Genomic DNA, 137,147 nt, shown 5'->3' with positions numbered 1-137,147 from the left:
ATCCGAGCGGCGGCCGGGATCCCAGCGGTGGTCGGGATCCAAGTGGTTGTCAGGATCACAACGGCAGCCTGAATCCGAGCAGCAACTGGGATCGCAGCGGTGGCCTGGATCTGAGCAGTGGCTGGGATCCAAGCAGCGTCCGGGATCCCAGCGGCGGTCGGGATCCCAGAGGCGGTCAGGATCACAACGGCAGCCTGAATCCGAGCGGCAACAGGGATCGCAGCGGTGGCCTGGATCTGAGCAGTGGCTGGGATTCAAGTAGCGGCCTGGATCCCAGCGGCGGTTGGGATCGCAGCGGCAGCCTGAATCTGAGCGGCAACTGGGATCCCAGCGGCGTTTGGGATCGCAGTGGTGGCCTGGATCTGAGCGGCATCACTTGGGTGTACCAAAATGGCGGTCGGTGTACTTCCGGTACGGTGCAGTGGATTGTGGGATTCAGGGACATCCAGACGGAAGTGGATGACAGACAATTTAAGGCAATTATGTGTATAAGGCCTGTTTCACACATCCGTTTTTTGGCATCCGCCATCCGTTTTTTGCATACGTTTTTGTGTGAAAAAACGGATGCAAATGGATCCCTTTTTTTGGCAGATCCGCGGTAACCGCTAATGGAAGTCTATGGGACCAAAAAACGGATGCTCCAAAAAAATTGGCGGATCCGTTTTTTAACGGAAAACGACGGATTTGGATGGATTTTAAAAAACGGAAGTGTGATCCAGGCCTAAGAAGGGCCATATTGGGAGACATTATTACAAGATGGAGGACATAATTGCACTATGGCAGGGATCTCAAACTCAAATACACGGAGTGCCAAAGTTTAAAATTTGGCAAAGTCACAGGAGAACCTAGATATTTATTAAAAAAATGTCTACAATTGAGGAAGCTTTACCTTATCATCAAATATAACAATGAACCTTTTCATATGGAAACAAACTTAAAGGGGTTCTCCCGCTAACAAAGTACATTTTAATTAATAGATCTTAAATTATTCAAACTATAGGTAGAAAAGAGCGCAATAGGGTCTTACCCGGGTGATTTATAAAAGACAATAAAGAGATATACTCACCCTTTCCAGGAGAGAGCTGAGCATATAGGATCAGTTTGTCAGCCTGCTGCACGTCCAACGGTCCACACAGTGACCGCTACGTAAATCTCTTTATGGAATAAAATTCTTGGACTTATGTGCGCTGCTAGACAGAATATCAGATCCAGATCATGTAGATAAATTGACCTTTTATTTCCCAATAAATGGGTATTTTCTCGCTGGCGGGGGCAAACATAAAAATTCTGGGGCCCCTTGGCAGTTCTAATTGCACCCCCCCACAATAAACTCTTAGGCTGTGTGAACACGTAGCGATTTTTAAGCGTTTTTTCCGCGATTTTTGGCGCAAAAACGCTTAAAAATCGTGTACAGAACGCCCCCCATGCATTCCTATGGCAATCCGCACATGCTGTGCTAATGCTGCGCTTTTTTCCGCGGCGGAATCGCATAGCGGAAAAAATCGCAGCATGCTCATTCTTTTGTGCGGAATCACAAAGAATTGCCGCGATTCCGCACCCATAGGAATGCATGAGAATCGCTTACCTCCCGCTTGTGGCTATGCCCACCATGTGGGAAGTTAAGCGTCTCATGTGCGGTTGGTACCCACGGTGTGGAGGAGAGGAGACTGTCCTCCAGGCCCTGGGTACCATACCCCTGTAAAAAAAAGAATAAAAAATAAAAAATCGGGGTATATTTACCTTCCGATGTCCCGCGCTGCATTCCCGGCCTAAGCGTTCCCAGTAATGCCTTGCGGCAAGGTCCTGTAATGACGTAGTCTCGCGTGACTCTAGCAGTCTCGCGAGATCGCTATAGCAACGCGAGACCAACGTTATCACAGGTCTCGCGCAAGGCATCGCTGGGAACGCTGAGGCCCGGGATGGCAGCGCGGGACGCCGGAAGGTAAATATACCCCGATTTTTTTTTTTTTTTTAGCATTTTAACATCCTATCTTTTACTATTGATGCCGCATAGGCGGCCTCAATAGTAAAAACCTGGTCACACTTGTCAAACACTATGTTTGACGAGTGTGACCAACCTGTCAATCACTTTCCAAGCGATGCTTCAAATCGCTTGGAAAGTGCTTGAATAACGCACGCGAAAATCGCGGCAAAATCGCGGTAAAATCGCGGTGAAATCGCGCGGAAAAAACTGCGCGATTTCTGGGAAGGAGTCCGGTTTTTAGTGAGCGTTTTAAAACGCTACGTGTGCACATAGCCTTAATATTCAGTGAGATCACAGAAGATAACATCTCACAACTTTGCATCCCATGCAATGTAATTTTCCTCATATTGAAGCCTCTAGACTGACCTTATGTTGACCCCATAAGGTATGATGCCAACAAAAGTGCCCCCTCAGACAAGGTATGATACCCCCACAGTTAATTCCTCCACAGTACCTTCCACACGCATGGTATGATGATCCTAATGTATCCCCTCCCACAACCTCCCAGTAAAGTTTGGTGACCCAAAACGTAGTATAATGCCCCAACTGTGACCCCCACGCACACAGTATAATGGGCCCCCTTATAGTCCTGCATACAATATAATGAGTCCAACATAGTCCTCCACACAGAATAATGGGTCCCACATAGTCCTCCATACAGGATACATGGCGCCACATAATTCTCCATACAGAATAAAGGGCCCCACCTACTCTTCCATACAGTATAATTGGCCTCACATAGTCTTATATACAATATAATGGGCCCCATATAGTCCACCATACAGTATTATGACCAGACTCGGTCTGGCTTGGCAGGGTAGCGGGGAAATGCGCGGTGGGCCCTGATGAGGATAAAAAAAAGGTAGCTGGGGCCCTTTAAAAGCGCGGCCCCTTTAAAAGTGTGGGCCCTTTAAAAGCGCGTCCGAGTGTTTGCAGTGTCGCGCGCACCTACCATAGCTCTCTGATGCGGCGACACTGGCTTTGATTGGCTCGCTGTCAGGCTGCAATTGCGATGGCTGTTCTGTGGCACAGGACCTGTGATGAGGTCACAGGAGGGGAGGAGTCACATGCAGGACTCTGCTGTGCTGGTGGTCGTCATGGTGCTGGCTGGATGAGGGTAAGTTTCTGTGTGGGCCCAGGGTCAGGAGGGGTTTACAGTATGGATGTAGCAGAGCCGTGTGTGTAAGAAGTGGACGAAGCGGAGTCGTGTGTGTATGAGGTGTATGGAGCGGAGCCGTGTGTGTACGAGGTGTACGGAGCCGAGCCCCGTGTGTTCGAGGTGTACGGAGCAGAGCCATGTATGTACGAGGTGTACTGAGCGGAGCCCTGTGTGTACGAGGTGTAAGGAGCGGAGCTGTGTGTGTACAAGGTGTACGGAGCGGAGCCGTGTGTGTACGAAGTGTATGGAGCGGAGCTGTGTGTGTACGAGGTGTACAGAGCAGAGCCGCGTGTGTACGAGGTGTACGGAGCCGAGCCCTGTGTGTTCGAGGTGTACGGAGCGGAGCCATGTATGTACGAGGTGTACTGAGCGGAGCCCTGTGTGTACGTGGTGTAAGGAGCGGAGCCGTGTGTGTACGATGTGTACAGAGCAGAGCCCTGTGTGTACGAGGTGTAAGGAGCGGAGCCGTGTGTGTACGAGGTGTACGGAGCCCTGTGTGCATGAGGTGTGCGGAGCAGAGCTGTGTGTGTACGAGGTATATGGAGCCCTGTGTATATGAGGTGTACAGAACAGAGCCCTGTGTGTTCGAAGTGTAAGGAGTGGAGCCCTGTGGAGAGCAGGGCTGTGGACGAAGAGACCGAGGCTGTGGAAGAAGAGAGCGTGGCTGTGGAGGGACACCGGGACATGGATATAGAGCGCAGTTGCGGAGGGATAGAACGGGACGGCTGGTGGAGAGCGGTGATGTTAAGGAAGACAGCGGGACCCACAGTTAGGTACTATGCCCGGGCAACACCGGGCTCTTCAGCTAGTATTATATAACACAGCCTCCCCCATAGAATATAATGTAGAATGTACCCCCCATGGTATATAACACAGCCACATAGTATATACTACAGCCCACATAGTATATAACACAGCCCCACATGGTATATAACACAGCCGCACATGGTATATAACACAGCCCCACATGGTATACAGCACAGCCCCACATGGTATACAGAACAGCCCCACATGTTATACAGCACAGCCCTCCATTGGTATACAGCACAGCCCCACATTGGAATACAGCATAGCACCATGGTATACAGCACAGCCCCACATGGTATACAGAACAGGCCCATGGTATACAGCACAGCTCACATGGTATACAGCACAGCCCCCCATTGGTATACAGCACAGCACCATGGTATACAGCACAGCCCCACATGCAGTGGCATAACTACAAAGATATGGGCCCTGTTTGCGAACTTTCAAATGGGGCCCCCCCATGCCAAAATACACACACATCTCCGCTCGATACACCTTGTACAGGTGCGGCTCCGCACACCTCGTACACGCATGGTTCCGCTCCGTACGCCTCGTACACACACATCTCCACTCTGTACACGCACATCTCCGCTCCGTTCACCTCATACACACGCGGCTCCGCTCCATACACCTCGTACACATGCGGCTCCACTCTGTACACCTCGTACACATGCAGCTCCACTCCTTACACTTTGTTCACACGCGGCTCTGCTCTGTAAACCTCGTACACACGCGGCTCCTCTCCGTATGCATGTGGCTCCTCTCTGTCCACCTCATACACATGCGGCTCTGCTTCGTACATCGCGTACACACACGACTCTGCTCCGTACACCTAGTACACACACAGCTCCGTTCTGTACACCTCGTGCACACGCGGCTTCGCTCCGTACACACGCGGCTCCTCTGTCCACTTCGTACACACACGGCTCCACTGCATACACCTCGTACACACACGGCTCCGCTCCGTACACCTCGTACACATACGGCTCCGCTCCGTACACCTCGTACACACGCGGCTCCGCGCCGAACACCTCATACACACACGGCTCCGCTCCGTACACTTTGTATGGCTCTGCTACATCCACACTGTAAACCCACACAGAAACTTACCCTCATCCAGCCAGCTCCGTTTCGACCACCAGCACAGCAGAGTCCTGCAGACAGACACCGAGGCTTCTGATCATGTGACTCCTGACTCCTCCCCTCCTGTGACCTCATCACAGGTCCTGTGCCACAGAACAGCCATCGCAATTGCAGCCTGACAGCGAGCCAATCAAAGCCAGTGTCGACGCATCAGAGAGCTATGGTAGGTGCGCGCGACACTGCAAACACTCGGACACGCTTTTAAAGAGCCCACACTCTTAACCTCTTCACGACCGCCCACAGTAGATAAACGTTGGCGCTTGCTGGGCTTTGTGCAGCGCCGACGTTTATCTACTGTCGGCGGTTTTGTGCCCCCCGGGACCCCCACATACCTTACAACGCGGGGATCCCGGTGCGCAATGCATGCTGGGACCCCCGACGTCATCGAGACCTGATTGGTTCAGCGTCACAGCAGCCAATGGGAGCGATCGCTGGGAAAGCTGCTTGTTTCCCGGCGATCTCCCTCATTGTAACGCGGCTTCTCCCTCTGATCTAACACTGACAGCTGATCAGAGGTGAAGCAGCGTTATTGTGTGACTAGATCGCTGCCTGGCACAGCTGATCGCTGCCTGGCACAGCTGTGCCAGGCAGCGATCTTGTCACACAGTAACGCTGCTTCACCTCTGATCATCTGTCATTGTGAGATCAGAGGAGAAGTCGCGTTATTATGTGCCAGGCAGCGATCTTGTCACATAGTAACGCTGCTTCTCCTCTGATCTCACACTGACAGATGATCAGAGGTGAAGTGGCGTTACTATGAGTCAGATCGCAGGGCAGCAATCTTGTGACAAAAATAAAAAAAAAGTAAAAAAAAAAAAATGCAGGGGCTAGGGTTAGGGCTAGGGTTAGGGTTACGGCTAGGGCTAGGGTTAGGGTTAGGGTTAGGGCTAGGGCTAGGGTTAGGGCTAGGGCTAGGGCTGGGATTAAGGTTATAGGTGTGTTGGTGTTAGGTTTGTGGTTAGGGTTATGGTTAGGGCTGAGATTAGGGTTAGGGGTGTGTTGGGGTTAGGGTTGGAATTAGAATTGGGGGTTTCCACTGTTTAGGTACATCAGGGGCTCTGTAAATGCAATATGACGCCCGCAGACCATTCCATCAAAGTCTGCATTTCAGAACGTCACTACTTCCCTTCCGAGCCCCACCGTGTGCCCAAACAGTAGTTTTCTCCCACATATGGGGTACCAGCGTACTCAGGACTCAGGACAAATTGGACAACAACTCTTAGGGTCCAATTTCTCCCGTTACCTTTGTGAAAATAAAAATTGGGGGCTAAAAGATAATTTTTGTGGAAAAAAAATGATTTTTTTATTTTCACGCCTCTACATTATAAACTTTACTGAAACACTTGGGGGTTCAAAGTGCTCACCACACATCTAGATAAGTTCCTTGGGGGGTCTAGTTTCCAAAATGGGGTCACTTGTGTGGGGTTTCCACTGTTTAGGTACATCAGGGGCTCTGCAAACGCGACATGACACCCACAGACCATTCCATCAAAGTCTGCATTTCAGAACGTCACTACTTCCCTTCCGAGCCCCACCGTGTGCCCAAACAGTAGTTTTCTCCAACATATGGCATACCAGCATACTCAGGACAAATTGGACAACAACTCTTAGGGTCCAATTTCTCCTGTTACCCTTGTGAAAATAAAAATTGGGGGCTAAAAGATCATTTTTGTGGAAAAAAAATGATTTTTTTATTTTCACGCCTCTACATTATAAACTTTACTGAAACACTTGGGGGTTCAAAGTGCTCACCACACATCTAGATAAGTCCCTTGGGGGGGTCTAATTTCCAAAATGGGGTCACTTGTGGGGGGTTTCCACTGTTTAGGTACATCAGGGGCTCTCCAAATGCGACATGGCATCCGATCTCAATTCCAGCCAATTCTGCATTGAAAAAGTCAAACGGCACTCCTTCCGTTCTGAGCTCTGCCGTGTGCTCAAACAGTGGTTTAGCCCCACATACGGGGTATTGGCGTATTCGGGAGAAATTGCACAAAAAATTTTGTGGTTCATTTTCTCTTTTTACACTTGTGAAAATAAAAAAAAATGGTTTTGAAGTAAAATGTTTGTGAAAAAAAGTTAAATGTTTATTTTTTCCTTCCATATTCCATTCATTCATGTGAAGCACCTGAAGGGTTAATAAACTTCTTGAATGTGGTTTTGAGTACATTGAGAGGTGCAGTTTTTAGAATGGTGTCAATTTTGGGTATTTTCTGTCATATTGACCCCCCAAACTCACTTCAAATGTGAGGTGGTCCCTAAAAAAAATGGTGTTGCAAATTTTGTTGTAAAAATGAGAAATCGCTGGTCAACTTTTAACCCTTATAACTTCCTAAAAAAAAAAAATTATGTTTCCAAAATTGTGCAGATGTAAAGTAGACATGTGGGAAATGTTATTTATTAACTATTTTGTGCGATATCACTCTCTGATTTAAGGGCATAAAAATTAAAAGTTTGAAAATTGCAAAATTTTCTAAATTTTTGCCAAATTTTGATTTTTTTTAACAAATAAGTGCAGATCATATCTAAAAATTTTTACCACAATCATGAAGTACAATATGTCAAGAGAAAACAATGTCAGAATCAGTAGGATCCGTTGAAGCGTTCTAGAGTTATGACCTCATAAAGTGACACTGGTCAGAATTGAAAAAATTGGCCCGGTCACGAAGGCAAAAACAGGCTCGGGTGCGAAGGGGTTAAAGGGGCCGCGTTTTTAAAAGGCCCCAGCGACCTTTTTTGTCCCTCATCGGGGCCCACCGAGCATTTCCCGGCTACCCCGCCAAGCCAGACCGAGCCTGGACCCACATACAGTGTAAGTATTTGATGCACTGCCAATTTTGCAAGTTTTCCCATCTATAAAGAATGGAGAAGTCTGTAATTTTTATCATAAGTACATTTCAAAAACAGAAAATCACATTATTTAAAAATCGTACAATTACATTTAATTTTATTACATGAAATGAGTATTGGATCACCTACGAATCAGCAAGATTTCGGGCTCTCATAGACCTGCCACTTTTTCATTAACCCCTTTACCCCCAAGGGTGGTTTGCATGTTCATGACCGGGCCAATTTTTACAATTCTGACCACTGTCCTTTATGAGGTAATAACTCTGGAACGCTTCCATGGATCCCGGTGATTCTGACATTGTTTTCTCGTGACATATTGTACTTCATGATAGTGGTAAAATTTCATTCATGTAACCTGCGTTTATTTGTGACAAAAATGGAAATTTGGTGAAAATTTTGAATATTTTGCAATTTTCCAACTTTGAATTTTCATGCCCTTAAATCACAGAGATATGGCACACAAAAAACTTAATAAATAACATTTCCCACATGTTTACTTTACATCAGCACAATTTTGGAACCAACTTTTTTTTGTTAGGAAGTTATAAGGGTTAAAAGTTGACCAGCGATTTCTCATTTTTGCAACACCATTTTATTTTTAGGGACCACATCACATTTGAAGCCACTTTGAGGGGTCTATATGATAGAAAATACCCAAAAGTGATAGCATTCTAAAAACTGCACCCCTCAAGGTGCTCAAAACCACATTCAAGAAGTTTATTAAACCTTCAGGTGCTTCACAGGAATTTTTTGAATGTTTAAAAAAAAAAATGAACATTTAACTTTTTTTCACAAAAAAATTAATTCAGGACCAATTTTTTTTATTTTACCAAGGGTAACAGGAAAAATTGGACTGCAAAAGTTATTGTGCAATTTGTCCTGAGTAGGCTGATACCTGATATGTGGGGGGGGACCACTGTTTGGGCGCATGGCAAAACTCAGAAGGGAAGGAGCGCAGTTTGACTTTTTCAATTCAAAATTGGCTGGAATTCAGATAGGACACCATGTCACGTTTGGAGAGCTCCTGATGTGCCTAAATAGTGGAAACCCCCCCACATGTGACCCCATTTTGGATACTAGACCCCCCAAGGAACTTATCTAGATATGTGGTGAGAACTTTGAACCTCTCAGGGCATCACAGAAGTTTATAACATGCAGCCGTAAAATTAAAAAATCATATTTTTTCCACAAAAATGATCTTTTCACCCTCAATTTTTATTTTTCCAATGGTAACAGGACCCTAAAAGTTATTGTGCAATTTGTCCTGAGTACGCTGATACCCCACATGTGGGGGTAAACCACTATTTGGGCACATGGCAGAGCTCAGAAGGGAAGTAGCGCCATTTGACTTTTTTTGGCTGGAATTGGGATCAGATGCCATGCCGCGTTTGGAATTCCCCTGATGTTCCTAAACAGTGGAAACCCCCCCACAAATGACACCGTTTTGGAAACTAGACCCCCCCCCAAGGAACTTCTGTAGATGTGTGGTAAGCACTTTGAACCCCCAAGGGCTTCACAGAAGTTTATAACGACCGGACGTGAAAATAAAACAATAATATTTTTTCCACAAACATGATCTTTTAGTCCCCAATGTTTTTATTTTCCCAAGGGTAACAGGAGAAATTGGACACCAAAAGTTGTTGTTAAATTTGTCCTGAGTACGCTGATACCCCATATGTGGGAGATAACTACTGTATGGGCACACGCCGTGGCTCGGAAGGAAAGTAGTGACGTTTTGGAATGCAGACTTTGATGGAATGGTCTGCGGGTGTCATGTTGCCTTTGGAGAGCCCCTGATGTACCTAAACTGTGGAACCCCCCCCACAAGTGACCCCATTCTGGAAACTAGACCCCCCAATGAACTTATCTAGATGTGTGGTGAGCACTTTTAATCCCCCAGTGCTTCACAGAAGTTTATAACGCCAGGGCATGAAAAGAACAAAATCATATTTTTTCCACAAACATGATCTTTTAGTCCCCAATTTTTTTATTTTCCCAAGGGTAACAGGAGAAATTGGACCCCAAAAGTTGTTGTCCAATTTGTCCTAAGTACACTGATACCCAATATGTGGGAGAAAGCTACTGTATGGGCACACGTCAGGGCTTGGAAGGGAAGAAGTGACGTTTTGGAATGCAGACTTTGATGGAATGGTCTGCGGGTGTCATGTCGCGTTTGGAGAGCCTCTGATGTGCCTAAACCCCCCACAAATGACCCCATTTTGGAAACTAGACCCCCCAAGGAACTTATCTAGATGTGTGGTGAGCACTTTGAACCCCCCAGTGCTTCACAGAAGTTTATAACGCCCGGGCGTGAAAATAAAAAAATAATATTTTTCTCTTTCCCCCATGACGGCACCACTGAGAGAGAGGGATCCGCCCTCAGGGACAGGAAACCTACAGATGAAAAAGGCGGTACCTCTCTCCCAGATCAGTTGGTTTCCTGTCCCTGACAGGGAACCTACAGCGTGTACCTGCAGTCGACGCTCGATTCCGGGGACCGAACCAGTCCGGTAATAGGCAGCGGGGTTCCCTGCCTCGGCTGGGTCGAGGCCTTGGGCGGGCTTCCCCTGAAGCACCACCACCGGGGTCGGTGGGCCTTGAGGGTGAGTGAGGAGAGGCAGTGAAGAGCAGGACAAGTCTGCCGATCCCAAGAATGAAAAAAAAAATAAAATAAAAGGGGCTGCCTCCTGCAAGTGTAGTGGCGTCGGTCACTACAGCAGAGCCCCGCCAAGCACTGGACGAGGCAGCCAGAGGAGGTGGCGGTGGCCACCAGGAGCCGCAAGTCACAGAGCCTGCTGGACCTCGGAGCGGCCTGTAGGGGATAGCGGCGGCCACCGGGAGCTGCGAGGCACGCAGGTCTCTGCAGCTGGGAGCGCGGCGGCGGCCACCAGAAGCCGCGAGCGACAGGGCCCACCGAGCACCGAGAGGAGGCCGCAGGATAGCGGCAGTGGGCGCTGGATGCCGGTAGGGCTGGCGCGCGCAGCTCCCTGGAAGAGGCGCGGTGCACAGCTGGGTAATCCGCGGTGCGCATGCGTGGGTGGCCACTTCCGGCGGAGCGCAGGGATCGCTGGGAGGACGATGGGAAATTAGAAAAAAATATGAAATCATGTTTAATAGCCCCGCTGAAGGAGAGAGAAGCGGCACCATGAGTGGGAAACCACAGAGGGAGAAGGAGACACGACGGCGGTCCCCGAAGCAGGGGCCACAGCAAACGCAGGAATAGCGCCAGCAGCGCCAGCAGCGCCAGCGCGACTCTTCCCAGCAGTGCAGCAGCAGAGGTCATGCAGGATTGCGGCGCAGCCAAAGCTCCACCATGGCAGCACAGCCAGAAGTGGATTCAGCAGTGGAGATAGACGGTATTGCTCGTTCCACGTGGAGGGTGAGTGATCTCCGTGAATGCCTGCTTGCTAATGTGCGATTATTAATTTTTTCTTTTCAGGGGCATAAATGCATGACCAAATCCAAACACAGGGTACGTGCTATATGCACGGAGGAGTTACCCCCTACATGGGAGAAAAAGCTCTGTGCAGCGTGCATAGAGAAAACAATACAGGAGGAGTCCCCGAGGTTTGCTTTATTGCTTTAGACCTCAAAACACTGATAAGGACCCAAGTTGAGGACACCCTTAAGGGCGCCAGAACCTCTAAGAAAAAACGTAGGTCCAGGCATAGATCCCCAGAGTCCAGTGTTAGTGAGTCAGGAAGTGAACTATCCAACTCAAGTAATTCATCATCTTCCCAGTCCTCTTCATCATCCTCAGAAGGGGGACGCAGCTGCTTTCCTATTGAAGAGACAGACGCCCTGGTAAAACCTGTGAGGACAACCGACGAACGCCCTAAGAAAACAGCCCAAGATCTAATGTTCGGAGGGCTAGAGCAAAAAAAACGGAGGGCTTTCCTGGTGAATGAGAAAATCCATTCCCTAATCAAACGAGAATGGAAAAAGCCAGACAAAAAAGTTCTCCTAACACCAAAGAGGAAATACCCCTTTGACGACCCGGCCTGCTCCTTATGGAGCAAAGCTCCTAAATTAGATGTAGCAGTCGCAAAAGCTTCTAAAAAATTTGCCCTGCTGTTCAAAGACATGGGTACCCTGAAGGACACAATGGATAAAAAAGCATAACATTTTTTAAAAAATGCTTGGGAGGCGACAGGAGGGGGGATAAAGCCAGCCATAGCAGCCACGTGCAAGGCACATGCCCTAATGGTCTGGCTGGACCACTTAGATTCACAAATAAAGGAAAAAGTCCCAAGAGAAACAATACAGAGATCAGTTTCTGTAAAGAAGGGAACAGCAGCTTTCCTGGCGGATGCGTCAGTAGACTCGACCAGACTGGCAGCCAGGACAGCGGCCCTCTCGAAAGCCGCAAGATGCGCCTTATGGCTGAAATGCTGGCTGGGAGATTTGCAAACAAAAACCAAATTGTGCGCAATCCCATGCGAGGGGGAATTCTTATTTGGCCCAACGTTAGACGACATCTTGGACAAGGCAGGGGACAAGAAAAAATCCTTTCCCGGATTCCCTAGCCAGTCATACAAATGGCCTTTTCGGAACAGAAGGTTTATGTGACGGAAGCCCCCAAAAGGGAACAAAGAAGGATGGGAGGACAGAAGGAACAAAAATAAAGGCTTTATGTTTAACAAACCCCCCGACAATAAGAAGCCACAATGAAGGTACTCCCCGAGTCGGGGGAAGATTATCCTACTTTCTTCAGGCGTGGGAAAAAATATCCGCGAGTTCATGGATACTGAACATAATAAAGGAAGGTCTGAGGTTAAAATTCAATACCCTCCCAAACGACTCTTTTGTGATAACGCCCCAAAGGACATCACACGAACAGCTAGCTCTGCAACAAGAAATAACGAATCTAAGGGAGAAAAACGTATTACAAGAAGTCCCCTACCAAGACAGGTGGAAAGGCTTCTACTCCCCTCTCTTCCTTCGCAGGAAGCCAGACGGATCATACAGGGCGATCATAAATCTAAAAAGACTGAACAAGTTCCTGGAAATTCAGCACTTCAAAATGGAGACAATAAAATCTTGTATAAAAATGCTTCCCCATCTTGCTTCATGGCTGTGTTAGACTTGAGAGACGCATATTACCATGTGCCTATTCACAGAGACCACAGAAAATACCTCAGGGTGGCGGTGACAATCCAGGGGGAGATAAAATATTATCAGTTCAGAGCCCTCCCCTTCGGGCTAGCTATTGCTCCAAGGGTATTTACAAAGGTAATGTCAGAGGTAATGGCCCACATAAGAGAGCAAAACATCCTGATAGTCCCGTACCTGGACGATCTCTTAATAATAGGCGTCTCCTTTCACCACTGCAAACAACAATTGGACATGGTCATGAGATTGATACTGAGTCTAGGATGGATGCTGAATTTGCCCAAATCCAGACTCGTACCAAGTCAGGTGCAGGAGTACTTGGGGATATTATTGGACTCAACCGAACAGAAATGTTATCTTCTGCAGACGAAGGTTCAAAAAATGGCACAGATGGTGTCACAAATGATAGCTTCCCCAGTCACTACCCTGAGAAAATCAATGTCTCTATTGTGGTCAATGACAGCCTGCATGCCAGCAGTACAGTGGGCACAGAGCCATACTCGAGACCAACCAGGTGGCGCAAGGGCCCTGGACCCAGGGAAGAGAGTCAGCTTCCTCAAATATGAAGGAGTTGCTGGCAGTAAAACTAGCTCTCGTTCATTTTCTAGATTCACTTCGCTCCCATCACACAAGGGTCTTCTCAGACAACCAGGTAGTAGTAGCATATTTAAACCACCAGGGGGCACCAGATCTCGAGTGCTGATGGAGGTAACAAAATCCATCTTCCACTTAGCAGAACACAATCTAGAATCCCTGACAGCCCTTCACATAAAAGTTTCGGAAAATCGAACGGCGGACTTCTTAAGCAGGACATGCCTAAAACAGGGGGAGTGGGAACTAAGCCAGTCAGTCTTCAACCAAATTGTGCAACTCTGGAGCTGGCCAGAAATAGCCTTATTTGCGAACAGTCAGAACCGGAAGTTGAAAACCTTCTGCTCAATCAGTCCCTGGGGGGCCCAGTAGCTCTAGACGCCTTCACGATACCCTGGGATTATCACCTGGCCTACACTTTCCCTCCAATATCTCTCATCCCCTTAGTACTGAGGAAAATACGGGGGGACAAGACGACAGTAGTGGTAATAGCGCCCTTCTGGCCACGGAAAATATGGTTCCCCTGGCTGAGAAGAATGTCCGTAACAGATCCCTGGATTCTATCAGAAACTCGGCCTGCTATCCCAGGGACCAGTGTATCACCCCCACATAAAAAACTTACACATGACAGCTTGGCTTTTGAGAGGGATCTCCTAAGCAACAGGGGCTTCTCGTCAAACTTGGTATCCATGCTACTACAAAGCAGAAAGCCAGTAACCACTAAAGCATATGGCAAAGTGTGGAAAAAGTTCATGTCAGTATCAGGCTCTGACCCAACGGGAGAAATCCCAATAGACAAAATTCTGGAATTCATACAGAGGGGGTTGGAAAAGGGATTAGCTACCAGCACCTTAAAAGTACAGGTGGCGGCCTTGGGAGCTTTGTATAGCCATGACCTAGCAAAAAATAGATGGGTTATGAGGTTCATTAGAGCCTCAAGTAGATCCAGGCCGATCCCCCTACGCACCCCCCCCCTGGGATCTAAACCTAGTGCGAAACGCACTAACCAAATGTCCCTTCGAACCCCTAGCGGAGGTTCCCTTAAAAATATTGTCCCTTAAGACCTCCCTCCTCGTAGCCTTAACTTCTGCCCGCCGCATTAGTGATATGCAATCTTTGTCTGCCCACTCACCCTTCACGCAAGTACTGGATAATAGGATAATTCTTAGAACCGACCCAGCATATCTCCCCAAGGTATCGTCACAGTTTCATAGGACTCAGGAAATCTCCTTACCCTCCTTCTGTCCCAATCCCAAGAACAAAACGGAAGAGGTATTATACACTTTAGATGTAAAAAGTTGCCTGGTCCAATACTTGACAACCACAAGGGTGTTTAGGAAGGATAGGGCTCTGTTTGTCTGTTTTCAGGGTCCTCGGAAGGGTCAAAAAGCGTCACATTGGCGAGATGGATAAGAGAGGCCATCACCCTATCCTACTCCTCCTGCGGGGCAGCCATCCCGGAGGACGTAAGGGCCCATTCAACCAGGGCCGTGGCATCATCCTGGGCGGAGAAAGCCGGCGCTTCAATAGACCAGATATGTAGAGCTGCCACTTAGTCTCCCCCCCTACATTTTTCAGACATTACCGTCTAGACTTGACCTCCTCTTCTGATCTCACCTTTGGGAAAAGGGTTCTGGAGGCGGTGGTCCCTCCCTAGATGTACAATCTTTGTAATTCTCTCTGTGGTGCCGTCATGGGGGAAAGAGAAAATCGTAGTTACTTACCGATAACGGTATTTCTCTGATCCCATGACGGCACCCGTACATCCCCTCCCTTTCACACACAGGTGTGCACATTAGAGTGAGTTAGTTAGCTTTAGTACTTAGCCACACGGTGCCTCTATTAAGCTTAATTTGATTAATGTTGGATTTTTTATAACCATTTGAGTTGCAGCTGAAAGTTCTGTGTAATGCTCTGTAAACCAACTCATGTGGGAGAGAGGTACCACCTTTTTCATCTGTAGGTTTCCTGTCCCTGAGGGCGGATCCCTTTCTCTCCGTGGTGCCGTCATGGGGGAAAGAGAAAAATATTATTTTTTTATTTTCACGCCCGGGCGTTATAAACTTCTGTGAAGCACTGGGGGGTTCAAAGTGCTCACCACACATCTAGATAAGTTCCTTGGGAGGTCTAGTTTCCAAAATGGGGTCATTTGTGGGGGGTTTAGGCACATCAGAGGCTCTCCAAACGCGACATGACACCCGCAGACCTTTCCATCAAAGTCTGCATTCCAAAACGTCACTTCTTCCCTTCCAAGCCCTGACGTGTGCCCATACAGTAGTTTTCTCCCACATATTGGGTATCAGTGTACTTAGGACAAATTGGACAACAACTTTTGGGGTCCAATTTCTCCTGTTACCCTTGGGAAAATAAAAAAATTGGGGACTAAAAGATCATGTTTGTGGAAAAAATATGATTTTGCTCTTTTCACGCCCTGGCGTTATAAACTTCTGTGAAGCACTGGGGGATTAAAAGTGCTCACCACACATCTAGATAAGTTCATTGGGGGGGTCTAGTTTCCAGAATGGGGTCACTTGTGGGGGGGGTTCCACAGTTTAGGTACATCAGGGGCTCTCCAAAGGCAACATGACACCCGCAGACCATTCCATCAAAGTCTGCATTCCAAAACTTCACTACTTTCCTTCCGAGCCATGGCGTGTGCCCATACAGTAGTTATCTCCCACATATGGGGTATCAGCGTACTCAGGACAAATTGAACAACAACTTTTGGTGTCCAATTTCTCCTGTTACCCTTGGGAAAATAAAAACATTGGGGACTAAAAGATCATGTTTCTGGAAAAAATATGATTGTTTTATTTTCACGTCCGGTCGTTATAAACTTCTGTGAAGCCCTTGGGGGTTCAAAGTGCTCACCACACATCTACAGAAGTTCCTTGGGGGGTGTCTAGTTTCCAAAACAGTGTCATTTGTGGGGGGTTTCCACTGTTTAGGCACATCAGGGGCATTCCAAACGCGGCATGGCATCCGATCCCAATTCCAGCCCAAAAAGTCAAATGGCGCTACTTCCCTTCCGAGCTCTGCCATGTGCCCAAATAGTGGTTTACCCCCACATGTGGGGTATCAGCGTACTCAGGACAAATTGCACAATAACTTTTAGTGTCATGTTACCATTGGAAAAATAAAAATTGAGGGTGAAAAGATCATTTTTGTGGAAATACCGTTATCGGTAAGTAACTACGATTTTTTTCCACAAAAATGATATTTTCGCCCCCAATTTTTTATTTTCCTAAGGGTAACAGGAGAAATTGGACCCCAAAAGTTGTTTTGCAATTTGTCCTGAGTAGGCTGATACCCCATATGTGGGGGTAAAACACTGTTTGGACACATGGCAGAGCTTGGAAGGGAAGAAGCACCATTTGACTTTTTCAACGCAGAATTGGCTGGAATTGAGATCAGACGCCATGTTGCGTTTGGAGAGCCCCTGATGTGCCCAAACAGTGGAAACCCCCCAATTCTGACTCCAACCCTAACCCCAACACACCCCTAACCCTAATCTCAGCCCTAACCCTAGCCCTAACCCAAGCTCTAACTCTAGCCCTAACCCTAGCCCTAATGGGAAAATGGAAATAATTTTTTTTAATTTTATTATTTTTCCCTAACTAAGGGGGTGATAACGGGGGGTTTGATTTACTATTTGTGGCAGGTTTTTATGTTTGGCAGCTGTCACATGCTAAAAGACGCTTTTTATTGTAAAAAATAGTTTTTGCATCACCACATTTTGAGAGCTATAATTTTTCCATATTTTGACCCACTGAGTCATGTGAGGTCTTATTTTTTGCGGGACGAGTTGACGTTTTTATCTATACCATTTTCGGGCACATGACATTTTTTGATCGCTTTTTATTCCGATTTTTGGGACACAGAATGAACAAAAACCAGCATTTCATGAATTTCTTTTGGGGGATGCGTTTACACTAATCCGCGTGTGGTAAAATTGATAAAGCGGTTTTCTTCTTTGGGTCAGTACGATATACGCGTTATTGCACTTTTTGCTCGGCGGTATGATAATAAAGCATTGTTTTTTGCTTTGTTTTTTATTTTTTAAGGGGCTCGCTAAAGGGGTTAACTAATGGGACAGTTTTATAGGGTGGGCCGTTACGGACACGGCGATACTAAATATGTGTACTTTTATTGTTTTTTGTTTTTTTTTTATTTCCAAAAAATGAATTTATTAGGGAATATTTTTTATTTATTTAGCGATTTTTTTTATAATTTATTTTTACATTGTCCCAGGGGGGGACATCACTCTCATGTGTCAAATCGCTGATCTGACACATCACACAGGCTGTGACAGATCAGCGATCTGACACAGGCACTGCAGAAGGCTTCCTCATGCCTGCTCTCAGCAGGCACTGAGAAAGACGCCTCCCTGCAGGCCCCCGAAGGTTCCCGCCACCATATTGGATCCGGGGACCTGCAGGGAAGGAGGCCCCCACAGCAGTGCTGCAGATCGCGCTGCTGCGGGGGTCTCAGGGAAGCACGGAGGGAGCCCTCTCCCTGCCGATGCTTCTCTAAACCCCCGGTACACTGCGATCGTGTTTGATCGCAGTGTGCCAGGGGGTTAATGTGTCGGGTAATAATCAGCTGACACCCGGCCGCGATCAGCGGCGCCCCCCGGCAGCGCAGCTGATCGCGATGACATACTATCCCGTCCCCGGTCATAGGGGCCCGGGTACCGTAGACGGGATAGTACGTCGGATGTCGGGAAGGGGTTAAGAAGCCCTCCTACTCTCCACTCTTTACCTGTCTTAACTGCACCTGTTTGAACTTGTATAAAAGACACCTGTCCATACACTCATTCAATCACACTCCAACCTCTCCACAGTGGGTAAGTCAAAGAGCTGTCTAAGGACACCAGGGACAAAATTGTAGACCTGCACAATGCTGGCATGGGCTACAAGCCAATAAGCAAACAGCTTGGTGAGAAGGCAACAACTATTAGCACAATTATTAGAAAATGGAAGAAACACAAGATGACTGTCAATCTTCCTCGGTCTGGGGCTTCATGCAAAATCTAGCCTCATGGGGTAAGGATGATTCTGAGAAAGGAATCAGCCTAGAGCTACACAGGAGGACCTGTTCAATGACCTGATGAGAACTAGGACCACAGTCTCAAAAATTACCTTTAGTAACACACTACACCTTCATGGATTAAAATACTGCAGTGCACACAAGATTCCTCCTGCTCACGCCAGCACGTGTCCAGGCCAGTTTGAGATTCGCCAATGACCATCTGAATGATCCAGAGAAGGTCATGTGGTCAGATGACCAAAATATAACTTTTTCGTATCAACTCGACATGCCGTGTTTGGAGGAAGAAGAGGGAGGAATACAAACTCAAGAAAACTGTCCAAAGTGTGAAGCATGGTAGGGAAAACATGATGGTTTAAAGGTGCTTTTCTGCAAAGGGGACAAGACGACTGTACCGTATTGAAGGGAGGATGGATGGGGTCACGTATCATGAGATTCCGGCCAACAATCTCCTTCCCTCAGTAAGAGCATTGGTGTTGGGTCATGGCTGGGTCTTACAGCATGACAATGACCCAAAATACACAGCCAGGGCAATTAACCTCTTTACCTCCAAGGGTGTTAATGACCGGGCCAATTTTTACAATTCTGACCACTGTCCCTTTATGAGGCAATAACTCTGGAACGCTTCCATGGATCCCAGTGATTCTGACAAGGTTTTCTTGTGCCATATTGTACTTCATGATAGTGGTAAAATTTATTTGATATGACTTGCATTTATTTGTGAAAAAAGCGGAAATTTGCCAAAAATTTTGAAAATTTCTCAATTTTCCAAATTTGAATTTTCATGCCCTTAAAGCAGAGCAATATGTCACACAAAATAGTTAATAAATAACATTTCCCACATGTCTACTTTACATCAGCACAATTTTGGAACCAAATTTTTTTAAGTTATAAGGGTTAAAAGTTGACCAGCGATTTCTCATTTTTACATCATTTTTTTAGGGACCACATCACATTTGAAGTCAGTTTGAGGGGTCTATATGTTAGAAAATACCCAAAAGTGACACCATTCTAAAAACTGCACCCCTCAAGGTGCTCAAAATCACATTCAAGAAATTTATTAACCCTTCAGGTGCTTCACAGGAATTTTTGGAATGTTTAAAAAAAAAATGAACATTTAACTTTTTTTCACAAACAGTTTACTTCAGATCCAAATTTTTTTTATTTTATCAAGGGTAACAAGAGAAATTGGACAGTAAAAGTTGCTGTACAATTTGTCCTGAGTACGCTGATACCCCATATATGCAGGTAAACCACTGTTTGGGCGCATGGCAGAACTCGGAAGGGAAGGAGCGCCGTTTGACTTTTCAAAGCAAAATTGCCTGGAATTGAGATCGGACGCCATGTTGCGTTTGGAGAGCCCCTGATGTGCCTAACCAGTGGAAACCCCCCAATTCTAACTCCAAACCTATCCCCAAGAGACCCAAACTCTAATCCCAGCCCTAACCCAAGCCATAACCCTAGCCCTAATGGGAAAACTGAAATAAATAATTTTTTTTAAATTTTATTATTTTTCCCTAACTAAGGGGGTGATAAAGGGGGTTTGATTTACTATTTATAGCGGGTTTTTATGTTTTTAAACCCCCCAATTCTAACTCCATCCCTAACCCCAACACACCCCTGACCCTAATCCCAACCCTAACCCTAATTCCAACTCTAACTCTAATTCCAACCCTTGCTTTAGCCCCAACCCTAACCCTAACGGAAAATGGAAATAAACAAATTTTTTTATTTTATTATTTTTCCCTAACTAAGGGGGTGATAAAGGGGGGTTTGATTTACTATTTATAGCGGGTTTTTATGTTTGGCAGCTGTCACACGTTAAAAGACGCTTTTTATTGCAAAAAATAGTTTTTGCATCACCACATTTTGAGAGCTATAATTTTTCCATATTTTGGCCCACAGTCATGTGAGGTCTTGTTTTTTGCAGGACGAGTTGACATTTTTATTGGTACCATTTTCGGGCACATGACTTTTTTTATCGCTTTTTATTCCAATTTTTGGGAGGCAGAATGAACAAAAACCGGCAATGCATGAATTTCTTTTGGGGGGGCGTTTACACCTTTATGTGTGTGGTAAAATTGATAAAGCAGTTTTATTCACATCAGTACGATTACAGCGATACCTCATTTATATCTTTTTTTATGTTTTGGCACTTTTATACAATAAAAACTATTTTATATAAAAAATAATTATTTTTGCATTGCTTTATCTGAGAGCTATAACTTTTTTATTTTTTCGCTGATGATGATGTTTGGGGGCTTTTTGTTTGCGTGATAAGATGACATTTTCAGCGGTACTACGTTTATTTATATCCATTGTTTTGATCGCGCGTTATTCCACTTTTTGTTCGGCGGTATGATGATAAAGCATTGGTTTTTTTGGCTTGTTTTTTTAATGGTTTTCACTAAAGGGATTAACTAGTAAGACAGTTTTATAGGTCGGGTCGTTACGGACGCAGGGATACCAAATATGTGTACTTTTATTGTTTAGATTCTTTTTTAAATTCAAAAAATTTTTTATTGCTGGAATAAATATTGATTCTTTTATTTTTTTTTTATTTTTTAAATATTTTTAAAATTATTTAAAAAAATAATTTATTTCATTTTTACTTTTACACCTTGTCCCTCTATAGGACACTTATTTTGCATAGATTTTACACTGACCTGTGATACTTCCTGACATGCATTGACATATATTAAAGTATAATGGGCTCTACATAGTCTTCCATACAGAATAATGGCCCAACATAGTCCTCCATACAGAATAATGGGTCCCATATAGTCTTCCATACAGAATAATTGCCCTCACATAGTCCTCCAAAGAATATAATGGGCCCCACATTGTCCTTCATGCAGTATAATGGGCAACACCTAGTCCTCCACACAGTATAATGTACAGAATAAATAGGTGATACACATATTAAATGTGGAGGCCAAAAAATCAACAATTATAATGGCCATAAAATAATGATCAATAATATATATTGTATACCATGAGCCACATAATTGAAACAGGACAATATAGGAAAACTGCACATTTACTAGAAACTACCCAAAGAGAACCAGCAGTCAAAAAATCCATAAAATCGTAATATTTATTGAATAATACAGAAAAATATGGACATACAGTGCATGGATAGGGAGGAACAACAGATGTAAAAGCACAGTGGTCATAGGGCCAGCCACACTGCAAGCACAACACCAGGAAAAAATGGTATGCAGAAAATGATTGCAAAACACTAGTAGTAAGTCAGGGACATATAAATGAATAATGTAGCAAGGAGTGTTTTAAAACATCATCATGTAGCAAGTGCTACTGCCCTTGGTTTAAGCTGGAAAAATACCCTGAAAATTAAGGACACAAGGTCATGACTGAACTGATGCTCACCCTGAGGAAGGAGCCTCTTGGCTCCGAAACGCGCATCGGGGACAGGACCGACCTCACTGCCACCACTGCTTCCAAGTACATTACTGTAGCCATCAGCAATCCTAATTGCGATGCTCTTTGAGCATCAGTTCAGTCATGACCTTGTGTCCTTAATTGTCAGGGTATTTTTTTTTAATAAAGAATAATATGCTGGTATTATCCGATTTTTATGTGGTGCTAACATGTGGTATAGTCATGGTGTTGTGGTGTTTATCCTTTTGCATTTGGTATTATTGATGTATTGGTCTTAGTATAGTTTATTTGTTCAGTAACAGGAGATGGTGGTTAGAGTCTTTGTGTGGCCATATTTCTCCCCTTTATATGGTTTATTATTGGTATGTTAATTTAGGTATAGTGGACTACTAATTATTTCTTAGAAAATGATCTAATTCTCAAGTTTTCTACAAGATTTATATCTATTTTTTATTTACATTTTATTTTAGTATTTCTTTACTAGCTTGGCCCGTGCGAAATTTTCGCACATTGGTCGTCGGGGGCGCAGGCAATTTCAGCATAAGCAAGCTGGTTAAATGTATTTCATGAGATGATGAACACAGACAGGTATTTATATATGTAGATTGGTAATACAATAAATTGTTTTGATAAGTAGAGGCCAAAAAATGTTTTCCGGTTGAGGTGCCACATGCAGGTCATTTTGTCTTTCTGCAGGTTTATGAAAATGAATGTTTAAACTGTATTTAGTGATAAAATCATGAATGTGTGGTTTGATTGGCTGTTTCCTTGCTGAAGGGAGCAAGTTTACCTTTCAAATGGTGTATCGTGTGTGTGTGTGGGGCGAAGTAATGAGCGAAAAAGCAGTACATGTTTACAAATGTGTTGGTAGTGTGCTTTGGGGTACTGTGGTGCCACCAGCAGGTCATTTTTCCTTACTGCAGGTTTATGAAAATTAATGCTGTTATGTTCGGTCAAAAATGACCGTTTTTGAACTTTTTATTTTTTTAAAAATTCATTATGTGGTTCTGAAACTTGTGCTTACTTCTATTTTCCTAATTTGAGGGGCTATTTCTAAGGGTAATTTTTTTTTTTGGATTAGTTTTTGCGCCACATTTTTTTTTTTACACTTGTACTGTTCCCAGTCAAAAATGACCGAATAGCATTTTATGCTAATTTCAGCCATTTTGAGTAAAACAAATAAGTTATAATTTCTTTTGAGACTACTTATTGTATCTACTATTGTTTATGAAGTTAACAGTTGCTTTAGGTGCAGATTTACACATGCTTTCAGTACAAACCATATGCATTGGCTTTCAGTACAGTTCTGTGCAATTTTTTTTCTCTGTATGTCATTTACCCTGCTTTTCCTCTAAAAATAAATAAATTCAGTTGTCACCATTGCATATTGTAAAAGAAAAGATTTTTTTTTATTTTCCTTGTGTTGATTCTCTGTGCAAAGCAGACCTGAAAAGCTAATGAGTCATGTCTACCAAATGTTTGTTTTCTTCTCTGCTATCTCAGCATTCCAGGGGGTGGTGTCTGGTGTCGCTTTTGTTATCTTATCAGTAAGTAAGCAGTTCAGCCAGCCATTTCAGTCTCAGTTTTGTTGGAGAGAAGATCTGGAGACATCTGAGCCTTGGGATGATTTAGCGAATCCTGCTTTGAGCAGGGGGTTGGACCATATGGCCCAGGAGGTCCCTTCAAACTCTACGATTCTATGAATGCAAATCTGTACAGGTATGAGGCTTATAAACTTGTGTATTATTGTTGTCCTGAATGTAAACAATAGAATTATGTGAAGATTTTCTGAAAAAAAATGTTTTGGTTTTTTTTCATTATTTTTACTATTTTTTTCAAAATGTTTGCACGCATTTTATACTATAGTTAATTTTAGTTATAGTTATAGTTAGTTATAGTTGTTATAGTAGTAGTAGTTGTTTTAGTTAGTTAAGCTCAAATTTGGAATTTCTGTGCAGAATTCAATAAGCCCTTGTAACCTTTATAAACACAAAATAAATAAAAAAATTGAGTTTTTTACGTATTTTTTTTACAATGACCAACCATGTTCACATACAGTATAATAATGCAACAGGTATTCAAAAAATTTTTTTTAAGTAGCTAAAACAGCATTTTAATAGGTGCGGTCATAAATGACCGGAGCAGTACAAGTGTATAGTGGAAACGAACAGAACAGAAGGGTTAAACTGTATTTTGTGATCAAATTGTGGATGTGTGGTTTGTTTGGCTATTTTCATGCTGAAGGGGGCAAGTTTACCTTTCAAATGGTGTATCATTTGTGTGTGTGGGTGCAGTATGAACGGGGATACAAAAGAATCACCGAAAAACAGTGTTTAGAAATAATAGAATAGATGGAGGGGGAGAGAAAACCTGTATGTCCTTTTAGGACCTTGAATGCTACAGTAACCCGTACACAATGCCAGGGCCCATTTACTCTGGCCCTGGCACTTGCAATACTTATCTCTCTCTGTTCCACCGCTGCAGCATCTTCCACGTGTACTGACCTTTCAGGTCAGGGGACGCGATGATGTGACTAGTGTGCACCCTGTGTCTCAACAGTCACAGCACAGAGAGTCGTAAGACAGCAACGCTGAGGAGTCCGGAGCAGAGCAGCGAACAGCGAGGAGAGATGAGTATTCCATTTTTCTTTTTTGTAATGTTCAGAGCAATGTATGGGGACCATCATATACTGGAGCATCATATGGGGCTCATCATATATGGAGCATTATAAGGGGTCCATTATATACTGGAACATCATGTGGGGCATTATATGGGGGACAACATATACAGGTGCATCATATGGGCCCATTATATATGTAGCATTTTATGAGGCCCATCATATACTGGAACATCATCCATGGGGCCCATCATATACTGGAGCATCATTTGGGGCTCATTATCTATGGATCATCATATGAGGCCCATTATATATGGAGCATCTTATGGGTCCTATTAAATTTGGAGCATCTTATGGGGCCCATTCTGCTTGGATCAATATATGGGGCCCATCATGTACTGTTTGGAGCATTATATGTTGCCCATTTTATATGGAGATTTATATAGGGCTCATTATACTGTATGGAGCAATATATATGGCTCATTATTCTTTTTGGAGCTTTATATGGGTCCCATTATACTGTATGGCACAATACATGGGGCTCATTATACTGTATGGAGCAATATATAGCGCTCATTATTCTGTATGGAGAAATATATGGGTCTCATTATACTGTATGGAGCACTATTTGGTTCCCATAATACTGCATAGAGCAATATATGGGACTCATTATACTCTATAGAGCATTATATAGGGTCCATTATTCTGTATTGTGCACTATGTGGTGCCCATAATACTGTATGGAGCAATATATGTGGCTCATTATACTGTATGGAGCATTATATGGGGTCCATTATTCTGTATGGCGCAATATATGGGGCTCATTATTCTGTATGGAGAACTATGTGGTGGACATAATACTGTATAGAGCAATATGTGGGGCTCATTATTCTAAATGGAGCACTATGTGGTGCCCATAATCAGGGCCGGCTCCAGGTTTTTGAGGGCCCCGGGCAAAAGAGTCTCAGTGGGCCCCCCCTTTAACACATAGCACAATTCATGCCGTGTAGCATCCGTGGTGCTGGCCAAAAATGGACTTGTCTCTGTGTGGGTCACACGGACATGCATGTGATCCACACGGACACACGCTCTGTGACAAAACACGTTCATGTGAAGGAGGCTATTGATTAGTAGTGTACGTATGAAAGAAAGATGAAAAAGAAAGAACAGAGAGAGAGCGAATGAAAATAAAGAACAGAGAGAGAGCGAACAGAAAGAGAGAAAGAAAGAGCAGAGAAAGAAAGAACAGAAAGAACAGAGTGAAAGAATGGAAGAACAGAGATAAAGAAAGATTAGAGAGAGAAAGAAAGAGGGGAAAGAAAGAGAAAGAATGAACAGAGTGAAAGAAAGAACAGAGAAAGAAAGAGAAGAAAGAACAGAGAGAGAGAGAAAGAAATAAAGAAAGAGGGGGAAGAAAGAGCAGAGAGGGGGAAAGAAAGAAAGAACAGAGAGAAAGGAAGAGTGGACAGAAAAAAAGAACAGAGAGAGAAAGAAAGAGAGAAAAAAGAAGAGAGAGGGAGAGAGAAAAAAGAGGGAAAGAAATAAACAGAGAAAGAAAGAACAGAGAGAGAAAGAAAGAGTGGACAGAAAAAAAGAACAGAGAGAGAGAAAAAAAGAAAGAGAAGAAAGAACAGAGGAGAGAAAGAAAGAGGAGAAGGAACAGAGAGAAAGAAAGAGGGGAAAGAAAGAAGGGAAAGAAAGAAAGAGGGGAAAGAAAGAACAGAGAGAGAAAGAAAGAACAGAGAGAGAAAGAGAAGAAAGAAAGAACAGAGAGAGAGAGAAAAAACAGAGAAAGAGGGGAAAGAAAGAACAGAGAGCGGGAAATAAAGAAAAAGTGAAAGAAAGAAAGAACAGAGAAAGAGGAAAGAAAGAAAGAAAGAAAGGGGAAAGAAAGAACAGAGAGAAAGAAAGAGGGGAAAGCAAGAAAGAAACAGGGTAAAGAAAGAAAGAACAGAGAAAGAGAAAGAGAGGGGAAAGAAAGAACAGAGAGAAAGAAAAAGAACAGAGAAAGAGTGGACAGAAAAACAAAACCAGAGAGAGAAAGAAAGAAAGAAAGAAAGAAAGAAAGGGAAAAAGAACAGAGAGGGAGAGAGAAAGAAAGAGGTGAAAGAAATAAAGAAAGAACAGAAAGAGAAAGAAAGTGGACAGAAAAAACAGAGAGAGAGAAAAAAGAAAGAGAAGAAAGAAAAAACAGAGTGGTAGAGAGAAAGAAAGAGGGAAAGGAACAGAGAGAAAGAAAGAAAGTACAGAGAGAAAGAAAGATGGGAAAGAAAGAACAGAGAGAGATAGAGAGGAAAGAAAGATCAGAGAGAGAAAGAGGGGAAAGAAAGAACAGAGGGGGAAAGAAAGAACAGAGAGAGAAAGAAAAAAATGATTAGAACAGAGAGAGAGAAAGAAACAGAGAGAGAAATATTCTATAATGATACCAAAGCAGCCTGGCTCCCATTGTAGTGCCCACCTGAGCCTCCCGATGCAGGACATATCATGATCTGCTTACATGGCCGGCATCCCCGATTCCAAGGCGATCCCGCTGTTCACGCTGTTGGAGGAGGACACAGTGATGGATCTGAAGCATTCTCTGAAGTGCCTCCATGGTTCCTTCAAAATCTCCTCCCGAAATTACCTCATTTCCGGTCAGCTTCCAGCACGTCACTTCCGGTAGAACGTCACGTGCGTGTTTTAAAGTGCTTCTTGGCTCCCGGCTGGGGCAGTCTCACTCTCAAAATCGGGACTGTCCCAATGGATCCAGGATGGTTGGGAGGTATGAATGCTCCCCACCATACACATCATACATGCATGGCTCCGCACACCTCATACACACACGGCTCCGCTCCGTACACCTTGTACACACACGGCTTTACTCCATACACCCCGTACACATCCGGCTCTGCTCCGCTCCGTTAACACACAGCTCTGCTCCGTACACTTTGTACACACGGCTCTGTTCTGTACACCTCGTACACACACGGCTCCGCTCCATACACCTCGTACACACGTGGCTCCACTCCGCCTACCTCGTACACACGCGGCTCCTCTCCGTACACCTTGTACACATCCGGCTCCACTGCGTACACCTCGTACACATCGATCTCCGCTCTGTACACCTCATACACATGCGGCTCCGCTCTGTACACCTCATGCACACACGGCTCCTGACAGTGCACCTGATACACACGCGGCTCTGCTCTGTACATCTTGTACACACACGGCTCCGGACCGTACACCTCGTACATACACGGCTCCGCTCCGTACACCTATGGCTCATTATACTGTACTGTATGGAGCAATATATGTGGGGTCCATTATACTGTATGGAGCAATGTATATGAGGCTCATTATTCTGCATTGAGCACTTTGTGATGGACATAATACTGTATAAAGCAATATATGGGGCTCATTATTCTAAACAGAGCACTATGTGGTGCCCATAATACTGTATGGAGCAATATATATGGCTCATTATACTGTATGGAGCACTATGTGGGGCTCATTATTCTGTGTGGAGCACTATGTGGTCCCCATAATACTGTATGGAGGACTGCACTGTCTGGTTTCTGAGCTATTGTAGAATTTACAAAAGATATCACTCATATAATGTAAAAAGTAAGTGAAATCTTTGGCATTGTTCTATACCTATATTTCTCTGCCGTCTCTGTGTTTTATAAATTGTGGTATGTGTTAAAGGGGCCTACTGAGACTTTCTCCTGGGGCCCACAAAAAACCTGGAGCCAGCCCTGCCCATACTTCTAATCAAGATGCCGGTGCACCAGGGCCCATAAGTCTCTTTGTTACACCACTGATCATACCTCCCAACTTTTACAGAAGAGAAAGAGTGACAAATTATGCATTGCGCTGTTCGAAATCTTTTTCACCTCTTAACCACACCCATAGCCACATCCATTCACCATTCCTTTCTATCCTGGTTAGAGGTGATGTCCCAGTGGGCATAGTGGCAGTAAAGTACATTCAGCAGACCGCCTAGGACAGCAAATCCTGGACTGTCTCCCTGTATCTGGGACAGTTGAGACCTCTGGATTTTTGTTATTTTATTTGTAGCAGACTTAACTTCTTTGATTTTTACATTATCTTCACTATATGAGGTCTTTCTTTCTGCAAGACCAGCTACAGTTTTTTAGGCGCCATTTTACCAAACTCTTCTTTTAAGGCCATGTTCACACTTAAAATGCAGAATTTTTCCACTACATTTTGTATGCATGTTTTCTGTAAGTATCCGCAACAAACTACACAATAATAATCTCAGATTACTGCATTTTATAAGCTGCATTGGTGCAGTTTTTTAACCCCTTTACCCCCAAGGTTGGTTTGCACGTTCATGACCGGGCCAATTTTTACAATTCTGACCACTGTCCCTTTATGAGGTAATAACTCTGAAACGCTTCCATGGATCCCACTGATTCTGACATTGTTTTCTCGAGACATATTGTACTTCATCTTAGTGGTAAAATTTCATTGATATAACTTGCGTTTATTTGTGAAAAAAAAGGAAATTTCGCAATTTTCCAACTTTGAATTTTTATGCCCTTAAATCACAGAGATATGGCACACAAAAAAACTTAATAAATAACACTTCCCATATGTTTACTTTACATCAGGACAATTTTGGAACCAAAATTTTTTTTTCGTTAGGAAGTTATAAGGGTTAAAAGTTGACCAGCGATTTCTCATTTTTGTAACACCATTTTATTTTTACGGACCACATCACATTTGAAGTCACTCTGAGGGGTCTATATGACAGAAAATACCCAAAAGTGATAGCATTCTAAAAGCTGCACCCCTCAAAATGCTCAAAACCACATTCAAGAAGTTTATTAACCCTTCAGATACTTCACAGGAATTTTTTGAATGTTTAAAAAAAAATGAACATTTAACTTTTTTTTTCACAAAAAAATTATTCAGGTCCAATTTTTTTTATTTTACCAAGGGTAACAGGAGAAATTTGACTGCAAAAGTTATTGTGCAATTTGTCCTGAGTACGCTGATACCTGATATGTGGGGGGGAACCACTGTTTCAGCGCATGGCAGACCTCAGAAGGGAAGGAGTGCCGTTTGACTTTTTCAATGCAAAATTGGCTGGAATTGAGATTGGATGCCATGTCACATTTGGAGAGCCCCTGATGCACTTAAACAGTGGAAACCCCCCACAAGTGACCCCATTTTGGAAACTAGACCCCCCAAGGAACTTATCTATATATGTGGTGAGAACTTTGAACCCCAAGGGCTTCACAGAAGTTTATAACATACAGCCGTACAATTAAAAAATCATGGTTTTTCCACAAAAATGATCTTTTCACCCTCAATTTTTATTTTTCCAAGGGTAACAGGACCCCCAAAAGTTATTGTGTAATTTGTCCTGAGTACGCTGATACTCCATATGTGGGGGTAAACCACTATTTGGGTGCATGGCAGAGCTCGGAAGGAAAGCAGCGCCATTTGACTTTTTTTGGATAGAATTGAGATTGGACGCCATGTTGCGTTTGTAAAGCCCCTGATGTGTCAAAACAGTGGAAACCCCCCACAAATGACACCATTTTGGAAACTAGACCTGCCCAAGGAACTTATCTAGATGTGTGGTGAGAACTTTGAACCTCCCAGGGCTTCACAGAAGTTTATAACGTACAGCCGTAAAATTAAGAAATCATATTTTTTCCACAAAAATGATCTTTTCACCCCTAATTTTTATTTTCCCAAGGGTAACAGGACCCCAAAAGTTATTTTGCAATTTGTCCTGAGCTTGCTGATACCCCACATGTGGGGGAAAACCACTATTTTGGCACATGGCAGAGATCGGAAAGGAAACAGCGCCATTTGACTTTTTTGGCTGGAATTGGGATCGGACGCCATGCCGCATTTGGAAAACCCCTGATGTGCCTAAACTGTTGAAAGCCCCCACAAGTGACCCCATTTTGGAAACTAGACCCCCTAAGGAACTTATCTAGATGTGCGGTGAGCACTTTGAACCCCCCCAGTGCTTCACAGCAGTTTATAACGCCCGGGCTTGAAAATATAAAAAATCATATTTTTTCCACAAACATGATATTTTAGTCCCCAATTTTTTTATTTTGCCAAGGGTAACAGGAGAAATTGGACCCCAAAAGTTATTGTCCAATTTGTCCTGAGTACACTGATACCCCATATGTGGGAGAAAACTACTGTATGGGCACACGTCAGGGCTTGGAAGGGAAGTTGTGACGTTTTGGAATGCAGACTTTGATGGAATAGTCTGCGGGTGTCATGTTGCCTTTGGAGAGCCCCTGATGTGCCTAAACTGTGGAAACCCCCCACAAGTGACCCCATTCTGGAAACTAGACCCCCCAAGGAACTTATCTAGATGTATGGTGAGCACTTTGAACCCCCCAGTGCTTCACAGAAGTTTATAACGCCTGGGCGTGAAAATAAAAAAAATCATATTTTTAATACAAACATGATCTTTTAGTCCCCAATTTTTTATTTTTCTAAGGGTAACAGCAGAAATTGGACCCCAAAAGTTGTTTTGCAGTTTGTCCTGAGTAGGCTGATACCCTATATGTGGGGGTAAAACACTGTTTGGGCGCATGGCAGAGCTTGGAAGGGAAGGAGCACCGTTTGACTTTTTCAGCGCAGAATTGGCTGGAATTGAGATCAGACACCATGTTGCGTTTGGAGAGCACCTTATGTACCTAAACAGTGGAAACCCTCCAATTTTAACTCCAACCCTAACCCCAACATGCCCCTAACCCTAATCTCAGCCCTAACCCTAGCCTTAGCCCTAACCCTAGCCCTAATGGGAAAATGAAAATAAATACATTTTTTTAATTTTATTATTTTTCCCTAACTAAGGGGGTGATAAAGGGGGGTTTGATTTGCTATTTTTAGCGAGTTTTTATGTTTGGCAACTGTCATACAATAAAAGACGCTTTTTATTGTAAAAATACTTTTTGCATCACCACATTTTGAGAGCTATAATTTTTCCATATTTTGACCCACTGAGTCATGTGAGGTCTTATTTTTTGCGGGACGAGTTGACATTTTTATTGGTACCATTTTCGGCATGTGACATTTTTTGATCGCTTTTTATTCCGATTTTTGGGATGGAGAATGAACAAAAACCAGCATTTCATGAATTTCTTTTTGGGGGTGCGTTTACACCGTTCCACGTGCGGTAAAATTGATAAAGCGGTTTTATTCTTCAGGTCAATGCGAATACAGCAATACCTCATTTATGTCATTTTTTATGTTTTTTGCACTTTTATGCAATGAAAGCAATTTTATATAAAAAATAATTATTTTTGCATCGCTTTATTCTGCGAGCTATAACTTTTTTATTTTTTCAGTGATGATGCTATATGGCGGCTCGTTTTTTGCGGGACAAGATGATGCTTTCAGTGGTACCAGTGGTTATTTATATCCGTCTTTTTGATCGCACGTTATTGCACTTTTTGTTCGGCGGTATGATTTTGAAGCGTTGTTTTTTGCTTTGTTTTTTATTTTTATTTTTGAAGGGGTTCGCTAAAGAAGTTAACTAATGGGACAGTTTTATAGGGCAGGTCATTACGGACGTGACAATACTAAATATGTGTACTTTTATTTTTTGTTTTTTTTTTTTATTTCCAAAAAATGAATTTATTAGGGAATTTTTTTTTATATTTATTTATTTAGCGATTTTTTTTTTATAAATTATTTTTACCCTTTTTTTTACTTTATTACATTGTCCCAGGAGAGGACATCACTGTCATGTGTCAGATCGCTGATCTGACACGTCACACAGCGCTGTGACAGATCAATGATCTGACAGGCACTGCACAAGGCTTCCTCATGCCTGCGCTCTGCAGGCACTGAGGAAGCCGCCTCCCTGCAGGCCCCTGAAGGCCCCCACGGCCATTTTGGATCCGGAGACCTGCAGGGAAGGAGGCCCCCAGAGCAGCGCAGCACATCGTGCTGTGCTGGGGGTCGCAGGGAAGCACGGAGGAAGCCCCCTCCCTGCCGATGCTTCTCTAAATCCCGGTACACTGCGATCGTGTTTGATCGCAGTGTGCCAGGGGTTAATGTGTCGGGGGCGGTCCGTGACCGCCCCTGACACATAGTGCCGGGTGTCAGCCGTGAGCTCCGCTGATCGCTATGACGTACTATCCCATCCATGGGCATTAAGTCCCAGGGCATATGGACGGGATAGTACATCCAATGTCAGAAAGGGGTTAAGCAGCATTTTTAATGTGTTTTTTTCATAGTACAGAAATGCTTTGATTCTGCACTTAACATGCATGTTTTAAGGCTCCCCGGTGAAGCCTACAGCAAAAAAAAGCTCATCATTTATGCTATGTGTGAACGCGGCTCAACTTTTCAAACCGTGTGGCTATAATTTCATGAAAACTCCTACTGATGAAATGTGTTGTTTTTTTTTTTCTCTATAGGCTCAATGGGGAGTATGAAAATAATGGATGTTTTATCGCATACCACTCGGCTGTATTGTACGGTAGTGTAGCCTAATATGGAGGCAATAGAAGGCAAACAGTGCAAAATTTTAAATGAAACCCAATTGCAAATATTATTTTTAGCCCCATTGCATGCGTTTCACTAAGGTAAAAAATTATCCCCAAAGGGAATTCCTTTATCCTCTTCCTGATGTAAGACATTGGTGTGGGCTCAGGAACTGAGAACGCATCTTTGCTGGCAGATGATGGCTGTGTGTTAGGGTACTTTCACATTGGGTCTTTTCACACCTTCACTGGTCCCGTCGGGAATTGCGTCTGACCCCCTCCCACAAAATGGGATTTGGATGTATGCGCTGAAGGGGCCGTAGATTATATTCGTGCCGTCAGAATGAACATGCGCTCTGACATACATCATTTTCCGGAGGATATGACTACTGGAGATGGACACCCGGGCTTTCCTAGGAGACCATGATTTTCTCTATACATAGCAGTACTGTAGTATTGCTGTGTATAGTACAATACTATACTTTCTACTGTACAATACTATACTGTATGGTACAATTCTACACTTTTTACTGTATTTGTCAGTCCTTTAAGGGCTAACGAATACAGAAGTGAAAAAAATGGATTAAAAAAATAGAAAAATCCTAAAAGTCCAAATCACCCCCTTTTGCCCTATTAAAAATAAATAAAAAATAAATAAAAATACACATTTTTGGTATCGCTGCATCTGTAAAAGTCAAATCTATCAAAATAGAAAATTAATGAACCCAATTGGTACACAGCGTAAGAAAAAAAATCTAAAAAAAAATAATAGAAATACCAGAATTTTTTTTTTGGCTGTCGCAACAATACAATAAACTGCAAAAAGAGGCGATCAGATCATCGTAATTACCACAAAATGGTATATAAACGTCAACTCTGTGTGCAAAAAAATAAGCTTTCATACAGCCCCATCGATCAAAAATGTAAAAAATGTTTTCACCACTTAAATACAAACAGAACTATGCATATTTTGGATCTCCATAATTGTACTGACCTGGAGAAGTCAGTTTTACCGTAGGTGAACATGGTAAATGCAAAACAAAAAACAATTGTTGAATTACACATTTTTCACATTTTCACAACACATGACATTATTTTAACCGCTTTCCAGTGAATGGTCTCATTCAAAAGTACAACCTGTCCTAAAAAAAAGACCTCACGTGGCTATATCAACAGAAAAATGTAAAAGGGGCCTTAATCTGTATTTGGGTCTAAACAGTCACTTCATGATTCCTACCATATCTATTTATCCCTCCTATAATCTAGACGTATAAATGTTGTCATACATCTTATATTTCTTGACAATGCAATTTATGTATGTAACATTACACCTATATATTCAGGCCAAGCAAAATATGCAATAATTGTATTAATACAATTGGATGAAGCATTTCAGTGCTAAACGTGCGTCGGGTGTGGTGAGTCCCTGGACATTTATCCTTAAGGTAATACTCTCTTGCATATACACTTATGATCAATGTACAGTCATATGTAAAAGTTTGGGCACCCCTATTAATGTTAACCTTTTTTCTTTATAACAATTTTGGTTTTTGCAACAGCTATTTCAGTTTCATATATCTAATAACTGATGGACTCAGTTATATTTCTGGATTCAAATGAGGTTTATTGTACTAACAGAAAATGTGCAATCTGCATTTAAACAAAATTTGACCGGTGCAAAAGTATGAGCACCCTTATCATTTTCTTGATTTGAACACTCCTAACTACTTTTTACTGACTTCCTGAAGCACTAAATTGGTTTTGTAACCTCATTAAGCTTTGAACTTCATAGCCAGGTGTATCAAATTATGAGAAAAGGTATTTAAGGTGGCCACTTGCAAGAAGTTCTCCTATTTGATTCTCCTATGAAGAGTGGCATCATGGGCTCCTCAAAACAACTCTCAAATGATCTGAAAACAAAGATTATTCAACATAGCTTTTCAGGGGAAGGATACAAAAAGTTGTCTCAGAGATTTAACCTGTCAGTTTCCACTGTGAGGAACATAATAAGGAAATGGAAGAACACAGGTACAGTTCTTGTTAAGCCCAGAAGTGGCAGGCCAAGAAAAATATCAGAAAGGCAGAGAAGAAGAATGGTGAGAACAGTCAAGGACAATCCACAGACCACCTCCAAAGACCTGCAGCATCATCTTGCTGCAGATGGTGTCACTGTGCATCGGTCAACAATACAGCGCACTTTGCACAAGGAGAAGCTGTATGGGAGAGTGATGCGAAAGAAGCCGTTTCTGCAAGCACGCCACAAACAGAGTCGCCTGAGGTATGCAAAAGCACATTTGGACAAGCCAGTTACATTTTGGAAGAAGGTCCTGTGGACTGATGAAGCAAAGATTGAGTTGTTTGGTCATACAAAAAGGCGTTATGCATGCGCTTGTATTGTTGACCGATGCACAGTGACACCATCTGCAGCAAGATGCTGCTGCAGGTCTTTGGAGGTGGTCTGTGGATTGTCCTTGACTGTTCTCACCATTCTTCTTCTCTGCCTTTCTGATATTTTTCTTGGCCTGCCACTTCTGGGCTTAACAAGAACTGTACCTGTGTTCTTCCATTTCCTTACTATGTTCCTCACAGTGGAAACTGACAGGTTAAATCTCTGAGACAACTTTTTGTATCCTTCCCCTGAAAAGCTATGTTGAATAATCTTTGTTTTCAGATCATTTGAGAGTTGATTTGAGGAGCCCATGATGCCACTCTTTATAGGAGAATCAAATAGGAGAACTACTTGCAAGTGGCCACTTTAAATACCTTTTCTCATGATTTGATACACCTGGCTATGAAGTTCAAAGCTCAATGAGGTTACAAAACCAATTTAGTGCTTCAGGAAGTCAGTAAAAAGTAGTTAGGAGTGTTCAAATCAAGAAAATGATAAGGGTGCCCATACTTTTGCACCGGTCAAATTTTGTTTAAATTCAGATTGCACATTTTCTGTTAGTACAATAAACCTCATTTGAATCCAGAAATATAACTGAGTCCATCAGTTATTAGATATATGAAACTGAAATAGCTGTTGCAAAAAACAAAATTGTTATAAAGAAAAAAGGTTAACATTAATAGGGGTGCCCAAACTTTTACATATGACTGTATATTGTATACATTTGGGAATTTATATTTGAGCCTTCTAGGAGGATGATTTTGGGCGTGAGTTATAAGTGGCTTATTTGACGTTGTACCTTGTTCTTTCCCATACCTCTCATTTTCTCACTTTGAGAGGTAAAAGTCCTATGGTGCTTCCATTTGTGAAAGGGGATTCCCAATTATGTGGAACAAGCAAATGGTTGCAATAAAATTATGGTAAAATCTGCGTCAGTGAAAGGAAAATCTCCAGATGGATTATAGATGTAGATAAATTCGATATTTATTTTGAAACAATCGATATTGCTGTACAATATAGAAAACTTCTAAAAACATTACAATGAAAATGAAAACATAACACAACATATTTCAGCCATACAGACCTTCATCACTTTATTTATCTAAATATCATGTATTATGCCTTATATCATGCTATTTCCTGAGATATTTATTAATGTATAATATAGATGATCTTATAAATTAACATATCTGTCATTGATCTGCAGCATTTAGTATATCATCTAATATATACTTGCCTTGTAATGTCTTCACATCCTGTTCCGTCCAGATGTGTCCGGATCCCAGAATTCCAAGTGACGGAAGTTCACCGACTGCCATATTGGGACACCCGAGTGATGGGAGTCTCAATATGAAAACTGCTGGTGGTACCAGCCTCTTGCGTGGTACCACCAGCGGAACACCGTCGCACCACACACACAGGAGGAGTGCATGCGCAGTTTTAATGTGACCACCGCTATCTCTCTGCACAAAGATGGCAATGGTCTGATTTACTGCGCCTGCGCAAATTCATTCGGCTGATCCTGGCGGCAGATGTGCAACGTTTCTACAGGCAGAGGAAGCCGTCACATTAAAGGGGTTTTCCCACGAATGAAAGCTCATTTTAAAAATTGTCTGTGTCTGACCATGTACGGAGCATACCACATCTCCTGGGCAGGGGAGGAAGCAAAAGACAATACTGACATTACAGCAGGAGATCACAGAGGATTCATTTTGTGGGGTAAAATATTTTACTGACTGTTTTAAGCAATATTTTACCTCACAAAATGAATCCTCTGCGATCTCCTGCTGTAATGTCAGTATTGTCTTTTGCTTCCTCCCATTGCATTGTAACCAATCAGTGAGCTCAGTGGCTTTGCTCCATTTGACGGCACGGGCCGCTCAGAGTTGCTGAGATCAGTTATTTGCTGCAGTGCTATCGACATGACATTAGCAAGGCAATAACAGACATCAGGACCAGATTCAGAAACTCAGTGCTGGACCTGAGGAGGGTGAGTAATGCATATGTTTTTTAACAAACTGCAGCTGGGGAAAAGGGGTTTTCCAAAACTGGAAAACTGCTTCTAATTTATGATTCTAATTAAAAATTAAACCTTCCCATTAACTATCTCTGCAATGAATAAGTTTGCTTTGCTTTTAGAACATAAAAGCTCTGGTTATTATTATAAATTATAAGCAAAGGAATATAACTCTGTATGGACACGTCCTTCATTATCTTTTTACAAACCAGTCTGTCTCCAAAATACAGTGTGAAATGGGTTAAGCAGCAAAACAAAAGGAGTAAGTGCCAGTTACACCAATTACAGACTTCTGTCACTTCTCCGCCCTCCTCCTGGTTACTTTGCTCTTGCTGATTGGTGCTGCTGATCACGCCTCCAGAAACTTTGTGTACAAGAGACAGAAGTGCCAAGACTTTCCGGTCCTTTGAGGATCCACAACTTAAATAAATATTTACCCCGGATCTCCTAAAGTTACACAGCCTAGAACTGCTGCTCATGTAACCATTACATATTAGGCATGCTACGTGTCCATACTGAACAGCTGTCAAAAAATATCATTTTCTCATCTACATTTCTATGCACAAAAGGAAATTATGACAATGGACCCGAGCGATGACACGCACTTCGCTGCTTTGCGCTGGTACACTGTTTTCTTAAAGTGACCCTCCAGTCTGAAATATAGTTGTGGCCAAAAGTTTTGAGACTGACACAAATTTGGCTTTCACTATGTTCTCTTCTTAGTCATGAAAAGCCTGATGAAGGCCCCTTCAGACAGTTTGGGGCATCTGATTGTCCAGAGAAGAAAAGACAACCACTCTCATGAGTTCCATGTCATTTCAACAGTAAATCTTCCTGACACTATTTATGTGTGGAGCTGTATTTCATCTAAGGGAGTGGGCTCACTTACAATTTTGGCTTAAAAAAAATAAAATTTGTGTTCACCTCAAAACTTTTAGCCACAACTGCAAAAATGTGTCGTTATCAATAGATGATAAGTAGATTTACCCAGGTGCTCAACTTTACATTCATTGTGCTGTTGATGCACCAGTTTAGGCTTTTTTCCTCTTCCCATCATATCCTCTGGGCTTCCCTGACTATCTAATGTACACTGTGCTTGGGGTAGTCCCATGTCTTTCACATGAGTAGCAGTTGGAATCCAAGAAAAGGGTGAGTGCCTCAGACTGCATAACACTTATCAGGTAGTCTGGAAAGCATGGTCACCAGTTTGGTGAAAAGAAAAGGAGCCTGTGAAAGGTTGGATCAGCTGCACAATGAATGACACGATGACAGACTCTTCCGAAAAGCTTTATTAACTCTTTAATGACTGCCGATACACATAAAAATGGCCACTAAGGGGTCTTATTCCCTTAGCGTCGTTTTAAAATGGTGATCAGGAATTAGGTAATAGTGCCCCCCCAGAGTCTGAAAATCTCCTGGGTCTCAGTTATCTGGGGAAACGGAGACCCCTGAAGAACACAATCAGCACCGTTTTTCCGGTCCTCGATCATATGATTGCCGTTATTCAATGAATAATGAGGATCACATAAAAAAAGTGAGATTCGTCGTAAAAATTATTTCTCTCTCTCCTGATATGATATAATATGTCAGAGGAGAGAGAAATGATGTCCGCAAGCCCTCCACAGTACTTCGGTAGGAGTGACGCCACCCCCCGGCTCACCTCTTCATGAAGTAAAATGGTGGTCGCATGAGCTGTGCACCCGCCGAGATCTGCCTGCCTGCACCCGGCAACCACAGGGATTATTTCTATTGGTTCTTGACTTTTGAACACTGTGATAGACCCTATCACAGTGAACAAAAGCCCAATAATTATTAAATAGAATCATAGAATCGTAGAGTTGGAAGGGACCTCCTGGGCCATCTGGTCCAACCCCCTGCTCAAAGCAGGATTCGCTAAATCATCCCAGTCAGATGTCTGTCCAGCCTCTGTTTGAAGACTTCCATTGAAGGAGAACTCACCACTTCTCGTGGCAGCCTGTTCCACTCATTGATCACTCTGTCAAAAAGTTTTTTCTAATATCTAATCTGTGTCTCCTCCCATTCAGTTTCATCCCATTGCTTCTAGTCTTTCCTTGTGCAAATGAGAATAAAGTTGATCCTTCTACAATGTGACAGCCCTTTAGATATTTGTAGACAGCTATTAAGTCTCCTCTCAGTCTTCTCTTTTGCAAACTAAACATTCCCAAATCCTGCAACCTTTCCTCATAAGACAGGGTTTGCAGACCGGTCACCATTCTGGTCGCTCTTTTCTGAACTTGCTCCAGTTTGTTGATGTCTTTTTTAAAATGTGGTGCCCAAAACTGGACACAATATTCCAGATGAGGTCTGACCAAAGAGGAGTAGAGGGAAATAATGACTTCACGTGATCTAGACTGTATGCTTCTGTTAATACATCCTAGAATTGCATTTGCCTTTTTTGCTGCTGCATCACACTGTTGACTCATATTCAGTCTGTGATCTATTAGTATACCCAAGTCCAAGGACAACACTTGGACTGTGCCCCGCTGTTTCACCCACCTAATCTCCCCCTAGTCAGAATAATTTTTTTAATTTTAAACTGTAACTTTGATTTTTCAATCATTACCATTAGAGTTAGAAATAGGCTTAGGGTTAGGCATAGGGTTAGGGTTTTTTCAAAATAAAAAAAATGATGATGATATGATGACATATTCAATATGATGACCTAATGTTATCAAATTCTGTGCAGCACCTCTGGGTTCAAAATGCTCATTATACCCCTGGATAAAATCCTTGAGAGGTGTAGTTTCCAAAATGGGGTCACTTGTGGGGAGTTTCTGCTGTTTATGCACCTTAAGGGCCCTGCAAATGTGACATGTTGCCCGCATCTCTTTCCTCTGAATTCTTGTTCCAAGATTCAAATATTGCTCCTCCAGCTCTGAGCTGTTGGTCCAAACAGAACTTTTTGACTACTTGTGGGGTTTTGTCGCACTCATTTAAAAACATTTCTTTTACTTTTTGCATGCTTAATAGTCTCTATTGGAGACTAAAAGCTGCCATAACCCGATCGACTCTGCTTCATACAGGCGATGATCAGAACGCCTGCATGTAGCAGAATTGCAGACTTGATATAAGCGCTGACCACTGGGTGGTGCTCATAGCAATCTGGCAGTGACAACCATAGAGGTCTCCAGGAGACCTCTGATTGTCATGCCAACCTACCAGTGATCCGCGATCACGTGGCACAGGTCACCGATGGGCGGATTTCCAGCCTTATGGACAGAAGCGCGCGTTTTATTGCCGCTGTAAGAGTTTGACAGCAGCATTTAGCGGGTTAATAGCCGCAGGTGGTTCGCGATTCCACCCATGGCTGTTTCGGGTACATATTAACTGATCAAAACAGCTGATATATGTCCGGGAAAGATGTGGGCTCACCACCGGAGCCCACATCAAAGGGAGGGAGGCCGACATCGGCGTAAATGTACGCCCGATGTCAGAAAGGGGTTGAGGATATAAAGATTGAAACGTTGAAAATTTAGATTTTTTTCAGAATTTTAGCCAAAATTGCGATATTTTCACAAATAAATGCAAATCATATCGAACAAATTTTTATGACTATCATGAAGTACAATATGTCTTGAAAAAATAATCTCACAATCACTGGGTTACGTTAAAGCATTCTAAAGCTATTACCACATAAATTGACACTGATAAGCACACTACCCATGCCCATTTTTAACATGCAAAAAATAGGCATCACTTCACATCATGAAAAAGCATATAGATCCTACAGTGGATACACTGCAAATGGATCAAGAAGTGCTATATAGATCAAAATTTATTTAAAATAGATTATTCCAAATTGATTAAAACATACAAAAAAATACAAAAAAATAAAAACAAGGATGTCTCAAACCATAGCACGCATAAACTGAGGTTGGCTGAGGCAGTAGATAGCAATATATCAGAGCATGTATATGCATATCAAAAGTATCATGTGATCACAAAGGACCAATAATTCGATATTCTAAATTTCCGCTATGAAGCACCAAGTATCTTAGGACTGAAAAACAGTACTCAAAAATATGTCTGCAAAAAAAATACTAATTACTGAATTTCTCTTTATACATTCCACCATAAAGGTTATTTAATTTTCTAAAAAACATATAAGTCCATAGGAACATCAAATATTAGGGTGGTTAAATCACATTAAATATATCTTGTGCAACAATGATGAAATTTCCTGCCTAGTCTAATCAAAGCCTGCATCCATAGTAATCCCCAATAGTGAATGCATAGCAGTGATACAGTCATCCCAGTGAAGCCTATATCCCATGTCACACATATAACAGTGGTACATATCTCATAATCACTCCATATCTCATGCCCCACACATATTACTTGAGTTGATAATACTGCCGCACTTAAATGCTACGTGGCACGCCAACACTCCTGACCCCTACGCGCGTTATGCTAATGCTCCCTCATGGGGAATCTGTGTTGCCCAGCGACAGGCCCAAAACATCACTGCTCTAGAGGAGATTTGCATGGAGCAATGGGCCAGCATACCACCAACAGTGTGTGCCAATCTTGTGAAGACTTACAGAAAGCATTTGACCTCTGTCATTGCCAACAAAGGATTGTAGGGATGTGACTCACTCAGTTGCAGCGGGAGACAATCAGGAGACAGGTTCTTCCAAAGTTCATGAGGTTTATTTCTGTCATAAACCATAAAACAGCATGTCACCAAAAATAGCCTCTAGCTTAGGCAAACAAAACAAACGTTCGTGGTTGCAGACTCAGACCGTGAGTCTCAGCACATGCTGGGAGGTGTAGTCCTCCCCACATACAGCTCCCTGGTTCAGGAGCAGGTCACATTATAAGGCTGTAGCCACACCCACGAACCCAGCAGCTGACTGGTCACATGACTGTGACCTCACCACAGGTCCTTCAAACAAAATCAATAACAATATCTGGTATGCTTATGCCTTACATTATGGAGATAAGCCATTTATGAGACACATATCTCCCATCAATTACATGACCCTTAGCCCTGCCACAGGATATATACATCCTTGAGATGAACTTTTGTTAATGACCAAATACTTATTTTCCAAAATAATTTGCAAAATAAATATTGCCAAATAAAACAAGGTGATGTTCTGGATTTGTCTTCTCATTTTCACTCTCATAGTTGTGGTCTACCTATGATGTCAATTACAGGCCTCTCTCATCTTTTTAAGTGGGCGAACTTGCACAATTGGTGGTTGACTAAATACTTATTTTCACCACTGTGTATGAAAGCGATTAAACCGTGATATGTGGAGTTTTGAACAAAACCTGAGAAAGATCTCAATGTTTCTTAATGGTTTTGAGCATTGACTAGTTGAATGATCCTGAATAATGTCAAGCTGGTTGGCTGAAACGCTGGCTTGGATATATGGTGCCTTTCTGTATCTCAGACAATTTTAGACTTCATGTAACTCTGAATTCCAAGTTGATTTTATTTTTTAAAGAAAATATCACTAATTGCCACAGAATCACTTGATTTTATTGCCAACATTGCATAAGAGTGTAGATTTGTTTAATCTGTGGACTTTGGAACATTATGTTCAGGACTTACTGTGGCGTGCTGAGGAAGACTTTCCACATTTTGGCCAGGCTAACCCTCCATTCTGTGGTGGTGCTGGTGCCCCAGCTGCATTCTACTCCTACTCCTCTGACTTGTTCTTCCACTGAGCCCATGCTGTGAGGTGGGAATGCCATCAGTAGTGCATCTACCAGCATGCATTTGTGTTCCCACATTTTCTTCCCTTGTGGGGTCTTTTCCCCCAAACAGTAGAGTTTAAGAACAGCCTGCTGTCTTTTCTCCCTGGCTGTGCTGAAGTTGGTGCAGCTGATATGTTTACCGGATGAGGAGGCGGTGGAGGAATCGGAGTTGGAGGAGAAGCCAACACCCACAGAAAACAATCCTGCCCTTGCTTACTAAGCCGCGTATCAGTGAATATGTGGGCTTTGCTACTGATGTCAATGTGCAGTGGGCACCTGATTTTGTCAGCAACATGTGTGTGCAGGACAGCGATTGCCCGCCAGGAAAAATAGTGTCTGCTGGGAACCAAGAACTGTGGGACAGCCACCACCATCAGTTTTTTAAAACTATTTCCAACAGCCGAAATGGCAGCATTTCAAACGCTAGTAATATTAAAATGCTTTCATTCAGGACCAGGGCTTATGGGTGGGTAGTGGGTTGCTTTCACCTTCTCTCCAGTGTTTGGGGGATGGACAGCTGAACGCTTTCATCTGACAGTTGACAGTTTCAGCTGATCTGTCACATCCTCTCTTTGTGGTGAGCCAGGTGCCACTGTTGATTGGGAGGCCGAGACAGCAGTAGAAGAGAGAGCAGGAGGAGCCTCAAATCTTTCCTTGGTTTTCAGGTGTGTATTACACTGCACGGTGGACAATAGCAGATGGTGTACTGGCTAGGGGTCATTTGCTGTGGTTTTGCACCCTGCTCCCTATTTTGCTGTGCAGCTGTGGCAGCGTGGCCACCTCGTCCTCCAAAACTGTGCACGTCACACAGGTGGCCTTCACATCATGTTTGCTCCAGGACCTCATTATACCCCATTTCATCTTCCATCCACTCCCCTGCCCTCCTTGCCAGTCTGCACACTGCAGAAAGATTGAAACACAGAGAAACACAGTATAACAAATGTGTAAAAATACTCTGTTGTAAAAAAATATATATAACAGTAAACAGCAAGTGCTAGTAAAAAGATGATAACAAAACAGGGTATTTATATTTTTTTAGAACAGAGTATTTTTACACGTTTGTTATACTGTGTTTCAGTCTTTTGCTGGTGTGAACACTGTCCTCCCGACTTGTTCGCTGTGTGCATGGCCCATGCTTTTGTATTCACACTGCAGAAAAATGCAGCAGTCGACACCTGTGTTACATCATCGTCAGAGATGTACTGCATTAGTCCGCTGACCGTGTGCACTAACCCTCCCATGTATTCTTCTTTCAACTAAACAAGTGGTTGGGCATCAGTGCACTCAATCTCTTTTACTTGTGGGCAGGGCAAGGTGAATGGTCCATGGAACACCAGCCAGCAGAGTTATCAAAAAGCAGAAGTGACTGCTCAGACTGCTTGGCTGATTTGCAAAGGGGTGAGGTGGAAGCCAGATGACCATGGTACTCAGGTGTCAACTTTGCTCTTTCAGTAGGGAATCGGGTGGAAGATAATGCAAAGGAACCTGAGTCACTATCAGCCATGCAATCTAAAACTACCTCAACATGTTTGTGGCTCACTATTAGTCCAGTGGTACTCGGACCGACAAAATTACGCAAAATGCCCTTTCGCCTGCATGCAACAGAGGAAAGTGTTTCATTTGTGCATGAAGCAGGCCCAGAACGACCATGTCCTCTCCGTGTAGCTGCTACACCTTCACCACCAACAGCACGACGTCCACTTCTGCGTCCCCTGCTTGATGCTCTACTCATTTTTACCACCTCAAAAAAGTGCACAGCTGAGAAGAGAATGTGCCCAGAAGATTATTACACTCTTTGGGCACCCTGCAGCAGACTGTTACGGCACTCTTCACCAGACTTTGGCATTGTGCACCAGGCTGTCAGAGTATGCTGCACCAGGTTGTTAGAGCACGCTGCATCAAGCAGTTATGGCACTCTACTCTAGGCTGTTATTGCATTGTGCACCAGGCTGTAAGGGCACGCTTTATCAATCTATTATGGTGTGGAGAAGGTGACCTGACGGACGGACTTGTCTGTAGGAAGAAGGGATGCTGGGTGCACTGCAGATGGACGGTTATAATAATAGAAGGGAAACAGCTGGGGGAGAATGGAATAGGAGTGCAATACCCAAGTTTGACCACAAGATGGCAGGGGGAGCGTAATTCAGGACTTGACAGCAGCTTAGGGCTTTAGAAACCGCTTAGTCATGGGGGGCGGGGAGACAGGAACCCAGGAGGGGATTTCCTGAGGAGGGAGATAAATAGGACAGGACAGGGTTCCAGAGGGTTCCAGTCCTGGGAGGAGCTCAGGAGGAGAAGCATCAGTAAGGAGAATGAACAACGGTGGAAAGCTCGACCAGGGGACTGATAGGAAGAGACAGTCAGGGGGGTAGCCCCAACCCGAAGAACCGCAGAACAGACGAGGCCCCGGGGTACCAATTGGATGACGACCTCGGACTGGTGAAGCGCTGGCGGTAGATAGGCCTAGGCAGCCCCAGTGAAAGAGCCGCAAGGAACGTCACTATGACTGAAGGAAGGTGAAGGTACCTGGGCCTAAATACGGAGAGCTGTAAAGGAGCTGCGGTGTATGGCTACGGTCGTCAGGAGGACGGACAATAAACTCGGACCTGTTGCAACCAAAATCTGCCTCCGTCTGGTGTCTGTGTCCTCTGGACGCGGTAAGCAGTGGACCACTCCCCAATCCGGGCCCCTACTACATTGGCACTCTACATCAAGCTATTAAGGCACTGTGCATCAGGCTGTTAGGGCATCCTGCACCAGTCTCTTATGACACTCTACACCTGGCTGTTATGATACTGTGCACCAGGCTGTTAGGGCACGTTGAACAAAGCTGTTAGAGCATGCTGCATCAGGCTGTTAAACTAATTAAATAGTGATAGTCCGAAATTAATGAAGGCACTTTGTTCAAGATAAAACAACCCTAAATCCAAAACCGTGTGGTAAATACGGTAGGAAAATGAAGTGATCCAATAAGTAAAAGAAACAGTTTTATTGAAACATTTAAAAACATACCATTAAAAAGTAGAAAATGCAGTAAAAGGGATGCTGAACAAATTAAAGGGAGAATAAGACAAGAAATAAGACTGAAAAATAGGGGTTCCAGTCTTGGGAGGAGCTCAGGAGGAGAAGCATCAGTAAGGAGAATGAACAACGGTGGAAAGCTCGACCAGGGGACTGATAGGAAGAGACAGTCAGGGGGGTAGCCCCGACCCGAAGAACCGCAGAACAGACGAGGCCCCGGGGTACCAATTGGATGACGACCTCGGACTGGTGAAGCGCTGGCGGTAGATAGGCCTAGGGCAGCCCCAGTGAAAGAGCCGCAAGGAACGTCACTATGACTGAAGGAAGGTGAAGGTACCTGGGCCTAAATATGGAGAGCTGTAAAGGAGCTGCGGTGTATGGCTACGGTCGTCAGGAGGACGGACAATAAACTCGGACCTGTTGCAACCAAAATCTGCCTCCGTCTGGTGTCTGTGTCCTCTGGACGCGGTAAGCAGTGGACCACTCCCCAATCCGGGCCCCTACTACATTGGCACTCTACATCAAGCTATTAAGGCACTGTGCATCAGGCTGTTAGGGCATCCTGCACCAGTCTCTTATGACACTCTACACCTGGCTGTTATGATACTGTGCACCAGGCTGTTAGGGCACGTTGAACAAAGCTGTTAGAGCATGCTGCATCAGGCTGTTAAACTAATTAAATAGTGATAGTCCGAAATTAATGAAGGCACTTTGTTCAAGATAAAACAACCCTAAATCCAAAACCGTGTGGTAAATACGGTAGGAAAATGAAGTGATCCAATAAGTAAAAGAAACAGTTTTATTGAAACATTTAAAAACATACCATTAAAAAGTAGAAAATGCAGTAAAAGGGATGCTGAACAAATTAAAGGGAGAATAAGACAAGAAATAAGACTGAAAAATAGGGGTTCCAGTCTTGGGAGGAGCTCAGGAGGAGAAGCATCAGTAAGGAGAATGAACAACGGTGGAAAGCTCGACCAGGGGACTGATAGGAAGAGACAGTCAGGGGGGTAGCCCCGACCCGAAGAACCGCAGAACAGACGAGGCCCCGGGGTACCAATTGGATGACGACCTCGGACTGGTGAAGCGCTGGCGGTAGATAGGCCTAGGGCAGCCCCAGTGAAAGAGCCGCAAGGAACGTCACTACGACTGAAGGAAGGTGAAGGTACCTGGGCCTAAATACGGAGAGCTGTAAAGGAGCTGCGGTGTATGGCTACGGTCGTCAGGAGGACGGACAATAAACTCGGACCTGTTGCAACCAAAATCTGCCTCCGTCTGGTGTCTGTGTCCTCTGGACGCGGTAAGCAGTGGACCACTCCCCAATCCGGGCCCCTACTACATTGGCACTCTACATCAAGCTATTAAGGCACTGTGCATCAGGCTGTTAGGGCATCCTGCACCAGTCTCTTATGACACTCTACACCTGGCTGTTATGATACTGTGCACCAGGCTGTTAGGGCACGTTGAACAAAGCTGTTAGAGCATGCTGCATCAGGCTGTTAAACTAATTAAATAGTGATTGTCCGAAATTAATGAAGGCACTTTGTTCAAGATAAAACAACCCTAAATCCAAAACCGTGTGGTAAATACGGTAGGAAAATGAAGTGATCCAATAAGTAAAAGAAACAGTTTTATTGAAACATTTAAAAACATACCATTAAAAAGTAGAAAATGCAGTAAAAGGGATGCTGAACAAATTAAAGGGAGAATAAGACAAGAAATAAGACTGAAAAATAGGGGTATATTAACAATACAGTGACTCCCCATACTTTAAGTTATTATTTAAGGCACCTCCACATGCATGGAGGTGCCTGTGCAATGTTGTTTATAAACATGTTTGCTAGTTCTCATGTCTAAATCTGCTAGTTACTGCTAGTATCTGACCATCCCTAACCTCCTTGCGAGTATTTGCCTTGTCAGACTGTATTTCACCCAGATCCACTCGTAATGGCTGTTGCCAGTCTGTATAACAGCCAGTCATGCCTGCTTCAGCTGTTGCAGTCTGTACATCAGACAGACCCATCTACCTATATATCAGCTGGGCCCGCCTGCACTAGCTTTGCTATTCTGTGTATCAGACGGACCAGCCTGCACCTGAAGTGCCAGTCTGCATATCAGCCGGACCCACCAGCACTTGCCGTGGCAGCTGTACCATTCTGCACCTGCCTGTGCCTGCATCTGCTGTTCTGATCCTCCCGGCTGTACGAGCTGCTACTCCCTTGGGGGTCAGCTGCTGTGTGTCAATGGTCTGTCCTGGAGTTGCACCTGTTGTTTATCGGGAGCCAAGTCTAACCACACAATCAGGGGCTCTAATGAAAGTCAGGTGCTCACCTAGTCAAGCCCCTCCAGGCTCTCTGACCACAGAACAATGGTTCCACCACTCCCGTTAAAGATTACAGTGATTGTTGTTCAAATACTGAACAAATTCTAGTATGGTAGATATATCCCCTTTCCAAATGAAGAGGATATCCTTGATGTATCTGCGTTTTGTAAATTTTATAGAAGTAGCAAGTGTTTTTTTGGTATTCGTTCAATTGCATTCTGGAACCTATCCATACAATCCGACCTAGTTTGGATAAGATAAAAAAAGAAACAAAAAAAAACTTTTTTCCAATTGAAGAGATTGACCGACAGTTCTATCCCTGGATAGATTGTCATCTTGTAGATCCTGGAGACACATTAATGATTTTCGTTCAACAGAACTTAAACAGTAAAATTTGTTGAGAAAAAATGTCCTATTCACATATTGTTTGATTTGGCTGAAAAAATATTTTTTGACTGTCAGATTTCAAAGAAATCTGTTGATATCCAACAATGTTGTAAATAAATCACAGTTCTTATCAGGCACAAAATTTAAGCCCAAGGGCAAAACTTGAATTTGGTCCCTATTAAGTACAAGTGCTTCTCACAAAATTAGAATAACATCAAAAAGTTAATTTATTTCAGTTCTTCGATGCAAAAAGTGAACCTCATATATTATATACTGTAGGGTCATTACAAACAAAGTGATCTATTTCAAGTGTTTATTTCTGTTAATGTTGATGATTAAGGCTTACAGCCAATGAAAACCCAGAAGTCATTATCTTTGGAAATTAGAATAATTAACAATAAAAAAACATCTACAAAGGCTTCCTAAGCATTTAAAAATGTCCCCTATTCTGTTTCAGTAGGCTCCACAATCATGGGGAAGACTGCTGACTTGACATATGTCCAGAAGGCGGTCATTGACACACTCTCCAAGGAGGTTAAACCACAAAAGGTCATTGCTAAAGAAGCTGGCTGTTCATAGAGTGCTGTATCCAAGTATATTAATGGAAAGTTGAGTGTAAGGAAAAAGTGTGGTAGGACAAGGTGCACAAGCAACCGGGATAACCGCAGCCTTGAAAGTATTGTTAAGAAAAGGCCATTCAAAAATTAGGGAGAGACTCACAAGGAGTGGCCTGCTGCTGGGAGTCATTGCTTCGAGAGCCACCACACATAGACGTATTCAGGACATGGGCTACAAGCGTCATATTCATTGTGTCAAGCCACTCATGACCAATAGACAATGCCAGAATCGTCTTACCTGAGCCAATGAGAAAAAGAACTTGACTGTTGCTCAGCTGTTCAAGGTGTTGTTTTCAGATGAAAGTAAATTTTGCATTTCATTTGGAACTCAAGGTCCCAGACTCTGGAGGAAGAGTTGAGCAGCACACAATCCAAGCTGCTTGAGGTCTAATGTGAAGTTTCCACAATCAGTGATTGTTTGGGGAGCCATGTCATCTGCTGGTGTAGGTCCACTGTGTTTTATCAAGACCTAAATCAGCACAGCCATCTAGCCAGGAAATTTGGAGCATTCCTTCCCTCTGCCCACAACCTTTTTTGGAGATGGAAATTTCATTCTCCAGCAGGACCTGACACTTGACCACAGTGCCAAAAGTACCAATACCTGGTTTAAAAACAACAGTATCACTGTGCTTGATTGGCCAGCAAACTCAACTGACCTTAACCCCATAGAGAATCTATGGTGTATTGTCATGAGCAAGGGTGGGGAACCTAAGACCCCCATCCCATTTACGGCCCTCAATGACTTTTTATCTGGCCCCCGGGAAGATACTCAAGGACCACAGTGCTTTGGCAGGGAGTTGTATTTTGATTGCCACCAGCTCATTAATTTCTTCTTGTTCTGTGAGCACACACGCGCAGTGTTCACTACTGAACACTGAAGGGCATGCAATAAAAGATTTCGTCCTGACACCAATGCCAGAATCAGGATGTAGTTTGTGGGAGAAGTTTATACAGCCCCAAAGGATGGTATAAATATCCAAATGGCCCTTGGCAGAAAAAAGATTTCCCTCCCCAGGTCAAGAGGAAGATGAAAGACACCAGACCCAACAATGCTGTGAAGCTGAAGGCTGCTATCAAAACAATCTGGGCATCCATAACACCTCAGTAGTGTCACAGGCTGATCGCCTCCATGCCACGCCGCATTGATGCAGTAATTGATACAAAAGGAGCCCTGACCAAGTATTGAGTGCAGTTACTGAATATACATTTCAGTAGGCCAACATTCCGATTTTTAAAATGATTTTTCAAGCTGGTGTTATAAAGTATTCTTATTTACTGAGATAATGATTTTTGGGTTTTCATTGGCTGTAAGCCATAATCATCAACATATCATCAACATTAACAGAAATAAACATTTTAAATAGATCACTTGTAATGACTCTATATGAGTTTCACTTTTTGTATTGAAGAACTGAAATAAATTAACTTTTTGATGATATTCTAATTTTATGAGAAGCACCTGTAGATGTTAGGATAAATTCAAAACATTGTAATATGAGTCTAAAGAAGTTTAAAGTTTTTTCTGCAGTGGGTGGCCATTCCTGATACTATCAGAAGAATCCTGATCAGAGTAACTAAAGCTAAATTTTGAATTGTCGGTGTTGAGTAAGGGTCTCTCTTTCGTCCCGAATACTGATTTTGATCTTTTCAGGACTGTCAAAGATTTGAATCTGTTTCTATGTAAAGTTAGGTAGAAAAATGTTTTTTCACAGACAAGAATCTCGTACATGCTCTGAATTGGGTATACCAGAGGATATGTTGGCTGATGTTAGATTACTAGATAGCATTGCTGAGATTAATCCTAATTCTTTGGGCTTGGGCCCTTTCACTCAATTGAAAGGAAAGAGTACCAAGATGACGCCGACTTCTGGTGATCTATCAGCGATTGATATTTTCTCTAACTTGGTTACCAATGAATTGGCTGAACACTCTCAGAGTCATATACAATGCAAATTCAATTGCTCCAAAAAAGAGATGGAGGCAATTAATCGACTCGAGCAGGATGACAGCATTGTGATTAAACCCTCTGACAAGGGGGGCAATGTTGTCATCCTGGGGTCAGCCAATATCAACAGATGTGTGAATACATCCTTGCAGACAGGGATTCTTATGAAATTTTGGCACATAATCCTGTCAATGAATATCGTGAGGAACTGCAGCAAATTCTTTCTGAGGCCCTTGAGAATAGGATTATTATCAAAGCAGAATTCGATTTTATTCTCCCAAGCCATCCCATTACTGCCACATTCTATTGACTACCCAAGGTTCACAAGGGGTTTAACCCCTTTAAGGGTAGGCGGCCCATTGTATCAGGAGTGGGTAGTTTATGTCAAAATGCGTGCATTTATTTGGACCTGATTTTGTCCCCATTTGTGTCCTCTTTACAATCATATGTCCAAGATACACCTGATCTCCTCTGCCATCTAGAAGGTCTCACTATCAATCCTGAATCTTTTTTGGCAAGTATAGATGTAGAGGCTCTATACTCTTCCATACCCCATGATCGGGGTTTGGAAGCAGTGAAATACTTTCTAAACATGAGAGGATGCTAATTTCAGGAACATAATCATTTTATTTTGAGACTTCTTTGGATTTGCCTAACTCGTAATATTTTTGTCTTTAACCGCAGAGTCTGCAACCAGCTAAGGGGGACTGCAATGGGCAGTCCCTGTGCCCCAGCCTATGCAAATCTCTTCCTCGGCTGGTGGAAGGAGACTGTGGTATGTGGTAACGACTTTGAGGAAAATGATTCATCTATACAGTTGTGGCCAAAAGTATTGACACCCCTGCAATTTTGTCAGATCATACTCAGTTTCTTCCTGAAAATGATTGCACCTCTGAGGGAGACCAAGCTGGGCCCTACATTATGCCGAGTATTATCTGACAAAATTGCAGGGGTGTCACTACTTTTGGCCACAACTGTATATCGTGTCTCTGAAATTTGGAATGTGACTGATGGCAAAAAACTGATGTGTGAAAGTACCCTTACTAAATCCTACCATGTAAAAACAAGACCGCGACATCCTGAGATTTATCACTACGTTTGATAATGGTGCTACCTCAGTAAGAAACATTATTAAGAAGCATTGGCTCATTTTGCATATGGACACTGACATCTCCTCTTATTTGATTAAGGAACCAATGATTACTTATAAGAAGGCATGGTCTTTGAATGACAGGCTTGTTCATAGCTATTTTTCAGCCCCTAACTAAAACATGGCTTAACCCCTTTCCTACATTAGACGTACTGTTCGGTCCATGTGACCTGGGACCTAAGTCCCAAGGACGGAATAGTACGTTTAGTGCGATCAGACGATATTATTCTGATGATCCTGTATATCTCGTTGAAATATATTTAATTTGTTTTTCTGGATCTCAGATTCCCATTTGGAGAAGGATAATTTCAATTCTTAATCCAGTTTTGCTAGTTGTTCAGTAGTAAGATTTTTTTGAAGTCTTTCTTGTAGTACTTTAAGATTATTCTCCATAAATTCCAAATTCTTTTTGTCAACATCAATTAAAATTTCTAAAAAAGAAGGAGAGCATGCATTACAAGTATCCTCCCACCTTTTCATTAATGTTTCATCCTCCATCGGGAATGAGGGGAATACTTGTATGCGTAAACCACGTGGAATTAAATTATGTTGTAAATATTGCTCTAGTGAGCTTTTATTCCACCAAGTTTTTGTCCTTTTATATAAAATTTCATTCAAGGTGACTTTATCATCCTGGCAGCTCTCATTAAACCCATCTTTTACATTAGATCCCGTATCTTTAAAGATGGAAGATATTTGTGATAACCAGAGTCATGATTTTTATAATCCATTTTCAATGGTCATTTCCAAGCAAAAAAAAGCTAATTATTAACCTATATAGGAAATAAATACCAAGAATATACTGAAAGAGAATTATCTAAAAAAATTGAATATCTAATTTAAACCATATATCCCTTACAAAAGACATTCACAAAAAATCATGATAAAAATATCAAACCTATTGTATCACAAAAAATGACATAAATGACAAAAAATATAATGATGAGACAAATATTTTACAAAAAGAATTTAATAATAAATTACATATATATATATAAAAAATATTTTACCCTTACACACCTCCACACATTGTAATTGCCCCTACATAACCCTATACATAGTATGATGGCCACAACACAACCCTCCTCTTTGCATAATGGCCTGCACACCGTATAATCTACCCCACTAGCACGATGATGCCACCACGTTTCATTGTGGGCATGGTGTTCTTGGGGTGATGAGCTGTGTTGGTTTGGCACCAGACATAGCGTTTACCTTGGTCTCCATCACATGTCTTTTGCAAAACTCAAAACGAGCCTTACAATTTTTGTGTGTAAATAAAGGATTTTTTCTGCTCATTCTTCTTTAAAGGCTTTGGTGTGTGCGGCTTATTGTGATCATATGGATAAGTACTCCAGTCTCTGCTTGATAACTCTGCAGTTTCTTCAGGGACACCTTTTGTCTCTGTTCTGCCTCTCTTATTAATGCCCTCTTTGCCAGGGCAGAGAGTTTTAGTGGGTGGCTCTCTCCTGGCCGGTTTCTTGTGCTACTATGCGCTTTCCATTTGATGATGGATGGTGATCGGGGGATCATCAGAGATCAGGATTTTTTTTATAACCCAACCCTGACTTCCCAACAACTTTGTCCCTGATTGTTTGGAGATCTCCTTGGTCTTCATGGTGTTTGATTTGTGGTTTCTCTTGGTGTTGCAGCCTCTTTGGCCTTTCAGAAGACTGACAGACCATATGAAACTTAGATTGCACACAGGAGGACTTCCTTTCACTAAGCATGTGACTTATAAAGATAATTTCTTGCACCAGAATTTTTTATGGACATCATAGCAAAAGGGGTGAATGCATTTGCACATGCCAATTTTTAGTTATTTGATCCCAAATTAATTTATACCTATATTTTTCTCACTTCACCAACTTAGACTATTTAGTGCTGATTCATCACACACAAATCAGATTACACAAATATTTAAACACAGGTTGTAATGTAGCAAAATAGGTAAAACCAAGGGCGTGCACACTTTTGCAAGCCACTGTATATATGTAAGATTATATGAACCACTTGCACAGCATTCTTGTCCCTGATGAAGCCACATTTCTAGTGGCGATATGCACTATCGACGTATTTTTTACGATCCAGGTTACCTTAGCAGGTTTCATAAATGTATAGACTCATGCATTCCATATAATAGGCACTGCTGGCGGTATGTACATTTTGTGATCCTTAGTTTATATTCATGTTGTTTTCTCATATGCACTATTAGAATATTGCGGGTTTGGTTATTATGGTCATTTTTACCATATATTCACATCATGTGATATATTATTTATTTGTATACTGTATATCACATTGCATAAATTTTCTGTTAGTACTTTTTTTTATCCATCTTTATTATCAGTTCCATATTATCATAGCACATGTTTTGTCTTATTTGCTATTGTTTTGCATATCCAACACTAAGCACTTTCAGTGATTATACCATTTATTTGCTATTGATTAAGGCTACTTTTGCACTTGTCAGGTTTTTTGCGGCTGGTTTCTGGGATCGCCATTTTTCCCTGTTATAACAAATAGCAGGGAAAAAACGACGATCCGCAAATACGGTGTACTGCAAAAACAACGTTGTTTTTGCGGTACCGTTGATTTAAATGGAGGCCGTGTCCATCACCCGTGAAAAATATCAAGCAAGCTCGATATTTTTTCACGGCCATATACACAGCCCTCACAGCCATATGGGACACGGCGCTCCAATGTATTTTTATGGGCCGTTTTTGTGGCCCCATAGAAATCTGTTGGGGCTGCAAAAACGGCCCGCAAAACACAGCAAGTGTAAAAGCAGTCAAACCATGTGATTGATTGAAAGGTCAGAATTAAACTCTATTATGGGTTTAAGTGATCAACAGCCATTTGGCTTACAGTTGGTATTTAAAGTATTCAGACCCCTTTAAATTTTTCACTCTTTGTTTAATTGCAGCTATTTGGTAAATTCAAAAAAGTTCATTTTTTTCTCATTAATGTACACTCTGCACCCCATCTTGACTGAAAAGAAACCCAGAAATGTAGACATTTTTGCAAATTTATTAAAAAAGAAAAGCTGAAATATCACATGGTCATAAGTATTCGGACCCTTTGCTCAGACACTCATATATAAGTCACGTGCTGTCCATTTCCTTGTGATTCTCCTTGAGATGGTTCTACTCCTTCATTGGAGTCCAGCTGTGATTAAACTGATAGGACTTGAGTTGTAAAGGCACACACCTGTCTATATAAGACCTCACAGCTCACAGTGCATGTCAGACCAAATGAGAATCATGAAGTAAAAGGAACTGGCCAAGGAGCTCAGAGACAGAATTGTGGCAAGGCACACATCTGGCCAAGGTTACAAAAGAATTTTTGCAGTACTCAAGGATCCTAAGAGCACAGTGGCCTCCATAATCCTTAAATAGAAGAAGTTTGGTACCACCAGAAGTCTTTCTAGACCTGGCCATCCAGCCAAACTGAGCCATCGAGGGAGAATAGCCTTGGAGAGAGAGGTAAAAAAGAACCCCAAGATCACTGTGGTTGAGCTCCAGAGAAGCAGTAGGAAGATGAGAGAAAGTTCCACAAAGTCAGCTATCACTGCAGCCCTCCACCAGTCAGGCCTTTATGGCAGAGTGGCCCTATGGAAGCCGCTCCTCAGTGCAAGACTTATGAAATCCCTCATAGAGTTTGCTAAAAACACATGAAGGACTCCCAGACTATGAGAAATAAGATTCTCTGGTCTGATGAGACGAATATAGAACTTTTTGGTGATAATTCTAAGTGGTATGTGTGGACAAAACCAGGCACTGCTCATCACCTGCCCAATACAATCCCAACAGTAAAACATGGTGGCGGCAGCATCATGCTGTGGGGTGTGTTTTTCAGCTGCAGGGACAGGACGACTGGTTGCAATTGAAGGAAACATGAATGCAGCCAATTACAGAGATATCCTGGATGAAAACCCTTTTCAGAGTGCTCTGGTTCACCTTCCAACAAGACAATGACCCTAAGCACACAGCTAAAATAACAAAGGAGTGGCTTCAGAACAACTCTGTGGCCATTCTTGACTGGTCCAGCCAGAGTCCTGACCTAAAGCCAATGAGCATCTCTGGAGAGACCTAAAAATGGCTGTCAACCAACGTTCACCATCCAACCTGACGGAACTGGAGAGAATCTGCAAGGAAGAATGGCAGAGGATGCCCAAATCCAGGTGTGAAAAACTTGTTCCATGATTCCCAAGAAGACTCGTGGCTGTACTAGCTCAAAAGGATGCTTCTACTCAATACTGAGCAAAGGGTCTGAATACTTATGATCATGTGATATTTCAGTTTTTCTGTTTTAATAAATTTGCAAAAATTTCTACATTTCTGTTTTTTTTTCAGTTAAGATGGGGTGCAGAGTGTACATTAATGAGAAAAAAAATGAACTTTTTTAAATTTACCAAATGGCTGCAATGAAACAAAGAATGAAAAATTTAAAGGGGTCTGAATACTTTCCATACTCACTGTATTAAGTATTTTTAATGTTGTCTTTGCTTTCATGTATAAACGTTTTTAGATGATCCTTTTTTACATATTTCTTCTTTTTTTCCCATGAACATAATGAGAGACCTACAAACTGAATATACTGTATTTGTCACAGTTTAATACATTTTTAAGCCATTACATGCTTTGCCTTTCAGAAGATATTGGCTATTTATCATATTTCTTATTGCAGGCCTTATATTTCTCTAATTTCCTTTACTTACCCTTATCTTGTAATTAAACTAAACGGTTTTAGATGGTAGCTATTATAGATAAATGGATCGGTCCGTGAAGGATTTAATTTTCTGATATTTGTGGTTTTACGTAAATTCCCACATTTTTAGTTTCGATTTGCAATTTAAAAAAAAAAAAAAGTTGCCAAGTCCGCTTTTCCGCACTATTGAAGCATCAGAGTGAGATCTAGTGGTGTTTTGTGTGGCCACATGGGCATCCCAATAATACCCTGCAGCTATAACATCATATTTCAGTTTATCAAGCAGGTTATCATGCTTTCTACAGTGGTGATCACTGGTCAGTATACCACCAGGTCATCAGAGATCAGTGGTTCTCAGTGGAGTACAGTCAGGCCCTGGACTGGTAGTATGTATGACAGAGCAGGATTCCACTTCCAGATTCGGTAGGTTGATACTTAAAGGGTGTTGGCCACTACTCGGACAACCCCTTATAAATTTCTGTATTTCCTGTTGTAAAGTGAATACCATCTTTTCACCTCTGGAGCCTTTCCAGCGGTGTCGGTGCTGTTATGTCGCATGAGCTCTGCAGCCAATCAGTGGCCACTACTGGGCTGCTTCACGCTCACTTTCTTAGGAGATAATTGACCTCAAGGAAAGGTGAGAGAACAGCAGCAGCTCTTCTTCCAGATGTCAGTTTTGTCCGAAGTAAGTGAGAGTGAAGCCACTTTGGTAATGAGGATTAAACAGTCACAGTTTGCCTTTCCAACAACTGTTAGCTAATCACTCATGTATTTTATCTACTTACAGGGTAAGCTGCCAGGTGTACAGCGATATCAGATTTTGATTGATCTAAACCATAACTCCACCATAACAACTTTATTTTCATATAGAGATAAGTTACAGAGCCTTGGAACAAGCACAAGACTCAGGAAACTGATAGCTGTAATTATGAGAACTGCCTGGAAACTGGTGATGGTGTGGGCTGGAGGGTGCTGGTGATATTGTAGGACTGATCAGAAGCTGAAAAGGAGGTGGAGGGAATGGGACAGCTTGAGAGGTAGCTGGTTGGTAAGGAGTTAATGCCTCAGCCTAGAATGTAACTACTAACTATACTCAGCCAGACTCTGGTGATCATTCTCCTGGGCAGTGCGCTGTACACTATGAAAGATAAAAGCTCTCATATAAGAAGAAGGACAGCGGATTACAAATGTGAGTATTTTATGTGGTCTAACTAAAACAATTTAATAGCATGATAATACCCCTTTAAGAACAGCTTTACCAGAATTGAAATATAAGGCATGTGGTACATTTTTCTGGAAAGTTAAGTAACAGATTCCCTTTAAGCCTAGATAGAACAGATTTTAAAATATTACCTGTATATCCTACCTGTACATCCTATTATTTACCTCATAATCATTAAGCTATGAAAAATTATGTTATCACCATAATGAAGGAATTACGTAAGATGTAAAATAGGTGGAAATATCTAATATCTAATATCAATGAAGCTCATTTGAAAAAATAGATCTGTGATCTCTTTTACGTCTGATATTGAGTTGCTATATAAACAAGCAGGTACACGTTGAGACTTCTTGCCAGGCAAATGTTTGTTCTTTTTTGTTCATTGAATAACTGTTACTTCCCATATATAGGAGAACCTTCCTGACTGACAGCTGAGCTGAACCGTGATATGTGATAGGCGGGCTCAGTCTTAAATACACACAGTCAAGTTACTGAGCTACTAGCACTGACAAGATCTTGCAGCCTCGCGGAGTTAAAAAAAAAATTGCATCAGCTGTCAGGTCTACACAAGTACTCCGTAAACTGATTTTTTTTTAATCGTCCTCAGACGTCTTAAAATTAAAGCCTGACCATGAATGGACCAGTAGATGGTTTAGGTGACCAACCTGTGGAAGATATTGCAGCTTTTATGTTCACGTCAGAGTCGGTGGGAGAAGGACATCCCGGTGAGTACAGTAGGTTATATTTAGGGGTAAAAGGGATAATAGGCCAGCTAAATAAATATATGCCTGAATAAAAGCTAGTACAGAAGGCAAATTTCTATAATAGAAAACAAAACATATAGTGAGAGAAAAAAATCTAAAGCTTGAAAATACCACAATTTGTCACAGTGGCTATCATAACAATTAGACTGGGTAAAGACTTAGCTAAAGATATCTGTGCTAGCTGATGATGGTTTGCTATGAAATGATGAATTATGGTTGGTCTCAATTTGAGAATGCGTAATCTGATTGACTATTGACTCTTCTAACCACTGTATACATGCATTCACATGAGTGAATTACTGAACCTGCCCTGAAGTCTTCATGTGAGCAGAAATGCCCATTATATCTACAACATATGCATTTTCAAAGCCGTAATTAACTATGACACTTCAGGCATTGGCTCAGTGCCCAATTATGTCTTCTTTAAACTGCCATGAGCCTCGTGTGGAATTCCTAGGAGCCATTCACTCATGACACTGATACATTCAAAGAGAGCAGAGAAGAGGACTATTCATGTGCTTGATCACACAGTCATCTGGAAGTTAAACGTACAGTATTTGGTGCGCGGAACAGAATTCTTATCACTACACCGGCATGGCATTTACAGTGGCTCATATACAGTATTTTACAGTATTTTACAGTAAGCAGTGTTGTGGGAAACTTTGACTAGTTTTATTGCAGCCTGTTCAGAAGCAGCATGAAGCAACACCAGCTACTGGATGGGGACATATGAAGCACCATCTTCATTCAACAATTTAGTATAGTGACAAATGTAAGATTGTAAAATTGTGACATGGCTGGATAAACTTTCTAATACACTCGTCAACACTGAAATTGGAACACCAAGAAGCAAAGGTCATGAAATGCTGGAAATCACAAGAAGTAAATATATGTTACTGATCTTCAAATGATGAAAAAAATGGAAACAACATTTTTAAAACTTCTCTGTTTATTCAGTATGGAGTCTGAGCACCACATACAGAAATCCCCACACTTACACATCTTGGCTGTATTAATGAGATTATCAATGGTTGTCTGAGGAATGTTCTGCCATGCTGAATGTATTTGGGCAAACAAATTATCAAGATCCTCTTCTGTCAGCTTCCTTTGCAATTGCCAACCAATGACATCCCAGATGTGCTTGATGGGAGACAAGTCTGGAGATGCTGCATGAGATGGTAACCTTGCAGACTTCTCACAGTAGCACAAACAGCATGAGGCCTGGTGATGTTGTGTTGAGAACTGGCTTCTGAGACACATTGGTGAAATAGTCATACTACTGGTTCCAGCACCAAATCAATTTGATGCAAAGCTGAAAGTGCACATGGAAAGAAGACAAGAAAGGACCGGATACAGTACATTGTGTCACTCCACAATAATCCTGGCAGCAAGATAGGTGTGATGTTCCCTCATGATGTCCTCTTCATAGTGTTGCCACGTGGTTTCATCATAAGAAAATGCTGCTTAGTAATTTATTCTGTACTACAAGTGAAATTTGAAATCAGAGTCTACACAAACCATCAGAAGGTGTTTGCACTTTGCAGGACTTTGGGCTATGGGCACAGACATCCAGCTGCAGGTGCTCTATTGGTTTTGTGTACAATGATATCCGGAGATTTGTCTGAAGACCACTTGGGCAATGCCATAAAGAGACCTTTAAGGGTAGATGTCACATCAGTGCTTATCCTGAGATTATGATGTCGGGGTGATATTGTGTACAGTAGCCGGACCCCACTAATCTTCATTCCAGACACACTGACAGCTCAGCGTTACACTGAGTTGCTGGTGGAAACACTGGTGCGGCCATTTCTCCAAAGTGTCCCAAGAGCTGTTTTTCAACACGACAATACAAGGAATTTGCATCTTGTACATTCCTTTGTCAAATGTAAGCTGCATGTTGCTCGTGCTACTGTAAGCAGCCTACGTGGCTTAAACATGCTTTCATGTCCAGCAGCATCTGTGGACTTGTCTCTCATTGTCCGATCACTTGCACTATATACAGCCTTACCACAGTATTGCTGCATATAGCAAAACTGACTGTCTCCAATGGCAACCAATCAGAAGCTGGCATTCACAACAGTACTGTCGTGGTAGGTACAGGGATTTTCAGCAGATGCCATAATAGTAACCCATCGGCACCCCACGACAGCATCACAGGCACTGCTGTTACAGGTAAAAGATAGCTGAAAATCACAGTTATCATCTGCTTGTGAGCTCACATCAAAGTCAGGGAGCCTCAATAGGATGTAACTGTATACTCAATTGTGGCAAGGGGTTAAAGTTGTACAGTTATAATCTACAGTGGGGAAAAAAGTATTTAATCAGCCACCAATTGTGCAAGTTCTCCCACTTAAGATTAGAGAGGCCTATAATTCACATCATAGGTAGACCACAACTTTGCCAGTCAAAATGAGAAAACAAATCCAGAAAATCAACTTGTCTGATTTGGCAACATTTATTTTGCAAATTATGGTGGAAAATAAGTATTTGGTCACCTAAAAAATTGCAAGATTTCTGGCTCTCACAGACCTGTAACTTCTTCTTTAAGAGGCTCCTCTTTCCTCCACTCATTACCTGTAGTAATGGCACCTGTTTGAACTTGTTTTCTGGATTTGTTTTCTCATTTTGACTCTCATAGTTGTGGTATACCTATGATGTCAATTACAGGCCTCTCTCATCTTTTTAAGTGGGAGAATTTGCACAATTGGTGGCTGACTAAATATGTTTTTCCCCCACTGTAGCTCTTAACTTAGTTCAAAAGATAATGACGATGATAACAGTTTGTCAAATGCTTATTTAGTGCTTGTTTTAAACTAGAACCTTCCTTAGGCTCTGTTCACATGTCCGTTTATTTTTCTCCACTTGTCTCTTCTATTTAGAACAGACAAATAGAACAGATAAAAGGAATTTTGTGTCTTGTACATTCCTGTGCCAAATGCAAGCAGAGGGGACCCATTGATTTTTATAGGGTCATCTGCTTTCCATATGTTTATCTTTACAATTGAAGAAAAAATCCTGGATGCAGAAGTTTTTTTTAACATTCTGAAAATATACAACAAACATAAAGCAGAGACCCCCATATAAACAAATGGGGCCCTTCTTCCCTTTGACACAGAAATGCACAAGATGCAAATTCCAAAAAATAAATGGACATGTGAACAGAGCCTTAGCTAAAACATAAAACTATATCTACTTGTCATAAACTCCATGAATGTAAACAATGGCTCTCCTCCCCCAAGTGAGTACAGCAGTTGCCAAGTCGATATAATGTTTTTTTAAATAGCTCAGAGTGGTTTAAAAAAATTAATAAAATAAATTATACTTGCCTATTCCCTGAAGCACCTTTTTTTTCTCTCTAAAGAAACCTGTCATGTTGAGAATGGTATCTGATCTACCGGCAGGATGTGATAGAGCACGAGAAGCTGATCAGATTATTATACAAGTCTGTGGGAAAAGTTTCATTAAAACTTTATTTTATTCGTTGAAATCCCTGGTGTTTGCATGTATGGGAGTCCAATAGGTGGTCCTACTCAGTGATGGACAGTCTTCCCTGTCTGACTGTGCATGTGGATAGCTTTCATTCCCTAGAAGGACCACTCACTGGACTCATATACATGCTGTCACCAGGGATGTCAATTAATAAAATACAAGTTATACTGAATGTTTTCCAATAACATTTTACTCAGCATCTCTTTCTCTATACCACGCTGTAAAAAGGGACAGATTTGCTTTATCTGTTCTCCGCTAGTCTTTTCTTTCTTGTTCCATTGTGACACTTGAAAAATGGGAGGAAAAGCTCCTTCAGGCAATCTCAGGCTTCGACATAGACCCATCTCAGCCATTTACAGTGTGTCAAGGCCAGGAAGATAAGAGTATTGGGAAATAGTGAGATAGGGAGCTGGAGGAAGGATGAGAGCCATTTCATTTATTTTTAAATCAGACTAGCCCATTAGTAAATCATTTTTTAGCAGCTGACAGCCCCCTAAAGCATGGGTGTGGAACCTCAGGCCATATGCATTTTACGGCCCATGATGACCGTTTCTCCGACCCCCGGGCAGATTACTGGGCCTCACAGTACTGGGTCTGGTAGTTGTGTTTTGATGGCTACTGACCTTTTAATTTCTTCTTGCTCTGTGAGCACATGCACACAACGTTCATTACTGAATTCTGAGGCGCATGCTATGAAAGATTACGTCCTGACACCAGTGCCAACATCAGGACGTACGGTACTTTGTGGGCGGAGTTAGAGTGCAATTTGTACAGCCCCTCGAAGGACGGCTTAAATATGCAAATGGCGCTTGGCAGAAAGGCGGTTCGTCACCCCTGCTTTAAGGGATCCTTTCATGTATCTGTAGGAAACATCTGTTTTCCTAACAATACAAAGAACTAACTGTACAATTGGCTGCTCGTGGATTCATAGAAATAATAACTGATTCCTTTAAACATTACATTACATAAAGGGCTTCACTGATCAAAACAAATACAGAGACAAAAATGGGAGAATGCAGTGTCATCTGTTTATTCCATTACTAACAAGTGCAATAATGACTGGAGTTTCTACAGTAAATGAAGGTTGTATTGCTGGCCCTGATGCTCACAGACAATTATAGTAAGTTGTACTGTGTGTAAGATGACAATATTATGTGCTATGTATGGTTACTTGCCTGGACTCTGCCCTGGAGTGTATATTTTTTGGCTTGGACTACCTTCTACTACTGTACACAAAGGTCTTGCATGTTGGCTTCTTGTCAAAAAATGTAAACTATCTGAAATGTGCATCAAAAAGCAAATACAGAGTGTAGGAATTAGCATCGTGAGTGAAGGCCGTACAGTTTGTGAAATACGCACAAGTAAGCACTTTTCCCTCTCTTTCTTGTTACTTATTAGAAGGCAATTCCTTCATCTTTGTCCTTGTAAATGCCATAGAGCTAGTCTGGACCTAGTGTATAGTATGTGGTATATGGAGCTGTGGGGATTTTTTTTTATCTCAAAATAATTATAAAAATGGAACATCTGGAAGCAAAATATAAAGTTGTTATACAGAAGTAAAAAAAAAAAAATCACTAGAGAGTAGAATGTCGACGTAATCCTGCCCAAATCATTATTCAACATTTGTACTATTAGCAGCCAGTATGCAATTTAACACTTTTCTATATTTCTGATAAAAGGGATGATTTAGTTATGAATGGGGTTAATACACATCCAGTTAAATTGTGTTTAACAGGCAAAATAAATGTACATCACTCCCATCTTTTCTGTCTGGCCCAGACCGACATGACAACTTCTCCAGCCACAACTCGTCTGCAAAGTTTACAGTAAACACACATTTCTCTTCTCATATTGCCTTCAGGTCTAAAGTGTCTTGCAGCATACACAGCAGAGAGTGGCAATGCATCACCCAATGGTACATAGGATTCAAAGGGGTTGTTTGGAACTGACTTTTACTTTTCAATGGCCGATCCTTTGGATAAGTCATCAGTATCACCTATTAGCTGAAAACTGCTTATCAGCGATCAGAACTGAACAATGCACACTGTGGAGCACAGAGCCCTGTATATTGCTTAGTGGCCTTTAACACATAATTAGTGATGAGCGAGTGTGCTCGTTACTTGAGTTTTCCGAGCATGCTCAGGTGTTCTCTCAGTATCTTGGGCGTGTTTGAGTCCCCCGTAGCTGCATGATTTGTGGCTGCTAGACAGAAATCCCCACATGTATTCAGGCTGTAATGTGTTGCCATATTCTCAGATATACAGTTGTGGCCAAAAGTATTGACACCCCTGCAATTCTGTCAGATAATACTCAGTTTCTTCCTGAAAATGATTGCAAACACAAAATCTTTGGTACTATTATGTTCATTTAATTTGTCTTAAATGAAAAAACACAAAAAGAATTGTCCTAAAGCCAAATTGGATATAATTCCACACCAAACATAAAAAAGAGGGTGGACAAAAGTATTGGCACTGTTTGAAAAATCATGTGATGCTTCTCTAATTTGTGTAATTAACAGCTCCTGTAACTTACCTGTGGCACCTAACAGGTGTTGACAATAACTAAATCACACTTGCAGCCAGTTGACATGGATTAAAGTTGACTCAACCTCTGTCCTGTGTCCTTGTGTGTACCACATTGAGCATGGAGAAAAGAACGAAGACCAAAGAACTGTCTGAGGACTTGAGAAACCAAATTGTGAGGAAGCATGAGCAATCTCAAGGCTACAAGTCCTTCTCCAAAGACCTGAATGTTCCTGTGTCTACCGTGCGCAGTGTCATCAAGAAGTTTAAAGCCCATGGCACTGGGGCTAACCTCCCTAGATGTGGACGGAAAAGAAAAATTGACAAGAGATTTCAACGCAAGATGTGCGGATGTTGGATAAAGAACCTCGACTAACATCCAAACAAGTTCAAGCTGCCCTGCAGTCCGAGGGTACAACAGTGTCAACCCGTACTATCTGTTGGCGTCTGAATGAAAAGGGACTGTATGGTAGGAGACCCAGGAAGACCCCACTTCTTACCCCGAGACATAAAAAATCCAGGCTGGAGTTTGCCAAAACTTACCTGAAAAAGCCTAAAACGTTTTGGAAGAATGTTCTCTGGTCAGATGAGACAAAAGTAGAGCTTTTTGGGCAAAGGCATCAACATAGAGTTTACAGGAGAAAAAAAGAGGCATTCAAAGAAAAGAACATGGTCCCTACAGTCAAACATGACGGAGGTTCCCTGATGTTTTGGGGTTGCTTTGCTGCCTCTGGCACTGGACTGCATGACAGTGTGCATGGCATTATGAAGTCAGAAGACTACCATCAAATTTTCAGCATAATGTAGGGCCCAGTGTGAGAAAGCTGGGACTCCCTCAGAGGTCATGGGTCTTCCAGCAGGACAATGACCCAAAACACACTTCAAAAAGCACTAGAAAATGGTTTGAGAGAAAGCACTGGAGACTTCTAAGGTGGCCAGCAATGAGCCCAGACCTGAATCCCACAGAACACCTGTGGAGAGATCTAAAAATGGCAGTTTGGAGAAGGCACCCTTCAAATATCAGGGACCTGGAGCAGTTTGCCAAAGAAGAATGGTCTAAAATTCCAGCAGAGCATTGTAAGAAACTCATTGATGGTTACGGGAAGCGGTTGGTTGCAGTTACTTTGGCTAAAGGTTGTGCAACCAAGTATTAGGCTGAGGGTGCCAATACTTTTGTCTGGCCCATTTTTGGAGTTTTGTGTGAAATGATCAATGTTTTGCTTTCTGCTTCATTCTCTTTTGTGTTTTTTCATTTAAGACAAATTAAATGAAGATAATAATACCAAAGAATTTGTGTTTGCAATCATTTTCAGGAAGAAACTGAGTATTATCTGACAGAATTGCAGGGGTGTCAATACTTTTAGCCACAACTGCATTTAAATAGAAAAAAGTACCGTCACTTGACTCTTCTGTTTGCTGGAGCACAAGCTTCAGCACGAGTGTTTAGCATGTAGTATGAACTGTGTGATGAGTAGTTGGCATCGTAGGGTTTGTAAAATGAGATGGGTTTAAAAATAGATCTACTTCTCCATCTCTTTCATAGAAACTTTCCATGTGTTAGAATCTGGCAATAGTTTATGGTTCTCTAGGGAAAGAAGACAACTGAATCAACTTTTTGCTGCACTAATCTCTGCTATCACGGTAGGAGATAAGGACATATTCATTAGGGCTCATTCGAAACAATTTGAACGTATTAAACACCCGTGTTCTGTCCGTTAGCACAATGGGTACTGTACAAACAGCAAATGGACCAATGCAAATCAATACGATAGTTGTCTAGTTGTCATGAACGTTTTTACACATACACTACTTTGATATGTATTTTGGAACAGACATGCCCATTATTAGTGTATAAGTTCACAAAAAATAGAATGGACCCGAGGTCAAGCATGCACACCTAAACATTATACAGTATGTTCTTAATAGGAGTGTGAGAGACCAGCCAAGTGCATCTGTTAGGCTCAGGTGAGATGGATCCTCTAAGCCTCAGGTCCTCAGGCATTGGTGTAGCAGGTAGGAAGGTACGCATGGAGCAAAGACTTGGAACCTGGAGACCACAGCAGGACAGGTGCAGAGAGGATGCAGGCAAGTTCGAAGCAACAGGGGCAGCAGGTCCGCAGGGTCAGAAGTAAGATGAAGACCAGGAACTGAAAGAGGAGAACAGCAAACAAACAAAACACAGAACTAGGAGTTTTAATACCAAGACATGCGTGAGAATCATCGAGGGCCTTAAATAGGCCTAGGCAGATCATGTTATGTATCATGTAATACCTTACATGAAGCAGAGCCAAGGGCAGTGGCCCTAGACAAAGTTAATGAAGTCCTGCTAAGCTGAGGCAAATGGGTAACAGCAGTTCGGCTATCTCCAGTGGTCTGATTGAGAATAAATGTAGCAGAGGAGTGCATGCTCAATCTTGACGGGTTCAGTGGGATCTCAGAGGTTGGACCCCCAGTGGTCAGATAGATGATAACTTCCAAACTTGATAAAACCCCTTCAAGTCTATAGGAGTATGCCAATCATCTGTGACTCTTTTTGTATGATATGTCTGTCGTGTTCCATTAGAAATCTAATTATTTAAAGGTTCACCATAGCATTCTTTTCTTGCAGACAAGATCTGTGATCAGATAAGCGATGCTGTCCTAGATGCTCATTTACAACAAGATCCAGATGCCAAGGTTGCATGTGGTAAGGACACAGATTCACAATCTTAGCTGTATAACAGGTCAGTTATTGTTGGAATATGTTTGGTTCAACAACTCCATTCCTGTCTATGAGTGTTCAGTTGCTAGATTTGTATGCTGTTTATAAAGTTAGAATGAAAAAAAAACTCCCAGAGGCTCACATAGGGATAGCATGTGACTGTATTTCCTGTTTTTCTGTGTCTGTGTATGAGAAAAGCAGCCTGCTGTAGATGATGCACAGATTTACACATGTAAAGGAAGATTCTACGTGTGCTGAAGCTGCATTTAATGCCAGTACAGACCCATCTGCAAAGCATATATGGTATATAGATTCTGATAAAAGTAGCCATATGACAAATAACAAGGATTTCTTCACTGACCTTAAGGAAAGCAAGTCAGAAGAGGTCATCTTAGCTAATCTTCACTTCAGAAGGAGTAGGAGACTGCTACCTCCACTGTTCAGTTTGCTCAGCACTAAGCAGAAAGATCCCAATATAGGATGTTCTCTATGTTCCCAGCCTTGAAACCAATCTTCTGTCAGTAAAGAAGCTCACGCAAAAGGGGAATGTAGTTACTTTTGGAGATAACAGCTGCATCATCTCAAAGAAGGGTCACACTCTTGCAGAAGGAAAAATCCAAGATGAACTTTATCAGCTAAAATGCAAAGAAAGAGTGTACAGTGCTAGACAAAATCTGCATAAGAACTGTATTCATGTATGGCACAGACATCTTGGGCACAGAGACCCAGAAGCAGTAAGAAAGCTAGCTCAACTTGCAAATGGTATTTAAATTCTCAACCAGCACTTTGAGACTAAGGACTTTGGAAATGTGACATATTATTTGGGAATCCAAATCCAGAGAGAGGAAGATGGGAGATTTCTTCTCAACCAAAGTTCAAAAATTTACGCAATCCTAAGCCAGTTTGGAATGTCAGAAGCCAAAGGTGCGTCAACACCAATGGATCCCTCCTACTTAAAGTAGGAAGGAGAAGAAGATCTGCTACTCAGCAATGAGAGTTACAGACAAGCAGTGGAGGCGCTTCTGTACATAGCAACCACAACTCGTCCAGATATCACAGCCACAGTAGGAATTCTTTGCCGACGTGTAAGAAAGCCACGCCAAAGAGACTGGAATGCAATTAAGAGAATTATTCAATATCGTAAAGAAACTCAAAGGCTAAATCTTAAGATATCTGTATCAGGAGATCTCACTCTCAGAGGTTTTGTGGATGCAGATTGGGCTGTAGATTCAAGTGATCGGAAATCAACAAGTGGTTACTTTTTCAAGTTAGGAGAAAATTCAATTTCTTGGTCCAGCAGAAAACAAGTGTCTGTCGCATTATCTTCTACAGAAGCAGAATATATGTCTGCTGCTTATGCAAATCAAGAAGTAATTTGGTTGAAACAACTTTTGGAAGATTTCGGCAAGCCATTAGCTCAACTAACAGTTAGCGCATTGAGTAGTTGTTGAGTGGGGGTGTTGAAATATGTTTGGTGCAACAACTCCATTCCTGTCTATGAGTGTTCAGTTGCTAGATTTGTATGCTGTTTATAAAGTTAGAACACAAAAAAAACCTCCCAGAGGCTCACACAGAAAGAGCATGTGACTGTATTATCCGTTTTTCCTGTGTCTGTGTATAAGAGAAGCAGCCTGCTGTAGATGATGCACAGATAGAGACACACAAATAATTTATTCCTCATCTATTAAGCTTATCATATATTGTTCCTGTTTGTTCCTTAATAAAGAAGCTCTGTTGTCACACCCTTGGAGAGTATCCTGAATAATCCGCCTGGCTATCTGTTGCATTTTCTAACAAAGTGAGCTATTTGTGGAGGGTGTCAGCAGCATGCCCCTATGCCTTTGGCTGATTCCTGTACCAGTTGTCTTCTGAAAATGGATGTCTCATCATCATATACAGATGCTCTGCTAATCCCTTAATAGTTCCTATACTGAGCAGTACTGTACACGCACATTACTTCATGTAAAGCTTTTTTGTCTAAAATAACAGGTGGATGGAGTAAGACATTTGGAGAACTGCCTCCTATCGTCCTAAATGTATGAATGATGCCGGCTGATTCAACGGTTTTGTTATACCAAAGACAATGAAAGGTATAACATGACAATGAAGGGTTTCATTAAAGACAAGCATTTATTTTCCAGAAACAGTTTGTAAAACTGGCATGGTTCTGCTTTGTGGGGAAATAACATCCCGAGCGGTTGTGGATTACCAGAAGGTGGTTCGTGACACCATCAAGTACATAGGTTATGATGATTCTGAAAAAGGTGGGTTCATGTTTTAAAGTTTATTTAGCTAAAATTAAATATTAATAACCATATCTAATTGGTTCCTCATTGTATATTTTGGCTCTTGATGCAGGTTTTGACTACAAGACCTGCAATGTCCTTGTAGCTCTGGAACAACAATCTCCTGATATTGCACAAGGTGTTCATTTAGACCGAAAAGAGGAAGATGTTGGAGCTGGTGACCAGGTAAGTGTGCTACAAGGGGGTAAATTCTATGTAATAAAAAGATTATTTTGTACATAAAACCCTTCCTGCATCTTGGCTTACTGTAAAAGTGCCTCAAAAGTTTGAGATATTTACAGTGGGTGCAGAAAGTATTCAGACCCTTTTAAATTTTTCACTCTTTGTTTCATTGCAGCGATTTGGTAAATTCAAAAAAGTTCATTTTTTTCTCATAAATGTTCACTCTGCACCCCATCTTGACTGAAAAAACAGAAATGTAGACATTTTTGCAAATTTAATAATAAAGAAAAACTGAAATATCACAAGGTCATAAGTTTTCAGACCCTTTGCTAAGACACTCATATTTAAGTCACATGATGTCCATTTGCTTGCAATCCTTCTTGAGATGGTTCTACTCCTTCATTGGAGCCCAGCTGTGTTTAATTAAACTGATAGAACTTGATTTGTAAAGGCACATACCTGTCTATATAAGGCCTCACAGCTCAGAGTGCATGTCAGACCAAATGAGAATCATGAGGTCAAAGGAACTGGCTAAGGAGCTCAGAAACAGAATTGTGGCAAGGCACACATCTGGTAAAGGTTAAAAAAGAATTTTTGCTGTACTCAAGGATCCTAAGAACACAGTGGCTCCATAATCCTTAAATGGAATAAGTTTGGGACCACCAGAAGTCTTCCTAGACCTGGTCGTTCAGCCAAACTGAGCAATCGTGGGAGAAGAGCCTTGGTGAGAGAGGTAAAGAGGAACCCTAAGAGCACTGTGGCTGATCTTCACAGATGCAGTAGGGAGATGGGAGAAAGTTCCACAAAGTCCACTATCACTGCAACCCTTCACCAGTTGGGCTTTTAAGGCAGAGTGGCCCGATGGAAGCTTCTCCTCAGTGCCAGACATATGAAAGCCCGCATAGAGTTTGCTAAAAGGCACATGAAAGACTCCTAGACTATGAGAAATAAGATTCTCTGGTCTGATGAGATGAAGATAGATCTTTTTGGTGATAATTCTAAGCGGTATGTGTGGAGAAAACCAGGCACTGCTCATCACCTGCCCAATTCCATCCCAACAGTGAAATATGATGGTGGCAGCATCATGCTATGGGGTTTTTTCAGCTGCAGGGACAGGCGACTGGTTGCAACTGAAGGAAACATGAATGCGGCCAAGTACAAAGATATCCTGGATGAAAACCTCTTCCAGAGTGGTCTGGACCTCAGGTTTGGCCAAAGGTTCACTTTCCAACAAAACAATGACCCTAAGCACACACCTAAAATAACAAAGGAGTGGCTTCAGAACAACTTTGTGACCATTCTAGACTGGCCCAGCCAGAGCCCTGACCTAAACCCTATTGAACATCTCTGGAGAGACCTGAAAATGACTGTCCACCTACGTTCACCATCCAATCTGACGGAACTGGAGAGGATCTGCAAGGAAGAATAGTAGAGGATCCCCAAATCCAGGTGTGAAAAACATGTTGCCTCATTCCCAAGAAGACTCATGGCTGTGTGAGGAGACTGCAGACACGTAGGATGCAGTAACGAACTGTACAAAGTCAAATTACACAACATCATGCCACAGGAGAACCTAGAGTTAATATTGGCTAACAAACAAGCAACTCTGGTAAACCGTTTGTTTGAGGCTTTCCCAGCACACAGCAGCGGTGCTGGTTCTCCCACGAGCCGTAGTGGGCACAATGGAAGAGGTATTTGTGGTGCAGCTGAAGTGGCGTTGGAGACAGGGGTTTAATGACCATGATGTGGAATGATTTCTCAAGTACCGCTCACATGACTGCTAATACTGCATCGATTACAAGTGACAGGAGACAGCAGTTGTCAACTATGTTTACAAACTACTTCTCCTCCCTTCTCCATAAAAAAGGACCCGTCTGTCGACCCAAAATGTTGATGATCTAACCTTCATTAAAATGAACCATGCATGGGTTTCAAAGGATTTTGTCCCACCCTCCCCTGATGGCACATAGGTTGCCAGAAAACTGCCTCGCTTTTGTCCTCCTCTTCCTTGGACTTGCCCAAATCCGCCATTTGCAGCAGCTGAATGTCCAGCCTACACATCAACATATGTCATTTTTTAAACCTCCTTAACTGGGCTGCCCATCCCCCCAAGGGCTGGGGTCAACACCTGGCACACCCGGGAAAGTGCCGTTGCTCTGAACAGGTGGATGGGCCCACTGATGGCTGACGGCACTGGCACAGTACATAGTACAATACAATGTCTCAGATGGTGGGAGGGCCCACTCGCCGTCAGACGCACCAGCGTACTATGAGGGGCCCTGTGCCAGTACCATCGCCCATGAGTGTGCCCCCCTGCTTGGTATTGGGAACAGCACTTGCAAGTTGCAATACTTTCCTCTCCCTGCTCCACCGCTGTGTAGTCTGCGCAGTTAAATCCTTCACAGGGACGGCCACTAGAAATTTGGTGTATTGATCGATGATGGTTAAGATGTAGCTATGGCCTGTCCTGCTGGCCTCTACCTTCAGATGATCAATGGCTACCTTTTGTAATGGACGTCAACTTACAAGCGGATGGAGTGGTGCTTTATGATCACCTTTCACAGTTGTGATAGTCACAGACATGTGACATTCCTGCCACCATTTTTCAATGTCTCCTCTCACGCCCATCCAATAGAATCGCCTTCGGCCTGTAGCTTCTGTCTTTTGCACTCCAAAATGACCAGACACATCATGATAGGCAGTGAGGACCATCTCTCCCTGTAATCACAATTTGATGGAGACGAGTAACGGTGATGTGATCCACGCTACTGCGATAAAGCAATCATTTCTTCACAAAGAACTGTTTTCGCCGTCTCCACAGACACAGTAATTGAGGATCTGCATCGCCTCTGCAACATCTACCGGGAGGTTTTCCCACGATGAGTAATTACCAAATTTCTGCTAACACTCGACTTTCCGTCTGTACTTGTATCCATGTAGTTTACAGTAGCGGAGAGTCTGGACTGGCTTACTGAGATTGAAATATATACGAAGATTTAAAAGTACTACAACACTATATACTGTTGTACGCTTCGAGTACCTTTCCCTTTTTCTACTTTTTAAATTCTGGTGTAATACATATTGAGCCTGTGAGTGTCTGTGTCTGACTCCGGAAGTATAGATGGAAATTTACAATTACCCCTAGACTGGATACACCTGGTATGTGCTGATATAGTACCTTTGTTCAAAATTTTTTATTACGGTATCATCCATAGTGATTGAGCGTGTGTGGTTTACGCCTTCTATATATACGGTGAATTGGAGATACCAATTTTTACCCTATACTCGATACAGCTTGTATCTTGTTATACAGTACCTTTGTTCGACATTTAGTATTACGGTCAAATCCATACTGGGTAAGCGTCTGAGAGTGACTACGGGACTATGTATACGGAGATTTCAATTGTACCCTATAATATATATACTTGCTATCTTTTTATCCAGTACCTTTTTTACAACATTTTTTATTATGGTCAAACCCAGACTGAGTGAGCGTCTGAGGGTGACTCCGGAAATATATACCGAGATTTGAAATTTGGCCAACACTGTATACAGTTGTGCGCTTCTGATACAGTAACCTTTTTTGCTATTTAGATTCTGGTGTAATCCATAATGAGCCTGTTAATGTCTGTCTGTTACTCCGGAAATATATTTGGAGCTTTAAGATTACCCCAACACTGTATACAGCTGTACGCTTGTGTTAGATTACCCATTTACAGCTTTTCATACTCTTGTGTATTCCATACTGGGCCTAAGAGTGTTTGTGTCTGCCTTCTGAAATATATACGGAGATTCAGAATGTTTACACTATACTATATATACCTTGTTTCTGGTGATACTGTACCCTTTTTCAACTTTTCATTTTATTGTGTAATCCATACTGAGCCTGTGAGCGTCTGTGTATGACTCATGAAATATATACGGAGATTTACTGTTATCCCTAGACTGTATAGAGCTGTACGCTTCTGATACAGTATCATATATCTGCTGGTATTTTTGGTCCATTTTCCAAAACATGAGGAAGTATGGTGGAAGAGGACATGGATGTGGGTGTGGGGGGGGCACCTGGTACTGATAGTGGTGGTGGTGCATCTGCTGGTAGTGCCAAAAACACAATAGCAGCTAAGGCAGGAGGTGTTGAGCCTGCGTCATGGTGTAGCTCTGGAAGGCCTGTAAGGGTCCCTTTTCTGGGAGTAGGTAGACTGCTTTTAAAGCCGGAGCATCAGGAACTGTTTTTGGCTTATATTGCTGAAACAGCCTCCAGCTCTATCGCCTCCTCTTCTGAAGTTTAAAAAAATGCAAGCACTGAGTCATCAGTGCAGGCTTCTGGTCAGGAGCAACCCCTTTCCTTGTGTCCTTCACCCACACCAAAAGTGAAGGATGCGGCAGCACACACTTCAGAATACTCCATGGAGCTCTTTTCACATACCATGCCTGGGTTAATTAAAAATGGGGCCCATCATATACTGGAGCGTTCCAAATGGGGGACATCAGACACTGGAGCAGCATTTACGGGGCTCATTATACACTGGAGCATTAGAAATGGAGCCCATTATATATGGAGCATTCTTTGGGCCCATCATACACTGGAGCATCATCCATGAGGCCCATCATATACTGGAGCATTATAAATGTGGCAGATCAGACACTGTAGCAGCATCTATGGGGCACATTATACACTGGAGCATTAGAAATGGGGCCCATTATATATGGAGCATTATTAGGGCCCATCATACACTGGAGCATCATCCATGAGGCCCATCATATACTGGAGCATTCCAAATGGGGGACATCAGACACTGGAGCAGCATTTACGGGGTCCATTATACACTGGAGCATTAGAAATGGAACCCATTATATATGGAGCATTATTAGGGCCCATCATACACTGGAGCATCATCCATGAGGTCCATCATATACTGGAGCATTCCAAATGGGGGACATCAGACACTGGAGCAGCATCTATGGGGCTCATTATACACTGGAGCATTAGAAATGGGGCCCATTATATATGGAGCATTATTAGGGCTCATCATACACTGGAGCATCATTCATGAGGCCCATCATATACTGGAGCATTCCAAATGGGGGACATCAGACACTGGAGCAGCATTTACGGGGCTCATTATACACTGGAGCATTAGAAATGGAGCCCATTATATATGGAGCATTCTTTGGGCCCATCATACACTGGAGCATCATCCATGAGGCCCATCATATACTGGAGCATTATAAATGTGGCAGATCAGACACTGTAGCAGCATCTATGGGGCACATTATACACTGGAGCATTAGAAATGGGGCCCATTATATATGGAGCATTATTTGGGCCCATCATACACTGGAGCATCATCCATGAGGCCCATCATATACTGTAGCATTATGTAGAGCTCATCATATACTGTATGGAACATTATATGTGACCAATTATTCTGTATGGAGAAATATATGGGGCTCGTTATTCTGTATGGCGCACTAGGTGGTGGCCATAATACTGTATGGTGTAATATACTGTCCTTTTTTTGAGCTATTGTACAATTTAAAATAGATCAGTCATGTCATGTAAGCAGTGAAGTATTTGTCATTGTACTATACCTTTTTTCTGTGCCGTATCGGAGCATCATGAGTTGTGGTATGTGTTAAAGGGGCGCACTGACACTCTTTGGCCCAGGGCACACGAAAACCTGGAGCCAGCCCTACCCCCCCACATCTTTAGCCAAATAACCCCCAGTTTTCATTGCATAACTATTATTATGAAGTAAATTAAGGTTGACAAGCTTCAGTAATAAGAATTGATGTTTTTGGCATTGAAATGGGCACTGTAGGTGTGTTTCCTGTCCTCCACTCCCTGCCGACTTTGCTTCCCTACTGACTTGCATTTGGTTTCGTGTTTCAGTCGGCCTCTGACTTTTCCCTATAGTCGGCCTATTTCGTTTGACCCGACTTTTGTGAAAGTCGGGTTTCATGAAACACGACTCGACCCTAAAAAAGGCAAAGTCGTTCATCTCTAATCAAAAGTGGTTCTGAATCCTGAAAATAATTTGGCTGTGAATAATTATTCTTTACTGGTAAATATTTGAATTAGTCAGTTTTGCTTTTCTATTCTATTCCATTTCTGTTATAGGGATTGATGTTTGGTTATGCCACCGATGAGACAGAAGAGGGTATGCCATTGACTATTGTGCTTGCACACAAATTAAATGCAAAATTAGCAGAATTACGGCGCAGTGGTGATCTTCCTTGGCTTAGGCCAGATTCCAAAACACAGGTAGGTAAAATAGGGAATTTCTTTTCTTCTCTCCTTTAAAGTGGTATTCTTTTGTTAATAAGATTAAAAACACATGTGACATGCACACGTATGAACAAGTCGGTAGGACACTGTTCATACCACCCACTGACTCAAACACAAACAGAGAGCACAAAATGACAATTGTGCAGAAATATCCTGCAGTAAAACATATACCAGTAGTCAGCAAGTGCTGATAAAAAGATGATAACAAATACAGGGTATTTAGTCGATACGTTTTTTTGACTAAATATCCTGTATTTGTTATTATCTTTTTATCAGCACTTGCTGACTACTGGTATATGTTTTACTGCAGGATATTTCTGCACAATTGTCATTCTGTGCTCTCTGTTTGTGTTTTTTTGTTAATAAGTAGTTTTATTTAGAAAGCATAAAAATAAGACATTTTGAAGTAGACGTGCTTTTTTTATCTTCTGTCATTCTTTTGCAATGAAAGTTTTTGTCTTTCATAGTGGACAGCTTGTTTCCATGGAACTTGCCACTAGTGCCAGCCTGACCCTGGCCAAGAGTGTGCAGTACTTACATTACTGCTGAGGTGTTAACTCCTAATATCTGAGCCACCTTTCTCCGCTCTAAGTGAACCTTATGCTTGTTCAAATTTCCTGCTTTCTTTTTATGTAAATACAGTAATAACAGTATAGACTCAGAACAAAAACTGATAGCTGAATGTGTTACAGCAGAACTTGTGCTGAGCTTTATAAATCGACCAATACTACAGCTCTCAACTCACCAGAGCTGTCATTCAAGGAAGATTGGTCACCGTACCAGAAACCAGAAAGAAATGAGACTTCAGAATTGTCAGCTGCTCAAGAGATGACTTACAGGGAACCTGTTAGCAGGATAGTTCACAGTAACCTACACACAGTGTCAGGTTGGAACCCTTATACTGAATAAAATGATACCTTTGCTTGATAAAATCCATCTTATGGTTGTTTCTTAATCCTTATTTTCAGTTTTTAGCTAATGATATGCTCGTGTCCTAAGGCGGGGTTGGTGTATGTGGTGCTCTTATTAGATATTCATAATGCAGACTGCTGACAGGTCACTGATCCTTCACTGACCTGCCCCGTAGTTTGTGTAATGAATATACTGTGTGTATTTGAAAAATCCCCTTAGTCAGTGTCCCTAACGCTCCTAATGTTCCCTATGCCGGTTCCACACCGGGCGCCGCTCAGGAACCTGTAGCCCTGGCACACCGTACACCTATCCCTTGCTAGGGAGCTGGGTGGCGCAGGCACTGGCCCCACCGCTGCACTAACACCAACATGAGGAAAAGTGACAAACAGGGAAACACTTAGCTTTGCTCTGATGCACTTGCTCCTGGCAACAGAGACCAATACCTGAGTGCATCTTCCTCCACCGTGTCCAACACCTGGTGCAGCTTTACAGCAACAGCGTCCAGCACTGAGTGCCGCCTTGGAGCAACAGAGTCCAGCACCTGAGTGCAGCTGTCCAGCAACCGAGTCCAGCAAACTGAGAGCAGCTCTTAGTAACAGAGTCCAGCAAACTGAGTGCAGTTCTACACCATAGCTGCCACTCCACCAAGCTTTGCAGAAATTCTTCACTTACACCATAGCTGCCACTCCACCATGCTCTACATGAACTCCTCGCTGACACCTTAACTGCCACTCCAGGACTCTGACTGAGCTGCCCTGGACTCTCCTCCAGCTCCCTCCTTCACCCAGCATGATTGGAAAAGCCCAACAATATCTCCAACCTCAGTGAGCACTACTGACACACCTTTATAGAGCAAACACACCTGTTAGTGATTCCCGTGCAATTACTCTAACCACCACCGGGGGCAATCTATCTCTAAAAACACCAGTGCAATGACCATACTGGCCACCGGGCAAAACTATCTCTAAGCACAAGTGCAATGACCATACTGGCCACCGGAGGACAAAACCAACCCTGAGCAAAACAGCTCACAGGAAAAAAAGGTTACTTGTGCATTTAATCTGTCAGATCCACCCTGGATCATGACAATACCCTCCCCTTAATGAGGGGCCTCTGGACCCTCAAGACCACTCCTCATCAGGGAACCACCTACAGAGGGGACACCCAGATCCAGAGTTCACCCCAGCAACCACCTGCACTTCAGGTTTATGACAAACGCACCGCTGGTATTGGCAATATATGTTCTGGAGGCACCACACATCTCCAAAGCGCCGACCTGGGGACCGAGTTATGTATGTGTATGTTCGGTATGAGCTGGTAAGACTCTGCAACACACTTCCACAGGATGTTTTTTGGTGGCCACCCATACATGCTCGTTCACACACAGGTCCCGACCTGAACGTTTATTGCCACACATTCGTTTGTCAATATTCGGTGAACTCTCTCTGGGATTGACAACAGAGGTGTCCCCCTGTGTCACCACACTCACACCCCCGCACTCCACCAAGGGGTACACCCCCCCAACCCTTTCCACCACGAGGTCTGCGCCTCCAGGGTTGGCCAATGGCGAGGGTAGAGACTTGCCCCTGCTCCCCCACAGCACACCTGCTGCTCACACCGGAGAGGGAGGGGCAGGAATATGGAGGAAAAATACACTCCCTGGTCACCTTCCTCCACACGACCAGGAGGGGGCAGCTTCTTCGGTGGTATTTAAGATTTGGCGTGAGCCCCATGGACTATAACACCAGTCTGCTCACTACCGGGACGTACCCCTTCGCCTCGGGGAACCCCAGACAGCACCATGGGGACACCAACTCCACCCACCTGTCTGGGTGCGTCCACCTGTATGAGCAAGTCCCGCTCCCCAGCAGCGACTCTAGGGGGCTTCATTGTCAGCCGCTATTTGATTTTCCCGTTGAGTCAGAGGGAAGGCCCCAGACCCTGATTACTGCTGCTGGAACTGCTTACACACCATGCAGCTCCTCACTCACCTCAGTGAGGCCCAGCAGCAAATGCTCACAGGTCTGAACATGGCCCGAGGCTCACCAGAAAAAAAAAATGTATTGGTTGGTGATAATGTCACGTGCCCCGTCCTGTGTGACACGGCCAGCAGGCCAGTAACTGGAACAACAGGACGCGGCACTTGTGATTGTCAAGTGTGACGCGGCCCGCAGGCCGGTAACTAATACAACAAGACAAAGGGGGATAGAGAAACATTTACAATGGAGGGCCCTGAGATAGGGAACGGGGGGACGTGGAGACCTCCTGCACTCCCCTGAGTCAGTGTCCCTAACGCTCCTAATGATCCCTATGCTGGTTCCGCACCGGGCGCTGCTCAGGAACCTGTAGCCCTGGCACACCGTACACCTATCCCTTGCTAGGGAGCTGGGTGGCGCAGGCACTGGCCCCACCGCTGCACTAATACCAACATGAGGAAAAGTGATAAACAGGGAAACACTTAGCTTTGCTCTGATGCACTTGCTCCTGGCAACAGAGACCAACACCTGAGTGCATCTTCCTCCACCATGTCCAACACCTGGGTGCAGCTTTACAGCAACAGCGTCCAGCACTGAGTGCCGCCTTGGAGCAGCAGAGTCCAGCACCTGAGTGCAGCTGTCCAGCAACCGAGTCCAGCAAACAGAGTGCAGCTCTACACCATAGCTGCCACTCCACCAAGCTTTGCAGGAATTCTTCACTGACACCATAGCTGCCACTCCACCATGCTCTACACTAACTCCTCGCTGACACCATAGCTGCCACTCCAGGACTCTGACTGAGCTGCCCTTGACTCTCTTCCAGCTCCCTCCTTCACCCAGCATGATTGGAAAAGCCCAACAATATCACCAGCCTCAGTGAGCACTACTGACACACCTTTATAGAGCAAACACACCTGTTAGTGATTCCCGTGCTATTACTCTAACCACCACCGGGGGCAAACTATCTCTAAAAACACCAGTGCAATGACCATACTGGCCACCGGGCAAAACTATCTCTAAGCACAAGTGCAATGACCATACTGGCCACCGGAGGACAAAACCAACCCTGAGCAAAACAGCTCACAGGAAAAAAAGGTTACTTGTGCATTTAATCTGTCAGATCCACCCTGGATCATGACAGTAACTCAGTCCCCGGGGTACAGGTCCCAGTCAGGATGCCCCTCCAAGAGATGTGACTCAACATCCCGCCGATTCACAGAGACCTAAGATAACATGCCAGTTTCTTTGATGAAGCCCCAGGCCTTGTCAAGCTTAAAATACACTAACGTGCCCTGCCATAGGGACCCCTGATCTGCGCTTCCAGCTCTACGGGCCTGCATTTTGGCCTGCCGGTCCCGCTCGTCCATAGCGTGGTGCCGGGTTTCACGCTCTCTTTCCTCCTCTGCCCTTTTGTGCTATAGCTGCCCCTGGTATTCTTTCCAGCTAAGGACTTCCACCTTGGACTCCTCTGATTCGCCCTCCCCAGGGAATCCGATCATATAATTCCCCAGGTTTTTCCATCGGAAGGCCACCCTCTCCACCTGCACTGTTGAGGAGGAGCTTACAGGCTGCAACGTGCATCGCTGCTGCACCTCCAATTCTGCCACCCGATCCCACGCGATGTTATAATGTGCCCATCCACGTGTAGGTGCCGCTGGAATGGGAAGGGGGCCCACCAGGGTACCATCAGACCCAAGGACTGGGTCAGCTTCAGCTGCGGTTCCAGGTGTTTTGGCCTGCTCCGACTCCCACCATCCGACCGCCGTCAGAGACAGGTCCAGGAGCTGGTGACTCAGCTCCTCCGCATAGGTGTTCTTATTCTCACCCGGGCTATCGCCTCCCTCTGGATATCATGCTGCCACCATCATTACCGCTCTATCTTCCTTCTTCTTCCTGCCCGTCCCTGATATCTTCCGGTGGCGGGCCTTCCTCTGTCCTCTTTGCCCATCACAGCAATGCTGGAGGTATACAGGGATGGTGTGGACAACATACAGTATATAGGATAGGTAAGCTGTGAAGGCTATCATCTGTTTATATGGAAACTGTGAGGCCATCATACTATGGATTTTGGAACTGTAGGGACATCATATTGTAAATAAGGGGGCTATACTGAATATAGTGTTTAGGGAGACACACTGTGTAAAGGGAGCTGTGGAGGCCATCATGCGGTATATAGTGGAGCTATGGCACTATTAAACTGTATAAGGAAGCTGCATATAGGTGAGCTAGTGGAACATCATACTGTTTATAGGGGACTGTGAGAAAATCATACTGTGTATTGGGGTTATGGGTACATCATACTGACTATAGGGTATCTCTGGGGGCAACATATTGTGTACAGAGGGGCATCATACAGTATATCAGGAGATGTGGAGCCCATCATGCTGTATGTAAGGGAGCTCTGGGGGAAATATATATAGGGGAGATGTGGGGGAATTCTTACTGTATATAGGAATCTGTGGGGGTCATAATACTGTATATAGGGAAGCTATTGGGCCAACACACTGTGTATAAGGGTGCTATGGGGGATATCATACTGTATATAGGGGAGCTATGGAGGACATCATACAGTGTATAGAAGACTATGCAGGCGATCATACTGGTTACGTGGAGCAGTAGGGACATCATTCTGTATTTTTTGTGTTTTACGGATATGTGGAAATGTCATCCTGAATATGGGGGAGGTATGGGGGACATAATAATTTATCTATGAGGCTTTGGAAGTCCTATAATGTATATAGAGAAGCTGTGGAGGTCATTCTAGAGTGTATTGGGGGCTGTGGAGAAATCGTACTTTGTTGGGGCTCAAACTTTGCTGGGGTCACTCTGGAGCAACCATCTGGGGGACTTAACTGTGGGGTATCACACTATATGTAGAGAGGGTCATTTTTTGAGTCAACATGCTGAAAGAGAGCCATGCATTGAGTTTTGTGGTGAGTGAAAACACTAAGGGGCTCTAATATTAGTACAATTATTGTGCATGTGCCACATTACCTGTCCATCTCTCTGTGTATAAGAGATGGAAGTTATAATCTTCAAAACCAGGGGAAGAGTCCCAAGGAGAGAATTTGCATATTCCCAGTGCCTTCTGGGATAAGTGAAGAGTCTCCATGAGCTCAAAGAACACTGGATTTTGGCTGTTGCAGTTGAAAGGAAGACATCGGTAAACCAGGGGAAGAGTCTAGAGGAGAGAATTTGCATATTCCCAGTGCCTTCTGGGATAAGTGAAGAGTCTCCATGAGCTCAAAGAACACTGGATTTTGGCTGTTGCAGTTGAAAGGAGGACATCGGTAAACCGTGCGCCTTTTATCACCTTTTATATCACCACTTTGATATCTCTTTAACAGTAAGGACATGAAAGAGGCCAGGAACCATTTGGTGAGCTGCATTTCTTGCTACAGGTTCACAGACTTACCAATGGAAAAGCCAAACTTCACATGCCAGAAATGCAAGCTTGTGTCCCTGTTGGAGGAAAAGTTGCAAAATCTAGAAGAGAGGTTAGCTATATTGAAAATAATTAAGCAAAGTGAAGAGTTCTTATAGCAGAATTATCTCTTCACGGTAAGAAAGAGAAGAAATTCGAAGTGCACCTGAAGAAACAGAGGAATAGAAGCATGTGACTCAGAGAAGCAGGAGGATCAAGAAGCAGTCAGTACCAATACTGCTCAGGAACCAGTACCAGGCTCTTACGCAGGAGAATGATGAAGAAATACATCAGGATAAGACTTTGCCCACAAACAACAACCTTGTATGCCTTCAGAGTCCCCCTGGATGGAGAAAGAAAAATTTTGTGAACAAGAAACGGAGAGTTGTCATCATGGGTGATCCCTGTTGAGAGGAACAGAGGCCGCTATCTACGACCTGATATAACCTCAAGAGAAATGTGCTGTCTTCCAGGAGCAAAAATTAAAGATGTGACCGACAGGATATCAGGACTCTTCAGACCTACAGATGACTACCCATTCCTACTAATACATGTGGGGACAAATGACACCCTGAGAAATGACCTGGAAACCATCTGCAGTGACTTTGAAAACTTAGGTAAGAAAGTGAAAGAACTGGGAGCGCAGGTGGTCTTCTCTTCCATCCTCCCAGTGGATGGCCATGAGACAAGAAGGTGGAATAAGATTCTGCAGGTAAACAATTGGCTACGTCGATGGTGCCGTCAGCAAGTGAATTACCTATATGATGGACTACTTGCTAGAGATGGGTTGCACTTTACGAAGACTGGAAAACATGTATTTGGAAGTCGCCTTGCTACACTTATAAGGAGAGCTTTAAACTAGAACAATGTGGGAAGGGAAGCAAAAGGCCAGAAAAAGCCATACACCTGACAAATACTACTGATAATTTTGCTATTAGAAGTGGAAAGGAAGAACAAAGACAAAAAAATCTAAATAATAAAAATATTGGAGAAAGAGAAACCAATCACAAACTAAAATGTTTCTATACAAATGTACAAAGCATGGGCAACAAACAAGGAAAATTGGAACTACTAACGCAGGAAAAGACATATGATGTCATTGGAAGCAGTGAAACTTGGTGGGATGAGACACATGAATGTAATACAAAGCTAGAAGGATACAACTTATTTGCAAGAAACAGACTTTATAAACAAGGAGGAGGTGTCACATTGTATGTTAGAAACGCGTATATCTGCACAGAGATTGAAGCTTCAGAGACTGTGAGTTCTGTGGAAACTGTTCGGGTACGGCTAGTTTTACAATTACCATGTTTTTTTGACCCGTTTTTGCGGCCCCAATTTCTATGGGGCCGCAAAAACAGGCGGGAAAAATTAGTAGGAGGGTCGTGTGCCGTATGGCCGTGAGGGTCGTATTTGCGGCCATGAAAAAATATTGAGCTTGCTCGATATTTTTCACGGCTTATGGACATGCCTGCAATACATTTCAATGGTATCACAAAAACAACAATAGTAACACAAAAACAGCGATCCGAGAAGGTTTTTTGAGGCCCGTTATTGCTGAAGACCACAAAAATCACAGCAATACGGCCTGAAAAAAAGGCCCTCAAAAATGGGCAGCAAAAAACTCGGTAAGTTTAAAAGAAGCCTAAGAATGCAAGGACAGAACAGTGGAAAGGACAAAATTGTAGGCATTTACTACAGGCCGCCTGTACAAGCTCAAGATATGGATGAACTCTTTATGCATCAAATGGCCAAGTTCTCCAAAAAAAATGACATAGTGGTCATGGGAGATTTCAATTATCCAGACATTTGTTGGGAATCTCTCTCAGGCAAAACTAACAGGTCAAGGATATTCTTATCCTCTCTTGCTGACAACTTTATCTTCCAAAAGGTAGGGGAGAAAACAAGGAGATCTGCTACCTTGTATCTAATTCTTGTAAACAGGGAGAAAATGGTTGAGGAGGTAAGAGTGGCTGGGACCCTAGGAGGTAGCGACCATGCTGTTTTAGAATTTTGGATAACTAGAGGAGGAAGACTTGTGAAGACTCAGACATCAAGGTTAGATTTCAGAAAGGCAGATTTTAAGGGACTTAGAAAGAGAATTGGAGGGATCCAATGGCTGGATATCCTTAAGTCCTTAAAAATGTCCAGGAAGGATGGGAAATCTTGAAAAATGAGTTTCTCAAAGCGCAATCGTTAACAATTCCGAAAAGATGGAAGAATAGGAAGCATTTAAGGAAACCAGGATGGATGAACACAGAACTTAAACACATGCTAAAAAGGAAGAAAGCAATGATTATTAAAAGGAAAGAGGGAGGCATATCTAAAGAAGAATATAATGCTGTCTACAGAACATGCAGAGCACGAATCAGATTATCTAAAGCTGACAATGAATTAAGGCTTGCAAGAGACATCAAAAGCAATAAAAAAGGATTTTGGTGATATGTCAAAAGTAAAAGGAAAGTCATAGATGCTATAGGATTTTTACAGGATGAAAATTATGAAATGGCAAGACAGGATGTTGAGAAGGCCGAACTTTTAAATTCCTATTTTGCATCTGTTTTCTCTCAGAAAGAAAATGTAACATCAACTGATCTTCACTATCCTGTTAACGGAATAGAAGAATCCAGGATATCTATAAACAGAAAGATAGTGAGAAACACTTAGCTAACCTAAATGAATTCAAGTTTCCAGGTCCAGATGAATTACACCCCAGAGTACTGAAGGAGATGGCAGAAGAAATTTTTGCACCACTCTCCATAATCTCCATAATCTTTGAAAATTCTTGGGGAACAGGAGAAGTTCCACAAGACTGGAGAAAAGCAAATGTTGTTCCTATCTTCAAAAAAGGGAAGAAAGTGGACCTAGGGAACTATAGACCGGTGAGTCTGACATCTATACCAGGAAAGATCTTTGAACAAATTATTAAACAACATGTATGTAAGTACCTGGATAAGAATGAATTGTTTAAACAGAGTAAGCATGGATTTGTAACTAATAATTCATGTCAGACTAACTTAATTTCCTTCTATGACAGAATCACTGACTGGGTGGATCAGGGGAAATGCTGTAGATATAGTATATCTTGACTTCAGCAAAGCATTTGACAACGTATCTCACACAATCCTTATTGAAAAACTGACTAAGTATGGAATGGAGAAGGCAACTAGTAGGTGAATTCATAACTGGCTTAGTGATCGGACCCAAAGCGTCCTGTCCTGGACCCTGTATTGTTCAACATCTTTATCAATGATTTAGATGAAGGAATTCAGGGTAAACTGATTAAATTTGCTGATGACAAAAAGCTAGGAGGGATAGATAATATTAGAGAGGATTCAAAAAGATATAAATAAACTGGAGCAGTGGGCAGCAACTATCAAAATGGTTTTTAACTGGGAAAAATGCAAATTAGTACATCATCTGGTCAATAAAAATGAAAAAAACATATACAGAATGGGGGAATAAGGCTAAGCAACAGCAAATGTGAAAAAGTCTTGGGTATACTAATAGATCACAGACTGAACATGAACCAACAGTGTGATGCAGCAGCAAAAAAAGGCAAATACAATTCTAGGATGTATTAACAGAAGCATACAGTCTAGATCACGTGAAGTCATTATTGTCCTCTACTCATCTTTGGTCAGACCTCATCTGGAATACTGTGTCCAGTTTTGGGCACCACATTTTAGAAAAGACATCAACAAACTGGAGCAAGTTCAGAGAAGAGCAACCAGAATGGTGACCGGTCTGCAAACCATGTCCTATGAGGAACGGTTGCAGGATTTGAGAATGTTTAGCTTGCAAAAGAGAAGACTGAGAGGAGACTTAATAGCTCTCTAAAAATATTTCAAGGACTGTCACATTGTAGAAGTATCATCTTTATTATCATTTGCACAAGGAAATACTAGAAGCAATGGGATGAAACTGAATGAGAGGAAACACAGATTAGATATTAGAAAAAATATATTGACAGTTATTGTGATCAATGAGTGGAACAGGCTGCCACGAGAAGTGGTGAGTTTTCCTTCAATAGAAATCTTCAAACAGATGCTGGACAAACATCTGTCTGGGATGATTTAGTGAATCCTGATTTGAGCAGGGGGTTGGACCAGATGACCCAGGAGGTTCCTTCCAACTCTACCATTCTATGATTCTATGATTCTGTGAATGTGCCGATGCATAATGACTTCCCTTCTCCTCTGAAAAATTTTTTCAGGTAGTAGGGTGGGCTATTAGGACTTTTGCAATGGAGCCCCATGATTTTTGGTGCAAGTGTGAATATTTTTAGTATAATTGTTACCATTATTTTACTGATTGGGAAAATATGTATAGAAAGTAACCACACACTTAATTTGATGTCTCTGAACCTCCACTATCACATTATATACATATTTACAGAATGCTTCACTTGCTACTTTAACCAGAAAAATTGCTGTAATTGCTAAATGATAAGGTCGACTTTACTGGAATTTGGACTGTACATACTTTGGTTCATGAGAAGTGAGAGTGCCATGAACCTCAGTGACAGAGACGAGAAACATCTGAGTGGTGCAAAGTAGTCATTGTCGTTCTGGAATTGAAAGGGCCCGATCAAGAGAAACGATTTAGTTATTTCTGGATTTTTTCCTTTGGAACCATTTGAAGAGTTGGGAATACAGTAATACGCCATAAACATCACATGCACTCCGAGAGAACATACAGTGAGAAATTCAGGTTATGACCCCCGACGTTCAGCTGAAATATTCAACAATATCGAATTGGCGCAGCAGACGTGCTTGGATGCGAACTGTGGTCATTTTCAACACCTGCTTTAAAGCATCAGTTTCTCATGAATCAAGGTATATACAGTCCACATTTCAGTACAATTGATCGTCTCTTAGTTACAGAAATTTTTCTGGGTAAAGTAGCGAGTGAATCACCCTGTATAAAAATTCTGAAAAATAACAGCACTTCCTAAAGGGGGGCATAACTCCTGCAAGAAAAATGGCAAAGTTTCTTATCAAAGATACTGTACATAAATCCAAAAAAGGAGGCAGCACAACCACAATAGTGAAAGAGTAAGAATCCTTTCTCACCCAACCCCAGCTATGTTTGCGCTCTCTCTATGAAGCCTTTCCCAAGCAGTTTTACTTAAATAAATTTCCAACTCGCCTTCATTGTTGCGCCGTGCATGTACTTACATTTTATCTGTTTTTGGTATTAATGTATATAATAATTCCATGTAGCATCTCCTTCTCATTATGGCCACTATTTATTAGGTTTATTTTTTCATGTCTGTTTGTCAGAACCATAACTATTTTATTTTTCCATTGACAAATCTATATGCGTTGTTTTTTTGGGGGGATACTATAATTATGGCAATACCTATTCTATGTAATTTAATTATGATCTTTTGCTTTTAAAAAAAATAAAAATGCATTAAAAATACATACAAATATTGTTTGTATTGGTATTCAAGAGGGCTTATATTTGATATTCCCCTCTTTTTCTGAGATTATCTGTATCGTTTTTTCAAAACCTACCTTGTTCTAGGTGCTGTCAGTCATATTTGTCTACATATATTCAATACTCTATTGTATCAAAAAAATTTTTTTTTTAAAAAAAAGCCTTGGGTTTTCTTTATGGTGGTTCAATTGAATAGACATACTCTGTCACTCAGAAATTAGTTATTTTTAACTGTTCGAGGGCTGGTTCTTTTGCGGGGCAAGGTGAAATTATTATTGGCACCAATTTAGTGTACAGTATATACATCTTTCTTAAAAGGTTTCTTTAGCAAAATAACAATGATTTCATATCCCTCATATAGATCATTGATATCAGATCAATATAGGCCTGACACCCAGCCGATCAGGTGTAATGGCCCTTGGCAGTGTAAACATTTAGGGAGCTATACTGCACAGCTCTCTCCAATGTGTCATTTTCCAGGCCGAGGTTAATGTTCTTTCGCTATTTTATCATGCCAAATCCTAACAGTGTGCAGTATATTCTGCTTGCTGGGTCTATTGGTCATCACATGATAAGTCATATTAGATTTGCATACAAGCCTAGTTTTATGGTGACTAAATTCTCTAATTTTTCCCTTAATGCTTTAAAATGTAACATTAAAGTAGGAAAATTAGCTCGTTGACACATGACCACTAGAGTTGAGCGAAACAGGTCAGTCATATTCAAAAGTCGCCGACTTTCGCATAGCGTGAGGTCGGCCACGAGGTCGGCGACCAGAGCACCAAAGTCGCGTTTCAAAAGATGCTTCCAGCGCCCTTTTTCAGCCAATGATGGAGGATGCACACTGTGGGCAACGCGATGACATAGGCATCGGTCACCACCATCTTTGAGAAGGGCATGCAAGTGATTGGCTGGCTTTGTGTGGCGTCACAGGGGCTATAAAAGGGCGTGAACGCTGACCGCCATCTTACTTATGGTGATCTTAGCATAGGGAGAGCTGCTGCTGCTGATTCTGTAGGGAGAGCGTTAGGCAGGGAAGAAGAACCAAAAAACTGCTTCTGCTGTTAGCGATTTCAACTTACAACACAACACTTTCATAGAATCATAGAATCATAGAATCATAGAATCGTAGAGTTGGAAGGGACCTCCTGGGCCATCTGGTCCAACCCCCTGCTCAAAGCAGGATTCGCTAAATCATCCCAGTCAGATGTCTGTCCAGCCTCTGTTTGAAGACTTCCATTGAAGGAGAACTCACCACTTCTCGTGGCAGCCTGTTCCACTCATTGATCACTCTAACTGTCAAAAAGTTTTTTCTAATATCTAATCTGTGTCTCCTCCCATTCAGTTTCATCCCATTGCTTCTAGTCTTTCCTTGTGCAAATGAGAATAAAGTTGATCCTTCTACAATGTGACAGCCCTTTAGATATTTGTAGACAGCTATTAAGTCTCCTCTCAGTCTTCTCTTTTGCAAACTAAACATTCCCAAATCCTGCAACCTTTCCTCATAAGACAGGGTTTGCAGACCGGTCACCATTCTGGTCGCTCTTTTCTGAACTTGCTCCAGTTTGTTGATGTCTTTTTTAAAATGTGGTGCCCAAAACTGGACACAATATTCCAGATGAGGTCTGACCAAAGAGGAGTAGAGGGAAATAATGACTTCACGTGATCTAGACTGTATGCTTCTGTTAATACATCCTAGAATTGCATTTGCCTTTTTTGCTGCTGCATCACACTGTTGACTCATATTCAGTCTGTGATCTATTAGTATACCCAAGTCTTTTTCACATGTGCTGTCACTTAGCCCTATTCCTCCCATTCTATATATGCTTTTTCCATTTTTATTGCCCAGATGTAGTACTTTGCATTTCTCCCTGTTAAAAACCATTCTGTTAGTTGCTGCCCACTTCTCCAGTTTATTTAAATCTTTTTGAATCCTCTCTCTCTCTTCTCTAGTATTAGCTATCCCTCCTAGCTTTGTGTCATCAGCAAATTTAATCAGTTTACCCTCAATTCCTTCATCTAAATCGTTGATAAAGATGTTGAACAATACAGGGCCCAGGACAGAGCCCTGTGGTACCCCACTTGAGACATTCTTCCAACTGGATGTGCAGCCATTTACGACCACTCTTTGGGTCCGATCACTAAGCCAGTTATGAATCCACCTAACAGTTGCCTTGTCCATTCCATACTTAATCATTTTTTCAATAAGGATTGTATGAGAGACTTTGTCAAATGCTTTGCTGAAGTCAAGATATACTATATCTACAGCATTTCCTTGATCCACCCAATCAGTGATACCGTCATAGAAGGAAATTAAGTTAGTCTGACATGACTTATTAGTTACAAACCCATGCTGACTCTGTTTAATCACTTCATTCTTATCCAGGTATTGACATACATGTTGTTTAATAATTTGTTCAAAGATCTTTCCTGGTATAGAAGTCAGACTCACCGGCCTATAGTTACCTGGGTCCACCTTCTTCCCCTTTTTGAAGATAGGAACAACATTTGCTCTTCTCCAGTCTTCTGGCACTTCTCCTGTTCTCCAAGAATTTTCAAAGATTATAGAGAGGGGTTCAAAAATTTCTTCTGCTATCTCCTTCAGTACTCTGGGGTGTAATTCATCTGGACCTGGAGACTTGAATTCATTTAGGCTAGCTAAGTGTTTCCTCACTATCTTTCTGTTTATAGATATCCTGGATTCTTCTATTCCCTTAATAGGACAGTGAATAACAGTTGATGTTACATTTCCTTTCTGAGAGAAAACAGATGCAAAATAGGAATTTAAAAGTTCAGCCTTCTCAACATCCTGTCTTACCATTTCATCATTTTCATCCTGTAAAAATCCTATAGCATCTTTGACTTTTCTTTTACTTTTGACATATCCCCAAAATCCTTTATTATTGCTTTTGACATCTCTTGCAAGCCTCAATTCATTTTCAGCTTTAGCTAATCTGATTTGTGCCCTGCAGGTTCTGCAGACAGCATTATATTCTTCTTTAGATATGCCTCCCTCTTTCCATTTTATAAACATTTTTTTCTTCCTTTTTAGCATGTGCTTAAGTTCTGTGTTCATCCATCCTGGTTTCCTTAACTGCTTCCTATTCTTCCCTCTTTTCGGAATTGTTAACAACTGTGCTTTGAGAATTTCATTTTTCAAGATTTCCCATCCTTCCTGGACATTTTTGTCTTTAAGGATATCCAGCCATTGGATCCCTCCAATTCTCTTTCTGAATCCCTTAAAATCTGCCTTTCTGAAATCTAACCTTGACGTCTGAGTCTTCACAGGTCTTCCGCCTCTAGTTATCCAAAATTCTAAAATAGCATGGTCGCTACCTCCTAGGGTCCCAGCCACTTTTACCTCCTCAACCATTTCCTCCCTGTTTATAAGGATTAGATCCAAGGTAGCAGTTCCCCTTGTTTTCTCCCTTACCTTTTGGAAGATAAAGTTGTCAGCAAGAGAGGATAAGAATTTCCTTGACCTGTTAGTTTTGCCTGAGAGAGATTCCCAACAAATGTCTGGATAGTTGAAATCTCCCATGACAACTATGTCATATTTTTTGGAGAACTTGGCCATTTGTTTGCAGTGACAGGGGAGGCTCTATTTTGTGCATCAGCTCTGTTGGTTATTAGGCTGCCTTATAAGGCTCCCTGATAGCTGCATTGCTGTTTGCACACTGCTGTGCAAACTCCTTTTTTAAAAGCAAAAATACTTTTCTTCCTCTTTTCTGCAGTTACCAAGGGTTCATTTTCCCACCTTTTTGTGTGTGCACTGTGCAGCCGTCCTGCTTATTAGGCGGCCTGCGTCAATACTTGGACTGAGAGCATCATTGTCAGCGTCCTCAAATCTCTAGTGAGATCCAAAATCTCACCAATCCTATAGACACCCTCCACCTTGTCATTCACAATCCAATTTCAGCCTGTTACATTGAGGTGTAATCTCTACTGGGCCAGAGACAATATTTCAGCGTCCTCAAATCTATAGTAAGATTCAAATTCTCACCAATCCTATAGACACCCTACACCTTATCATACACCATCCAATTTCAGTCTGTTACATTGAGGTGTAATCTATACTGGGCCAGAGACAATAGTTCTGCGTCCTCAAATCTATAGTGAGTTTCAGATTCTCACCAATAGTAGATACACCTTCTACCTTGTTTTACAGTACCATATAGCTGGTGGTATTTTGGGTACATTTTCACAAAAATGAGCAAGTATGGTGGAAGACACCATGGAAGTGGGCGGGGGTTGCCAGCTGGTCCCGATGGTGGTGGTGGTGGTGGTGTTGCATCTGTTGGTAGTGGCAAAAGCACAATAGCACCTAAGGAAGGAGGTGTTGAGCCTGCGTCATTGTCTGGCTCCACAAGGCCTCGAAGGCTCTCTTTTCTGGGAGTAGGTAAACCACTTTTAAAGCCGGAGCTTCAAGAACAAGTTTTGGCTTACATTGCTGACACAGCCTCCAGCTCTCTCGCCTCCTCTTCTGAAGTTTCAAAAAATAAAAGCACTGAGTCATCATTGGAGGCTCCTGGTCAGGAACAACACCTTTCCTTGTGTCCTTCACCCCTACCAAAAGTCAAGGATGTGGCAGGCCACACTACCGATTACTCCATGGAGCTCTTTTCACATACCATGCCTGGGTTAGCAAGTCAAATCGTGAATTCCCCAGTCCAAGATGAATCTGACATGGAGTGCACTGATGCACAGCCACTGCTAGATTTTTCTGCTGGTACATTCACTCAGAGCACTACATTGTCCTCGCAGTGTACTGAGGCAGAATCAGACCCTGATGAAACTCAGGTGCCCCTTCCCGCATACTATACCACCTTACACAGTGACACAGAGGAAGGTGCACATGAAATTGAAGAGGAGGTGATGGATGACCCAGTTGTTGACCCAGATTGGCTTCCAATGGGGGAAGAGGGTGCCGCTGCCAATAGCTCAGAAGAGGAGGAGGAGGATCCGCAGCAGGCAACAACATCGCAACTGCTGTTATCTGGCAGGACCATAGCAGTCCAAAAACGTGTTACAAAAAACAAGAGTTGCAGAACAGCTTGGCCAGACGGTCAAATTAGCACAGCATGCAAGGTCTCAAAATGTCTTCCATAGTAGGAAGAGTGCAGTGTGGCACTTTTTTGAACAAAATCCTAATGATCAGGCAAAAGTTATCTGTAAGAAGTGCGCAAAGACCTTTAGCTGAGGGAAAAATCTGAGAAATTTGAATACCAGTTGCATGCTTAGACATTTAACCACCATGCACTTGCCAGCGTGGACGGACTACCAAACCTCACGTACCACATGTGCACCTGCTCCGAATGAAGGTAGTCAGCAACACTACATCGCTTACCCCACTGTAAGCCCACCGGTTAGCACACTACCAGCAGCAAATGTCGAGGTGTCGTCGCAAGGGCAAAGCAGTCATGGAATCACAATGTTATTGCTACGAAAGACTGAATCTAGGCCATCAGCAACACCACCATCACCATCACCAACCCTCTCTCAGTCCTCCATGTCCACCGCTAGTTCCACCATATGCAGCTCTTAAGTCCAGCTCACCCTACCAGAGACTCTGAGTAGGACAAGAAAGTACTCATCCTCTCATCCACGTACACTGGCTTTGAACGCCCACATTGCCAAACTAATCTCGCTAGAGATGATGCCCTACCGGTTGGTTGAAAGCAAAGCTTTCTGCGAGCTCATGGCCTACGCAGTACCACGCTATGACCTACCCAGTCGGCACTTCTTTTCGCGAGAAGCCATCCCAGCCCTCCACGTGCATGTGAAAGACCGCATTGTCCATGCACTCAAACACTGGCTTTGAACGCCCACATTGCCAAACTAATCTCGCTAGAGATGATGCCCTACCGGTTGGTTGAAAGCAAAGCTTTCCGCGAGCTCATGGCCTATGCAGTACCACGCTATGAAATACCCAGTCGGCACTTCTTTTCGCGAAAAGCCATCCCAGCCCTCCACGTGCATGTGAAAGACCGCATTGTCCATGCACTCAAACAATCAGTGAGTGTAAAGGTGCACCTCACAACAGATGCATGGTCCAGTAGGCATGGCCAAGGACGTTACGTGTCCATCACTGTGCACTGGGTTAATGTGGTGGATGCAGGGTCCTCAGGGGACAGCGGCGGTGGGACAGTGCTGCCTAGCCCACGGTATAGGTAACAGTTTGCTGTAGGCATTCAACCCTCCTCCAGAAGCGAAAGCTCGTCCACAGAGCGCAGTCGCACGAGCACTCCATCCGCAGCTGCCAGTGTTGCACACGAGGTGTCCCACTATCGAACAGCTAGTGGTAAGCGTCAGCAGGCTGTGTTGATGATGATGTGTTTGGGAGACAACAGACACACCGCGGAGGTACTGGCCGACTACTTGCAGCGACAAACTGAGTCATGGCTGAGCAGTCTACATCTTGAGGCAGGCAAGGTAGTTAGTGATAACGGCCGGAATATTGTGGCAGCCATAGCCCTTTCAAAACTCAGACACATAACTTGCCTGGCTCACACCTTGAACCTGGTGGTGCAGTGCTTCCTCAATAATTATCCGGAGTTAACACCCCTGCTCCATAAGGTGCGAAGACTGTGCTCGCACATCCGCCGGTCGCCCGTACACTCCAGTCGTATGCAAAAGCTGCAGCGATTGCTCCACCTTCCCAAGCACCGCCTAATTATCGACGTTGCAACAAGGTGGAACTCCACCCTGCACATTGTTCAGAGGCTGTGCGAACAGAGGCAGGCTGTAATTCATTTGTGGGAGGATACATGGGCAGGCAGTTTGCAGGCAGACATGGAGTTGTCTTGTGTGCAGTGGTCGAAGCTGAAAGACCTCTGTAAAGTCCTTCAGTGTTTTGAGGAATGCACACGGCTGGTAAGCGCAGACGACGCCATCATAATCATGAGCATCCCACTTATGCATCTGCTCATGCAAACTTTGACGCACATTAAGGAGCAGGCGTCTGCAGCTGAGGAGGAAGAGGAGGAGGGAAGCCTTGATGACAGTCAGCCATTTTCTGCTCAGGGAAGTCTCATGGACGAGGTGGAGGAAGAAGAGGAAGAGGAGGAGGAGGAGGATGATGGGGATGATTATTTTGGGGAGGAGGATGCTTCTCAGGGGGCAAGAAAAAATGTTGGCGTGGCAAGGTCAGGTACAGGGTTTGTGCGTGACTGAGGGATGTGGATTTGCCTGAAAGTGCTCCTCCACCCAGCACTCGCAGTGCATCATTAACACCTGGAACATTGGCCCACATGTCTGATTATGCCTTGCAGATCCTAAAAAGGGAACCCCGCATTGCCAAAATGATGAATGATGATGACTACTGGGTGGCCAGCATCCTGGATCCACGCTATTAAGGCAAATTCCAAAACATCATGCCACAGGAGAACCTAGAGCTAATTATTGGCTAACAAACAAGCAACTCTGGTAAACCGATTGTTTGAGGCATTCCCAGCACACAGCGGCGGTGATGTTTTTCCAACAAGCCGTAGGTGGCAACATGAAAGAGGTGTTCGTGGTGCACACAGCCGAAGTGGCGTTGGACACAGGGGTTTCATGACCATGTTGTGGACTGATTTTTCAAGTACCGCTCACACGACTGGTAATACTGCATCGATCGAAAGTGACAGGAGACAGCAGATGTCAACTATGGTAACAAACTGCTTCTCCTCCCATTTCGATATTTTCCCTCACCGGTCATTCCCCTTTGACTGTTGGGCCAGTAAACTTGACACCTGGCCTGAATTGGCACAATATGCCTTACAGGAGCTCGCTTCCCCTGCTGCTAGTGTGTTATCTGAATGAGTCTTCAGTGCTGCTGGATCAAACCTGACAGAAAAAAGGACCCGTCTGTCCAACATCAACATATGCCAATTTTTCCACCTCTCTAACTGGGCTGCCTCCCCCCACAGGGCCAGGGTCACCACCTGGCACACGCACCCATGCGAATGCCGTTGCCCTGGAGAGGTGGGTGGGCACACTGTTTGGCAACGCACTGGCACAAGGTCCCTCATAGTAGAATCAAGTGTCTCTGACGGTGGGGGTGCACACCCGCCATCAGACACACCGGCGTACTATGAGGGGCCCTGTGCCAGTGCCATCACTAACGAGTGGGCCCCCCTGCTTGCTCAGGATCACAGCACTTGCAAAGTTGAAATACTTACCTCTCCCTGCTCCACCGCCGTGACGTCTTCCGCGTTTCCTGACAGTGACATTCTGGTCAAAGAGCGTGATGACATCACGTCTGAACGCCCTCTGCCTAAACAGTCCAAGTGCAGTGAGATGGAAGATGGGGACGACGAGGAGTACCAGACCAGTACAGGGATTCCCTAGCGAGGAGACTTATTTAATTGTTTTCAATGTTGGGACAGCTATTTTTGGGGAGCACAAAGGTGGACATCAGACACTGGAGCAGCATTTACAGGGCCCATTATGCATTGGAGCATTAGAAATGGAGCCCATTATATATGGAGCATTATTTGGGCCCATAACACAGTGAGCTTCATCCATGGTGAACAACATATACTGTATCATTATGTGGAGCTCATCATATACTGTTTCAAACATTATATGAGACCAATGATTCTGTATGGAGAAATATATGGGCCTCATTACTCTGTATAGTGCACTATGCCGTGGCCATAATACTGTATGGAGTAATATTCTGTCCGTTTTTAGAGCTATTGGAGAATTTAAAATGGATATCAGTCATGAGATGTAAGAAGTGAAGTATTTTTCATTGTACTATACCGCTATTTCTCTGCCGTATCAGAGGATCATGAATTGTGGCATGTGTTAAAATAGCCCATTGACACTCTTTGGCCCTGGGCCCACGAATATCTGGAGCCAGCCCTACCCCCCCCACAACTTTAGCCAAATAACCCCCAGTTTTCAATGCCTAACTATTATTATAAAGTAAATTAAGGTTGACAAGCTTAAATAATAAGAATTGATGTTTTTGACATTAAAATGGGCACTGTAGGTGTGTTTCCTGGCCTCCACTCACTACCGACTATTCTTCCCCATTGACTTGCATTGGGTTTCGTGTTTCAGTCGGCCTTCGACTTTTCACAATAATCGGCCGATTTCGTTCCACCCGCCTTTTAAGAAAGTTGGGTTTCATGAAACCTGACTCGACCCGAAAAAAGGCAAAGTCGCTCATCTCTAATGACCACCAGTATACAAATTATGTGATGACAGATTGAGTTGGCAAGTAAAGCTTAATCCTAACATTCTGAATCCTATAGCAATACAGTAATATGCAGTGCTTGAGGAAAATTTGCCCTATCCCAGAAAGCACATTTAATGCTAATACATTGGTTTTGTATAGATGAAAGTTGGGCCCTCAGAATTAGAGATGAGTAGTGTTGAGCATTCCGATACCGCAAGTATCGGGTATCGGCCGATACTTGCTGTATCGGAATTCCGATACCGACTTCCGATATTTTTTCAATATCGGAAGTCGGCATCGGAATCGGAAGTTCAAAGTTGATTGACAGCCTGACGTCATCATGATGCGCGGTGTGTGCGCATCATGATGCGCCGTCATTTCGGGCCTTCCGGGGGTCTCTGCCGGCCTGCCGGGGGGCTGTGTGGACTGCCCGGGGTCTGTACCGGCCTGCCGGGGGGCTGTGCCGGCCTGCCGGTGGTCTGTGCACCCTGTGGGGGTCTGTACCGGCCTGCCGGGGGGCTGTGCCGGCCTGCCGGTGGTCTGTGCACCCTGTGGGGGTCTGTACCGGCCTGCCGGGGGGCTGTGCCGGCCTGCCGGGGGGCTGTGCTGATGTCCGGGGGTCTGTGCAAGCATCGTCCGATGGGACTATAAGTCCCATCGGGCGATGCCTGCTACCATGACAGTGATTGACACATTAGCCAATGATGGGACAGTAATAGTCCCATCATCCGGCTAATGTGTTAAATGTTAAAAAAACAAAACAAAACACACTACATACATACTACATGCATGCTACATACATACTACATGCTACATACATACTACATATATACTACATGCATGCTACATACATACTGCATGCTACATACATACTACATACATACCACATATATACTACATACATACTACATGCATGCTACATACATACTACATACATACTACATGCTACATACTACATACATACTACATGCATGCTACATACATACTACATGCTACATACATACTACATATATACTACATGCATGCTACATACATACTACATGCTACATACATACTACATATATACTACATGCATGCTACATACATACTGCATGCTACATACATACTACATACATACCACATATATACTACATACATACTACATGCTACATACATACTACATATATACTACATGCATGCTACATACATACTGCATGCTACATACATACTACATACATACTACATACATACCACATATATACTACATACATACTACATGCATGCTACATACATACTACATACATACTACATGCATGCTACATACATACTACATACATACTTCATACTACATACATACTACATACATACCACATATATACTACATACATACTACATGCATGCTACATACATACCACATATATACTACATACATACTACATGCATGCTACATACATACTACATGCTACATACATACTACATATATACTACATGCATGCTACATACATACTACATGCTACATACATACTACATATATACTACATGCATGCTACATACATACTGCATGCTACAAACATACTACATACATACTACATACATACCACATATATACTACATACATACTACATGCATGCTACATACATAACACATATATACTACATGCATGCTACATACATACTACATGCTACATACATACCACATACATACTACATACATACTACATGCATGCTACATACATACTACATGCTACATACATACTACATATATACTACATGCATGCTACATACATACTACATGCTACATACATACTACATATATACTACATGCATGCTACATACATACTACATGCTACATACATACCACATACATACTACATACATACTACATGCTACATACATACTACATATATACTACATGCATGCTACATACATACTGCATGCTACATGCATGCTACATACATACTACATACATACTACATGCTACATACATACCACATATATACTACATACATACTACATACAATACATTCATACAATACATACATAGACATACAGTACATATAACATAGAGTAACATACTTACCAATACTTGTCACATTGTTCCCCGAAGCCATTGTCTTTTACGGAATAAATATTAACATAACAAACCACAAAAATACTCACCCACGATCCGAAGCAGTCCACGAGTGTGTCCCACGACGATCTTGGGTAGAGAACTGCAGCATCAGCTGATGCTGCCGTTCTCTACGGGCTGCAGGAATCCAATGACGGAAGGTAGGTATCCTTCCGCACTGTATTCCTCCGCCACTTAAAAAAAAAAAAAGTCCCTAGTCTCACTTTATGCCATTGCTGCGTGGGAAATTCCCACACAGCAATGGCATAAAGTGAGACTAGGGACTTTTTTTTTTTTAAGTGGCGGAGGAATACCGTGCGGAAGGATACCTACCTTCCGTCATTGGATTCCTGCAGCCCGTAGAGAACGGCAGCATCAACTGATGCTGCAGTTCTCTACCCAAGATCGTCGTGGGACACACTCGTGGACTGCTTCGGATCGTGGGTGAGTATTTTTGTGGTTTGTTATGTTAATATTTATTCCGTAAAAGACAATGGCTTCGGGGAACAATGTGACAAGTATTGGTAAGTATGTTACTCTATGTTATATGTACTGTATGTCTATGTATGTATTGTATGAATGTATTGTATGTAGTATGTATGTAGTATATATGTGGTATGTATGTAGCATGTAGTATGTATGTAGTATGTATGTAGCATGCATGTAGCATGCAGTATGTATGTAGCATGCATGTAGTATATATGTAGTATGTATGTGGTATGTATGTAGCATGTAGTATGTATGTAGCATGCATGTAGTATGTATGTAGTATGTATGTGGTATGTATGTAGCATGTAGTATGTATGTAGCATGCATGTAGTATATATGTAGTATGTATGTAGCATGCATGTAGCATGCAGTATGTATGTAGCATGCATGTAGTATATATGTAGTATGTATGTGGTATGTATGTAGCATGTAGTATGTATGTAGCATGCATGTAGTATGTATGTAGTATGTATGTGGTATGTATGTAGCATGTAGTATGTATGTAGCATGCATGTAGTATATATGTAGTATGTATGTAGCATGCATTATGTATGTAGCATGCATGTAGTATGTATGTAGTATGTATGTAGTATGTATGTAGCATGTAGTATGTATGTAGCATGCAGTATGTATGTAGCATGCATGTAGTATATATGTAGTATGTATGTAGCATATATGTAGTATGTATGTAGCATGTAGTATATATGTAGTATGCATGTTGCATGCATGTAGTATATATGTAGTATGAATGTAGCATGTATGTAGTATGTAGTATGAATGTAGTATGAATGTAGCATGTATGTAGTATGCATGTTGTATGTATGTATCATGTATGTAGCATGTATTTTTTTTTTTTTTACATTCAACACATTAGCCGGATGATGGGACTACTACTGTCCCATCATTGGCTAATGTGTCAATCACTGTCATGGTAGCAGGCATCGCCCGATGGGACTTGTAGTCCCATCGGACGATGCCTGCACAGACCCCCGAAGCCTGCACAGACCACCGGCAGGCCGGCACAGCCCCCCGGCAGGCCGGCACAGCCCACCGGAGCCTGCACAGACCACCGGCAGGCCGGCACAGCCCCCCGGCAGGCCGGCACAGCCCACCGGAGCCTGCACAGACCACCGGCAGGCCGGCACAGCCCCCCGGCAGGCCGGCACAGCCCACCGGAGCCTGAACAGACCCCCCGGCAGGCCGGCACAGCCCCCCGGCAGGCCGGCACAGACCACCGGAGCCTGCACAGACCCCCTGGCAGGCCGGCACAGCCCACCGAAAGGCCCGTACAGACCCCAGAGAGGCTGTACAAGGCAAAAACAGGGTTTTTCTTATTCCGATACCGGAAGTCCCATAGACTTGAATGGGACTTCCGGTATCGGAATCGGCGATACCGATACTTTTTTTTAAGATCGGCCGATCCATTCCGATCCGATACTTTGAAGTATCGGACGGTATCGCTCAACTCTAGAGATGAGCGAATGTGTTCGGATTTTGTTCCCGAATCTGATTTTGACATATTCGAACAATATTCGTTCGGAATGTATGTCTTATGATCGGTTCCGAGAAATTGCAGTTCTTAAATTGAAGAAAACATAAGGGTAGACACATCTGTATTTAGAAATGCCTACTGAAATAGCCAAGCAAATTAAACTATTTAATCCTTTATATAGGGAAATTAACCCCTCAAATCAATAGGAGGCGGATGTGTAGTACCCTGCGGCAGCCACTACAAGTAGACGTCCAGCTCTGCAAGTAAGTACTTCCAGCCGGCGGCTGCCTCTGACACCAATTACAGCTGAACGGCAGGGATAGGCCATCAATGTAAAAACCTCTTCAATAATACAAACATAAATAAAAATGAATCCTGAGCTTGTCAGATGACACAATACTATTTTAATGTAGTCATCTATCAAGTTATCTGACAATTTATGGAATGTTACATGTGCACAGAATTACAACCGATAACGGCACAGAAATACATCACCAGAATTACTAAGAATACATAAATTCATCACAAGACCCATCATCAGTTCATGAATAGATCACCAAAACAACCATCAGAACAGAAATACATCAAAAGAATCAGAAGAATCAGTTTACCGTCTCCTCCTATATATAGCTTAAGTAGTTGCTATGCGATCAGTCATATGCAATTTGCACCCTTACAGTGACAGGCCAACCAGCTGCTTATCCTGATTCAATATTTAGTGAAATAATATAGCCCCTGCTTCATTGAGAGAAGCAGGGAAAAAGCCAAATGTCACTTGACTGTAAGTATAAAATTGCATATGAGTTATGACTACTAAAACCGGCAAGCAGAGATGAATAATGATAGTGATATTATTACACCTAACACTGTTAGGATTTGGCATTTTGCAGTGTCTAATTGTAATATTAAAGAAGTAGTCCACTACTTTTACATTGATGGCTTATCCCAAGGATAGGAAATTAATGTCTAATCGGCATGATCTGGCAGCTGACACCCCCGCAGCTGTTATCAGTGTCAGCAGATGCCAGCTGGAAGTACTTGCTTGTGGGGCTGTCCATCTACTTGTAGTGGCTGCCGCAGAGTACTGCACATCCACCTCTTTTTCAAATCAGTAGGAGGCGGATGTGTAGTAACCAAAAGGATAGTCCAGCTCCATGTAAAACCAATGCATTTATTTTAAAAATAGATTTTTAAAAATACATCCTTGTAGTGAAAAATAGAAAGGTGGAAGGGGGAAAGGGCAACGCGTTTCAAATGCGACTCCGGCATTCTTTGTCACAGCTTCCAATGTGTTGTGTGATCAACTCATATATATATATATATATATATATATATATGCTAATTGCAAACAGGTGAGATAAACACACCCTGTGGGAGTAACTGGGTGGCTGCACTCCAGAATGGGAATGGTCAGCAGCATAACTGCAAAAAAAAAAATATTTTTTTGGGAAGGAAAAAGGGTGAATACACCTTGACTAAATAGAAAAAACAATACACATAATATAACAATAGAAAGGCAGAGCATGAGAAAAGTAACAAGTCTTGTTAATAATGGAACATAATTTCCTTGTGCATACTCAGACCTAGGACAACACAGGTGTCAAAGTTATAAATCCAAAAAGCTTCCCTAGTGCGCAATCTTCTCATGTGATCACCCCACTATTGGGCAGGTGAAAAACTGGCTATATCTGCAGGTGAACAACTGGCTACGTCGATGGTGCCGTCAGCAAGGATTTGGATTTCTGGATCACCAAGTGAATTACCTATATGATGGACTGCTTGCTAGAGATGGGGTGCACCTTACGAAGACTGGAAAGCATGTATTTGGAAGTCGCCTTGCTACACGCATCAGGAGAGCTTTAAACTAGAACAATGTGGGAAGGGAAGCAAAAGGCCAGAAAAAGCCATAAACCTGACAAATACTATAAAACTCTGCTATTAGAAGTGGAAAGGAAGAACAAAGACAAAAAATCTAAATAATAAAAATATTGGAGGAAGTGAAACCAATCACAAACTAAAATGCTGGCTGTGATAAAGATCTTATTGATCGAAACACATCGCTTGTTCCCTGAGCTGCCCCACATGAGCATGCCATTTGTCTAATGCTTTTAATGGAAGAATAAAAATCTACGATTTTATGGGAACTGGAGTGCTTTTGTCCTTTCTTCATGTGATTCACGGTTGTCCTGGCAGAGCCCCGTGCACGCGTGGCAGATCGGTGAGCTGGTTACTTTTTCTTTTTTCTATAGATTTCAGAAAGGCAGATTTTAAGGGACTCAGAAAGAGAATTGGAGGAATCCAATGGCTGGATATCCTTAAGGACAAAAATGTCCAGGAAGGATGGGAAATCTTGAAAAATGAGATTCTCAAAGTACAATTCCGAAAAGAGGGAAGAATAGGAAGCATTTAAGGAAGGGAGCAAATGTTATTCCTATCTTCAAAAAATGGAAGATGGTGGACCCAGGGAACTATAGGCCGGTGAGTCTGACATCTATAAAAGGAAAGATCTTTGAACAAATTATTAAACAACATGTATGTAAGTACCTGGATAAGAATGAAGTGATTAAACAGAGTCAGCATGGGTTTGTAACTAATAATTCATGTCAGACTAACTTAATTTCCCTCTATGAAAGAATCACTGACTGGGTGGATCAGGGAAATGCTGTAGATATAGTATATCTTGACTTCAGAAAAGCATTTGACAAAGTATCTCACACCATCCTTATTGAAAAAAATAACTAAGTATTGAATGGAGAAGGAAACTAGTAGGTGGATTCATTACTGGCTTAGTGATCAGACTCAAAGAGTCCTGTCATGGGCCCTGTATTGTTCAACATCTTTATCAATGATTTAGATGAAGGAATTGAGGGTAAACTGATTAAATTTACTGATGACACAAAGCTATGAGGGATAGCTAATACTAGAGAAGAGAGAGAGAGGATTCAAAAAGATATAAATAAAATGGAGCAGTAGGCAGCAACTGACAGAATGGTTTTTAACAGGGAAAAATGCAAAGTAATACATCTGGGCAATAAAAATGAAAAAAGCATATACAGAATGGGAGGAATAGGGCTAAGCCACAGCACATGTGAAAAAGACTTGAGTATACTAATAGTTCACAGACTGAACATAAGCCAACAGTGTGATGCAGCAGCAAAAAAGGCAAATACAATTCTAAGATGTATTAACAGAAGCATACAGTCTAGATCACGTGAAGTCATTATTGCCCTCTACTTTTCTTTGGTCAGACCTCATCTGGAATACTGTGTCCAGTTTTGGGCAACACATTTTAAAAAAGACATTAACAAACTGGAGCAAGTTCAGAGAAGAGCGACCAGAATGGTGACCGGTCTGCAATCCATGTCCTATGAGGAACGGATACAGGATTTGGGAATGTTTAGCTTGAAAAAAAGAAGACTGAGGGGAGACTTAATAGCTGTCTGCAAATATCTCAAGGGATGTCACATTATAGAGGGATCATCTTTATTCTCATTTGCATAAGGAAAGACTAGAAGCAATGGGATGAAATTGAATGGGAGGAGACATAGATTCGATATTAGACATCTGTCTGAGATGATTTAGTGAATCCTGCTTTGACCAGGGGGTTGGACCAGATGACCCAGGAGGTATCTTCCCACTCTACCATTCTATAATTATTTGTTTCTATGCCCAGTCAATTTTTCGATGCCATAGACTCTAAAACATGAAATACTTCTGTTGTATTGTAAAATAAAATGCTTGGATGCCTGCGAGATGTTACAATTCGCATTGTTGGTGCTGATGATATCAGTGATATGCTCTAATATACTGATCTTAAATTTGCATGATGTGCATCCCACATACATCTTGTGGCATAAAGAGCAGTCAATAATATATACAACATCCATAGCATTACAGTTTATAAAGCTTTTTATATTATAACTGCAAGAGTTGTTCCGATTACAAAAAGTTTTTTGTGTAGTACTCTGCGGTGGCTGCTACAAGTAGATGGTCAGCTCCGCAAGTAAGTACTTCTGGAAGGTGGCCGCTGCCACTGACTACAGCTGACCGGTGGGGGTGTCAGCTGTCGGACACCATCCAATCAGACATTGATGACCTAAATGAGAAACTGGGTCTGAGCTGAAAAAGTAAATTAATGTGTATGCAAAATGTAAATGCACATGAACACATGACCTTTACACAGAGAAAACCAAAAACAAAACATAAAACAAATATCCTAAAATAAAAAAGTAAAAAATAAATTGCAAAAATTGCATGACGGTAGTAATAATAATAAGGGTATTTAGTTAACATAATTTTGATCAAAATAATGTAGAAGCCATCCCGCCACGTCAAGGCAACCCTTATGGGACAGTCCTAACTCTTGTATTTAAAACCTTTCCACTTGTCAAGTGACATAAATGTGAACAAGGACAGAGCGACTAAACCACCAGAAATAGCATAGGCCAGACAGGATTGATTTTCCAACTCAGAAACAGGGCGGTCACACCCTCATACGCACAGAATGCACACTGAACTAAATGAAAAACTGGGGTCTGAGCAGAAAAAGTAAATTAATGTGTATGCAAAATGTAAATGCATATGAACACATGACCTTTACACAGAGAAAACCAAAAACAAAACACTAAACAAATATCCTAAAATAAAAAAGTAAAAAATAAATGATGACCTATAATAAGGATAGGCCATTAATGTAGAAGAAGTGGACAAGCTCTTTAATGTTCCAAACATAACTAAAAATGAATCCTTAAGTTGTCAGATGGCACAATGATTTATTAACGTAGTCATCTATCACGTTAATTGACAATTTATGGAATGTTACATGCACACAGAATTACAACTTATAATGGCACAGAAATACATAAAGAGAATTACAAAGAATACATAAATTCTTCACTAGACCCACCATCATTACATGAATACTTTACCAATACAGCCATCAGAACAGAAATGCATTACCATAACCACCATCAGTACAGAAATACAGCATCAAAACCATCATCAGTACAGGAATGCATCATTAGAAGCACCATCAGCACAATAATACACCAAAATAACCACCATTAGTCCAGGAATACATCACCAGAACCACCATCAGTACATGAATACATCACCAGAACCTCTATCATTGATATGATTACATAACAAGAACCACTATCAGAACATTAATACATCACCAGAACTATCAACAGTACAAAAATACATGTGAGAAATCAGGATCCATTTTCTATTCTAAGTCTCCATTTTTTGCTCTAAAACTATCACGTAGCACCTCTCCACAGAGACCCCCCTGCACATGCCAAGTTCCTGAGAAACTGCATCAAACCCAGACACCTGTCATGCATGCTACAGCTCTGCAAGTAAATGCAAACCCCACTAGATGGCAGAGTGGAATGAGGTCTGCAATACAGCACAGAGCAAACCCGCAACACTGCAGAGAGGCTACCACCAGGTGGCAGCAGAATAGTTAAGCCGGATCAATACCAGAGAGTAACTGAGTATCAAGGGGAGTACCAATCGCAGAGTCAGAGCCACGCCAAAAGGTCAATGCCAGTCAGAAGAAGAAATAACAGAAACAAGAGACAGAATCTGGTCAGAGCCAAAACGAGTCAGATACTGGGAAATCCAAACACTAAGGGAGACACAGAGTCGGAGTGGGAGGAGAGGAATGAACGGACACGGGTAAAGTCAGATAAACACAGTAGGACAAATCAGGGTATCACCAGAGTCAACTACTTACACCGTAGGCAGAATATATATCTGACACCGCCTGCAGGAAATAGTGGAGAGAAATAGTAGTCTTGACACCAGAACGGGGCAGAAAAAAGGTAACCCCTGACATGACCAGACTGGGAAAGAGGAATACAGAACTCAATACCCGGTCTGGTTCATGACAACACCTAGACAGATCTACAGTATGTCTAAATCCCAGAAAATAATTGCTTTAACTTTGGTCCAGGAACATAAAAAATTACACTTTTTTATACAAAAATATTGCTTTAGCTCCAAATTCTTAATCTTCTCAAGTAGTAATAGGAGACATTGGCACATCAATTTTTATGCAATTTATACCAAATACCACAATAGCTTATATGTGGTTATACACTACTGTTTGGGCACACAGCAGGGATCAGAATGGATAAAATTCTATTTGAATTTCGATACACAGATTCTGCTTCAGTATTTTATGGCTGCCATGTTCAGGCTGACAACATTAGAGACCCCCAAAACTGGCTCCATTTAGGAAGTTTCACACATTGGGGTACTCATGTATTGGCGTAATTTTACAGAAATTTGCACACAATGGATGTTACAGTGTGAAAGTTGCAAATAACCCAATTTATTGTGCAGTATATTTTGCCCAGCTCACGCTTCTGAAGACATGTACCCTGTACATTGTAGCAGTGTGGTACATGTGGATACCAACTGCAATTTGGGCACATTGCAGAGCTCAAAATGGAGTGGGGCAATTTCATTTTTGGAGCGCAGATTTTGTGCTTATTTTCTGGTTGACATATGACAGATGCGACTGAGGGTTTATTTTTTGAAACATAAATAGAAGTTTTAAACGGAATCTGTCTCCACTCTCCAGGTTTCTGCTACTTCATCTGCGAGCAGCGTAATGTAGGCAAAGAGAAGCTGAATTCAACAAGGTGTTACAATTAAAATTATTCAGAATTGCAATATAGTAAAGCTCAGAAAGCACACCCTGCCCACACCAGACTTCGTATATACAATGTCTATAGACAGTGAGCTGCTTGTAAAGGAGGGGGTATTGCCAGACCAGGAGGCACAAGCTGCTGGGTCACAGCACTGATAAGCTACTGGTGCTAAAACGATCACTGCAGGCAAACAAAACCATGGATCTTGATAAGAGGGGTATTGCTGAAATTTGTGTTTTATATCCCTGCAGCGTGCTCTCTGCGGCTTACATAGCAAAAACCTGCTGACAGATTCCCTTTAATTGGCACCATTTTGGTTTACATAATTTTTTGTTCAATTTTATGGCTTAGTTCACTTTTATCCTGTGCTTTACACTGAACACTTTCTATATGTCTGGGTTTCTATCTCAATCCCCAAAATACTGAATTCAAACCAAACCCCTGAAACAATCACTATAGTGAGACATTTTGGGTTCCATATGGCCTCTGTTTTAGATTATTCCATCATTTGAGGCCAAGTGCAAGTGGTGTATTTCAGACTTTAGAGTTTTCCCAGAAGTAGCTGCAGCCCTGTCAGACTCTCTAACTCTATACTGTTAAGTATAGAGGGTGGGAGGCTTCTGCAGGAATATGCATGCCACTTCTTTTAACCACTTCAGGGCTTTTGAACCTTGAATCAGTTAACATTAGTGAGATAAGACAGAACATGTACACAGCAATGTCATTTTGATATAGACATGCCTATTGATCTTCTATCTATTGCTGCTGCATTCCCAAGAATTGCCATATGCAAATTAGGAGTTAAGTGCTCTGGGCATGACAGAGCACTTCCTGAACCTCTGTCTCCCTAGGTCATTTCGCAATGTAGCACCAGCCTCTTTAGCTTTCTGATTATTTTGCCGTATATCTGATGTCACATAGACAGTCAGCTATCAATCAAGCTAAAGATTCTTGTGCTGGGCAAGGAAACAACCTCAAGAGACACAGGCCTGCGAAGTGCTCTAGCACACCCAGAGCACATAACCCCTAATTTGTATATGTATTAAAATTAGTGATTTCTCTGGAATTCAGCAACAGATAGAAGACATAGAGGGCTGTCGACTGCACTTGTAATGGCGAGAGTCTTTGGGACCTAGGGCTAACTAGTGCTGATTAGGGCACAGTAGGGCCATGTCCGGATTCCCCTTCCCATCTATATCAGAAGTTGATTTGCTGCTTGAATATTCTGTTGAAGGATATCTCTAACAAGAGCTTGGTGAGACCATTCCATTTTTATATATATTTTTTATATTGCCTATCCAGCAATCACTCAGAGGCATTGAAAAGGATTTGATTATTGAAATATAAAAGTGCATTAGATTTTATGACCACTGTCATGGTAGCCGACTAGTTATGGGAATATGATTCTTATTTGATTCTATTTTCTTCCACCACTGTGGTTTAGATATACCAAAAAAAACCCAAAATAGGAACCTTTGGTGTTTTTGAGGATTTTGTGTGTTAGTGTGTAGATTTTATTTAATGTTATCATACTTTAAGGATGTGTAAATGATGCCCATGTTTCCCCCTTGAAGAAACAAGTTCATTGTTGAAATGTGTTGTTGTGATATAATGTGAATAGTGTCCTGCGACTTGTGTACATAATGTGTCATGTGATATGTAAAGTATTATAATGTATCATAAAGTAATGCATAGTGTTGTAGGAATGATAATAGTGTATATAAAAGGATAAGACATAGTTTACGACTTAGAGCGCAAGATAGGTAGTATAGATAGTGACTGTAGATCGATAGTGTGACGTTAGAGTAAGGTAATAGTTAATGTTTGGGACTTGCCCATAGTGTGGGGGACTTACTGTTAGGGCAAGTGACTGCTTCCTGTAAATAGTTAGTTGAAGTTTGAAGGACTAAGTGAGCAGTGCTGTCAAAGGTGATCCACAAGGAGAGACAAAAGGCCGGGCAGAGTGAGATCCAGAAGAAAGAAAATAGAGAATGACTGAAGAGTAGGGATGAGCGAAACTTTGGCAAAGTCGGGTTTCATGAAACGAAACTCGACCCTAGGATGAGGTCGGCCACGAGGTCGGCGACTTACGCGCCAAAGTCGCGTTTCAAAAGTTTGTTTTGCGCTCTTTTTCAGCCAATCAGGATCCACGGACACTGTGGGCAACGTGATGACATAGGCACGGGTCACCACCATCTTTCAGAAGGGCATGCAAGTGATTGGCTTGCTTTGGTGGGCGTCACAGGGGGTATAAAAGGGCGTGCACGCCGACCGCCATCTTACTTCTGCCGATCTCAGTATAGGGAGAGGTTGCTGCTGATTCTGTAGGGAGAGCGTTAGGCAGGGAAGAAGACAAAAAAACTGCTTCTGCTGCTAGCGATTTGGCCTGCACAACACACCAGTCACTGTGTGTGCAGTGCAAGGGGAGGCTATATTGTGGTGTATCAGTGGTGTTGGTTGTTGGGCTGCCTTTTAAGGCTTCCTGACAGGCTGGCATTGCTGTTTACCCACTGCTCTGCAAACTGCTTTTTTAAAAGCAATCCAATCTCCCTTATCCTCTAGTCACTTTTGTCACAGCTGTGCCATCGAACCTGTGACATAGCGCTCAGATATCAGTGGGCCTCACACAATCCAAAAGTGTCCAGTGTCCACAAGTGTCTGCTGAAATTCAAAATCTCCCTTATCCTCTAGTCACTTTTGTCACAGCTGTGCCATCGAGCCTGTCACATAGCGCTCAGATATTCATTGGGCCTCACACAATCCAAAAGTGTCCAGTGTCCACAAGTGTCTGCTGAAATTCAAAATCTCCCTTATCCTCTAGTCACTTTTGTCACAGCTGTGCCATCGAGCCTGTGACATAGCGCTCAGATATCAGTGGGCCTCACACAATCCAAAAGTGTCCAGTGTCCACAAGTGTCTTCAGAAATTCAAAATCTCCCTTATCCTCTCGTCACTTTTGTCACAGCTGTGCCATCGAGCCTGTCACATAGCGCTCAGATATTCATTGGGCCTCACACAATCCAAAAGTGTCCAGTGTCCACAAGTGTCTGCTGAAATTCAAAATCTCACTTATCCTCTAGTCACTTTGGTCACAGCTGTGCCATCGAGCCTGACACATAGCGCTCAGATATTCATTGGGCCTCACACAATCCAAAAGTGTCCAGTGTCCACAAGTGTCTGCTGAAATTCAAAATCTCCCTTATCCTCTAGTCACTTTTGTCACAGCTGTGCCATCGAGCCTGTGACATAGCGCTCAGATATTCATTGGGCCTCACACAATCCAAAAGTGTCCAGTGTCCACTAGTGTGAGCAGAAATTCAAAATCTCCCCTGTCCTATAGACACCTTGTACCTTGTTTTACATTACTATATAGTTTGTTGGATTTTGTCTACATTTTTACCAAAAATGAGGAAGGCTGGTGGAAGAGGCCGTGGAATTGGGCGGGGGTTGGCAGCTGGTAATGATGGTGTTGGTGGTGGATCTGATGGTAGTGGCAAGAGCAAAATAGGACCGAATGCAGGAGGTGTTGAGCCTGCGTCATCGTCTGGCTCCATAAGGCTTCGAAGGCTTAGTTTTCTAGGAGTTGGCAAACCGCTTTTAAAGCCAGAGCATCAGGAAAAAGTTTTGTCTTACATTGCTGACTCAGCCTCCAGCTCTATCGCCTCCTCTTCTTCAGTTGTAAAAAGTAAAAGCACTGAGTCGTCATTGGAGGCTCATGTTCATGAACCACACCTTTCCTTGTGTCCTTCACCCCAACCAAGATTGAAGGATGACGCAGGCCATACTACTGATTACTCCATGGAGCTGTTTTCACATACCATGCCTGGATTATCAAGTGAAATGGTGAATTACCCAGGCCAAGATGAATCTGACATGGAGTGCACTGATGCACAGCCGCTGATGGATGATTCTGCTGGTACATTCACTCAGAGCACTACATTGTCCTCGCAGTGTACAGAGCCAGATTCTGACCCTGATGAGACTCAGGTGCCCCTTCCCGCACACTATATCACCATACACGGTGACACAGAGGAAGGTGCACATGACATTGAAGAGGAGGTGATGGATGACCCAGGTGTTGACCCAGATTGGCATCCATTGGGGGAAGAGGGTGCCGCTGCCAATAGCTCAGAAGAGGAGGAGGAGCATCCGCCGCAGGCATCGACATCGCAACAGCTGTTATCTGGCAGGCACGGAGCAGTCCAAAAACGGGTTACAAAAAGCCGAAAAGTTGCTGGACTGCTTGGCCAGATGGTCAAAATAGCACAGCGTGCAAGGACGCAAAATGTCTTCCATAGTAGAAAGAGTGCAGTGTGGCACTTTTTTGAACAAAATCCTAATGATCAGGCCAAGGTTATCTGTAAGAAGGGCGCAAAGACCTTTAGCCGAGGGAAAAATCTGAAAAATTTGAATACCAGTTGCATGCTTAGACATTTAACCACCATGCACTTGCAAGCGTGGACACAACACCAAACCTCATGTGCAACTGATCACAACGAAGGTAGTCAGCAACGCTACATTGTTTCCCCCACTGTAAGCCCACCGGTTAGCACAGCAGCAAATGTTGAGGTGTCGTTGCAAGGCCACAGCAGTCAGGGAATCCCACTGTTATATCAACGAAAGACTGATTCTAGGCCATCAGAAAGAACACCAACTCCATCACCATCATCAACCCTCTCTCAGTCCGCCCTGTCCACCGCTACTTCCACCATATGCAGCTCTCAAGTCCAGCTCACCCTCCCAGACACTATGAGTAGGTCAAGAAAGTACTCAGTCTCTCATCCGCGTACACTGGGTTTGAACGCCCACATTGCCAAACTAATCTCGTTTGAGATGATGCCCTTTCGGTTGGTGGAAAGCGCAGCTTTCCGCGAACTCATGGCCTATGCAGTACCACGCTATGACCTACCCAGTCGCCACTTCTTCTCTCGCAAAGCCATCCCAGCCCTCCACCATCATGTGAAAGACCGCATTGTCCATGCACTCAAGCAGTCAGTGAGCGGAAAGGTGCACCTCACAACTGATGCATGGTCCAGTCGGCATGGCCAGGGCCGTTACGTGTCCATCACTGCGCACTGGGTTAATGTGGTGGATGCAGGGTCCACAGGGGACAGCGGTGGTGGGACAGTGCTGCCTAGCCCACGGTATAGGAAACAGTTGGCTGTAGGCGTTCGACCCTCCTCCTCCTCCTCCAGAAGCGAAAGCTCGTCCACAGAACGCAGTCGTACGAGCACTCCATCTGCAGCTGCCACTGTTGCACACGAGGTGTCCCCCTATCGAGCAGCTAGTGGAAAGCGTCAGCAGGCAGTGTTGCAGATGATGTGTTTGGGCGACAGACACACCGCCGAGGTGCTGGCCGAGTACTTTCAGCGACAAACTGAGTCATGGCTGGGCAGTGTACATCTTGAGGCAGGCAAGGTAGTTAGTGATAACGGGCGTAATTTTGTGGCAGCCATAGCCCTTTCAAAACTCAGCCACATACCTTGCTTGGCTCACACCTTGGACCTGGTGGTGCAGTGCTTCCTCAAAAATTATCCGGAGTTAACAGCCCTGCTCCAGAAGGTGCGAAGACTGTGCGCGCACATCCGCCGGTCGCCTGTACACTCCGTTCGTATGCAGAAGCTGCAGCGATTGCTCCACCTTCCCAACCACCGCCTCATTATCGACATTGCAACAAGGTGGAACTCCACCCTGCACATGGTGGAGCGGCTGTGCGAGCAGAGGCAGGCCATAATGCATGTGTGGGAGGATACACGGCCAGGCACTTTGAGAGCAGACATGGAGTTGACCGGTGTGCAGTGGTCGAAGCTGAAAGACCTCTGTAAAGTCCTTCAGTGTTTTGAGGAATGCACACGGCTGTTAAGTGCAGACGACGCCATCCTAAGCATGAGCATCCCACTTATGCGTCTGCTCATGCAAACTTTGACGCACCTTAAGGAGCAGGCTTCTGGAGCCAATGTTGATGAGGAGGAAGAGGAGGAGGGAATCCTTGATGACATTCAGCCATTGTCTGCTCAGGGACCTCTCCTGGATGAGGTGGAGGAAGAAGAGGAGGAGGAGGAGGATGATGGGGATGATTACTTAGGGGAGGAGGATGCATCTCGTGGGGCAAGTGAAAATGTTGGCGTGGCAAGGTCTGGTACAGGGTTTGTGCGTGACTGGAGGGATGTGGATTTGCCAGAAAGTGCTCCTCCAACCAGCTCTCGCAGTGCATCATTGACACCGGGAACATTGGCCCACATGTCAGATTATGCCTTGCAGATCCTAAAAAGGGACCCCCCGCATTGCCAAAATGATGAACGATGACGACTACTGGTTGGCCAGCATCCTGGATCCACGCTATAAAGGCAAATTACAAAACATCATGCCACAGGAGAACCTTGACCTAATATTGGCTAATAAACAAGCAACTCTGGTAAATCGGTTGCTTGAGGCATTCCCAGCACACAGCAGCGGTGATGGTTCTCACACGAGCCGTACGGGCCGGGGGCAGCTTGGCAGAGGTGTTCGTGGTGCACACAGCAGAAGTGGCGTTGGAGACAGGGGTTTCATGACAATGTTGTGGACTGATTTTTCAAGTACCGCTCACACAACTGGTAATACTGCATCGATGGAAAGTGACAGGAGACAGCAGTTGTCAACTATGGTTACAAACTACTTTTCCTCCCATATCGATGTTCTCCCACACACGTCATTCCCCTTTGACTATTGGGCCGCTAAACTGGACACCTGGCCTGAATTGGCACAATATGCCTTACAGGAGCTCGCTTGCCCAGCTGCAAGTGTGCTATCGGAAAGAGTCTTCAGTGCAGCTGGATCAATCCTGACAGAAAAAAGGACCCGTCTGTCAACCCAAAATGTGGATGATCTAACCTTCATTAAAATGAACCACGCATGGGTTTCCAAGGATTTTGTCCCACCTTCCCCTGATGACACATAGGGTGACAGAAAAATGGTTTTCTTTGGTCCACCTCTTCCTGGGACTTGACCTATTTCACCTTTTGCATCAGCTGAATGTCCAACATCAACATATGCCACTTTCTAAAACTCCTTAACTGTGCTGCCTCCCCCCCCATGGCCGGGGTCACCACCTAGCGCACGACACCGTGCGAGTGCCGTTGCCCTGGACATGGTGGGTAGGCCGACTCTTGGGCGCGGGCACTGGCACAGGGTCCCTCATAGTGCAATCAAGTGTCTCTGACGGTGGTGGTGCACACCCGCTGTCAGACACACCACCGTACTATGAGGGGCCCAGTGCCAGTACCGACGCCCATGAGTGGGCCCCCCTTGCTTGGGCAGGGCCCCAGCATTTGCAATCTTTACCTCTCCCTGCTCCTCCGCTGTGTAGTCTGGGCCGTCAAATCCATACTGTGCCTGACACCGTCTGAGCCTGCCTCCTGATGTATAGACATATATTTTGAATGTGTACGCTATCCATACATGTTATCCGGGGATACGGTACCCTTTCTAACCTTTGTGCAATCACGTGCAATCCATACTGGGCCTAACACCGTCTGAGCCTGCCTCCTGATGTATAGACATATATTTTGAATGTGTACGCTATCCATACATATTATCCGGGGATACGGTACCCTTTCTAACCTTTGTGCAATCACGTGCAATCCATACTGGGCCTAACACCGTCTGAGCCTGCCTCCTGATGTATAGACATATATTTTGAATGTGTACGCTATCCATACATGTTATCCGGGGATACGGTACCCTTTCTAACCTTTGTGCAATCACGTGCAATCCATACTGGGCCTAACACCGTCTGAGCCTGCCTCCTGATGTATAGACATATATTTTGAATGTGTACGCTATCCATACATGTTATCCGGGGAAACGGTACCCTTTCTAACCTTTGTGCAATCACGTGCAATCCATTCTGGGCCTAACACCGTCTGAGCCTGCCTCCTGATGTATAGACATATATTTTGAATGTGTACGCTATCCATACATGTTATCTGGGGATACGGTACCCTTTCTAACCTTTGTGCAATCACGTGCAATCCATACTGGGCCTAACACCGTCTGAGCCTGCCTCCTGATGTATAGACATATATTTTGAATGTGTACGCTATCCATACATGTTATCCGGGGATACGGTACCCTTTCTAACCTTTGTGCAATCACGTGCAATCCATACTGGGCCTAACACCGTCTGAGCCTGCCTCCTGATGTATAGACATATATTTTGAATGTGTACACTATCCATACATGTTATCCGGGGATACGGTACCCTTTCTAACCTTTGTGCAATCACGTGCAATCCATACTGGGCCTAACACCGTCTGAGCCTGCCTCCTGATGTATAGACATATATTTTGAATGTGTACGCTATCCATACATGTTATCCGGGGATACGGTACCCTTTCTAACCTTTGTGCAATCACGTGCAATCCATACTGGGCCTAACACCGTCTGAGCCTGCCTCCTGATGTATAGACATATATTTTGAATGTGTACGCTATCCATACATGTTATCCGGGGAAACGGTACCCTTTCTAACCTTTGTGCAATCACGTGCAATCCATACTGGGCCTAACACCGTCTGAGCCTGCCTCCTGATGTATAGACATATATTTTGAATGTGTACGCTATCCATACATGTTATCCGGGGATACGGTACCCTTTCTAACCTTTGTGCAATCACGTGCAATCCATACTGGGCCTAACACCGTCTGAGCCTGCCTCCTGATGTATAGACATATATTTTGAATGTGTACGCTATCCATACATGTTATCTGGGGATACGGTACCCTTTCTCACCTTTGTGCAATCACGTGTAATCCATACTGGGCGTGACAACGGCTGGCGAGCTGTTAAGCAAGCTACAGCACCTGTGGTTTGCACACGTAAGTTTTTCATTTTTTCAGGAATGACGGTTAGGCCTAATTCCGGAACTGCGGTTGACCTGCACTTACTGGGAAATCATTGTTCGCGGGTAATAATTGTAATCAGTGATCCCCATCACTAACGTTGTTCAGTGGGTTATCTGCACCTGTAAGCGACAAACGCTGGCCTTTTCAGTGTAGCGCACATGCAGCCACGGACATGTAAGGGCATGACACACCAGTTATTGGCCAATCTCATGTGCCAGAGCCTCACGTGTCCCTCTAGTAAGCCGGACTCGGACCGCGGGGCATGACGGAGTCTCGTTCGTTAACGGAATTAAGCTTGCAATGTGTGCATCTGTTCTGTAGCTGGCATGGTTGAGGTTTCCCAGGTGGAGTCGAATTTAACCGTAGGCTCCACTCCTGGTGGTGCCCTTCTGGACATTCCTTTAAGGTTCAGCTTTGCAACCATACTGCCCACGTAAAACAAACACTTTGCCTTCATGAACGCTGTTTGGAGGGTCATGACTCGTGGGAATAACGCCGCCCAATCAGTTAACCTGCTAGAGAGATCGTTCGTTGCTCCCAAGCATGACATCACACTCCCTAGGAAGAAGGTAATGCCACTGTGGCGACCGTACTCCTGGGGGCGACACAAGTGCACTGATGCCCAGCCACTGCTCGATGAATCTGCTGGTACATTGACCCAGACCACTACATTCCCCTCGCACGCTACACGACCTGAATCTGACCCTGATGAAACTCAGGTTACCCTTCCCATATACAGTTCCATCTTACACGGTGACAAAGAGGAAGCTGCAGATGAAAGTGCAGGTTCGGCCCACCCGCCATCAGACACACCACCGTACTATCAGGGGCCCTGTGCCAGTGCCGTCGCCAACGAGTGGGCCCCCCCTGCTTGCTCAGGATCACAGCACTTGCAAAGTTGAAATACTGTGCAGTGAGATGGAAGATGGGGACGACGAGGAGTCCAGACAAGTACAGGGATTCCCTAGCGAGGAGACTTATTTGATTGTTTTCAATGTTGGGACAGCAATTTTTGGGGAGCACTATACTCTGGAGAATGATAGATGGGGCCCACCATACACTGGAACATTCCAAAGGTGGACATCAGACACTGGAGCAGCATTTACAGGGCCCTTTATACACTAGAGCATTAGAAATGGGGCCCATTATGTTTGGAGCATTATTTGTGCCCATAAGACAGTGGAGCTTCATCCATGGGGACCAACATATACTGTAGCATTATGTGGAGCTCATCATATACTGTTTCAAACATTATATGGGACCAATGATTCTGTATGGAGAAATAGATGGGCCTCGTCATGAGATGTAAAAAGTGAAGTATTTTTCATTGTACTATACCGCTATTTCTCTGCCGTATCGGAGCATGATGAGTTGTGGTATGTGTTAAAGGGGCGCTCTTTCGCCCAGGGCACATGAAAACCTGCAGCCAGCCCTCCCCCCCACAACTTTAGCCAAATAACCCCCATTTTTCAGTGCGTAACTTGTATTATGAAGTTAATTAAGGTTGACAAGCTTAAGTAAGAAGAATTGATGCTTTTGGCATTCAAATGGGCACTGTAGGTGTGTTTCCTGTCCTCCTCTCACTGCCGACTTTTATTCCCCATTGACTTACATTGGGTTTCGTGTTTCGGGACGACCCCGACTTTTCCCTATAATCGGACGATCTTGCTCGACCCGACTTTTGGAAAAGTCGGGTTTCACGAAACGAAACTCGACCCTAAAAAACCAAAAGTCGCTCAACTCTACTGAAGAGACATGGTGGCCTCCCAGAGATGGGTCCTAGGAGCAGGATGCCGTACTATGAAACAAAGAACTTGTGACGCAAAAGTTAGTGGTCCTAAACAAGACTGAGTATGACAGACTTGTGGGTGGGTGGAGAAACAGGATGCGGAACCCCAGAGCAACTAGGAGACTTTCTGATCAGGACTGTAGAATTGAAGCTGGTTGGTGATGAAGTAAGGAGAAACCAGTATGCCTAACTAGCCTTGGAATAACCTATCGTGGAAGGATGTTGTGTGACAAGATGCTTCATAAAGAAAGAGAAACATCCAAAAGACTTTATACCCGCTATCCCTTGTATATATCCCTTTCCAAGATATCAGTCAGTAAAGACTTTATGTTTGAACGACAGTCTCCTTTATTGAACTGTGGAATCGGTGGTCCTGGCCAGCCAACACTATTGGCTACAGATGGCCTGCATGGGCGCAAGACCCAAACAGCACCAACTCACACACCCAGTCAGGACACACTCTTTCATGTAGTTCGCTGGGACATGAGAGGAGAAGATGAGTGCCTCGCCCGTGGCTCCCTCCCTGCACCGAGCTGCAATAGAAGTACTGTTTATTACATAGGACTGTCAGAATTATAGCAAAATGTAAGAGTGCCTATAAATACAAAAGAAATATTGCAAGTAAAATATAACTATACTTTTTATTAGAAAAAGTGTATTAAGAAATATTAGCTACATTTTATAATGTTTTTTTTTTCCTACTGCATAATTTTTATAAATGTCATTTTTTTATGTTTAACTACTGCTTATGCCGAGTGAGACTAATTTTTTTTCCTATCTAATTTAGGTTACAGTGAAATATATTCAGCAGAATGGTGCTGTTATTCCTGTCCGGGTTCATACTATTGTAATATCAGTGCAGCATGATGAGACCATCTCCTTAAGTGACATGCAGGAAGCCTTAAAGAATAAAGTTATAAAGGCTGTCGTTCCTGAAAAGTATCTGGATGACCAGACTATTTACCATTTACAGCCAAGTGGGCGTTTTGTTATTGGTGGTCCTCAGGTGACTTCATTACCTAATTTCTGAATATGCATGAAATATTTAGATTTGTTTATCATTCTTATTATATATATTTTTTTATTTGGTCAAAATTTTGTTATCTTATTAATTTTTATAACAAAGTGGTTTTTGATATATTACAGGGTGATGCTGGCGTCACAGGCCGAAAGATTATTGTAGATACATATGGAGGATGGGGTGCCCATGGTGGCGGAGCTTTTTCAGGAAAAGACTACACAAAAGTAGATCGTTCTGCTGCCTATGCTGCCCGATGGGTTGCTAAATCTTTGGTGCATGCTAAGCTCTGCCATCGTGTCTTGGTTCAGGTATGTTTAATTTTCTTTTTTTTTTTTCTTGTGTGACTCAGTTTACTTAAAGAAATACATGTAAAGTTAATCTTTTATATGGATTTACTAGGTGGCATATGCCATCGGTGTGGCCCAGCCATTATCAATTTCACTGTTTACTTATGGGACCTCGGAAAAATCTGAAAAGGAGCTGTTGGACATTGTCAATAAAAACTTTGATCTGAGACCTGGAGTCATAGTCAGGTAAAATTAATGAAACATACCTAATTAATTATGAATGTTTCTTATTACTGTTGCCTAGGACTGGTTCTTGATACTTTTAAAGAAAAAACTACTTGAAAAAATATATAAAAGTAAAGGTAAATACCAATACTTCACACAAAATATTTACAGTATTTTTATTAGATACGAACACCAAAAGAAAATAGTTAAAACACTTTACAAAGCATGATAAATGGGAAAAAGATACATTAAAAACCAAGGGGAGCGAATCAGCAGGTACCGCACAGATAATAATCATGTATCACATATACAGTTGTGGCCAAAAGTATTGACACCCCTGCAATTCTGTCAGATAATATTCAGTTTCTTCCTGAAAATGATTGCAAACACAAATTCTTTGGTATTATTATCTTCATTTAATTTGTCTTAAATGAAAAAACACAAAAAGAATTGTCCTAAAGCCAAATAGGATATAATTCCACACCAAACATAAAAAAGAGGGTGGACAAAAGTATTAGCACTGTTCGAAAAATCATGTGATGCTTCTCTAATTTGTGTAATTAACAGCACCTGTAACTTACCTGTGGCACCTAACAGGTGTGGGAAATAACTAAATCACACTTGCAGCCAGTTGACATGGATTAAAGTTGGCTCAACCTCTGTCCTGTGTCCTTGTGTGTACCACATTGAGCATGGAGAAAAGATGGAAGACCAAAGAACTGTCTGAGGACTTGAGAAACCAAATTGTGAGGAAGCATGAGCAATCTCAAGGCTACAAGTCCATCTCCAAAGACTTGAATGTTCCGGTGTCTACTGTGCGCAGTGTCATCAAGAAGTTTAAAGCCCATAGCACTGTGGCTAACCTCCCTAGATGTGGACGGAAAAGAAAAATTGACAAGAGATTTCAACGCAAGATTGTGCGGATGTTGGATAAAGAACCTCAACTAACATCCAAACAAGTTCAAGCTGCCCTGCAGTCCGAGGGTACAACAGTGTCAACCCGTACTATCCGTCAGCATCTGAATTAAAAGGGACTGTATGGTAGGAGACCCAGGAAGACCCCACTTCTTACCCCGAGACATAAAAAAGCCAGGCTGGAGTTTGCCAAAACTTACCTGAAAAGCCTAAAACGTTTTGGAAGAATGTTCTCTGGTCAGATGAGACAAAAGTAGAGCTTTTTGGGCAAAGGCATCAACATAGAGTTTACAGGAGAAAAAAAGAGGCATTCAAAGAAAAGAACACAGTCCCTACAGTCAAACATGGCGGAGGTTCCCTGATGTTTTGGGGTTGCTTTGCTGCCTCTGGCACTGGACTGCTTGACCGTGTGCATGGCATTATGAAGTCTGAAGACTACCAACAAATTTTGCAGCATAATGTAGGGCCCAGTGTGAGAAAGCTGGGTCTCCCTCATAGGTCATGGGTCTTCCAGCAGGACAATGACCCAAAACACACTTCAAAAAGCACTAGAAAATGGTTTGAGAGAAAGCACTGGAGACTTCTAAGGTGGCCAGCAATGAGTCCAGACCTGAATACCATAGAACACCTGTTGAGAGATCTAAAAATGGCAGTTTGGAGAAGGCACCCTTCAAATATCAGGGACCTGGAGCAGTTTGCCAAAGAAGAATGGTCTAAAATTCCAGCAGAGCATTGTAAGAAACTCACTGATGGTTACCAGAAGTGGTTGGTCGCAGTTATTTTGGCTAAATGTTGTGCAACCAAGTATTAGGCTGAGGGTGACAATACTTTTGTCTGGCCCATTTTTGGAGTTTTGTGTGAAATGATCAATGTTTTGGTTTTTGCTTCATTCTCTTTTGTGCTTTTTCATTTAAGACAAATTAAATGAAGATAATAATACCAAAGAATTTGTGTTTGCAATCGTTTTCAGGAAGAAACTGAGTATTATCTGACAGAATTGCAGGGGTGAATACTTTTGGCCACAACTGTATGTACCAGGGATAGGAAGCTGTGGCATGAGGATACAAAAAGAAGGAGATAACAAAAATATATGATCCCCAAAAAAGATTATTATTATATAAAGTACAATGCCAGATAACAAGTATATTTTAATGTATCAATGATTCAGGTTATAGAAGCCAAGAAGATAAGGAATGCGGCACTCACTGGATTATTTAAAACCAAAGTCCTTTATTTTCCATCCAAGGTGTAGACAAGGTTAAAATAGGGCAGGTACGTGCAGGAGATGGAAATATCATTCTCCAGCAGGACTTTGCATCTGTCTACACTGCCAAAAGTACCAATACCTGGTTTAAAAACAACAGTATCACTGTGCTTGATTGGCCAGCAAACTCACCTGACCTTAACCCCATAGAGAATCTACGGAGTAATGTAGAGAGGAAGATGAGAGACACCAGACCCAACAATGCAGACAAGCTGAAGGCTGCTATCAAAGCAACCTGAGCCTCCATAACACCTCAGCAGTGCCACAGGCTGATCGCCTCCATGCTACGCCACATTGATGCAGGAATTGATGCAAAAGGAGCCCCGACCAAGTATTGAGTGCATTTACTGAATATACATTTCAGTAGGCCAACATTTTGATTTTAAAATAATTTTTCAAGCTGGTGTTATAAAGTATTCTAATTTCCTGAGATAATGACTTTTGGGTTTTCATTGGCTGTAAGCCATAATCAACATTAACAGAAATAAACACTTGAAATACATCACTCTGTTTGTAATGACTCTATATAATACTGCATATGAGTTTCACTTTTTGGATTGAAGAACTGCGATAAATTAATTTTTTGAAGATATTCTAATTTTGTGAGATGCACCTGTACTTCTATAAGTGCTGATGGCATTAAATTCTCACCAGAAGTCGATAAATACCCATCTATTCCACACAGGCAAAGATATGTATATACACATGACATGAAATACTACAGTATATGTATATTTAACAATGTAGATTATTTGTCTTTCTACAGGGACCTTGATTTGAAGAAGCCTTTATACCAGAACACTGCATGCTATGGGCATTTTGGTAGAGATGGATTTTCTTGGGAAGTTCCAAAGGAGTTGATCTTTTAACGAAAAATAAAAGTACTGACAATATTCAGTAGAAAATAGAACAACATAGGACATTCTCCTTCAGGAATTCCTAATTTACTATTAATTAACATTTATCATGACATCGAAGAAAATATCATATGAAGCAATAGCAATGAATGGATCTTCCGGAAGTAAAAAGAATTAATCCAAACTCAAGCAGATATTCTACATGTTACTTCATACTGTATTGTGTTGGATATCGAGCTTTCCTGCTATCTGTAGATTGTTCTCATGGTATTGATAACTTTTTATTAACTCCACTACATAACCTAACATTAATATTTCTGATGTCAATGATAAGGCTTTCATAACTTTTGTAAGACTAACTGCACCATCTTAAAGTCTTTTTTTCAGCTTACACATATCGTTCTCAATTTGGCCACATGAACCAATGTTTGCAAAAAAATTTTTAAAAAAATCCAAAAAATTTAATATACATTCTGTATTAATTCATTATGGTTCTCAGGATCTTTGCTTGCTTTCATTCAATACTTCATGCTGTAGTTTCATGGGATGAACATGATGGATCCTCAGGTGCACTGCTCGTTTAGTGCTGTTATAGGAAGAGTGGTGTACATAAAAAAAGGATGACACTGATAGCAATGGACACCTGTAAAAGAACAGTTTATGGGTCCTTTACCATCTATAAGCTTATAAAAAGGCATCCTCATATTTCTATAACAGAGATAGAATTAACGAACTTAGTCCATATACAATCTAATATTGTAGGAAACTACTTTTAAAGGACCATTCCAATGTTTTTTTTTATTTCCCAATTCTTTAGGTATTAGCAGTTTGTGTACAGCATGTGCTTAAAAATACTTACACATCGTTGTCTTTTGCCGTTTCCAGCGCTGCTGTAGTGCTCTTCTGCATCATGTGACCACAGTTATGCCCACCTGACTCACACAATGTCTTCTATATGAACCAGAGGTCAATGTTAAGGGCCTTTTACACATAGCGAGATTGCTAGCGATATCACGAAAGCGTCACCGATTTTGTGACGCAACAGCGATATTCCTAGCGATCTTGCTTTGTGTGACACGTACCTGCGACCGGCCCCCGCTGGATATCGCTGATCGCGCTCGAAAGTCCTGGGCCATTTTTTCCTCGTTGACGTCCCGCTGGCGCCGACTAGCGATGCATGGACGCAGGCGGAAGTTATCATCGCTGCGGTGTGACAGGTAAGAGCGACCCCCGACGGATCACTTATCGCTGCTGCATCGCTGGTGAGGACTGCCTGTTTGGCAGCTCACTAGCGACCATTTAGCGATGCACCAGCGATCCTGACCAGGTCGCATCGTTGTCGGGATCGCTGGTGCATCGCTAAATGTAACGGGACCCTTAGTCTATAAGACAATGGCTGTTCGCTGTGTGAACCAGCCAATGAGAGCTGCAGTCACATGATGCAAAACAGGACCAAAGCAGGTCTGGACATGGCAAAACACACTGACCACTAAATAATATATTGTACACCCTGGAGTGGTCCTTTTGGGGTGGTGATGGGCTGTGTTGTTAACTTGGCCTTTGTGAAACTGTGCAGGTTCAATGTATTTTATATCCATTTACACATCAGTTCTTTCCCTATAAATTGTTACAAAAAGTACCATATTTTTTGGAATATAAGATGCACTTTTTCTCCAAATTTTATGGGAAACTGGGGGAGAGGCTTATAATCCAAATGTATCTTACCGAGTAGGACGGCTGTGCTGCAGAGGGGTCACAAGAGGCAAGGTTGCTGCTTCAGCAAGCTGGCAGCGGAGGCAGGAGTGGTACAATACTGTGAGTCACAGGCTTGTAGAAGGGGATGTTTGGTTGTGCGATGATGCGGCCAGCTCCTGGCTTCCACAATATGTCACTGGAACCCCCTCACTTCCATGGTTTTCAATGCTGTGGACTTTGGAAAAATGTCCTCCGGAGGCGGCACATGTGCAGATATCTCTGTGCAAAGATCTCAATCTGTGTATATGTCGCCTCCGGTGGCCATTTTTCCAATGTCGACAGCTTTGTGAAAGCCCTGGGACTGTCGCACCACCGGACACCCCCTTGTGCTGCCGCCGGCTTCCTGCAGCAGCTTTCTGGGCACCTGCTCCACCGCCTATGCTCCCGAGGTAAGCTATAGTAAAACCGGACTATAAGACGCACCACTATTTTATTAAAAACATTTTTTCCTATTTTCCTCCCCAAAATGTGGGGTGCATCTTATGGTCTCGTCGGTCAATGACTGCAATTTCTGTATGTTGACTGCATTTTTTATAACATGGTTTTTCTTAGGAAGGAAAACCTTTAATATTAGATATTCTAGAGCGCTAAATTGTCTACCAGCACTTAACCTGTAAATATAAGTTCACACATGGGCATGTGGGTCATAGGAAGCTGAATAAAATGATGCCTTGATATCTGTGGTACGATGTCTTATTCCAGAGAAATATTTCCTATTGTGAGAGAAGTAACTAACTAACACAGAACAGTAGAACTGAACTGTCTCCTTACAAACACATTTGCTGTAGCTCTCACAACTCTGCTGTATTGTGGCATTGTTGCAACCCAGTCTGCTGAAACTCTGAGAAGAATTAGCAGATGTGTTAGTTAAAGTCACACACAGCTCTGCAGTGAGATGGGGAGAGCAGAGAGCGGCTATTACATGTCACAATGGTAATGTCTCCTTTTATTTATAATAATCTATGGAGGCAGGTTTTAATGCAGATCAGTCTCCAGGCGCATAGCCGTGAATAGTTCACTTACATATAAGGAAAATCTGTATTTCTCTGGAATAAAACATCAGATTACCAATATCAATGTATCATTTTATTCATCTTCCTATAACCTGTGTGTCCATATAGAAAGCTTAGGAGGGTTTATCTGACTGACAGATTCCCTTTAAAGAGATCTTTAAAACTATCCCGATATTCATTTTATTAAATACTTGGACTTCCCATAAGTTAATAATTTGGACCATTATTTCTTTGAACTCTGTGTTGTGCTATTTCTCTGTTATTTGTCCTAGAAATAGAGTAAATTCATAACCGATTGTTACCATTCCCCTCGTCAGTGGAGTATGCCCCTACATTGTCATATAATGTTAGAATTGATTGGACAGTGTGTTGAGACACTCCTCAAATCCATAACACCTGGTTGTCAATTTATTCATTATTCTTTTAAAAAGGAACAACAGAGGATTACCGCAACTTAAAGTTATAATTTTAATTTTTACGGAAAATTCAGGCACTATATAAATAAAAATATTATTTTTATCTATTATAAAAAAAATGCTTCAGAATTTCCAGGATTGATATTTTACGAGAAATCTAATTATTTAAAAAAACAGACATATCAAGAGAGCCGCCAGGACATCTTTTAAACTGTCTTACGTTAATCCAACCTAATTTTTGTAGAGCATTAGCAGGAATTAGAAAATCCCTTTATCTCCGACAAATAAGGTGATAATAATGCTTATAATATACTTAACTTTAAAAATTATTTTTCAATGGCCATTATGTGTGACATTGAGTGACACTCTAATGTGACAGCGGCCCATGGAAGACAGTGGTGGGGAGACTAGATATTACTTTTTAAAGACTGGTGGATAATCAGCAGCTATATACAGTATATACAGTAGCATACTATCAGAGATATTCTGAATGCTTTAGGTGAGAATAATTCTTTAACACTTTAACAATCTGCGCTCTGTAGAATCATTAGAGCGGGCTCAAGAGGTGAGCCTGCTTCATACAGATCAGAGTCAGGCCAGCAGTGTTTCACAGCCAGCATATGCCGCTAACACCAGCGACTGGAGATACCTCAGGTCACAGCTGTTTACCCATTTAAATCACTCACATGACTCACATTGCACTTAAATATTCTGCTCACTAGTGCGCTCACACACTGTCTAGAATAGGACCCTCATGATGCTCTTGTAGGTGCCTGCTGAAGGCCCCCATGGCTGCCACCTAAGTCTTTCTGTGGCTACGTAGGAAAACATCAGTATCATAATAATACTGTAGCATATAGTATGAGTGAAAAATGATCCCAGCTTCAAAAAATAGAGGAAAAAAAATTGATAAAAATATTAAAAGAATAAGAACCCTCCCAAAAAAATACATATTTGGTATCATTGTTGTGTTCGTAAAAACCCAATCTATAAAAATTTCAAATTATTTAAACACAGGACATAAAAAAAATAGAATGCCAGAATTGCCATTTGAGGGTCATTGCCGTTCTAGATATTACATAAATCCCAAAATGGTATCAGTACAAAAACAAGCCTGCATACCGCTCCACCAACAGCAAAATCAATAAGTTACCGATTTCAGTAAGTTGTGACAAATTTTTTTTAACAAAGTTCAACCTTTTATTTTAACCACTAAAAATTTAAGAAATCTGCGAAGTTTAGTATTGTTTTTATCTTACTGACCTGGAGAATCATTTTGCCAATTCACCTTTAAAGTGCAATGGAAAAAACTATGTCTGAATTGCTTTTTTTCCCCATGTCACCCATGAAATTTTTTTTACAATTTTTTTGCCAGCTTACGCGCTAAAAGGAATTGCGTCATTTAAAACTACAACTCGCCCTGCAAAAACAAGTCACATAGGGCTATAAGGGCAGAAAAGTGAGATAAAGTTAAAAAAGTGAAAAAAATGAAATAGGTCTTAAAAGAGTTCACAAGGATTCTGATGGAAATTAACCCTTTTTTGCTGCCTGGGTCGTATGGAGGCCGATAGAAAAAAACATCATAAATCTACAGTGGTAAAGTGAGGCTCCATAGATGCGTACTGTGAGGTACAACACTGAAACTGTTTTTAAAACTTCATTATCAAATGTTTGTTAATAAACATTTGCTCCAAGGTCAAAAGAGACAGCTGGAGACTCCCAGAACATCACGTAACCGGTTTTGCAAAATCTTATAATGATTAATTTGCAAATACAAATGGAAGGACCGGTGCCAGGGTTCAAAGACCCTACTAGTGAGTCGTCACCTAGAAGCATACCTTATTTGTTTTATCAAGAATACAATATTTTGTAATTTGAATTCTCTCGTTAGGTAATTTACACTTGACACACATATTAGTTGTTTTCCTTAGTAGATTCTGCTGATGCAGAAAGCACTCGATGATGGGCACATGTGTATGAGGGCAGCCCTACTGTGGCGGAATACAAGGTTTATTGTGTTGTATTTGCATGCTCATGGATCAGGGTATGTCGGACCCTGAAAAATTAACTGTTTAGCCCTTGCTATAGTTTAGGGATCAAACGCTAGGAGACTTTTTTGGTCCATTAACAAATATCTCTACAAAAGCAATGAGAAGCATGATCACTGCTTGTGGAAATGGTAGCCAAAAAATTGTGATAGCTCCAAAAATGCTTCTGCTGGACTGTAACATAATAGTTCTTAAACTGAAGACAAATGCTGCTAGTGTTAGGAGATAATAACTAACACACCTTATGGAAGCAAATGTGATTTTTTAATTCATGTTGGAAATCTGTGCTATACAATAAAATAGAATTTGTTTTATCTCTGATGTTTCATGTATGATTTGTCTCTGTAAAGGGAAATGCTGAAAACCAATACAATGGCTCTCCCCATACTTCTTAGAAGGCTGGAGTAACAAGCATAGTAAGCAGGTGCCTATGGACAACAGTGTTTGAAAGGTGACTGTGAAGGGATGCAGGGGCGGACATATCATTGGTGCAACATGTGCAGCTGCAAAGGGATCCAAGAGGTACGAGGGCCACTACAACCTATAAAAAGGTGGAATTGTGCATTATTATGAGCTGTTAGACCGAAAAGGGCTCATTTATTGTTCTTGCACAGGGCTGCCCATGTACTACAGTGAAGGGATGGATAGGATGGGTTGAATGTTAAGGCCAGAGTTGGACTGGAAAACACAAGGCCCACCATTTAACATCATTTTTAAGGCTCACTGTTCATTTACTGTAGAAATAAGAAAGGTTAAAGACTACAACAAAAAGTAGGACAACGCTGTGTAGATTAAGATGATGAGTGTGAAACTAAATATCAGAAATTTTTCATTTTTCTTATCACTGTTTGGAATACATGGATTTGGTGGACTATGGTGGACCAAGATGGGATCTAGTTGGTTAACAAAATGATCAAAGGGGGATGGTGTATGTTAGCAATTTTGTTTGTTTTTTAATAAAGTAGTTTTGCTTTTTGCAACACTGTATTATAGCATTAGTAATGAAGGTATCTGACAGATATCTTTAATTTATTCTCACTATTGATTAGTATCAGTCAGCGTTGTTTTGTTGTCTCAAAAATCGACCCCCTCAGTATTAATTCATTGCCTAATGAACCAGGAGAATTGGTTACCCTCCAGAAACAGACCATTCAATGTTTGTGCCTTGGGGCTGCTTCAAGCTATTATTTTTACATTAAGAAGTAACCAGCATCTAAGGACCTTTCCTGGGAACGCAGCCTCAGTGACCGACAGTAACCTCGATGATGTCACCGCTAGTCACTGAAGCTGCGCTCGCAGAAGTTCAGTCACCAGTGGTTCTTAGCCTGGACAGTCGAATCTTGGCACCGTCCAGGTTGAAAACTGTTTATCCTCCAGACATGGATTATGTCGTGGGACAGAACATTGGATAGGTGAGGGATATTGTTGTTTTTCATTTTTGTTGTATTACAGGACACGAGGGATTCATTGGAATTAGGCGTTAGGTGAGTATAACTGTGTTTGTTATTTTTAAATAAAAACGTAAAAGTGTTTTGTTTTATTTCAAATAAAAGACTTCATTCTGGCTGTGTTTTTATCGGATTACTAATGGGTGGGTGTCTTATATACGCCTCTCCATTACTAATCCGTGGGCTTGAGGTCACCTGATAATACAAAGGTGACATCAACCCCACAAATGAAATCCCACTTGCTACTGCTACAGGGCAAGTGGGAAGAGCCGGGCAAAGCACCAGAATTGGTGCATCTAATAGATGCACCTTTTCTGGGCAGTTGCTTGCAGCTATTTTTTGGCTGGAGGTCCAATATCCATGGCACCTTACCAGTCTGCGAATACCAGCCCCAGCTGTCTGCTTTAGCTTGGCTGGTTGTCAAAAAATGGGGGACCCCACGCTGTTTTTTAAATTATTTATTTAAATAATTAAAAATGCAGCGTGCATCCCCCTCTATTCTTGATAACCAGCCTTGCTGAAGCTGACAGCTGAGACTTGCAACCCCCAGCTGTGAGTTTTGCCTGGCTGGTTAACAACAATAGAGGGGAACCCGCACAGTTTTTTTAAAATTATTTATTTACAACGCTGGCGTCAACTGATGAATACTCCCATCAGCGGCTCTTGCTCTCACTGTTATTAGCAGCAACAGGCATCAGCTGATGGGAGCAGTAGTCTCATCAGCTGACACCAGTGACCAGAGGTAAACTTAATACTGTACCTCTGATCACAGCTGCGGGATCAAGCTGTCTTTTGACAGCATGGGAATCGTGGCTGTCTGACAGGCGATGAAGATTTTACTGCTTATCAAAAGCGGTATTTGCCACGCTGTCATGCACATGAAAAACATGACAAACACCCAATGTTCGGAGGGCCGAACCCAAACTCTAACACAAACTTCCCGGTGAAGTGCGTGTTTGGTGTTCGTGCCCATCTTTATACTACACCATTCTCTGTAACCACTTACAAGTCTTTTTGCTCTCAAAATGAATCCTCCCTCATGGGTCTCTTGAGCGGCCACTGGATCTAATGTCATGTGGATTACAGTCTGCTTGCGGTGCTGCAATTCCAATTGTAAGTAGATCTTAAGACACTAGAGGCACTCAATCACACCTAGTTTATCCAATTGACAAAGCAGCTTTTCTCCCTCCTTGGACAGTCCTACCCACTCTTCTGGCTGGGGCCAAAGGTTGGCCTGGACCCAGTGTTCCACCCGTTTCACATCTCTGGTGTCATACTGGGCCATTCACAATCTGCTAGAGCTTTTCTGAGAACTGTGTGCATCCTGCAGGCCAACCTACTTGAATATACCATGCTCTGAAAGTGTTAGGGTTGCGGATCGCACTAAATATAAAATATAAGGAAGTGCGATCGCAACCCGGGGTCCACCGTGCAGAGATGGAAAACTACTTCTCAGTAATGGTGGAGTACTAACAAAACACTGGTGGGTTAACCGCTGACCCAGTGCATACAGGAACGAACTCTGTTGCTTCACAGAGCTGCTGTAACAAATGCCGGAGCCTGTTAACGTCACAGGACTCGGCGGAGTGAGCGCTAGTGTACAGTCTCAGGACTCAGCCCCAAAGATGCTGGGTTAGAGTCCTTCTAGACCACTAGCACTCGGCACTGCAACTGTGGTGCCAGGTAGAAGCTAAACTAACAGAAACCCCACTGAAGTGCATACAGTGCCGTACTGGCGGACGCCACTAACCAGCCTAGACTCAGGACTGGAAAGTGCAATCTAATGGTACAGAAGTGCGCACGGCACCGCTCTGACAGGCGCTGCAGTAGATGCAGTACAGTGGTGCCTTAAAGCTTGGCGCACACTGGCACTAGCATGTGTGGGGAGCAGGGAGCACTGCAGCGCTAGGCAGTGTCACAACTCGGCACTGACTGTAAACTCTAACCCTACCAACATGCGTATCAGAGGGAAGGGATTTCATAATAAGTCTGTCAGCGTTTCACAAGCATCCATCAACACACACACCTCTACCAAATGTGGAGTATTCTAGCGCATGGCCGAGCGGCCAAGCGAACCTTTTATAGCAGTGTCCTTCAGGGAGCTTCCTGATGGGCCAATCCGGGCTGGAGAAGGACCTGAGCATGTGACCTCCGATCTCCAATGAGAGATCGTCCCACGGGCATGCTCAGTAGACTGAAAGGAGGATTTAGTCCCTGGAGTAGCTGCTGACCAGCATGCGATACTATAGCTGGACCAGAGGTGGCAACAGTGCTAGCCTGAGCAGAGCGCCGGGATCGATGAGTCTGCTGAGCAGCCTCCTCTGCGACTGGAAGGCAAGGCTCGGGATTCCTGCTGTGCAGCAACATGAACCCGACTCCTAACATTACCCCCCTCCTCTCTGAGCCTCACTATGCCCAAATGCCGTAAAAAGAAGCAGAGCGCAGATGTTCACCACTGGCTCCCAGGTCCGAGCCTCTGGACCATGACCCTTCCAGTCCACCAAATAAAACTTTTTTCCATGTACCAGCCTGCATCCCCACAACGGCATTAACCTCAAACTCATCCGCGGACAGGTCTGATATCCCAGCAGATGACTCAGAGAATCGGGACATGTGGACAGGCTTAAGGAGGGACACGTGGAAAGTGTCAGTGATAGCCAAGAGTGGTGGAAGGGCTAGACGGTAGACCACAGGGTTGATCTGCTCAAGGACCTTGAAGGGGCCAATGTAATGAGGTGTGTATCTAGTGGACTTGACCCATAGCCTGATGTTACGGGCAGAGAGCCACACTAAATCACCAGGAGCAAAGGTCGGAGCGGGACGCCAGTGCGTGTCAGTGGAGACCCTCATTCTCTCCTTGGAGGCCCGGATGACATCCTGACTGCGATCCCAAATGTCACGTGCCTCCACCGCCCAGTCTGCCACCCTGGAATCAGTGGACGACATGGGCATAGGGACAGGGACACGCGGATGCTGGCCGTAATTAAGGAGGAATGGGGTCTGACCGGCGGAATCAGCCACAGCATTGTTCAAAGCAAACTCCGCCAACGGTAGCAAGGATGCTCAGTCATCCTGCCTGGCCGAAACAAAATGTCGTAGGTATGTGACCAGGGTCTGGTTGGCTCTCTCTGCCAATCTGTTCGTCTCGGAATGATAGGCCGAGGAGAGATTTAGCTCAATACTGAGCAGATTACAAAGCTCTCTCCTGAACCGAGATGCAAACTGGGGACCCCGGTCACTGACTATCTTGTCTGGCATGCCATGCAAGCGAAAGACATGCTTAACGAACAATGTCGCCAGGCCCCGTGCAGAAAGTAGCCGCGAGAGTGGCACCAGGTGCACCATCTTTGAGAAATGGTCGGTGACAACCCAGATAACCGTGCTGCCACTGGACTTGGGCAGACCCACCACAAAGTCCATGCCAACCATTTCCCAGGGCCTGTCTGCCACCGGCAGGGGGTAAAGTAACCCAGCGGGCCTTTGCTGAGAAGACCTGTTTTGGGCGCAAAAGTTGCATGCCCGAATGTAATCTCCAAAGTCCCGGGCCATATGCGGCCACCAATATGTCCTCGCCTGTAGCTCAGAGGTCTGTTTTGCCCCAAAGTGTCCACCCACCCTGGAAGAGTGAGCCCAAGAAAGGACCTCTGGTTACAGAAGGACAGGGACAAATGTCTTGTCCGGAGGTACTGACTCAAGAGCGACCGGAGCCACAGTGGTCAGGCTCTCGGACGGGACAATCAGCGGAGACTCCTCCTCCTCCGATGACACCAGGGAGAGGGAGAGAGCATCGGCCCGGACGTTCTTCTCACCAGAGAGAAAATGGAGGGTAACATGGAACCGGGAGAAGAACAAGGACCATCTGGCCTGGCGAGAATTTAGCCGCTGGGCTGTCTGCAAATACACCAAGTTCTTGTGGTCAGTGAACATCTGGAAAGGATGGCGAGCCCTCTCCAGGAGGTGTTTCCACTCCGAGAAGGCCAACTTCATCGTTAGCAACTCCCTGTCCCCAATGGAATAATTCCTCTTTGCCGGTGTGAAGGTCTTGGAGAAAAAGCAGCATGGGTGCTTCTGACCTTGCGTGTCCTTCTGGAACAGAACCGCTCCAGCACTGACAGAAAAGGCATCCACCTCCAGAAAGAAGGGTTTATCTACATCAGGACGATGTAGAATGAGAGAGCTAGCGAAGTGGGACTTAAAGGAGGAGAAGGCCTTGGAGACAGGTTCTGACCACAACTTGAGATTTGCACCCTTCATGGTGAGGGCCAACAAGGAGACTACCAAAGTCAAGCAGTGGGGGATGAATTGGCGGTAATAATTTATTAACCCCATAAAGCGCTGCACCGCTTTGAGAGAATGGGGCTCCTGCCAATCCATCACCGCCTGTAGTTTGGCAGGATCCATGGCCAATCCCTTGGCGGAGATGATATAGCCCAGGAAAGGCAAGGACTCCTGCTCAAACACACACTTCTCCAACTTGGCGTAGAGGGAGTTTGCCCATAGGAGGTCCAAAACTTTGCAAACATCTCTCCGGTGGGAGTCAATATCTGGAGAGTAGATGAGGATATCATCCAGATAGACTACATCTGAGGTGGTGAGCATACCCCAGAAGATGTCGTTCACAAAGTCTTGGAAGATGGCTGGAGCATTACAGAGCCTGAAGGGCATCACCAGGTATTCATAGTGCCCGTCCCTGGTGTTAAAAGCAGTCTTCCATTCATCCACCTCACGGATGCGAATCAGGTTGTAAGCCCCCCGCAGATCAAGTTTAATAAACACTCTCTCTCCCCGTAGCCTATTCAACAGTTCCTATATCAGGGGTAGAGGATACTTATTCTTAACGGTGATAGCGTTAAGACCCCTGTAATCGATGCAGGGACGTAGTTCTCCATTCTTCTTCTGGACGAAGAAGAATCCCGCCCCCGCTGGTGACACCGACTTCCTAATGAATCCCCTTGCCAGATTCTCCCTGATATACTGAGATATGGCCTCTGTCTCCGGGAGAGATAGGGGATAGACTTAACCCCGGGGAGGCTCAGCACCAGGCAAGAGGTCAATAGGACAGTCGTAGGGGCGGTGAGGCAGAAGGGTCTCCACCGCCTTCTTGGAGAACACGTCTCCATACTGTCGATAGTATTTGGGGAAAGAGGAGAGATCTGCGGGGACTTCAGTGGCGGCAACCTGAATGCACTCCCCCTGACACCTACCCTCACAGGATTTACTCCACCCGAGAAATTTCCCCAAGGTCCACTCTATATGGGGAGAGTGATGACGCAACCAGAGGACCCATAAGAGGACCTGGTCGATACCCTTGGGCATTACAAGGAGAGATAGCATTTCCTGATGGGAAGGAAACAGCAAGAGTATCAGTGGGGCGGTCTGGTGGGTGATCTGAGAGGGTAGTGTCGCTCTATTCACCACTCTGATGGTGATTGGCTGAGGTAGTAAAACCAGAGGAATTGCATGCCGTTGGGCAAAGGCAGACGACATGAAATTGTCCTCCGCCCAGGAGTCCACACAAACCTCCACCGCCAGAGTGGAAGAGTCAAACTCAAGTGTCCTGTCAAAGGACAGCTTGGAGGAAAACGTTGCTGTATCTAGTAGGCCTCCTCCAACAGCCACTAGAGGCGAGTGTTTTCCTGGCCACTGTGGGCACCTGTTGGCAGGGTGACCAAACTGCCGGCAAATGTGACAGACCACAGGTGCTTGCGCGGACCGGAAACTGGATCCCGCGCGAGAATTCCCCATGGCCTCTTGGAGCTCGGACGCCCAATTGGGAGGTTCCGGAGGTTTAGCAAAACTGGTTGCCAACCTAAACCTCTGCCTACACTGGGACCGCTCCAACCTTCGCTCCGAAAAATGAAGGTCTATGCTGGTGGAGATGGTGATAAGCTCTTCCATTGTGTCAAGAATCTCCCTGGTGGTCAGGGCATCCTTTACATGATCAGCCAGACCTTTCCAGAACACCTGAATGAGGGTCTTATCTCACCACTCCAGTTCTGAAGCCAGCGTCCGGAACTGGATGGCATAATGGCTGACCAGAGACAAGCCCTGCGATAATGCTAGCAGCTGGAGCGCGGTATCATGGGTGACACGTGGTCCCAAAAAGACCTGCTTCAGAGTGCCCAAGAACTGCGAGGCACTCTGCACCACATGATCACCACGATCCCACAGCGGTGTGGCCCACTCCAGAGCCCTGCCCGACAAGAGGGAAATAACAAATCCCACTTTAGCCCGCTCGGAGGGGGATTGTGCAGCCAGCAGCTCCAGCTGTATGGTACACTGGCTCACGAAACCCCTACAAGAAGCACTATCACCCGAGAACATCTCGGGCAATGGGAGGAGGGACAGTCGAGGCAGGGATGGCAGGGGACACACGGGAGACAGCCTCTGTGGCTGCCTGAACAGCGACCGCGGAAACATCCACAGCTGAGGCTTAGCACTCAAGAGCCGCCAACCTGCCCTCCAGCTGCTGGATGTGCCGCTGCAGTCGCTGTTCGTCCGCCATTACTAGCCAGACCCTGGGGCTAGTATAATGTTAGGGTTGCGGATCGCACTAAATATAAAATATGATGAAGTGCGATCGCAACCCGGGGTCCATCGTGCAGAGATGGAAAACTGCTGCTCAGTAATGGCTG

At 43.1% G+C, this 137,147-nt stretch overlaps 1 protein-coding gene across 1 annotated transcript; it reads left to right on the top strand.

Annotated features, from left to right (window-relative positions):
- Nucleotides 1–59,148: 59,148 nt before the first annotated feature.
- LOC141088654 (S-adenosylmethionine synthase) lies at nucleotides 59,149–129,378 on the top strand. The gene is made up of 9 exons (XM_073574800.1): nucleotides 59,149–59,421; nucleotides 68,080–68,157; nucleotides 70,314–70,436; nucleotides 70,531–70,643; nucleotides 76,765–76,908; nucleotides 120,051–120,269; nucleotides 120,410–120,592; nucleotides 120,684–120,817; nucleotides 123,742–129,378. The coding sequence occupies exons 1-9, from the start codon at nucleotides 59,328–59,330 to the stop codon at nucleotides 123,842–123,844; spliced, it is 1,191 nt and encodes a 396-aa protein (XP_073430901.1). The 5' UTR covers nucleotides 59,149–59,327; the 3' UTR covers nucleotides 123,845–129,378.
- The last annotated feature ends 7,769 nt before the right edge of the window (nucleotides 129,379–137,147 follow it).

The sequence above is a fragment of the Dendrobates tinctorius genome, unplaced genomic scaffold, assembly GCF_039654945.1.
Source record: "Dendrobates tinctorius isolate UK_male_01 unplaced genomic scaffold, ASM3965494v1 ptg000040l, whole genome shotgun sequence".
NCBI lineage: Eukaryota > Metazoa > Chordata > Amphibia > Anura > Dendrobatidae > Dendrobates > Dendrobates tinctorius.
Note: the sequence above shows the minus strand (reverse complement) of the source record. Positions and strands in the feature narration are given on the sequence as shown.

Coding starts and splice junctions, on each gene's coding strand:
- LOC141088654 (XM_073574800.1), top strand. CDS start 59,328: ATGAATGGACCAGTAGATGGTTTAGGTGACCAACCTGTGGAAGATATT. Junction 120,270..120,409: donor TTGTTATTGGTGGTCCTCAG/GTGACTTCATTA, acceptor GATATATTACAG/GGTGATGCTGGCGTCACAGG. Junction 120,818..123,741: donor AGACCTGGAGTCATAGTCAG/GTAAAATTAATG, acceptor GTCTTTCTACAG/GGACCTTGATTTGAAGAAGC.